The following is a 101,061-nucleotide window of genomic DNA, read 5'->3' as shown; positions in this document are numbered from 1 at the left end:
CAATAACAATGATGTCATCCACATAAATTAAGATAAAAAGCGTTCCAAAAATACTATGATAAATGAAAAGAGAAGTGTTAGTTTTAGGTACAACAAAGCCAAATTCCAGTAGGAAGGAACTAAGACGATCAAACCAAGCACGAGGGGCCTGTTTGAGACCATAGAGATCTGTGAAGGCGACAAACATAATCAGGATGAAGAGGGTCAACAAACCCTGGTGGCTGTTTCATATAAACTATTTCATTTAGAAAGCCATGGAGAAAGGCATTTTGGATGTCAAGTTGGCGAATAAGCCAAGAGTGGGAAACATCTAGAGATAGAACCAGGCGGATAGTAGTGGGTTTGACAAAAAGGGCTAAAGGTTTCATTGTAGTCAATACCCTCTTGTTGATTGAACCATTTTGCCACTAAGTGGGCTTTGTACCTTTCAGTTGAACCATTAGCCTGCCTTTTAATTCGAAACACCCGCTTGCAACCTATAACATTTGTCTGAGGAGGATGAGGGACAAAAGACCAAGTGCCATTCTTTATTAGGGCATTAAATTCATCATCCATAGTTGTTTGCCAGTGAGGGTATTTGTTGGCAGTAGTGAAAGAGGTAGGTCAAGTTGGGTGTCATTAGAGATGGATGTAAGTAGGGCTTTAGGTGGATGGTGGGCTTTGGAGCGAGTTACCATGGGATGACTGTTAAGAGAAGTGGGTTGGAGAAGGAGGGGAAGGAGATGGATGGTGAGGATCATAAGGGGGATCAATAACAAGATCCGAAGAAGGAGAAGAGGATAAGGATGAGGTGGAGGGGTGGGCCCAGGGAAAGAGTCGGGTGGGAGATGGGGACGGGAGGCATGGAGCTTAAGGGGAGGGGAGTGATTCGGCCAAGGGTGTGGGTGGGGTTGGAGGGACCAGAGGAGGAGGAGATGGAGTAGGGGAAGGAAACGCAGGAGGAGGGCCAAGAAGTGAAGGTAAAGGTGGTTGAGAGTGATGGGTAATCGCAATGGGTGATGGATGGTGAAAGGGAAACTGTTTTTCATAAAAAAACAACATGGCGGGAAATTAGGAGTTTATTTGATTTAGGATTGAAGCAACGATACCCATGGTGACGAGGACTGTAACCAAGAAAAACATGCATGCTAGAGCGAAACTCTAGCTTGTGTTTGTTTTAAGGACGAAGGTAAAGGTAGCATGCACAACAAAAAACTCTTAAGGAGGCATAGTTCGGATGGACTGTGAAGAGTTTGTAGTGGGGTGAAACATTGCCCAAAACAGGGGTAGGAGTCCTATTTAGAAATACTGCAGTTTCAAAGGCATAGTTCCAAGATTTTCTAGGGCAAGAAGAATAGACTAACAAGGTAAGGCTAGTTTAAACAATATGGCGATAACAACGCTCTACAACCCCATTTTGCTCATGAGTGTGAGGACAAGGAAGGTGATCAATCCCACAAGAAGTGAGAAAGGTAAACACAGGGCGATATTCGCCACCCCAATCACTTTGAAAGCGTTTAATTTGGTTGGAAAATAAATTTTCAACAAGTAATTTAAACCGTTTAAGAATCCCAACGACCTCAGACTTCAAATGCGTAGGATACAACCAAATGTACTTACTAAAACCATCCACAAAAATAACATAGTACCGAAAACCATCAATAGAAGCAATAGGAGAGGGTCCCCATACATCCGAATAAATCAAATCCAAAGGGGCTTTAGAGACTGAAGTAGAAGAGGAGAAGGGGAGATTATGACTCTTTCCTTGTTCACAAGCATCACATAAAAGCTGAATTTTCTCAGAAGTAACAGGTGATCTAAATTGAGAAAGAAGACGATGGACTAATTTAAAGGCCAGATGGCCGAGCCTAGAGTGCCACTGGGAGACAAAAGTGCGTTCACCAACGAAAGCTTGTGGAGAAAAGTTGCCTAAGGGCATCTGGTAAAGTCCATTCCTAACGGTTCCTTGAGAAGACAAGTCCCTGTTGCTTGATCCTTCACATAAAACATGTCAGGATGAAACTCAAAGATAACATTATTGTCACGAGTAAACTTGGAAACTGATAGAAGGTTCTTTTGAATGGAGGGAACATGAATAATGTTATTAAGAGAAACAGGAGAAAGTTGTGTAGGAAGAGAAGAAGTACTAGTGTGAGTAGACCTGTAAATGGATAGCCGAAATCCGCCTCCGAATTTGCATTCGTATTCGTTTAAGGGTATCCGTATCTGAAATTTTTCTTACCTGAAAATATCCGTATCCGTCCGCTAAGCAACCGGATTCGAATTCGGATAATTGCTTATTGGATCAGATAATATCCGGATAAATTTTTATCCGGATAGAGTAAAGTATTTAACATCTTTTCTTTAAAAATAGATGATAATCGGATTTGGATAGCGGTATTCGGTAATCGGAAATTAGAAATTTATAATAAAAAATGTAAAAAAGTGACAATTATCCATCAATAATCGGATATTTTATCGGATCGGATTACTATCGGATATCCGATAAAGTTTCGGATTCGAATTCGGATGCCTTCTCTAAGTTTTTGCCGGATTTGGATTCGGATTCGGATAGAGGATTTGCTAATCGGATTCGGATACTGGTGTCTCCGAGCCGAATCCGGTCCGTTTACAGGTCTAAGTGTGAGTGATTGGCAAGCCTGTACCATTACCTACCAGAACCTAATCCGAACCAGTGTAAGGTTGAGCCAGTTGAAGATTGTCTAGGGCATTGGTGATATGATGTGTAGCCCCAAAGTCAGGATACCAAGTGTTGTCTATATAAGGGCCTCTAGAGAGTTCGAAAACATGCACAGAGGGGGGAGCATTGATTATACCTGGAATAGCATGATTGTAGTGTTGATAACAATCACGAGCTTTATGGCCGTGACGATCACAAATTTGGCAAGTAATGAGAGAGGGCTGCTGTTGTTTGTAACCACCAATGGAGGGTGGAGTGGCAATAAATGAGAGAAGGCTAAGTCATCCTTGAGACGAATTTCTTGAGAGAGTAACATTCCTTTTAACTCAGCAAAAGTGACAGGGATGCCATGAGTTGTAATAGAAGTAACAAAGGCCGAATAATCAGGGCCCAATCCATTGAGAACATGAAGACAAATATCATCATCTGAAACCGACTTATCGACAGCCGCAAGTTGATCGGTAGTATGCTTAATATGAAGAAAATAATCATGAGTTGTACTATTACCGCGTTTCATGTTTTGTAATTGAAGGCGAAGTTGCATAATCTTTGCTGCAGAAATTGTAGTATAGGTAGATTCAAGATGAAGCCAGACTGCTCTGGCGGAGAACATTCAACAATTTGAGCATGGACGGATTCTGTGAGTGAAGCAATAAGCCAACACATGAGAAGTTGGTCTTGACGAATCCATGAATTGTAGGCAAGATTCGGTTTGCATAGGGGAATGGAGTCTTCTTCAATGACTGTAGTTGCAGGAGGACAGATGGAGGAGCCATCCACAAGAGAAAATAAGTCATAAGTCTTCAAGATATGAACAAATTGCAACCTCTATAATAAGTAATTGTTGTCTGTGAGCTTGATGGTCAGTAAACTGTTGAGGGAGGGAAGCGAAGCAGGGGGGAAGAAAAAACCTGGTGCTCTGATACCATGTTGAAAATAATAATAGTTGAAGAGAGCAAAAGAGAAGGAGAGAGTCCTTCTCCATAGTGTTCTTGGAGTCCTTCTCTGTATAGTTCTAGGAGTCTTATGGCTGTGGTGCTAGGACTCTAGTGTTTTAGATTACATAAAATATTAATTAGGAGTTTGTACCAATTAGTATCTCCTTTGGGTTGCCTAGTGTATGTGTGAGTACCAATTGTAGAGTTTTTCTTGTATGTAATAACTGGTGTTTGATCAGTTGTGGGACTTCTAACATTAGTAGAACTCTTGGAAGTTTGATCAGCTGTGGAATTTCTAACAGCAGTAGAACTCTTGGAAGTTTGATCAGCTGTGGAACTTTTAACAGTAGTGGAACTCTTGGAAGCAATCCTAGCTGCATATACTGGAGATGAAGTTGCGGCTAGGATGTTGGTTGATTTTCCAGATATATCCTTAATAACTAAGAAGAAGGTGGTGAGTAATGGGTTGCGGTACTACAAATGTTGGAATGGAATGAAAAATGATTCTCTTTGAGGTAAACTATGAGTTGCCTCACACATAGTATTATTTAGAAAAAATTATCTTTGATCAGGTGGAGGAATGACCAAGTCATCACTCCAGATGGAAACAAAACCATCAAATACCCCCAATAAGCAATATTGTGAAGCAAGTTGGGGGTATTAAAAAATAAGGAAGGTTGAAAATGAGTCAAAGTTTAACAATGAAAGAAAAATACAAGTATTCGTAAAAGTATATGAACCCACAAGAGTAGCTGGGACAAGAATTAGTTGATTTTAGCCATAGTATAAGAAGTCTTAGAGCAAAAAATTGTTGAAGGTCAACAGCTTATTACCTTCTACCTTCTCCTTATCAATTTGCGCATTTGCAACAACATCATTTACGGAAGTAGCTTACATATTTTGAGTTAATGATCAACCTAAAGAACCAGAGAGTGTAGTACTACTTCATTGCTGAAATTGCTAAGTACGGAAAATGTATGATGTGCCTGCATGCTTAAGGGAGCAAGCATTGAAATTTATATTGGCCTTTTTATCATATTAAAGACATTATTCAGGTTAAAATTCATAACTCGGTGGTGAAGGGAAGGAAAATAATTTCCTAGTTTGTATAGGAGTGGCAAATTCATGGCTGATTTTACCATCCCAAATAGTAGTTTGAATTCCAACAATATTTGGAGTGTTACTGAGCTGGTTTATGAAACTTATATACAATTGTGGTGGCCCATGATCTCACCCTTGTGATTTTGGGTAATATCATTGAAGTTTTCTATCTTGGTGCAACATTAAGGTTGCTTCATTATGACCACGTTTGAGCCACTGGAAATAGCATCTGGTAAAAGCAGGTGCCTGCAGTGGCAGTGCTTCTTGCACTCGGTATGCCTTTTATTGTTTATACTTTCTTCATGATTTGGCCATGTGTATTCATGTTGGTCTTTGGCAAATTTCCATCACTGCTAGGGTGTAATCCTGTCTAATTCTATATCCATGAGCAAAGCTACATTGGGACCATCCCTCCCCCACACCCCTCCCCCCAATTTTTTGAAATTTCTTGTCTTTTCAATTCTTTGAAATTTCTTCTGTAGTCCTCTTTCTATGTGTGAAATATCAACACTTCCCCCCCCCCCCCCCCCCAAAAAACAAGAAAATTGAAATTTCCCCCATTCCCTTCCTGAAAATTTGAAATTTCCCCTCTGACCCTCTTTCTATGCAAGAAATATCAGCACTTGGACCTCTTATTGGAGAAAATTTTTGACAATAAAGATGATGGTTAGAAAATTCGTTGTGTTCTACACGAAATATTAATACTTGGCCCCTTCTGATGTTAAATCCTGGCTCCTCCCCTGTCTATATATCCATTCTTCTGGTTCTTATTAGTTCAACTTTTATTTTTTATTTTCTATTTTTTTGTGAAACCAGCGATGCCTGTATTCTCTGCTTAAGTTCAGTTTAAATTCTACTAGATATAACCCCCTGAAATATGTTCTTCTTTGATTCAACTTTTACAGTTTACACTCTAGTTCCTGCATACTGGTTCTCAGAAATCTGTTCTATTTAATTGATCTGCTGAAACTTTATTTCTTGTGCTGCTATCTAGTATTATTGTCTTAAAAGCTCATTTGACACTTACTTTTAGAGATGCTTTTGTACACATTTACCATTGAAGTCATTAACTCATTATCTTCTGATTTCATGTCAACATGTTTTTAGGGTAATGGAACTTAACTATATGTGTCCACTATCTTAAATGGGTTTTAACTTCTTCCTGTTGTGGTGGATGTATATTTTTCTTAGCCTGGCTACATTTTTATATTTTTGGGGTGTGATAATTCATATTGTTTTCATTTCATAATAATATTTCATTTATTTTGAGCAATATCGTTATTAATATCATGCAAACAAAAGTTATTTGTGCTGGGCATCCACTCATGCCACATGTAATAAAGGCCATGTAAGGGTCTAGTTTGGTTATATAAAAGAAAATTTAAAATCTCAATGGTGCCTTGGTGCCGAATTTTGTGTTAATGACCCTGTGTAACATGGCAATGACAATTGTATAATATAATGTTTATTAACATATAATCCATGTCAATGCAGAATCATATAATTGTGCTAGTAAAGAAAACCAATAGGATAGTATAAGCATATTCATCAAAAAACAAAAGCAATAGACATAAATCAACTTAGACTTGTGAAGTGTACACAAGGCGTGTTGTTCTCGTGAAAATAATACTGTTGGATGACTTGACAAATGAAAACTATAACTCACTAAAGACAAAAGGCTTTCTTTCATTTACTATTTTCAAGAAATTCATCAAGAAAAACTATTTTTAAAAAAAGTTTAGTTTTAAATTTCTGTTCAAACTTTTTAGCAACATGGCCAACTTTTCTGGCTAAACTGTGAGTGTGAAGAGGGAACCTCTAATCCTGTGGAGTTATGAAAACAGTGTGGGACTCACATTCCTTACTCGATGGGTATTTGTCACCCTTGTGCAAGGGCCACACTAAATTCATCCATCCTTTCTAGGTATGTTGAGTGTTTAGAGGAGATAATTCCTGGATCATTATTATTCATTAACTCAGTATCTCAAGTCATGACACCCAAATGATATTCCATGTCAGGTGAGTTCCTCCATCAGAAATTGTGTTGAGGAAAGTGATCACAAAAGGTCAATTCTAACCTGTGCTTTTTTGTTCTCTGCATGGGAAGTAAATGAACAACTGAGGGAGACTGATATGCACATTTTTGGTGGTATATGTCCTTTGAGATTCTCTTCCTATTGACCTTGGGGGCTCCCTGAATATGAATTTTGAGATGCTCCTTTGTGAATTAGGTATACAAAGAATTCTGTGGTAGGGCATTTATTTTTATCTAATATAATCTATCCATTTATACACATAAGCATGGATTGATTAACAGACAAGAAATTTTAAAATTCTACTAGTATAAGGGATGTTATTAATTACCATCATCCCATGAATCTTAACCTGTGATTCACTTTAGGGATTGTTTTCTGGGTCTATTTTGAATTCTTTTTCTTTCCTTCAATTGTTTGAGTTCCCCCTCTTACCAGCCCTTCTCTACCAACACACCCCCCCCCCCTCCAAAAAAAAATGGAAAAGAAAGGGGGCATGACTATTCTGGTTGAATGATGCCCTACTTCCATAGTTTTTATCTGTCAATGCAGCCATGTTCCTTAAAATCCCAAAAATATTTTAATGGTTGTTTATCCAGGATCAAGGGGAGGGTAGAGGCAGGAGGCAGGCTTGAAGGTGAAGCTGAAATCAAGGGGCGAGGAAAGACAGAAGTGGAGAATGATGTGATAATGCATGATGTTGATCCTGATCCTGGTGAGAGTGATGATGTGTGAAGGAATAACATCTGAAAGCAATGAAGAAGAAGAAGAAGAGCATGGCCAGAGAAGTGAAAGGGAAGTCGTTGATAGGGAATCAGAGAGATCAGAGGAGAACCAGTATGTGGATAATGAAGATAAGGTTGATCAAGCTAGAAGATCAATTTGAATTCTCTCTCCTTGATTTGCAGTGAAATAGCCAGTGCATGTTTTGCAGTGAAAAACAAGGCCTGTGGATGAATTTGGAAAAGCTTGAGCTTTTGGTTGCAGTTCAAGTGATAAACATTCAGGCTGTACTCCAAAACTATCATTTTGGGTTTTGTACAAGTCCTTTACCACAATATTGTATAAACATTCACTGGCATCTAACTTTTGGACCTTTTTAATTGATAAGTTAGTCTTTCTACTTGAAAAGTTAATGAAGATTATTTATTCAATCAAATAAGAGGCTACCAAAGCAGGACATATACAACAAGACACACAAACTCAAAGAGGAGCACAAACAGACGGTGGAAATGTTGCTGCAAGAAGGGCTTCCTTTAGAAAAAAGGGTAAAAAACACGTCTTGCCAATTAAGACCCAGGAAACTACCCTGCTTTGTAAGGCTTCCCAAGAACTTCCTCCTTAGCTGCCCAGTTTCTTGAGAATAGGACCTGCAGATCCATGAGATATTTCTGTGATAACATATTCTTGTTTTTCTATTTTCTACAATTGCCCTTAAATTGCACAATCTATTCATTATGCGGATTGTTTGTTTACCCAAAATAGCTGGTGTCTCACTTTGAGTGCAACTGATGCCACCTTGCTGTTTAAGTAAATTGTCACTCTTTCTTTGTCCTTCAGTATACTACTGAGGATGAATCTTTTGATTTAATGAGAATATTTATCCATTTTATAAACCAGCTTTTTGCATTGTTGGTTAATAGATCATGACAAAAGCACGTGCTTATGTTTTGGCTAGCACATTTGATCCTTCATGCAGGTCACCTAGTGACAAAATGGAAGAGACCCAAATTGCACCATTAGCTGCTGATCCATGATGTCTTCAGGAATTCGTTTAAGGAAGAACCAGCAGAATGTGACTTAGAATAGCATTTGAGTCAGAGCCACCGGTCAGTGGGGTATAAGAAAGTACATGTTTTACTTCTCAATTAAAGTATTGCCTTTGTTGGTATCATCTAGAACTACAACATATTTTGACTCAAACAGGAAGAAGATAACGCCATTTTGTTCTTTTGATAACTGAATGAAAATGTCTTCCTCTGTTAGATATCACCTGTTGAAGAGGAAGGAAGGGATGGCAAAAGTATAAGACCAGAAGACAGAGCCAAATGAAGATGCTCACGGTCATTCAGAAAAGGATAACATTGAAGAGAAAACTGAAGAGAAATAAGGTTTGCTAATATACTCCCTCAAGTCTGATGAAATCTTGATTTGACTTTTGAGATGTTTCAAGCTATTCTGTGCATGTCTTGCAATACACACCATTTAGTAACTAGCTTGGAACTAAGAGACTGCCTTATAGCTAGGGAATATAGCTTAACAATACAAGTTTGTGGAGAAAGGTTAATCTTGGAATGGTCTTTAAACAACATATACTGTTCTCAAAGTTCCTATAATGTTTTTACACTATGTGGAACTCCACCAGTGGTTGCTGCTGGACTCAAACCCAGATAAAGGAGGGTTGGTGTGTCAGGTCAGCAGCTAGGACCTAAATAAAACAAGCCAAATTGGATTCTACAACCATCCATTATATGCTAGGGTGTTCCCGGTAATGTAAGACTGTAAACCCAAGTGTATCAAGCTCCAAATGACAGTAACTCCATGAAAAAAAACCCAGGTGTAGGTCTACACAGCCAAAATAGAAGATAGGAGTCAAATTTGAGAGTGATGTTATAGAGAAACCCAGCCAATAGCAGGAGCTGAACTGGGATCAAATGAAGCTCCAAACAGCAGGAGAACACCCTTCAAATCTCTGTTGTATTGAGCTTGACATCATACTTGGGGATTGTTATCCGTGGGTTTGGAGACTTACATAACGTGGAGCAGCACATCACTTCTTTTTTTCGGGAAATTTCTAAGCATGGGGTTTGTAATGTACGGTTGTGAAATTTAGTTTCACTTTTTTTTCTTCTTCGTGCCCTAGCTGCCGACTTGAGACACTAGCCCTCCCTTATCTGGGCTTGGCCCCGGTTGGAAAGACCAGCGGATTTCCTATTTGGTGTTACAGAAGTTGAGGAACTCCAAAAACAGTAGCGATTGCTTAATGTTATTTCAAGATTATACTTTTTCTCCCAAACTTAGTTCCATAAAGCTTTGCCTTTTCCTAGTTACAACTTACAAGGTAATCCGTTAGTTAACCTAATAGTTACTACATAGTTTGTCTGCAATACATGCATAAAATTTGCCTGAAACAAGTGAAATCAATATTTCATCAGATTGTACTAAGTACTGGCTGGCGTGGGTGGTGGTTTTCCTCTTTTTTTTTTTTTTTTTTTTTTTTATTTTTTTTTTTTTATTTTTATTTTTAATTTTTTACAAGGGCGTTTTTAATATATGGGAGATGAGATAATACATATTTTGTAAAGAATAGTCAAATCTACAATTTCTTCACTAAGAAATATTGATCTTATGAACCGAAGAATCCTGCATTGACATAAGTTTAAGGATTAGGATAAATTTAATGGATATTCTTGAATTATAATATCATACATTGTTGAATCCTCGTTTGAGATTTCTCTTCAAATACCAAACTTTTCCTTGTACAATGAAAGGTACTAAAGGTCCATGGTGGGGTTGCAAGATCTCTTTTTTTTAACAAATGGGTTGCAAGTTCTTTACATGCTTACTGTTCCTTGCGAATACTATAACATATTAACACGTGACACCTAATAAATCATAATGGCCTTTACTGGACATTAAACATCAGGTTTTGCTTTAGTGCTGCCTAATAAATGCACAGCACTGAGCTGTCTATGGTCCGAAAGAATCAAATTCCGTAAACATCAAGTTATCTCGAAGTATGGAAAGGAAAATTTATTTTTCATTGTTTTACCAAATTCATAATTAAAATAAAAAGGTTAATTTCCACTGTGAATAGTGAGTACCTACCTATTGGCTAGTATCCTGACACGAATTTAGTCGCTGACCACAAAGTTGGGATGGCCTTCTTTTTCCCTACACGTGGAGAGTTACTGTCCGTCCGTTAGTTCTACCAACCCTGATGATGGAAAATCTCCTCCGTTCGTAAAGTCTTATCTTCTTCCATGATTCGATCACATCTCCTCTACATACGACAATTAATTCCCAACTTTTCAGTCTTCGAGGATGTCACAAAAGCAAACTGGTTGTTCGCATTTACACGCCCATGTGGCCTGTGGTAGCTGGAAGAAAAAAATATCCACGTGTACGATTGATTCTGTGCAGGCTCTCAGTTATGCATGAGAATGTAGTTATATATTAAATAGAAGGTTGAGATTAAAAGTTTGATTTTAAATTAAAAAAAAATTAACATTCTTCTATTTGATTTAATTTCAGTTCTCTATTTGACACATAAATGTATTACTGTGCATGCAAAAAATCTTTACCGGTAGTTAGAAGTGACGATCAAAGATCTTGCACAATTGGACTGTTAGTGCTGACTTGTAAGCACCAGACAAAAGTTTAGCTAGCTTAATTTCTTTTCATCTTGGGTCACAATGCTTTACATAGCGGGTGATCCATCACTATTAGTGATACATAAGTAATTGTTTTTTTCTTTTCTTTGGGTCTATGATAATTTTCTTGAGACGATGAAACCAAGACACAAGAGGAAACTAGCCCTACAAGCCAAGAAGAGAAAATAAACTAACAGTCATGCTTGCCATTGATTGTCTTATTGGTTAGGTGATCAAAAACATAGTTGATTTGCCTATAAATGAAAATAAACATACAATCCACGAAATATAAAATAAGATGCCGAGTATCTAATATTATGCGCCTTAACACTCGAATAGGATGATGTAAGACAGGATTGCACCATATGACTAAATCCTTTCAATTTGACTCCATTATCACTTTACAAGGCCTTTACTAAGTGATTGTAACATAGTTGATTGCATTGCCGTGACCTTTCATATCAAGGAGAAGATGAATATTAAAGACTAAAACTATTGAGTTTGTTTACGACCTAAAGCATCAAATAACAAACACCCACTTAAACTTAAAAACAAAACAAAGGAAAAAGAAATTAGATACATAAATTGTTGTTGGAAGGGAGTGCACGGATATCCATGATGGGCAAATGAAATTAAGTGCCTATATTGACATTATGGGTACAGAATTTCTATATTGTAAGAGGGTTAGATGGTAATTTCAATATGGTGTGGCCCAACTTTACTACTCATGGCAATCAAAAACTAATAAAGAAACCATAAATGATTTACAAGTGACCATAGAAAATTGTGTTTTCACTTTTTATGGTCTTTATCACAGCACAAGTATGAGAAAACAAATATTATTTATTTTTTCTTTCTTTGTTTTGTAAATCTCACTAACATTTCAAAGTCCAAATAAGAACCTATATATAATAGAGGTGGATGATCGATTTCAACCGTCGATATGCTATGAATCCCACACTTGAGAGTTAGGTTTTCTTCTCTATTCAAATTCAATAATTCAGCTGCCATGTTGTTACCTAAAAGACAAGAAAAAATTCAGCTACCACAGGTTATTTGCTGGGTGACATGGTGGTATTAAGAGACTTTGACACGTTGTCTTTTCTCTAACACAACACCTGTAAACAATCTGGCAAATTTGATCCACACAAGCAGCGTGTACATAGATTATCTATCCTTTTTATATACCACTTGACTTCTTCTGTTAACTCATATGTGGTTGGTTCCTCGCTCACCAGAAGCCAAAGAGAGAAGCAATGACACCCATCGCCCTTGTATTCTCCACTCTGTTCTTCGCTGCCTGCATTTACTATTTCTTCAATTGTCTCTCTAACAGATACCCAAAACCCTTACCTCCAGGTCCAAAGCCATGGCCAATCATCGGCAATCTTCCCCATTTGGGACCCAAACCTCACCACTCTCTCGCCGCTTTGGCTCACCTTTATGGCCCTCTCATGCACTTAAGACTTGGATCTGTTCATGTAGTCATCGCTGCTTCAGCTTCCGTTGCTTCTCAGTTCCTGAAAACCCATGACGCCAATTTCTCTAGCCGACCGCCCAACTCTGGCGCCAAGCACATCGCTTATAACTATCAAGACCTCGTCTTTGCTCCTTACGGCCCTCGTTGGCGCATGCTTCGGAAGATCTGCTCTGTTCATCTCTTCTCCGGCAAAGCTTTAGACGATTTCCGTCATGTCCGACAGGTTCTGTTCCAATCTTTCTTTCTTTTATGTCAAGACACACGGAGTACTTGTTCTCTATAATCACGAGGTTTTTTCTCTTTCATCAAAAGATTTTCTCGGAATTGGTAGCTAATGTTAGGGTGCAGTGCCCATTTATACAACTGGAGGGTTGAATCTTGACTTCTTTCACTTAGAAGTCTTACGTTCTTCAATGGGGATCGTGACTTCTTTTCCTTGGGAGGTTTTTCTTTTTTTGGTAAGTTATTCAATGGGGTTCAACTGTAGTGCTAAATGCGCACCATTGTGCTGTCAACGGACTATCAATCTTGCTTTCAACTACCTGCGAGACGGTGGCTCGATTGTCGGCAACAAGTACTGTGCATTAAATGCGTAGCATTTAAATCTCACTCTTATTCATTGAAAGGTCTCAGTTATGGACTAATCAATCCTTCAATGGTTATTAAAAGACTTAATTGTATGCATGTACAAGTAGGGGCGGAGCTCCCCTAGTGACAGGGGTCAGGGCCTTTAAATTTTACTACGTTAGTGTGTTTGATGGGTTGGTGCCCGTGATGTCTAGGGTTAAATAGATGCCACGTAAATTTTAATAAATCTCAGCCATACAAAAAAGTATGTGTAAATTTATTTCAACTTAGAAGAAATGACTCAATTTTTCTTTGGTTTAAATTAAATCATTTTTTTGTGTGGCTTAGATTTAATGGAATTTACGTGACTTCATTTAACATAGGGCACCATGAGCACCACCACGCACTAGCTTTGCAATATCCATGGCCCCAAGGTTTTCGATTTGATTTTTTTTTTTTTTTAAAGAGACATTCTGGCCCTCTTTTTCATGTGTGAAATACCAACACTCCCCACTCAGTGTTCCGACAATTTTTAATTGTAACGCGATGGGTGGAAGGTCATTTGTATTTTATGGTTTTTCATTTATTCTTGTTCATCTAACAAATTAATATAAATTTCAAATTAGTAGCTGATAGCCTGATAGTTTAAAAAAGAAAATTACCATTCAGTCCCTTCCTTCGATAAATGATGGCTCGGCTCCTGTGTACAGGAAGAAGTATCGATACTAACGCGACAATTAGCAGCGGCAGGGCGGTCTGCGCCGGTGAACGTAGGGCAGTTGTTGAACGTGTGTACCACAAATGCGCTATCAAAGGTGATGATTGGGTGGAGAGTATTTGGTGATGGTGAAGGAGTCAAGAATTCGAAGTCGGATGAGTTTAAAGACATGGTGGTGGAGCTGATGGTGCTTGCAGGAGTATTCAATATTGGGGATTTTGTTCCTGGGCTGGAATGGTTGGATTTACAAGGGGTGGCTTCTAAGATGAAGAAGTTGCACGCAAGATTCGATGCGTTTTTGAACTCTATCATCGCTGAACATGAGAACACCGGCGTGAGTGGCGGTGCGTCGTCGCAGAAGCATAGGGATTTGTTAAGTACTCTTATTTCGTTGAAGGATGATGCCGACGGCGAGGGTGGGAAGCTCTCCGACACTGAGATTAAGGCCTTGCTTTTGGTTTGTCTCTCTCTCCTCTATTCCTCCACACGCACGCTCACACGCCACACAACTCTTCACAGGCCCCTGTAATACCAACCACAAGGGTCTTGGCTTGCTAGGCTGGCACCTCTAACGGGGAGCACTTTGTGGTGGTAACAGTGGGGCCAGGGGTGGTGATGGGGAATCCGGATCTTCTTCCAAATCGGGGTCTGTGCTCTTCCATGGCTTTCGGACCACAAAACCCAGTGGGTCCCACTGGTGAAATTTTTTTTCAAAAAGTATTTTTCACCATGGGCCCCACTGATGTGTTTGTGGTCTGGAAGTCGGGGTCGCTGATCTGGACTCGGTGATGGGAGGGTTTTTTTTTAGTGGTGGGGCCCATTGTTTTTGTGGTGGAAAAACTGTCGTGTGCTCTCCGTCGGGGTGATGATTTGGATTCGATCCGGACTCTTCCAACCTCAAATGGTCTAAACATATTAATGTTATTTAATGTGCATTGGACACTATCTAATCAACAAGCTGGAATAGCTCAGTTGGTTAGAGCGTGTGGCTGTTAACCACAAGGTCGGAGGTTCAAGCCCTCCTTCTAGCGAAAGAGTTACACTTAAATTATGTTTTATAATTTTAACCTTTGAGCCGCTCATGTACCCACAGCATTTAAGCCATGGGAGGAGCATTTTGAACCTCCTTCTATCGAAAGAGTTACACTTAAATTATGTTATATAATTTTAACCTTTGAGCCGCTCATGTACCCACAGCATTTAAACCATGGGAGGAGCATTTAGGGCAATGTCAACCTTTGAGCCGCTCATGTACCCACAGCATTTAAGCCATGGGAGGAGCATTTAGAGCCGCTCATGTACCCACAGCATTTAAGCCATGGGAGGAGCATTTAGGGCAATGTCACTTGTGTTAGCTTTGCTTCGCTCCGCCCAAATCCTTTTTGACAATTACTCTCCTCATGCCTGATCCAAAATTAATGCATGCAAGTAATTTATTGAAAATTAACCGTTTACCTAAAGTTGGTAACCTACCCTTGAAATTTATACCCACACTATAAACTCTCTGATTCATTACCATAAAGGTAGAGGAATTGGTAGCTATGTTTTGGTGATGCTTTAAACCATTTTGGCCTTTATTTATTTATTTATTTTTTTTCTGTCTCTTGTGTGTGTTTGGCCTACTGGAGAAATTTTTTTCATTCCTGATTTTTATGAGTGACACTTGTCTATAAGTTACATGGTTTAGATTAAATTAAAATTTTTTTTTTTTTAATCTTCTACGCATCTATGAACACGTAACGTCCATAAAAAAAATTTGATGATTCATTTCTTTGTCAGAGTGGGCAGGATGAAAATTCGACCTAGTTAATAGTAGTTGTGATCCGGATTGAAATCCAAGGAGGCCATTCACGTGTGATAATAAAGATTTAAGTAAATCTTATCTTAACTTAACTTCTCCTGTGTTTGCTAGAACTTATTCACCGCTGGAACTGACACCTCATCAAGCACAACTGAGTGGGCCTTGGCAGAGCTCATTCGTCATCCTCAAATCTTGGCCCAAGCCCAAAAGGAGTTGGACTCGGTTGTTGGTCCAAATCGCCTCGTGACCGAATCGGATCTGCCCAATCTCCCCTACTTGCAAGCCATCATCAAAGAAACTTTTCGTCTCCACCCATCGACGCCATTATCACTCCCACGAATGGCGACCGAGAGTTGCGAAATCAACGGCTACTACATTCCGAAGGAATCTACACTTCTCGTCAATGTATGGGCCATTGCTCGTGATCCAGAAATCTGGCCCAACCCGCTAGAGTTCCAGCCCGAGAGATTTCTCCCTGGTGGTGCCCAAGCCCATATTGATGTGAAGGGGAGCGATTTTGAAGTTATACCCTTTGGGGCAGGGCGTAGGATATGCGCAGGCATGAGTCTTGGCTTGAGAATGGTGCAGCTTTTGACTGCTACTCTGGTTCATGCCTTTGATTGGGTCTTACCAGAGGCCCAGACTCCTGAGAAGCTGAATATGGAAGAGGCATATGGGCTAACCTTGCAAAGAGCCCAGCCCCTAATGGTTTTTACACGCCCAAGGCTGGCACCATACTTATATGGCAACGGTACTAGAGCTTGATTCAATAACGTTCTCTGCTTTGTTGTCCTTTGGTTGCTAGCTTGTAATGCTTCCATTGCCAACTCAAAAATCAACTGTTACTGTTGATTCTAAAATCGTGTGTGGTCTCTAATTACTGCATAAATTACGTATGGAGACAGTTTGTTTAGTAGTGAAATCTCTCTAGGGATCAACAAGATTCGTGTGTAATGACTGGTGATTTCTTCCCTCCATCCGTTATGGTTATCACATACAGAGAGTTATTTGGTGCAATGCTTGTTTGTTCCGTCTCATGCTCGGTTCATTTGTTGTTGTTTTGAGTTTCTCTATACTTTTATTAAGCTTTATTGCTGATGGGTTCTATGCTGGTTTTGGGAGAGCTTGTGCATTCGCTCTTGCTGATGTACCTTGCAAGGGCGAGAGGGTTTTCTGTTTCCTAGGAAGTCGCTCAGAGCAAGTGAGTGTTTTTCTTATCTGGCTTAAGCTTCTAATGGATCATCATGAGGCTCTCCCCTCTCCTTTCCCACAGCACCAGCTTCCCATTTCCACCCCCCCCCCACCCAACCCCACCAAAAAAAAAAAATAAAAAAAAAATAATAAATAAATTTATTTTTTTTTTTGGCAAAAAAAAAAATATCTCGTGCTTTTCAGTCACTCTAACAAAAATAATTTCATCTCTTGAATTTATTCTTGTTACTTTCTTTGAGATCGTTAATCACATGAAATCATCCTATTAAAGGGCATCTAATTTCTGTTTACTTTGAGCGAAATCTGTCCAAAAAATAGGAGAGTTCGTATACATGTTAATCCCTCTAATTCTCTACCAAATTTCTAAGATTAGTACGCGCACCACGATTACATCCTCAAGATGGGGCGTCCAAGACCTTCCTAGGGAGTTGGGCCTTACGCTTGTAACCCATCATTGGTATGTCGTATATCTTATATTTGTATGTCATATCTCTGCACCATTATTGACGTGGCATGCGGATTCTTTCCCATAATGACATCATGATTTATTCTCCCAAGGCAATCCAAGGCACTGGAGGGGTATTTATCATTAACGTTACATTTTTCCATTCCATTCACTCATGTAAATGAAACACATGATGATATACTATGATTACCCTCAATCAACAAAGATTCCAAGCTAATGTCTTGGGAACCTTTTCGGCCATGGCCAGCCGAAAGCATTGGGGTCCACATCATTGCAACTCTTTATGACACTGGACCCCCTATTCCATGATGGGATCCAACGGAAGAATTGGGGCAAAGTGATTGGTGATTGCGCCATCAAGTAACACGTGTCTCAAGAGATCGTGGTTTTGTGAATGGAATCAGATTTGTGTTTTGATTGATACCGGTATGGTACTGATCCGTTGTATCGGTTAAATGGTCTATTAGAAATTAAAGCACAATATAATTCCCCACGTCTTTTATCCAAATACTCAATTTATAAGGTTTAAAATAGTTATAATTCAATAAGGATCCGTGGCGCAATGGTAGCGCGTCTGACTCCAGATCAGAAGGTTGCGTGTTCGATTCACGTCGGGTTCATAAATTCCCGTAAAATATCCTCAAAATCTTTTTAGGTGACAAAAATAAGGATATTGATGTAGAGACTTTTCTGAGGAATAACGGATCCTTAGTTCCACAAAGATATAGTTATTTAGATATCGAATGGAGATGAGTTCATTAATGAGGTTGCAAGCATTAGCAGCACTTCCCATGTCAAGATTGTTGCTCTTCTTGGTTATTGTTTTGAAGGGATTAGAAGAGCTCTTGCAATGGATCTTTGGAGAAGTTCATATATTGCACATCCTTGCCTTGGATGGGAAGTGTTATTTGATATTGCTATTGGAATTGGCCGGGGACTAGAGTACTTAAACCGTGGTTGTAATACACATATTTTGCACTTCGACATAAAACCACATAACATACTTCTAGACAATGACTTCTGCCCCAAGATCTCTAATTTTGGACTTGCTAAACTATGCCAAGGAAAGAGAGTTAAGTATCAATGAAGGATAGGAGAGGGACTCCCGGATATATTGCACCAGAAGTGTTTTTCCGAATTTTTGGAGAAGTCTCATACAAGTCAGATGTTTATAGTTATGGAATGATGGTTTTGAAAATGGTTGGAGGAAGAAGAAATATGAAAGTGTCAGCAGATTATACTAGTGAAGCATATTTCCCACATTAGATTTATAGGCATTTTAAGTTTGATCAGAAGCTGGAATTGGAAGAGGAAATTGTGAAGAAAATGAGTTTAGTAGGGCTATGATGATAAATCCATTAGACCGGCCTTCAATGAGTAAAGTTGTTGAAATGTTGGAAGGAAGCATTACTTCATTGGATATACCACCGAAACCTTACTTGTGTCATCCTCCAAGAATGCCTACAAATTGTTCTGACACTTGACTCGGAAGGTATTTGGTGACATATTAATGATAGATATACTATCAATCACAATTATAGTGGATTTTAGGGTTGCATTTTTTTTTCTTGATTTTATATATACATATAGGGAGAATTGAACCTCTAACTTATTCACCTACGAGGTTTTGGTCATTATTAACTAGCCAACCATTTTGTGATTTTAAGGCTGCATTTTTGTTATAGGTGTTGGCCTAAATTTATGGGTAATGAATTTGATGATAGATCTTGATGAGTTAGGGTAGAATTTTGTGTTTCTCTCACATCTCTTTACCACATTAAAAAGAGAGTATATGTCTAAATTTTGAAAAGTAAAATGAGAAAACATAAAAGAGTACAGATCTCTACCTGTCAAGATAGACGATTCGGATTTGACCGTGACAACCTCCGCTAATTTTCCAATTTAAAATTCTTGCACGCCATGATATATTAGTAATGATACACGTGCATATGCACGTGTGGTGTGTCCTAGAGTATGATTTATTTATTTTTTGTAGAATTAAAATTTTTTTTTCTTTTGAGTTGAATGCAAGTCTAAAACCTATATGTTTTCATAGCAATGACGCAAATAATTTTCCTACAAAAAAAAAACACAAATAGTTTGTTGGATCTTGTAACTCTCAAGGGTGTCAAGTGAAAGTCAAAGATTTGTTTTCATCCTTTTATATATTGATTAAATGAATATCAGTGATTTTGATTTTTTTTTTTCTTTTCTTTTTTCTTCTTTTAATGGGTGAACTCAGAGGCTTCAAACATTTGGAATTCTCAAGCAAAACTTTGAAGATCCATTAGTAAATATCAATTAATAAAAATTATTATATTTTCTATATATAATGATTTTAATTAAATGAATATCATTGGTTTTGATGGATTTTTTTCCTTCTTTTATTGGGCCAACTAAGAGGTTTCAAACGTTTGGCATTCTCATGAAAAACCTTTGAATATTCAATTAATAATAAATATTATATTAATTATATTTATGAGTGTTCAATTACAATCTTAGATATTATATATATATTTTATCAAAGCACGCCATGAAATTGTAACTAATTATTCTAATGAGTATAATTGAGACCTTTTCTACTTCTATCATGGATGTCATCGTATGACACTTGTGTTTGTAGCTGCGCCGCATCATTAAAGATACATATGCAATGACAACCATTTTCATTTTAAGTAATAAAAAAATTTAAATTTTGAAATGGAAGCCAACTATCTGCCAGTATATAAAATTAAAAGGTAACTGTACCACGCTCATGTTGGATCCTGGATATCACTTCTCTTTATTTACCTGGTAAAAGTATCAATCACCTCTAAGTTTGTATACTATTATTAAGGGTAATTTAAGGTTTTAATATTGAAATAATTATGACAATTTAAAGTCTAAACTTAAGACATTTTTCAATTAAAGAGTAGTTCAAATTTTTAGAAAAGTATTTAACCGTAAAAGAAGAACTTAACTGAAAAAGTTAACTAAAGGAAAATGAAATGTGAAGGAACATAAATAGAGGATATCATCCAATTAGGAGGAATTTTAAGCACCATTTAGTCAACTAATGCTTAATTTGAGCGAATGAAAGTACACAAAAGTAATGGTTTTACTATTTTACTAATTAAATTTTTATTATTAAATAATAATATAAGGGTAGGATATAAAAAAGGAACATATCATTAGAACAATGATTCACAAAGAGACTCCCCCAGCTTGGTAAAAAAAAAAATAATAATAATAATAAAAAATACAATACATGATGCCTGGCGCTTTGGCTCTTGGGTAACCAAATGTGTATGATGTTTAGAAAACGATTAGTATGAAATCTCAAAGACTCTTATGTGTTTTCATACTTGAGAAAATAAAAGGAAGTTAAAAACTATGGTTCATCATCATCTTTCTTCTTGAAGAAAAATTCATGCGTTTAGACATAAAGTTTTGACCGGGTGAGTTGAGTAGAAGTTTTGAAAACCTGATCAGAGTGGACTGAGACTTGCCTTTTTTTTTTTGAGGATATCTTCTTATTTAATTTAATTAGGAGAGGAGAAGAAGTTGCATGCAGTGGTAACTAAGAGTCGTTATTGATGGGGACGATGAGAAGCACTCCCAGTAAGGCGACGGAGGCGGCATCAATAGTTGTACTAGTAGTGGTGCTAGTAAGAATCCCTTCAACAGCCATGGGCTTCAACTGCACCGGTACTATTAAGACATGTTCAGCTCTGGTCGACTACGTCGTCTCTCCCAGAACCTCATCCCTCGCCGACATCGCAACCCTTTTTGGTGTCAGCGTCACGTCCATATTAGGTGCGAATTCACTTCCATTCTCGACTTCTCTATACCAACCCGTTAAGGCGAACCAAACCATCAAGATCCCCTTCCAGTGCAGTTGTTCATATGGTATTGGATTTTCAGACAACTACCCATTTTACAGCGTAAAGCCAGGAGACACACTGACTATTATTGCGAACGACGTGTTCTCTGGGTTGGTGACTATTCAGGATATTGGCCGTGTGAATTTTTTTTTCAATTCCAACAACGGAATTTATGGAGGGCAAAGCCTGCGGATTCCTCTGCCTTGTAGCTGCGATTCGGTCGACGGTGATCAGGTCCTTCATTATGGACTTGTGGTACCTTCAGGGACCAATCTGTCGCAGATCGCTAACGAGTACGGAACCACCCCAGCTACCTTGTTGACACTCAACGCTTTGACCGACCCGGCTAATATTACTAGTGGCACAATCATCGATGTTCCTCTCAGAGGTCACCACTCTTTCATCTGTCTCTTCTCTTCTCCAAATATACTTTGTTCTTTTGATTTATTATTTGATGACATCGATCAATCTTATGTTTGCCATCCTCTTTTGTTATAATTTTGATTTGGAGTCTTCTATCCTCTACAGTCTGTAAATCCATGGTCAGCAACAACTCTCTTGACTACCCCTTGCTTGTCCCCAATGGAACTACAATCGTAACTGATAACAATTGCGTGCAGTGCACCTGCGATTCATTGAAAAACTGGAAGTGAGTATTATTTTAATCTCTCAAGGTCATCAAGCTTTGGGCTTAAATCTTTTTCTGAAGCTTCTAGTTTTTCAGTAATACAGGGAAATCTAATTCAGTTTGCTTTACTTTTTTTTTTTTTTTTTCTGTTGTGAATAGATTATATTGTGAACCATTCCAAGGGACTAGTTCCACTATGTGCTCTTCCATGAAATGTCAAGGTGGTTTATCCCTTGGAAGTAGTACCATGTCACCTTGTTCCACATGTTCCTATGCTGGATTCACCAATCAAACTATACTTTTGAACCTCACCGATACTTGTACGACTGCACCCATTAATGGAAATAATTCCTTGCTTACAATACTTATTGCTTCATCAGCCGCAGGAATTGGTTTACTGGTGATGATGATCATAGTCCTATATTGTTGCTGCTTGACAGGGAAATCTAATAAGAACAAAGACATTGACATAGAGACTCTTTTGAAGAATAATGGATCCTTGGTTACAAAACGATACACTTATTCAGAGATCAAGAAGATGACAGATTTCTTCAAAGATAAGCTAGGTGAAGGAGGGTATGGCAGTGTATTCAAAGGAAAGTTACTTGATGGACGCTTGGTGGCAGTGAAGATACTCAACAAATCCAAAGGAAATGGAGACGAATTTATCAATGAAGTTGTAAGTATTAGTAAAACTTCCCATGTTAATATTGTCTCTCTTATTGGTTACTGTTTTGAGAGGACTAGAAGAGCTCTTGTGTATGAGTTCATGCCCAATGGATCTCTTGACAAGTTCATATACAATAACGAATCATCGACAGCAAGTCCTCGTCTTGGATGGGAAAAACTATTCAATATAGCAATCGGAATTGGTCGTGGATTAGAGTACCTACATCGTGGTTGCAACTCACGTATTCTACACTTTGACATAAAGCCACATAACATTCTACTAGACCAAGATTTTTGCCCTAAGGTATCTGATTTCGGACTTGCTGCTATGCCCAACAAAAGCAGGATCATATCAATGATGGGTATGAGAGGGACTATAGGGTATATTGCTCCGAGTATTCAGTCGAAATTTTGGTGGAGTCTCTCATAAGTCTGATGTATACAGTTATGGGATGATGGTTTTAGAAATGGTTGGAGGAAGAAAGAATGTGAAAGTGTCAGTAGACCATACTAGTGAATTATATTTCCCACATTGGATATATAACCATTTTCAGCAAGATAATCAGGATGAAGTACTAGGAGTACAAGATGGGCTCACCTATACAGGAGAGGAAGAAGAAATTGTAAGGAAAATGAGTTTAGTAGGGTTATGGTGCATCCAAACAGATCCTTCAAATCGGCCTTCAATGAGTAAAGTTGTTGAAATGTTAGAAGGGAGCATTACTTCATTGCAGATTCCACCAAAACCTTACTTGTGTTCTCCTCCAAGATCTCCTCCAGCTGTCACTTCATCATTGTAGTTGTAGATTCAATTTGACCTAATGTATGGATTTTTACTTGGAGCAGCGGCTGCTTGTTGCTGCCAATGGTCTGAATTTGGCCAAATAAATCAAATAGTTGTAAAAAAAAAAAATGCGAGTCTATATGTGTGAAAATAAAAAATTATGTTTACATTTGGAGGTTTAAAAATTATCAAATTTACAAAATCAAGTCACGTTTGTTTCCTCCAAAGCGAAAGATAACTTTCCTTCCACATTTTTTCTCGTTGACTGTAAATTTCACCGAATTTTTTCTAACGAAATACATACGTCGTATGCCCTCGATTTCTCCTTGCTACTCCACCGGCAAACGAGTTCCACTGTCGATCAAGAATCTCGACTTCATCTCTCAATCCTTCGATGAGAAACACTCCTTCATCGTCTCAAGACCCTAAATCCACCGTCGATCAATCTCTCCTAGCTCTCTCGTTATCGATTTCCTTTGTTTCGTCCACGCTCAAGCAGAAACCTTGATCTCCGATCTGAAACTATTGAGTTCTGATAATTCAATCGCTTTATACTTGGATGATAGCATCAAGCTCTTGGATCTTTTAACTCAATCATTTTGGAGATCGAATGGCTGCGGCAAAGTCGGCTTCTGATCGCTCTAGAGATCCATCGTTTGAGACAAAATCAGGTTCCGGTGTCGGAGAAGTTGTGTCGGGCGAAGAATTCAATTCCAATTGGAAGAAATGCTCGCAAGTTCAAGCAAATTGTAGATATCAGAATCCGAGAGCTGGCTCGTGGTCACAACTCACAAGAATGCCACAGAGGGCTTAGAAATTTGGGGATAGGGTAGAGTAGGTACTTGATTTGGTAATTTGAAACTTCACCACGACTACATCTTAAGGAGCTTTTTATATTAGTAATATAGACAGGGCTTCGCCCCTGGCCATAAGGTGATTCGAACTCTGACCTCCTATGTGGAAGCGTTGGTCTTTGCCAACCCTCAAGGGTAATATCTTGACTTTTTAATCTAAATGATTTAGACTCTTAATCTTTAACCGTTTGATCGAAAATGTCACATTTTGGGTCTAGGTCTCTGGGAGATATCGGTGCAGGCGCTAACAAAAATCCCTCATCCTTAGCTTTACACATCAAATTCTTTTTTTTTTTTTTTAGGTGGGGAGGGGTAAAACCTTCTTAGTCTGTTTAACCCGTTGGGAGAAAAATCTTAAAATAAATCAATTTGAATAGGAAGGCGAAAAGAAAAGGAGATTGCTAGAAGTGAAGAAAAATGGTGAGAAGAAATGGGTTGGAAATGGAAGAACTAGAGTAAGAAGGCGAAAAGAAAAGGAGAAGAGAATGCATTTGGAACTCAAACATCGCACAGGATAGGACTTATTTCCCTCAAATATTGTCCTTTCCTTGCAATTGGTCTTGCCTAGGTGCCTATCAATTGCTAAACTTGGTGCTGTGACAACTGCAGTTCTCTTTTTGGGGTAAATTGCAGCTGAGATTACCAACATTTAAGAAAATTACGTTTGACACACCTCTTTTTTTAACTATTATGTCTTTGAGTCTTAAGGAAAGGTGACAGTAGTCAGGCTTAACCAGTTTTAATCATGTGAGTTTAAACATACAACAATTTGAACTGAATATAATACTCGAAGTCTGCCTAGTATTCGTATGTATATGTTTTATGGTACTAGGTTTTTTTTTTTTTTTAATTTAAATTGAAAAACTTCTAGAATATTGATCATTGTAGATCATTGTTGTGATGGTAAAATAGTAACTGGCAAGTTGTTGTAAGACTTGAAAGCTCAATGTCTCGATGTTCATTAGCACATCTCTCAAATCTTTTGATGGAACATTGAAGCCCTCGACTCTGAACAAATTTCTCAATTCAGTTAGCTGATACTTGCACAAATCATGTTTCACCATGTATCTCAATCCAGGAAGTATTCACATTTTTCCTCAGACACCATTTAATTAATAGTTATTTTGAGATTATCCTTTGTGTTTTGTCTCTTACATCGGAAATATCATGTAACTCCTTATTTAGTTATTTGTGCATTTTGATGACATTTTCTGTAAACACTTCAACCACTTACCACTTCAAGCAGTTACCTGAACTTACCACCTATAGCGGTATTCTTTTCCTCTTTGCCTTCCTTGCTGTCTCTATTATATCTTTTCATAAGCATGAACTCTAGAAGGTCCAAGTTTATTTCTTTGCTCCCGATGTGTTTTTCTTTTACCATTTGCCCTCCAGGTCTAGTGTTCTATGCTTTCGTGACCTTAAAAGAAACAAGTTTCTCTTCACCCATGGAAGTGTCTCTCCTTCACCATAGGGGCTCACGGTGATCATTGACCCCCAAAGACATTTTCAATGCCCATATTGGGTTGTGCCTTTCTCCATAGGGAGACGAAACTTGCCTCATTCTAGGTGATACACCCTATTGGAAGTGAATCCTTAATATTTACCCTACTCTACTATTTAATTGGCAAGTAAGACGTGTATCATTTGTCATTTGTTCAATTAAGATAGGAGATATATAACTAATATTTACCCTACTATTTATTAAGATTAGAAAAGTTTTAACAAGGAAGAAATTAGAGAAAGCTGAGATTTTTTAAATGATATAGCTAGAAAGTTTGAAAGCAAAACTGTGCGTTCACATGAGCGTCCAACTCTTTGACTACGACTTAGAAAGAAATTGCTGGAAATTTGGACTAAAGGCGGGACCGCGGGAGGGTAATAACATTTTCCATGGTATTTATTAAGATTAGAAAAGTCAACTGTGACATCCTATACTTGTCAGGAGGGTTGAAAAAGCACCGACCTCTACTTGTCGAGATTGACGATTCAAACTCAACCGTGACATCCTCTACTAATTTTTCAATATAAAATTATTGTAATGATATGTATTAAGGGTGTCAATTGTGTATTGAAACTGTTTGACCGTACCGAACCACGCTGTTTAAAATTGCACCGTTCAAAATTTAGTACGGTACGTATTGAAACCGAATTTCTTCGATACAGTTCTGGTTTTAGGTATGATTACCTAAAACCGTACCGAAGTGGTACTATACCAAATTAATAAATATAAATGTAATTTAATAATTAAAACACTTTATCTTTACCCTATCCCTAATTTCCTGTTTTAGTTTATCATTTCGTCCTTCACTCTTCTTCTTAGATTTACTTAATAAAAGTGACATGGGTTAGTTTGTACTAAAATTGTACCACACTAGATACCATGTTTAAATCGTTTTTTCGCACCGATTTAATACTGAAATCGAACCAAATTATTTTTGCAAATACCGAAACCGTACTGTGTAAATTTAGTACAGTACGGTTCTGATTTTTGATATTCAAAATTGAATTTTTAAAAAGATATTTAATTGTAAAAGAAGAACTTAATTGAAAAAGCTACTAAAAGGAAATGAATTATGAAAAGATATGAGTAAGTGAAATTATCTAACAAGGAAGGGCTTCAAGCGTCACTTGGTCGAGTAAGAAGGAGCGCAAGTGCCATTTAATTTGAATGAATGAAATTACATAAAAATAATCATTTTACTATTGGATAATAAAATAAGGGTAAGATATTCAAAAGGTAACCAAATGTCTAACCTTTAGAAAACGATTTGTATGGAATCTCAGAGACTTTTGTGTGTTTTTATATTTGAGAAAATAAAAAGAAATTTTAAGCTTAGTCCTCGATGGTTCTTCGTCACCTGCTTCTTGAAAAAAAAAATTCATGCTTTTGGACATCTAGTTTGACTGGGTTCTTACTAAAACGAAAAAAAAAAAGTTTTTTGACCGGGTGAGTTGTTTTGAAAACCTGATCAGGGATCTTGTTTGAGGATATAGGATATCTGTCAGACTCCGGTGTTGAATTGAGGGAATTCAGATCTGGTTGAATTTGGGAATTCAGATCTGGTGAGGAGGTAGGCTTAGAGAAACTGAAAGAAAGAGAAAGAGAGAAAAGATTTAAGGAAGAGATTAAACTTGTTCTCTTTGCTTGGGTACCTTTATATTATGTTCTTCAAAACCGTATTACAAAGTTCTCCTGGATTACAAACTCTAGAGTCCCTTGTTTATACTCTTCATCACTACGTGATATAGTCGCTTACAAACTCTAGAGTCCCACCCTCTTCAATTACACTTATCTGTATCCATGACAATATCCTTTATTTGATTTAGGAGAGAGGAAGAAGTTGCAGTGGTAACTAGAGTCGTTATTGATGAGGACGATGAGAAGCACTCCCAGCAGGGCGACGGAGGCGGCGGCAGCAGCAGCAGCAGCGATAGTAGTTGTACTAGTGCTGTTAGTAAGAATCGTCCCTTCAGCAACAGCCCTGGGCTTCAACTGCACTGGTACTACTCAGACATGTTCAGCTCTGGTCGACTACGTCGTCTCTCCCAGAACCTCATCCTTCGGCGACGTCGCAACCCTCTTCGGTGTCAGCGTCATATCCATATTTGGTGCGAATTCACTTCCACTCTCAACTTCTCCATACAAAACCGTTGAGGCGAACCAAACCATCAAGATCCCCTTCCAGTGCAGTTGTACAACCTTGTTAGGTATTGGAATTTCAGCGAACGCCCCACTTTACAGCGTAAAGACTGGAGACTCGCTGTCTATTATTGCGAACGACGTGTTCTCTGGGTTGGTGACTGCTCAGGATATTGTCCGTGTGAATTTTATTTCCAATTCCAACGACTCAATTTATGGAGGGCAAAGCCTGCGGATTCCTCTGCCTTGTAGCTGCGATCCGGTGGACGGTGATCAGGTCCTTCATTATGGACTTGTGGTACCTTCGGGAGCCACTCTGTTGCAGATCGCTAACGAGTACGGAACCACCCCAGCTACCTTGTTGAAACTCAACGCTTTGACCGATCCGGCTAATATTACGAGTGGCAAAATCATCGATGTTCCTCTCAGAGGTCACCACTCTTTCATCTGTCTCTTCTCTTCTCCAAATATACTTTGTTCTTTTGATTTATTATTTGGTTTGGTTATTTGATGACATCGATCAATCTTATGTTGCCATCCTCTTGTTATAGTTTTGATTTGATTTGGGGTGTTTCATCTATCCTCCACAGTCTGTAAATCCATGGTCAGCAACAATTCTCTTGACTACCCCTTGCTTGTTCCCAATGGAACTACAACGGTAACTGCTAACAATTGCGTGCAGTGCACCTGCGATTCATCGAAAAACTGGACGTGAGTATTATTTTGATCTCTCAAGGCCATCAAGCTTTGGGCTTAAATCTTGTTCTGAAGCTTCTATATAGTTATTCAGTAATACAGGAAAATATTCTAATTCAGTTCGCTTCACTTTTCTTTTTTCTGTTGTGATCGAATAGATCATATTGTATTCCATTCGAGGGGCGTCCCGCTGCGTGCTCTTCCATTAAATGTCAAGGTGGTTTATCCCTTGGAAGCAGTACCATGTCACCTTGTTCCACATGTTCCTATGCTGGAATCACTAATAAAGGTCCACTTTTGAACCTCACCGATACTTGTACGACTGCACCCATTAATGGAAATAAATCTTTGCTTGCAGTACTTATTGCTTCATCAGCCGCAGGAATTGGTTTACTGGTGATGATGATCATAGTCCTGTATTATTATTGCTACTTGAGAGGGAAATCTAATGAGAACAAAGACATTGAGATAGAGACTCTTTTGAAGAATAATGAATCCTTGGTTACAAAACGATACACTTATTCAGAGATCAAGAAGATGACTGATTTCTTCAAAGATAAGCTAGGTGAAGGAGGGTATGGCAGTGTATTCAAAGGAAAGTTACTTGATGGACGCTTGGTGGCAGTGAAGATACTCAACAAATCCAAAGGAAATGGAGACGAGTTTATCAATGAAGTTGTAAGCATTAGTAAAACTTCCCATGTTAATATTGTCTCTCTTATTGGTTACTGTTTTGAGAGGACTAGAAGAGCTCTTGTGTATGAGTTCATGCCCAATGGATCTCTTGACAAGTTCATATACAATAACGAATCATCAACAGCAAGTCCTCGTCTTGGATGGGAAAAACTATTCAATATAGCAATCGGAATTGGTCGTGGATTAGAGTACCTACATCGTGGTTGCAACTCACGTATTCTACACTTTGACATAAAGCCACATAACATTCTACTAGACCAAGATTTTTGCCCTAAGGTCTCTGATTTTGGACTTGCTAAGCTATGCCCAACAAAAGACAGTATCATATCAATGATGGGTATGAGAGGGACCATAGGGTATATTGCTCCAGAAGTGTTCAGTCGAAACTTTGGTGGAGTCTCGCATAAGTCTGATGTATACAGTTATGGCATGATGGTTTTAGAAATGGTTGGAGGAAGAAAAAATGTGAAAGTGTCAGTAGACCATACTAGTGAAATATATTTGCCACATTGGATATATAACCATTTCCAGCAAGATAATCAGGATGAAGCACTAAGAGTACAAGATGGGTTCTACACAAGAGATGAAGAAGAAATTGTAAGCAAAATGAGTTTAGTAGGGTTATGGTGCATCCAAACAGATCCTTCAAATCGGCCTTCAATGAGTAAAGTTGTTGAAATGTTAGAAGGGAACGTTACTTCATTGCAGATACCACCAAAACCTTACTTGTGTTCTCCTCCAATATCTCCTCCAGCTGTCACTTCATCATTCTAATTGTAGATTCTGTTAACCATAATGTATGTTTCATGGAATAGAAAATGTAATTGTTGTAAGTGGGCTGGAAAGTCCTGATCAGTGACCGTAAGTGTAAGTGGGAACACAATTTACTAGTCACATACAGGGGAGCCACAAGGGTAGCACTTTCGGTCCCACCCCTCTTAAATCATTTTTTTTCTTCAACTTGTGAGCTCCACCCAAAAGGGCGGGCCTGGCGCAATGGTGGAGTCTCTCCACTATGCGCTAGAGGTCGCGGGTTTGAATCAGCCTCTCTGCAAAAAGTAGGGGTAAGGCTGCCTAGAAAGTCCCTTCTCCAGACCCCACAGTGTGGGAGCTTCGGCACTGGGTATGTCCTTTTTTGTGAGCTCCACCCAATCAACAGAGTACCCATATCCAATTTCAAATCTGATAACCTTCACAACTTTAGTAGTAGGGCTATCATATCCATGGAGCAGGTTGGGTCAAACATGTCTAACCCAATCATATCCTAAGGATTTGAATTGTTAACCCACACCATAAACCCAATCTTACTATGGCTAAGATGCCCCAACCCTACCCTTATCTATCAATAAACTTATTCTATGCTCGGCTCATCCTAATTTATATTGACCCAACTTGGATTCTTAATCTTTCATTGCACATACATACACGATGTATGTAGAGGATATAGGCACAGTAAGTTGCAGTTTTCAGGCATCTACTTAAAACATCATAAACAATGAACTTGAAAATTGATGCAGACAATTTACATTCTAGTAAAACCAAAGTTCATGTAACTTCATATATATGCTGATGGAAACCATATAGTCCACACAGGTTTATGTTAAAGTTTCACTCTTAGTGCTTTAATGTAAAAAGAAATAACCGCACGTCCACCAGTCCATCTCCTCTAATACCTAAAAATCGATCCAAAATTTGGTTGGGATCTTTTCCAACCCCTAAAATGGTTGCAAGGGCTTACAACATTGCAGCTTACTGCCTCCAAGAGGCTGAGTTTCTTCCTTGCCCTTTGACTTCTATAGTTATGGACAAAGAAATGGTAGTAGCCGTAGCAATGAAATCGGTAATGTTTGTGAAACAAGAGAATGAGAAATCCAACTGGAGCGATGAAGATGACAATGGCTTATGGGGTCAGATTGAGTTGCCAGAGTTGAAAAGCAAAGGCGACACATTTCAGTTGGGTGTGGTCACTTAACATTTTCCTTTGTTAGAGTTTTATTAATTGAATCTACTAATTGGATGTGTTATACTGAAGCAACATGGATGGAATTGAGGATTTCCCTGAAGCTATTGTCTCAAATTCTGCACTTGTTCTACCGTCAAGTGGCTACCAGTTGAACGATAATGGTTGAACTTTGAAGGAGAGGTGATGGTTGTTTTTCACTTTTTAATCAATTTGTGTAAGGTGGCTAGGTGTGGGGTGGTTGGGGGGAGGAGATCGATGTGGGGCTCGGTGTGGGTAGAGGGATATTTTAGTATTTTGCAAACAAGCTTAACACGTTACACGTCACTTCTTAAACGGTGTTGGTTACTATAGGACTCAAATGTAATTTTTTACACTAAAAAGACATAGCATTAATTTATATTTTACTAAGAGGACTTACATGTTAAAAAGAGATATTAATGCGTGAACTTAAAGCTAAGACATTTACTTACCAAAAAAACAAAAAAAAGCGCTAAGAAATTTATAAATTTGAAAAGCCTTCGTTTCCCGCACAAATACGATTGTAACGTTACCGACCGACTTATCTTCTTATTTGCCAAAAAAGATAAAGGAGTTTTTTCTCACTTATCGGGCGACGGGATAGATCTCTCCTTCCATTGGCAGGCAACTCGGATGATCGTGAGAAAGGGTTTCATCTTCTCTCACGATCGGAATGAGAAAAATATCTGTTTTCTAGCCCTACCCCGATATGAAGCATTGCCCTAATTCCCCATTTATCTCTTTCTCGATCCGCCAGTAAAACAACTCCGCCGCTTTTCTTTCAGTACTGTTGCTAACTTGTGCTTTTTTGTTTGCGTTTGCATCTCTATTATAGTGTAGGGATGAGGGCTTTGGTTCGAGGGTTTCATCGCAGATTTGATTAATTGCGGATATCTGAACGTGATTTTTTGGAGACGCAGAGCAGGTAGGAGTTGTAAACTTTATTCTCTCTATATCTTTCAGATGCAAATTTACAATTTCTATATCAGATTTTATTTCGGGGGTAAGGGTTACCTAATCGTGATCTGTCTGCAAGTTTATTCAAATTGACAGTTGCAACGCTGCTTCGCGGCTTAACATTCAAAGAGTAAAACCATCACTAATTTGGTATGGGGCACCTCTTTTTGTTATTTCTGGTCTTGCTCAAAATAAATTGTGGCATTATTCAAATTTTCTGCTTGTTTGATTTTCATCCATCTTTTCTATTTTTTCCTGTTTATCTCCTTGACAGGCTAAGAAATATAAAAAAGGGAAGTGGAATGATCAATGATGGGATAGAAGCCAAAATTGAAGCATTCCTTGGTAAGCGATTGGGCTGTCACTGAACTTGTCTAGCGTGAAATAATGTTTCACTTACTATTGAGCTTTTTTTCTTGTCTCTTTTCCTCACATGGATGATGTTTAAAATGTTTACAAACTCAATCAATTGCAAGCACAATCTTATTTTGGTTTTCCCTTCTTTGGAAGTATCAAAGAACAGGCTGTAGTCCAAGAATCTGTTCATACATTTCCAAAGCTTTCCATGCCATTTAGTTCTACCTCTATGATTTGGTGCCTTGTCCTGAAGCTGCTCAAATTGGAGTTTTCTCGTTTGGTTGTTGTTTTGTTCAGTTTTTGCTTGCAGAATGGGAATTATTCTATAAAAATCCTGAACTCATGGTCCTTGGTATTCTGCATTTGCCGCTAGCGTCATGCCAACTTCTTTGAGGAGTTATAGAGGTTATCTGATGGTTGAGAGTTCCTGGAAATCACTGTCGATGAAAGCACAAGACGAATTGTTGTCATCCCATGCAAAATTACTTGTAAAGGGTTGTTGGATCTAGCAATAAGATATCCATATCTTCATTTTGATGTGCCTTACGTATGTGCCTTTCTTTCTTCATTTGTCATGACAGATTCCTATCTTCCTTTCTCAATGAAGCACAAAACTGGGTGGAAAACTGACAAGATTGATGGTGCTCAAATGGCTTTACACCTTCTCCGGACTGCTGTCAAGCTTGGCATAATTCGGTGTTCTCCAGTCTCTGAGGTGTCATCCGTTGGTTGATGAGGCAGGTACATATGAGATTTGAAATAATTAGTTACTTGTATTCTGCTGCACTGATTTCTTTTAATGCAACTTCATTATTTGTAGATGCAAGGTATGATGGTTGGATTATATGGATGGAAATACAATTGCACAATGGATTGTGTCTATATTTAGGCTTGATATTGTATCTAAATTAGGTGATCTATTCCATATGCAACTATTAGGTCTTCAAGTGTGAAACTGACTCACTAAGCAAGTGGGAAAATGTTATAACCAAATGCAAAAGAAATGACCTTTTGGTGGGGCGAGCCTTTGTGTAATGGTTAAGGTGCACCATTGCAACCATCAGGTTGCAGGTTCGAAACATGGAAACTGCCTCTGATGTAGCCATGAATGAGGGCTTCAAATTCAGCCCAATGCTGCCAGGAAATTAGAAAAACAGAACTAAACGAGGGAATTTTGGTTTGGTGCTTTACGGGCGTTGTCTAGGGTTTCCGGAACTAATAGGAAATGTGGCTTTGGCGATAAGGATTGTAGGTCCTAATGAAGGACCATTTAGAGTTTCAGTCTCAATCTATGGTCACCCAACTTTTTGGGGTCCGTCGAGGGACACTAGGAACCCTTGGTTAATGGGGTTAGAGGGGGCTATTATTTGGATTGAGTGTTAGGATCAGGTTGCTGCACATACTTTTGAATAGCAGTATATTCCAGTAGGGGAATGTTGGAGATCTAAATTTGGACCGAATAGCGTTTTTTTAATTAAAAAATGACAACTGATTTTTTTTAAACTAGGACTGATTATTATTATTGATGAAAGTTATATTGCTGCTGTGAGAGTTTATTAGGTATTGATATTTGGTGCGTGGGAGCATTAGATCACTCCACAAATTACGTATGCATGTGTATATATTTGTATGTTGATTCAATTTCGTAGTGGCCTTGTTCATTCCTATAAGCTCACTTATTATATGCATCATGTTGGAAATTAGACCATATGTGGTTAGAATACGACAATTTGCCACAACCTAGCAATTTAAAGATTTAAGGAAATTTGTGGTGGAAAAGCGTTCTTAAATGTGATGCGCTGATGAAGTGCCTTGGTTAGATGACATGTATGGTAGACAAAATGGATAGTTGGAAGAAAAGCTTGGATTTTTCACCTGAAAATAAGCTACCTGATGCAACATGTTATCTGCCTGTCAGAGAATGACACCTTACATCAGTAAAGGGTAATACCACTCATCAACTCTTTCATGTAGTCAATTTATGGCGATAATACAGTAGTTTTGCTCCAAGTAGTAGGTTAATGGTTTATGGAGAGTTGTGGAGGTATGACTTTCCTTGATGTAAGGTGCCCATAAAGCTGGTCAATGAGATCTAGTTGGTGGCGTGGGATGTCGTAAGAAAGGTTGGTTTTCACCCCGGTGGAAAAGTAAGCAACTTAACATTTCATCAAACCCCTTAGAGAATGGCACCTTATATTAATATAGGGTTTACCACCCACTCTATATCCTTGAAAAAACCAATTTAGTCACCTTTATGTGTTGAGCCAAGGTGGTCTGAATTACATATCAATGAACATCAATGGAGCAAGATGCTATTGTAAGGCTGAATGGGGGAATGAAATCATTAATGGGTTGGGGAAGATGAGATAAAGAAAATAATGTTCTATCAATTTGCAAATTATGTATGTATGTTTGCATATATTTATTCTTATTTTTCACATATATACTTGTAAAATTCTTTTGCTAGATGTTGTATGTATATCTAGGATTTTTTTCTTTTCTTGAATCATGGATTGAACAATTACATATCAAACAGGTTCAAGACCCGTCATTGCAATTGTCTAGTATTAGCCGTCAACTATTATGTTGTAAGTTTGTTGGTTCCATTTCATTCCTATAAGCTCACTTATTGCATGCATCATGTCGAAAATTACAACTTATGAGGTTAGAACACGGTAGTCCCTCAAACATAGCAATGTAAGGATTAAGGGATTTGTGGTGGTGTACCCCTCCTCAATGTGATGTGCCGATAAAATCCCTAGGTTTAATGGTATATATGGTAGAGGTGGTGTATGTTGGAAAAAAGTTGGGATTTGTTGCTATACAAAAGTAAGCTATTTGACACAACATGTCATCATGCCCTTAGATAATGGAACCTTACGTGAGTATAGGGATTATCACTTATTGAATCTCTAAAAATCCCCAATTTGTTAGGTTTGACCCTGTTCTCTCGTATAAACACACCTATTAAAAGTATCACATCGACAACCAAACCATATATGGTTGTAATACAATAGTTTTGCTTCAATTAGCAACGTAATGATTTATAGAGATTTATGGAGGTATGTTTTTTCTTAATGTAAGGTGTGACTCGATGAGATGTGATATCTAGTTGATGGTGTGTGATGTCGTAAAGAAAGTTCGAATTTTTCCCTTATGGAATTGTATACTACTTTTGTATCATGTCGTCAGCCATTTAGAGAAATACACCTTTGCAATAGTTTTTCTTTTGGGGGGGGGGGTGTTTCAAAACCACCTTTGCATTAGTATATGGTTAACTACTCATTGTATCTCTCAAAAACCCAACTTGGTCACCTTTATGTGTTGAATCGTGGTGATTTAAATCACATAAAGACAAACAATAGACCTCGATGCTTTCTTAAGGCTGAATGGAAGATTGAAATCAGTAGTTGGTAGAGGAGGACGAGTATGACAAATAGCGTTAGATCGCCCTTTATATTATGTATGTACATATGTGTATATTTAGTGTATAGTTTGCATGTATACTTGCAAAAATTCTTTTGGTAGAAATAGTTTTTCGTAGTTTTTGGAAACTTGATCCTGGCTTATGGGAATAACACTTACTTTTCAAAGAGGCTTCTAGGCTTGTCATGGCAACTGGGTAGCATGTGTCGATGACTATTATGAATATAGTTTTGTTGATTCAATTTATAGCGGCCTTGTTCATACCTATAAGCTCACTTTTTGCATGCATCATGTCAGAAATTAAAGCATATGTGGTTAGAATATGACAGTTTGCCACAACCTGGCAATGTAAAGGATTTAAGGAGATTTGTGGTGGTATACCTTTCTCAATGTGATGTGCTAATAATGACCCTCAATTAGATGACATGATGGCAGATAGAGTGGAAAAGTGGAAAAAAGTTGGGTTGTTGCGCTCAAGAAAAAATAAGCTACTTGATGCAACATGTCATTAATTCGTTGCAGAATGACACTTTACATGAGTATAGGGTATACCACTCATTGAATCTCTGTAAATCCCGAATTCATAGGTCAGGCCTTATTGTCTCGTATAGACGGCCCTATTAAATGCATCATGTTGATAATTAAACTTTTTATGGCGAGAATGTAAGTATGCGTTTGGTAACGTTTCTGTTCTGAGAAACCAGTTCTTATGCAAAACCGTTTTTTAATGTTTCTGTGCTAAAAGACCGTTCTTTGCTTGAAATTGGGCGTTTGATAAATCCGTTCTGAAAATATTTTTAAAACACTAATAGAATATGTTAGTGTTTTTTTTTTCTTTTTTTTTTTTGGGTTGAAAAATAAGTTGGTGTTTGATAAACTTGTTCTAAGGCTTCAATTTGAACCAATTTTATCACTTCCGTTTCTGTTCTTTGGTAAAAACATCTTTTTTATGTTCTACAAAAAGCGTTCTTTAGAACACTTTTCTGACTGGTCCGTTCTTAAAGAACAGAAGAACGAACTGTTTTATCAAACGCCTCTAACCCGTTCTTCCGTTCCCAAAGAACAGAAGAACGCCAAAAACGTTTTTTAAGAACGTTATCAAACGCGCCCAATAGTTTTGCTCCAACTAGTAGCCTAAGGGTTTACGTTGATTTGTGGAGGTATGCCTATACCTTAACATAAGGTGCCCAAAAAGTGGCTTTATGAGATGAGATATCTTGTTTGTGGCATGTGATTTTGTAAAGAATGGTTGGATTGCCGCCTATAGTAAAGTAAGCCACTTAATGTAGCACATCATTAATCTTTTAGAGAATGACACATTTCATTATTATATGGTTTACCACTCCCTCTATCTCTAAAAAAATCCAATTTTGTAAGCTTTATTTGTTAATGCTGAATGGAAGATTGAAACCAGTAATTGTTAGAGGAAGACAACATAATGAAAAAAAAAAAGAGATCTCCTTGCTATCCATTTATGTATGTAAACATATACTTATTCGTATAGTTTGCATGTATAGTTGTGAAAATTCTTATGGAAGAAATGATTGTTTGAATTTCTTGGAATTTCTTTCGTTGGCTCATTAAAAGAACAATGACATATCAAAGTGGCTTCCACACGTTGTGATTCTATGTATGTTTATTTTATTTAGGAGTGAGAGTTGTTTATAACTTAAGCTCACGTGTCACCTAGATCATTTCAGAAATTATATAATATATGGTTAGAATACCACGGTTTGCCACAATTTATCAATTTATCAATGTAATGGCTTGGAAGCTTCTTCTCTAGTTGTGACTTTTGTGATCCTAGGTATGTTTGTTTTACTTAGGAATGGCGTTGTTTATACCTTTAGGTTCACTTATTGCTTATATCTTATAAAAAATATATAATAGGTGGTTAGAATACTGTAGTTTGCCACAACCTTGCAATGTAAAGGATATAAGGAGATGTGTGGTGGTATACTTTTCCTAACTTGATGTGTCGATGATCTCCCTTGATTAGATGATATGATGGCAGATGGAGTGGAAAGTTAGAAAAAGCTGGGATTTTGCGCTTGAGAAAAAAATAAGCTACCTGGTGCAACATGTCATTAATCCATTGTAGAATTCCACCTTACGAGTATAGGGTATACCACTCATTTAATCTCTGAAAATCCTAAGTTTGTTAGGTCCGGCCTTATTGTCTCATATAAAATAACATATTAAATCTATGTCTATAATAAAAAATTTTATGGTGAGAATGCAATAGTTCTGCTCATTCTAGAAGCATAATGGTTTATGGAGATTTGTAGAGTTCTACCTCAACCTTCATTAAGGCACGCATAAAGTGGTTCTATGAGATGAGATATCTAGCTTATGGCGTGTGATTTCGCAAAGATAGGTCAGATTTCCTACCTATGGTAAAGTAAGCCACTTGATGTAGCATGTCATCAGCCTTTCAGAGAATGGCTCCTTGCATTAGAATCGGATTGCCACTCATTGTAGCTCTGAAAATTCCAACTTGGTCATCTCTGTCAGTTGTCTCAAGGTGATTCGAATCACATAACGTTGAATTGCAACAGACTTAGATGCTTTTATAAGGCTGAATGGGAGAATGAACATTGGACTACTCTACAAGTTTTGTATGTATGTATGTGTTGAAGTATATGTAAATTTGGTAGTTTTACTGTTCACGTGAACAGTGTTTTTACTGTTCACGTTACTATTCACGTGAACAATATTATGCTATTGTTTTTATTATATTTTCTATTTTTAATGTGGGAGCCTTGCTACATAAGTTTTGGGAGTTTTTAGAAAGTATAGTTTCTATTTTGGTGGTAGTTTCTATTTTCAGAACTTTCTATGTTAGGAGTTAGGAAGTTACTAAAGTTGTAATATTTTGTTTCCTTTTTCTAGAGGACAATTACTTGTCTCTCAAGTTGTATTAGATTCATTAGAAGCTATAAATAAAAGTGCTTTGTGATTCTAGACTCTTAAGCAAGAATCACGAGCCTTTTCTACTGGTTCTTCATCTCTCTTCTCTTCTTCTTCTTCTCTCTTTCTCTGTTCAAATTCAACTGTTGTTTTGATTATTTAAAGCTTGTTTTCTAACATGGTATCAGAGAAAGTTTAATCAACCTAGGGACTGTTTTCTCTCTCTTGGCTGCCCAGTTTTTTTTTTCCTTTTTCTTATCTAAGGTAGCCCTAACCCTCGCTGCAGTAATTGTGCATGGCTGTCCTTCTTCTTTAACTTTTGAAGCACCAAGTATCTATGTATTAATACTACAAAAAGGCCCTAAGCTTTCTGGGGATATGTCTACCTATTTGATTCAATTGAGGCTGCTACTACCCTTTTTTTGTGTGCAAATCTGAAGTTCAATCTGCACTATATTGATGTCTTGGGATTCCTCTTGATTCTTGCAAAGATATGCCCATAAATCGGATTGCAAGACCTAAGTATTGTCTTCCATTGTTTGTGCTATAAGTTTAGTTGCAAGTCGTATACTAGTACCCCTGTTTCATTGAATTTCTCTCTTCTAAAAAATTCTGCTGCTACCTTCTTGCTTTACTACTGCTTCCGTTGTTTATTTCAGAATCAAGTTTAGCCTTCTTTTTATCTAAAACTTCTACAAAGACCTAGAGGACTACTTTTCCTTCATATCAAGATCTTTTAGAGTTTTAAATCTAGCAGAAGGTTGTTGCTATGGTCCGAGATCTGATATTATTTGCTACTGCAACTACTGTTATTGCACTTCTGAGTGGATTGCTGCAACGACTGCTGCAATTTTGAGATTCCAAACTGGTTCAATATATATATATATATATTTTTTTCCTGATCTAATTTGCTCATGCCTAAGGGTTAGCGATGGTCCAGAATTTTTTTCCCCCCCTTGGTGAACAAGACTTTGTCCTGTGAGACGATTTTCTGCTGCTTGATCAGCTTTATTGGTGAATAATACACTGCTCTGTGGCTGCTACTTTTCCTTCTTGGGTTTCTTTTGTGCTCATACTTTAAGATGCTTGTCACTGGTCATCATTAATTGTCCACGTGTAATGCTACACGTGAGGGGGAGAATGGTACCTTATTCTATATCTACTCAAGATGTGCTGATGGATATTATTTGTGAAGATCTTTGCCCTCAACTTATGGCATTCTACAACAATATCATTACCTATCTTTACCTATATTGCCCTTTTACCTACCTACTTGATTTGTAGTAACCCATACTACCTAACCTACTTGGTCTGCAGTAACCTATACTGTCTTTTACCTTGCCTACTTGGTCCGCAATAACCCATATTGTCTTTTACCTTTCCTACTTGATCCGCAGTAACCCATACTGTATTTTACCTACCTACTTGGTCCGTAGTAACCCATACTACCTTACCTACTTGGTCCGTAGTAACCCATACTGTCTTTTACCTTACCTACTTGGTCCGCAGTAACCCATACTGTCTTTTACCTTACCTACTTGGTCCGCAGTAACCCATATTGTCTTTTACCTTACCTACTTGGTTCGCAGTAACCTATACTGTCTTTTACTTTACCTACTTGGTTCACAGTAACTCGTATTGTCCTTTACCTACCTACTTGGTCCGTAGTATCCCATACTACCTTACCAACTTGGTCCACAATAATCAATATTGTCTTTTACCTACCCATACTCTACCTGTTACTTGCCTTATTGTGAAGCATTTATATGGACATTGGAGTTGCAATTTTGAAGATTTAGCATGGATATTTCTCCCTACTACCGGCATTATATGGATAGTGTCGTTGATCCTGCTATACTTATGGACTTTGTTCGTCTTCAACATCGTCGCTTGTTCTTAATATTGGATGGTTCTATTGACATGAAGAATTAAAGTTTTTTTTAAGTTGGTGTTGATTATCTCCTGGGTGAAGTTTTCTCAGTGTTTATCGACATCTGCCATTGCTACACGATTCAAGATTGGTGCTACTTTTCAAGTTTATTCTTATTGTGCAAGCTGAAGTTTTCTTTGTGTACACTCCAGCTTGAGGGGGAGTGTTGAAGTATACGTAAATTTGGTAGTTTTATTGTTCACATTATTGTTCACGTGAACAGTGTTTTTACTGTTCACGTGAACAGTAAATACAGCTTTTACTGTTCACGTGAATAGTCACGTGAACAGTATTATGCTATTGTTTTTATTATATTTTCTATTTTTAATGTGGGAGCCTTGCTACATAAGTTTTGGGAGTTTTTAGAAAGTATAATTTCTATTTTGGTGGTAGTTTCTATTTTCAGAACTTTCTATTTTAGGAGTTAGGAAGTTACTAAAGCTGTAATATTTTGTTTCCTTTTTCTAGAGGACAATTACTTGTCTCTCAAGTTGTATTAGATTCATTAGAAGCTATAAATAAAAGTGCTTTGTGATTCTAGACTCTTAAGCAAGAATCACGAGCCTTTTCTACTGGTTCTTCATCTCTCTTCTCTTCTTTTTCTTCTCTCTTTCTCTGTTCAAATTCAACTGTTGTTTTGATTATTTATAGCTTGTTTTCTAACAGTATGTATGTCTGAATGTATAATATATTTTCATTGTCAGCATATGTACTTGTGAAAACTTTTTGGGTAGTCTTAGTTTTTGTATTTCTTGGAAATCTATTTTAATGATTTTTTTTTTTATCATGGATCAAAATTTTTACTTATCAAATAGGCTTCCAGACTCGTCATGGCAATTGGTTAACTAGTACCTACAGCTAATGTGATTATGGTTTTGTTTGTTTAGTTTATTAGTGCCCTTGGTTATTCCTATAAGCTCACTTATCGCATGCTTCATGTCGGAAATTAGATAATATGTGGTTAGGACATGACAATTTGCCACAACCTAGCAATGAAAGGATTCGACGAGATCTGTGGTGGAAAGCCTTTCCTAAATGTGGTGTGCCGATAAAGTCCCTCAATTAGAATACATGAATGGTAGATGGAGTGTAAAGTCTAAAGAAAGTTGGGATTTTGTACCTGATAGAAAAATAAGCTACTTGATGCAACATGTCATCAGCATTGTCAGACAATGGCACCTTAGATGAGTAAGGGTGTACCATTCATTGAATCTCTCAAAATCCCGAGTCTATTACGTCTCGTCTTGTTCTCCCTGATAGGCTAGCTTATTAATGTATCATCCCAGTGATCGAACCATTTATGGCGATAATACAGTAGTTTTGCTTCAACTAGCAGTGTTATATTTATGGAGATTTTTAATGGTACCTTTCCTTGATGTAAGGTACCTATAACCTGGCCGATAAGATGAGATGTCTAGGTGATGGTGTGTGATGTCGTAAAGAGAGGTTGGGTTTTGCCTCTATGGAAACGTAAGCCACATATTGTAGCATGTTATATGCCTTAGGGAATGGCACCTTGCTTTAGTATAGGGTTTACCATTCACTCTTATGTCTAAAAAATCCAATTTGGTCGCCTTTATGTTGATTCAAGGTGATTAGAATCATATAACGATGAACAACAACGAACCTAGATGCTTGTGAAAACTCAAATGCTAGATTAAGTGTTTGTATTTCTTGGAATTTTTTTGTTGGCTCATTGAAAGAACAATTACCTATCAAAGGGGCTTCCAGACCCGTGATGGCAACTTGATAGCACAAATGCATTTCAACTGTGATTCTAGGTATGTTTGTGCTATTTAGGAGTGGTGTTGTTCATATCTTTTAGTTCTCTTATTGCCTACGTCATGTAAAAAAAAAAAATAATATGTGGTCAGAATATGGTAGTTGCCACAACATAGCAAAGTAAAGGATATAAGTAGATATGTGGTGGTATGCTTCTTTGAATGTGCTGTGCCGATAATGTCCCTTGATTAGATGACATGACGACAGATGAATTGGAAGTGAGGAAAAAAGCTAGGATTTTGCGCCAGAGAAAAAATAAGCTACTTGATGCAACATTTTGTTAATCTGTTGCAGAATGACTCCTTACATGAGTATAGAGAATACCATTCATTGAATCTTGATGCTTTTATAAGGCTGAACGGAAGAATGAATTCAGTAATTGTTAAGAGGAAGACGAGATAAAAAATAACATTAGATCTCCCTACAACCTATGCATGTTTGTATGCACATATTTATATGTATACCTCACACACACTTATTAAAATTCTTATGGAAGAAAATGGTTGTTAGCATTTCCTAGAATTTTTTTTTTTGGCTCATTGAAAGAACAATGACATACCAAAGAGTCTTCCAGACTCGTCATGGCTACTAGGTAGCATGTACACACGACTATTGTGATTCTACATATGTTTATTCTATTTAGGAATTGCATTGTTCATAACTTTAAGCTCACGTATTGCCTAGATCATGTTGGGAATTATTTTATGTGGTTGGTAGATGGCAGTAAGCTGCAACCTTGCAATGTAAAGGATTTGAGGAGATTTGTGATGGTATACCTTTCTCAACGTGATGTACTGATAATGGGTGATACGGCAGTTTTCTTGTACCTTATCTGAAACTTCAAGTTTGAATGAGAGCAGGCAGGATCAAGGAGTGCTAGTGGGTGGAGATCATTTGAGAGGCTTACAGTATGCAATGGATTGCTGGTATTCTGATTGAAAAATGGCAGATGAGTTTTTGACGAGGCTGATCAGATTGATCTTGCAGTCCTTCACTTGAGTATCCCCCAATGTATCGGTAAGAAATTATCAGGATCACTGCTTTGCTGCGTATTGCAGTTGGAAGAGGGCAAATCTTGTTGCTGAAGATGCTAGATATTATTTACTGTCAACATGGGTGGAAGCTCTATAAGACTTCGGATGGATGGGAGAGCTTGTAGATCAGTTTATAAGGAATTGGTGGAGGCTGATCGAGTCGATTTTTACATTGCCACTACCACAGCAACAGGTTTTACTATTGAATTGGTCTGATTGATGGTTTGATCAATTCTTGAACAGAGGAGATGATTGTCCCATTCCGGAGAGTATTTGAAGTCTGGTAAAAAGAGCTTTCATCAGGCAATATGCAACTGTTCACTCACGTTTACAGGCTGTTGTCTGTGATTACCTACCTAAAAGTAAGGAAAATGCTATTTCAATTCATCCTAGGCTTGCTTTAACTAATTGGATAGCTTTTGCCTTCTTTTACTGTATCTTCTTATCCAGTCTTTGCTGCTGTTTATTTGCATTCATATGCAACATCTATTTCTTGGTCATTTTATTTTGGAACTATGGACTATGTTGGGAGAATCATATAGTTGGAGACTTGAAGTCATCATAGGCAACTGATTTACCCAAAACCTGTGAACATGAACATTGTCTTTGCTATCGATGGATTCTGAGTTGAGCTCATTAACCTGTAAAATCTATCCAAGCCCAATATAAATGGAGTGAGACAGAAGGTAGTCATTAGAACTTTCTATGTATCTACTTTTTGTAGAAGGTAATCATTATTCTATTTATCTAAAATTATTACTGACAGAAAAAGTTGCATGTGATTGTAAAATTTTGTTTGCATTATGTTCTGCTGCTCTATCATGGTTAGGTTTGATTCCCTTTCGTAATTCACAGTTTTAGGTCTTTATCCTAAAACCTAGCCTGAGAAATTTCATTTAATTTTGAAACGTGCAAAGGTCATACAATGGGCATTTGCGTATTGAATGGTTTTTCTTTTGCAACAAAAGAAAAATGTACAACGGAATAGTTGCTTACTGATACAGAATAAAGATGTAAAACTCTCCAAAATCTATAATTCTATATCAAGGTCATTCTGCTGCATTATTTCCAATTCTTAAATGATCCCCTGGCCATGAATCCCCTGGACTAGATATTTGATTTATTGGCGCTGTGGATGCCAGGTGCAGCTGCCAGGTTAGTTTTTCTAAGACAGTGTCATCTTCCACTCTATCCTGTTTTGGAACTGTTTTAGACTCCCGTCTTTGCAGTATGAACCATGGGGTTTTCTTCTCAGCAGACTCACTACTTCTGCACATGCATTTTGTTGGCTCTTTCCATCCCATTAGTGCCTTAAACTCTGGTTCAAAGTTTGCTTTGATGCCTTGGAAAATTTGAAAGCATCCCACCACCCGAGTATTTGTATCTCCAAATACACACCAGCTTCTGCTGGTCCTTGGTTCCCAATTGAGCTTCCATCTGTTTGAGCTTGTACCATGTCAGTGAATGGAGGATGGGCTGTGGAACTAACTTCAAAAAGTATCTTGAGTGCTTTTCATATTGTTTTCCCATGTTGACAAGTCACTAGCATATTGTCTTTCTCATCTTCAGCCTCTTGAGATAATCCTCACCTGGATTCCATTGAGATCCCTCTAGACTTTACAAGGTCATTAATTGGCTGTTGACCCATCAATAATCTTCACCCAAATAAAGACCGTCTTGAATATTTTTCCTCCCAGCCTGCCATCTTGATTTCAACACAAAAATCCCATGCGACCAAACTTACCAGTGGCATTGATCTTGAACAGTAGTCTCTAGGGACACATTGGAAAGCAAACAATGGAGGATATAGATATCGGAACCATCCTTCACCTAATTTTATTTGGTGTAATGGGGAATTTTACAGTTTACTTTGGTGCATGTTTTATACTAGATGTGAGATTGGGGCATGAAATCAATCTCAGAAGATGCAAATAGGAGTTTTGAAGAGCCTTATCTAGTTGTGGCCCTTGTAGGTGTACCTAGTTCAGTTGAAATTTCTGAAAAGCAAGGTATTGGTGTCTGTTAAAGTATAAGGATAGTGGTATCTAAAGTGACTATAAATTTGTTTTTCCTGGATTCATTAATAAATATCCGAAATTACTTTTTAGACATTTTTTTTATGGATGAATGAAATAATCTTTAACCAAAGCCCCATAGGGGAAGAGAATATACAAGGAGAAAGGGAGGGAGGGGGGATTACTTCCTACTAGATGGCATATGTTGAGAGCCTAGACCCCAAGAGACAATAATATTCCTGTTCCTTAGGGTATCCAAAACTAGGGGATGGGGGAGAGATAGTACTTTATTAGAGACAATAAGGCAAATGGCTCTCCAAATCACATATAGGGATCTAGATTTGGAGGTCTGTCTTCTGAGGTTCCGTTCCCACTGTAAGTAAGAGACCACAACACTAAACACCAATTTACCAACCAGCTTGCAAATGGAAGAGCCACCAAAATGTTTAGAAAACCAAACCCAAACCCTAGAAAACCTTAAGAGGCGTTTAGAGCAAGGCCAAATGGAGGTGATGGCTTTTGCTCAAATGGTTCGGCAGAAGGGGCTAGAAAAGAAAAGATGGTCTATTTCTTTAGGGTCATTCTAACATAAGGTGCAATTGGGGTTGACATTGAGCTAATGATTGATAAGGATGACTAGGTGGAGAGACAATGGTTAAAGGCTCTCAAAGTGGAAAAGGCATGCTACAATATATGACCCTTCAACCAATCCAAGGGGTGCCAAGCAACAGGGGGAGGGGTGGCGGATGAGGTTCCATGCGGTAACAGGTGGAGAAGAGGCTTAGAAGGGGAGGGTAACCAAATAATTCTATCATTAGGAGGGAGTGAAGGGAAGGGAGATAGGACTAGACTTGAGTGAGACAAGGGAGGGAGTGAGGAGGGGAGCTCAAGAGTGTCGGAAATGAACTAAAAGTGGGGTACAACTTTAGGGATATACGGGTTGCATAGACCTGACGAAGACCCAAAAGAGAGTATAGGATACCTAGATGGTTTCAGGTATCGAGCCAAAAGAAGGTGGAATCACCATCAACAGTTTTAGTCAAAATAGCTGGGTGACAAAAGGGGTCTAATTTGGAGGTGTTTCTTCCAAACCTAGGAAGGATTAGAGGGGAGAGACACAATCCAAATGGAGTCATTTCTCAACAAGTGGGTGTAGACCAATTGTCCCAGATGTAATCATGTTTAGGTGAGATCTTCCAAATAAGCTTGAGCAGGCTAGCACAATTGTGTTATGAGTCATACGGAAACAAAGACCACCATAAGATTTGGGACGACGGATAGAAGGTTAACTTATGGTGTGGAGAAACCTTGGGGACTCTCGGCCTTTTCAAAGAAAAGCACTTAGGAGGGATTTTGCATTAGATAGTGTCTAGGCAGGGAGAAGACGCCAAACTAATAAAGGTAGGAGGATTGAAGAAATGAACTAATCAGGACCATCCTACCAGTGAAGAAGAGAAGTCTACTTTTCTTCTTGATTTGGTCAAGCATGGTCAAACAATTATGATTAGTGAGCCCATTCGAGATGAGGGGAAGAGCAATGTAAGAGACAAGGAAGGTTCACCAAGGGAGAAGATAGAGTACTGTTAGCTGTAGGAGATCAGTTTTGGTGGAGTTAGAGTCTTAGAGACACCGTTTGGGAAGAGGATGGATTTTTTGTACGTTGGCACAGAGATCGGAGAGGGATTCAAAGAGGGTAAGGAAAGAGAAGATAGAGAAAGTGAGGAGTGGGAGGGTTTGTAGGAGATCCTTAGGCTGTCGAAAGAAGCATGGTGGGTGAGATTGAGAGCCTTACACTTAGGGATGGGGTGCTGATCGGTCTTGGCTTAGATGATGGAGCAGAGGAACCCAAAAGCCATGGAGAAGAGGAAATGGGAGAGAGGGCACCCTTGGTGGATTCCTACCCAAGAGGGATAGAACCAACGGGGAACCATTGACGATCATAGAGAGGCAGGGGGAAGAGATTCAATCTTTGATCCAGGGATGAAAGGAGGAGGGAACCCAATAACAGCTAGGACAAAATCCTGACGGGTGGAGTCAAAGGCTTTGTCAAGATCAATTTTGAGGAGAGCTGCTGGAGAGTGGGAGAAGGGTTAATGCCTTGCATGATATCAACACAAAGGAGAATGTGTCCACCAATACTTGTACCTATGATGAGGTAAATTGGTTCTTGTTGACAAGGGAGGGATGACGAACCGGATGCCATTGGCTAACGCTTTATTAATGAGCTTGTAGAGGAGGTTGCAAAGAGAGATGGGCCTAAAGTCAGAAAGAGAGGTGGCTCTTGGCTTTTGGATTGAGGCAAAAGGAAGGTTTCATTAATAGAAGAAAGCTAGGAGGGATTGAGGAAGAAGCTACGGACTGCCTTAATGAGCACTTCTTATAGGAAGCTCCACAAAGCTTTGAAGAAGGCCATATTGAAGCTGCTTGGGCCCGGGGCATGATTGGGCTTATGGGAATTAATGACAGCAAGAATTTCTGTATTAGAGGGAGTCAAGGAAAGAGTCAGTGATGAAATTATTAATTAGATTGGGGGGAGGCAGAGGTGGCGGGTGGGGGGAAGATGGAGAAGTTGGTGATCATCTTCACTTAATGCCATCAACATCCTGAAATGCAAACACCATTGGCAAATATGTGAGAGGGGATCTAGTTGAAGTTGTGGAGAGTAATAGTTGTTGAAGTCCTTAGGCATCTTTCTAAATGTCCAGACCAATTTTAGCCCAAAAAATGGTGGAAAAAATGGGCTGGAAATGGAAGAACTAGAGAAGGAAGGCGAAAAGAAAAGGAGAAGAGAATGCATTTGGAACTGAAACAGCGCACAGGATAGGCCTTATTTCCCTCAAATATTGTCCTTTCCTTGCAATTGGTCTTGCCTAGGTGCCTATCAATCGCTAAACTTGGTGTTGTGACAACTGCAGTTCTCTTTTTGGGGTAAATTGCAGCTGAGATTACCAACATTTAAGAAAACTACATATGGCACACCTCTTTTTTTAACTATTATGTCTTTGGGTCTTAAGGAAAGGTGACAGTAGTCAGGCTTAACTAGTTTTAATCATGTGAGTTTAAACATACAACAATTTGAGCTGAATATAATACTCGAAGTCTGCCCGGTATTCGTATTTATATGTTGTATGGTACTGGTATTTTTTTTTAATTTAAAAACTTGTAGAATATTGATCCTTGTAGATCATTGTTATGATGGTAAAATAGTAACTGGCAAGTTGTTGTAAGACTTGAAAGCTCAATGTCTCGATGTTCATTAGCACATCTCTCAAATCTTTTGATGAAACATTGAAGCCCTCAACTCTTAACAAATTTCTCAATTCAGTTAGCTGATACTTGTACAAATCATGTTTCACCATTTATCTCAATCCAGGATGTACTCACATTTTTTACTCAGACACCATTTTAATAGTTATTTTGAGATTATCCTTTGTGTTTTGTCTCTTACATCGGGAATATCATGTAACTCCTTATTCAGTTATTTGTGCATTTGATGACATTTGCTGTAAACACTTTAACCACTTCAAGCAGTTACCTGAACTTACCACCTATAGCGGCAACCTTGGTTATTCTGAATGTTCTCTTTTTGTATTACAAGTTGGACAATGCTTGAGCAGCCTGCTCGCTGAGCTTATATTGGTTCCTAGGAAGTTTTATAGCCATGACTGTGAAGACCCAGGGTCGAGTCTCCTCCCCTTCAACTTTCACGTGGAGGAACCACCCTTCTCTTGCCCTCTCTTGTTATGTAAGCCCCTTTTGTTTGTAATGTAGTAGGTTCCTTTATGTAAAATCCAAATAATATGTTTAATTGACAAGATATTCTGACGCAGGTCTTTGTAATTGTTGGTATCTGTCATTGCATTAGGCCATCAAGCTAAAAGAAGCTGCTGAAAATGTCTCTGATCTGCAGCATCATGAGAATGCTAGCAGTGATATTTGACTTCCATGCTAGAGACAAAATCAGCCTAGAGGGACTCTTCATAACATAACTATGGAAAGTAGTTTTCTCGTATGAAAATTCAAAGGTTGCCTAGAAGTGGGTAGAGTGTGCTCCAGGTATTCTTTTCCTCTTTGCCTTCCTTGTCTCTATTTTATCTTTTCATAAGCATGAACTCTAGAAGGTCCAAGTTTATTTCTTTGCTCCCGAGGTATTTTTCTTTTACCATTTGCCCTCCAGGTCTAGTGTTCTATGCTTTTGTGACCTTCTTCAAGAACCAAGTTTCTCCTCACCCATGGAAGGGTCTCTCATTCACCACAGGGGCTCATGGTGATCATTGACCCCCAAAGGAATTTTCAAGCCCATAGTGGGTTGAGCCTTCCTCCATAGGGGGAGGAAACTTGCCTCATTCAAGGTGATACACCCTACTGGAAGTGAATCCTTAATATTACCCTACTATTTATTAAGATTAGAAAAGTCTTTACAAGGAAGAAATTAGAGAAAGCTGAGATTTTTTTAAATGATTTTAGTTAGAAAGTTGAAAGCAAAACAGTGTCTTCACATGAGCGTCCAAATCTTTGACTACGACTTAGAAACAATTGCTGGAAATTTGGACTAAAGGCAGGAGGGTAATAATATTTTCCCTACTATTTATTAAGATTAGAAAAGTCTTCACAATGACGAAATTAGAGAAAGCTGAAATAAGAAAAGATCTTAGCTAGAGATTGAAAGCAAAAAAATGTCTCCACGTTGACTACAACTTAGAAACAATTGCTGGAAATTTGGACTAAAGGCACCCGGTTGTTATTTTTTTCTTGTATCATCATTTCCATTCAACCTTTTCAAGTAGCTTGTTGGCTGGAATAGAGAATGAACTATACCTATACCTATACCTATACACTCGAGTTTTGAAAAATCACAAAATAACATGGTTTTGCGAAACTTTATTGATAGTTTTATTATAACTTAAATTGTTTGTGACCGGGGCTAACCCAAAACAAATGAAATGTACCTAAAATTGTATTCGAGCGGTTAACCAAATCAATCAAATGTAAGAACCTGATATCTAAACATATTTTTTCAGCTACAACTAGAATAAACTTGGACATGTTGATTTCTTCATGCTGATGACATGTATTGCACTTTAATTAGAGAATGATTAAGGTTTCTAAAATTACTCCAAAATTTAATATAATTGGAAGACCTAGACTCCCTCCTAATTACATACCACCATGTATTGCTTCCGCTTCCTTATAAAAAGAGTGGGTTATCATTCTCAATTTATCAGGACTTTTTTTCTTCTGTGGTGGTAAAATCAGGCCAAATTTTCAATTCTTCAATTTCTGCCCTTCGAAGTTTCAGAAGCTTCGATTACCCCCCAAAAAAAAAAGAAATTCGGTGCGAGTAGACCTTGACCCTGAAACTGTGAGACACTGCCTTGTGGTCAAATCTGAGAGTTGAAATCTGCAAATCCAGTTCCATTTCAGCAAAAGTTCCTTACAGTTACTTGAGAGTAAGACACACCTCTTTGTCCCCCCCCCCCCCCCCCCCCACTAAGCCCACCACATTTGACTACTCTACTATATTTGACACCACTGGAAGCAGCAAGAAAAGCAAGAGGAAGAAACAAAGCTCTAGATATGTTATGCAGATGACGAGAAGCACAACTCCTTCCACTGCAGTAGAATTTCTTCTGTTCCTTTGCTTCCTCCCTTCAGCAACTGCACTACTAGGCTTCAACTGCACTACCACTGCAACATGTTCAGCTATGATCGACTACGTTTCTCGCTCGAACTACAGCCTTGGCTACATAGCCAAACTCTTTGGTGTCAGCTACATCTCCTTATACGGTGCAAACTCTTTTCCACTCTCAACCTCTCCCGTTCATAGAGTCCACAAAAATCACACCATCAGGGTTCCCTTCCAGTGCAGTTGTGGCCAGGGAATTGGAATTTCCAATAGAGTCCCTGTGTACACTGTAAAGAAAGGAGATTACTTGAATTACATTGCAAACGAACTTTATTCTGGATTGGTGACATACCAGGAGATTGCTACTGTGAATGACATTTCCAACCCAAATTTGATCTATCCAGAGCAGCAGCTGTGGATTCCGCTACCCTGTAGCTGCGACAGAGTGGAAGGTGATCAGGTCGTCCATAATGGACATGTGATAGTGTCGAATCGGAGTACAATGGGGCAGATCGCTGACAAGTATGGGTTCAACACAAGTACCTTGTTGAAGCTCAATGGGTTGACCCGGGATGATCAACTTCACGTCGGTCAACTCATCGATATTCCTCTCAGAGGTTAGTATACAAACTTCCACCTTTCTTGTGTCTGCTGATCTAATCTTGCTTGCTAATAACTCTTTCAAAATCAGTTTTTAAGTTAGGAGAATCATTCGAGTCGAGTAAAAAAAATCATCAAACCTGTTTAAAAAGTTGTTAGAATTAGTCCGAATGTGTTTTGAGTTGACTTGACAACTCACCCTTTTCCGAGTACCAAAAAAATTAAAAAAAAAAAGGTATCTCTCTCCTTTCTGTTGATGATCTTAGGGAGATGCAGTGAACTCTCCTGGTGGAGCATGGTGGAGCATGGTGTGTCGAGTCAAAACGACTCAATCGAACTTTTTCATAGTGCATTTTCATTCCATCTATGTTTGTATTGATTCTATAGTATTGTAATTTGTTAGAGTTGATGGTTTGCTTACCTTGTTCATCTAGAAAATTACCATCATGGTGTAAATCAAAGTGTTTTTTTCTTTCTTTCTTCTTTAAATCAATTTGGAGGAATCCATTGATTTAACATCAAATCATGAAATTTGAATAATTACAATTTTTAGGCATTATTTTTACCCCCATTGAATCTTGATTTTGATGATCATCTAACAAATGTCATCAAATGGTTATTAAAAATTCATGATTCGACGGATTTGAAATCCCTAGAATCATATAACCAAGGGTACTATTTGGAATCATGTGATTTTTTTTTTTTTTTTTTTTGAACCAGTAGCAAGTTGCAGATTATTACATATATCGTCAAGGAGAGTTGAAATCATAACCTCTTAAGTATGAGGTGTTAGTCATTGCCAATTGATAAACCATTTGATGATAATCAATCACGTGATTTTTTTTGCATACAATGGTCGGGATGATATATAATGAATAGTGAATTAAGGTAGTTGAATATATATATTTTTTAAAATAAACAATAGGTGGAAAAAAATGATTATATGCCCCTATATTGGCAAGGGGCATTAAGAAGATTCAAACCCCTGTTTGTGTGGACAATTTGAAATGGGATATTAAGTACTTAGCTAGAAAATTTGTAGGTTGAATTTCTTCTCCAAGGGAGACCGAGCGCTCTCCGCCGGGGCCCCCCGGGAGGTTGCGCCTTCCACTACCGGTTCCGGGCTTTGTAGCTCGGATCTACTTTGTTTCGTTGGTGTGGTTACCAAAAGTGCACAGGGCATTAGTATTTTAGGGCACTACAGCTCTAGTTTCTTGTAGTGCGTTTATGTTTTTTGGGGGGTGGGTGGGGGCAAAACTATCTTGTAATATTGTTACAGAATGTTTAAACTTAAACTCAAAGCAAGCATTTATGATTTGGAAGTTTTTTTTTTTTTTTTTGCAGCATGTAAATCCATGGTCGGCAACAATTCACTTGACTACATGCTACTTGTTCCTAATAGAACAAAACTATTAACTGCTGACAACTGTGTCCAATGCACCTGCGATTCATCGAATAACTGGACGTAAGTCTTATTTTATCTTTTAATTTCCATAATGCTTTAATCTTATAACGATTTGGTGAGTTTCTAGTTTATTTAATTTAAATTTATGGAAATCTATATCTTACTGGTTTTTTGCATTTTTATTGTCTAGATTACTCTGTGAGCCAGCCCAGGGGACTAAACCATCCAATTGGACACAATGCCCTCCCATGCAATGTCAAGGTGGTTCAAACCTTGGAGATACCATGTCACCTTGCTCCACCTGTTCGTATGCTGGATACACTAATCAATCTATATTAACAACCCTCACCAAAACTTGTAGCATTGTTGGTGTGGAAAGGAAGGACACCCATGTGAATTTGAGAAGGAAGCTTGCAATTACAGGTAACATTCATTTTAGTTATGAAGCAATGTTATTAAATTTTGAACTAGAGTTTCAGTGATTTTCCAAACTTATCTTGGATTATAATTTGATTACTGAGATGTATGTGGCCCATGGGGTCTTCCTTTGATTACAGCTATCTCTTTGGTGGCCGGGATTGGGATTACGATAATTCTAATAGTCCTATATTGCTCTTGGACAAGGAAATATAACAAAAATAAGGATATTGATGTAGAGACTTTTCTGAAGAATAACGGATCCTTGGTTCCACAAAGATATAGTTATTCAGAGATCAAGAAAATTACTGATTCCTTCAAAGAAAAACTAGGTGAAGGAGGTTATGGTTGTGTGTTCAGAGGAAAGTTAATTGACGGTCGTTTGGTGGCAGTTAAGATTCTCAATGAATCCAAAGGGAATGGAGATGAATTCATTAATGAGGTTGCAAGCATTAGTAGGACTTCCCATGTCAATGTTGTTGCTCTTCTTGGTTATTGTTTTGAAGGGATTAGAAGAGCCCTTGTATATGAGTTCATGCCTAATGGATCTTTGGAGAAGTTCATATATGGCAAAGAATCATCTATTGCACATCCTCACCTTGGATGGGAAGTGTTATTCGATATTGCTATTGGAATTGGCCGGGGACTAGAGTACCTACATCGTGGTTGCAATACACGTATTCTGCACTTCGACATAAAGCCACATAACATACTTCTAGACGAGGACTTCTGCCCTAAGATCTCTGATTTTGGACTTGCAAAACTATGCCCAAGGAAAGAGAGTAAAGTATCAATGAAGGATAGGAGAGGGACTCCCGGATATATTGCACCAGAAGTGTTTTTCCGAACTTTTGGAGAAGTCTCATACAAGTCAGATGTTTATAGTTATGGGATGATGGTTTTGGAAATGGTTGGAGGAAGAAGGAATATGAAATTGTCAGCAGATCATACTAGTGATGTATACTTCCCACGTTGGATCTACAGGCATTTTAAGTTTGATCAGAAGCTGGAACTGGAAGGGGTCACTACTACGGTGGAAGAGGAAATTGTGAAGAAAATGAGTTTAGTAGGGCTATGGTGCATCCAAACGAATCCATTAGACCGGCCTTCAATGAGTAAAGTTGTTGAAATGTTGGAAGGTAGCATTACTTCATTGGATATACCACCAAAGCCTTACATGTGTTCTCCAAGAATGTCTAGAGATTGTTCTAGCACTTAGACTCGAAAGGTATTTGGTGATATAATTTTATATGATAGAATTTCCTATTCATCTGATGGAACATCAAATTTCTCAATCCCTCTAATTCTCTACCAAATTTCTAAGATTAGGATGCAAGAAAGCGATGAGAGAGGTTTGCTAGCTAGTTGAGATAAACATCTAACAGAGATAGAATACCTAATAGCGCTAGTAAAGTTTATGAGACCTACTATTTTCAGAATAATTCATCTACCTATACGGAAGCTATGAGATCTACGGGTCCCATGTGATATGTACTACATGTTAATAAAGTCTTCTCAGTTTGACAGTTTCTATAGTTACTATTTATTCACTTCATTTGTTTTGTTTATTTTAATAATCTTATTTTGGACACAAATCACTTCATGCAATTTGGCATGGATAAAATTATATCTTATATTTGCATGTCGTATCCCTGCACCATTATTGATGTGGCATGTAAATTCTTTCCCATCATGATTTATTCTCCCAAGGCAATTCAAGGCACTGGAGGGGTATTTACCATTAACGTTACATTTTTCTATCCCATTCACTCATGTAAATGAAACACATGATGATATACTGTGATTACCCTCAATCAACAAAGATTCCAAACTAATGTCTTGGGAACCTTTTCGGCCAAGGCCAGCCGAAAGCATCGGGGCCCACATCATTGCAACTCTTTATGACAGTGGGACCCCCTATTCCATGATGGGATCCAACGGAAGAATTGGGGCAAAGTGGTTGGTGATTGTGCCATCACGTAACACGTGTCTCAGGAGATCGTGGTTTTGTGAATGGAATCAGATCTGTGTTTTGATTGATATCGGTATGGTACCGATCCGTTGTATCGGTTAAATGGTCTATTTGAAATTAAAGCACAATGTCATTCCCCACATCTTTTATCAAAATACTCAATTTATAAGGTTTAAAATAGTTATAATTCAATAAGGATCCGTGGCGCAATGGTAGCGCGTCTGACTCCAGATCAGAAGGTTGCGTGTTCGATTCACGTCGGGTTCAAAAATTCCCATAAAAAATAGCCTCAAAATCTTTTTAGATAACAAAAATAAGGATATTGATCTAAAGTAGAGACTTTTTTGAGGTTGCAAGCATTAGCAGGACTTCCCAAGTCAACATTCTTGCTCTTCTTGATTTTGGACTTGCTAAACTATGCCCAAGGATATGAGAGGGACTCCTGATATATTGCACTAGAAGTATTTTTCCGAACTTTTGGAGAAGTCTCATACAAGTCAAATGTTTATAGTTATGGAATGATGGTTTTGAAAATGGTTGGAGGAAGAAGAAATATGAAAGTGTCAGCAGAACTTTTGGAGAAGTCTCATGCAAGTCAAATGTTTATAGTTATGGAATGATGGTTTTGGAAATGGTTGGAGGAAGAAGAAATATGAAAGTGTCAGTAGATTATACTAGTGAAGCATATTTCCCACATTGGATTTATAGGCATTTTAAGTTTGATCAGAAGCTGGAACCGGAAGGAGTCACTACTACAGTGGGATAGGAAATTGTGAAGAAAATGAGTTTAGTAGGGTTATGGTGCATCCAAACAAATCCATTAGACATGCCTTCAATGAGTAAAGTTGTTGAAATGTTGGAGGGAAGCATTACTTCATTGGATATACCACCGAAGCCTTACCTGTGTTCTCCTCCAAGAATGTCTACAGATTGTTGTGGCACTTGACTCAGAAGGTATTTGGTGATTTATTAATGATAAATTTTGTTCAAACACGACTATAGTGGATTTTAGGGATGCATTTTTTTTTTAGAACTATCGATTATATATATGGGTGAAGCTATTATATATACCATTAGGGAGAATTGATCCTCTAATTGATTCACCTATGAGATTTTGGTCATTATTAACTAAGCCAATCATTTTGCGATTCTAGGTTTGCACTTTTGTTATAGGTTTTGACCTAAATTTATGGATAGTGAATTTGATGATAGATCTTAATGAGTTGGGATCTTTTATTTGTTAGGATAGAAGTTTGTGCCTCTGTCACACCTCTCTATCAATCTATCACATATTAAAAGAAAAACTTAAATTTATATTTTGACAAGTAAAATGAGAAGTAGATTTTCCTTTAATGTGTGATGAAAAAATATAAAAGATTACAGATCTCATCTACCCATCAAAATAAACAATTTGGACTCGACCGTGACATCCTCAACTAATTTCCCAATATAAAATTCTTACACGCCATGATATATATATTTTTTGGTCAAAGTATGTCATGATATATATTTTTTGGTCAAAGTATGCCGTTAAATTGTAACTAATTATTCGAATGATTATAATTAAGCCCTTTTACTTCTATCATGGATGTCATCGTATGAGTCACAAATAGACTGCTCAACTTTGGTCAAAAAATAAATAAAGTATACAATGCATGACGCTGGCGCTTTGGCTCTTGGGTAAGCAAATGTCTATGATGTTTAGAAAACGTTTACGTTATGAAATCGCAAAGATTCTTATGTGTTTTCATACTTGAGAAAATAAAAAGAAGTTAAAAACCATGGTTCATAGAAAAACTCATGCTTTTGGACATCAAGTTTTGACCGGGTGAGTTGACTAGAAGTTTGGAAGTCTGATCAGAGAGGACTGAGACTTGCCTTTTTTGAGGATATCCCATTAATTAATTTAGCTAGGAGAGGAGGGAAGAAGGAAGATGTTGCAGTGGTGGAGTCGTTATTGATGAGGACGATGAGAAGCACTCCCAGTAGGGCGACGGAGGCAGCAGCAGCAGCGATAGTAGTTGTACTAGTGGTGCTAGTAAGAATCGTCCCTTCAGCAACAGCGTTGGGCTTCAACTGCACCGGTACTATTAAGACATGTTCAGCTCTGGTCGACTACGTCGTCTCTCCCAGAACCTCATCTTTCGTCGACGTCGCATACCTCTTCGGTGTCACCGTCATATCCATATTTCGTGCGAATTCACTTCCACTCTCAACTTATGCATACCAAACCGTGAAGGCGAACCAAACCATCAAGATCCCCTTCCAGTGCAGTTGTGCAAGCTTTTTCAATAATATTGGAATTTCAGAGAACAACCCAGTTTACAGTGTAAAGCCAGGAGACTACTCGCTGTCTATTATTGCGAACGACGTGTTCTCTGGGTTGGTGACTGCCCAGGATATTGCCCGTATGAATTTGATTTCCAACAACATAATTTCTGAAGGGCAAAGCCTGCGGATTCCTCTGCCTTGTAGCTGCGATCCGGTGGACGGTGATCAGGTCCTTCATTATGGACTTGTGGTGCCTTCGGGAACCACTCTGTTGCAGATCGCTAATGAGTACGGAACCACCCCAGCTACCTTGTTGACACTCAACGCTTTGGCCGACACTGCTAATATTACGAGTGGCAAAATCATCGATGTTCCTCTCAGAGGTCAGCACTCTTCCATCTATCTTATCTCTTCTCTTCTCTACTCTACTCTATCTGCTAGCAAGGGCGGAGCTGATTTTGCATGGGTGAAAATAAACCGTTTTTGTTTCAAACAAACCGATCCATCTGAGGTTCAATTCGAACCAAACATCCGAGGTTTAATCCTGAGTTAACGCTGTTGGCCAAGACACTTGAGAAGACGACGTCGTCGCTGTCATTCATGTGCATCGCCTTCTGGAGAATCAGGCAGGTCTCCCAAGAACTGAACCTCTAAACTGGGTTGGAAAATAAGTGGGATCGATTTGGGTTAAAATTTTCAAGTTGGCAATTTTCTATTTGATTTCTTTGAAAACTATTATCCCTTCACGAAGTGGGTGAGTTGGATTTCAGTTAGCAATCCAACTATTTTCCATCGTCTTCCCCGTTGTGGAATGGAATTCAATATCGGAAAAACTTGTAATGTGTAATAAGGAAATTCAGTGATTCGCTTTGCTATACAATTTCAATAAATAATAGATAGAAATGGTGACAGTACTTGATCGAGTTTAGCCTTTTCGGTGGTGGAAGGGAAGGTGGAGGAAGAGGTTGTGGAAGCGCTTCTCGAGGGCGAGCCAACTAGCGGCACCGTGATTCTCCAGGAGGCGATGCGCATGAGTCATGACTGACGACGACGACCTCTTCCTTCAAGGCGTGAGCGGCGGCAGACTTGGTCCTATCAAAGCATCTTGCCATGGGAGACCTACCTGATACTCCAAGAGGCGCTGCTTAGGACTGACGACGACGACGTCGTCGTCTTCTCAAGTGCCTTGGCCAAGAGTGTTAACTCAGGATTAAACCTCAGATGTGCGGTTCGAATTGAAACTCAAATGGTTCCGATTTATTTTTACTTAAGTTGGTGTTTAGTGTACATGTTCCTGCTTGGAGTAGTGCCACGTAGGCACTGTTCTCTTTAAAACAAAACTAGAACAAATCCAATCTAAGGAACTATGAGCACCTTGAAGTGCCAAAATTACTGACAGAAAATCTGAAGTTACTTGGAGATTGAAAACTCTTAAAATTCGCCCAAAAAATAAGCCATCTCTAATAGCTTGGAACTCAAGAATTGCTGCCGAGCTACCCAAGCAATCAAAACATTGTGCTGCTACAAAGATTTTGTGAATCTCCCTAGAGTTCAACTATGTTCATTTTAATTTCATCAACAAATCATATAATAGGTTTGCTGATTTCCTAGCTAAGAGAGCCCGTTCGTTTCTCTCTTTCTAGATCATGATGGAATATCCCAACTATTTTCATGATTGATTAGTCATTGTTATTGTCCAGGTCTCCTGGCTTAAACTATTTTATTTAATAAAGCTTTTACCCTTTGACCAAAAAATAAAAAAAAGGCACTGTTTCCAAGCAAAATCTCTGTATAGCAAGTCTGGATCACCTCTGAATTAATGTCTTTTCACTATAAATATTACGTGAGTCCCACCTCTGAATTATTCTATTATATTCGGTCCTAGGTTCACATTAAAATTTATGTAAATTAATAGAACAACTAAAATACAAATAACACTACCTATAAGTAAATTAATATATATATATATATATATATATATATATATATATATATATATATATAAAAAAAAGAATAGGGGGGATCAGAAAGAAAAAGGAAAAAGCCCGTGGGAGGTACTTAGTAAATGTTTCCCTCCCCAGATAGAAAGCAAAAAAATAAATAAATAATAATAATATTAATATTAATTGATGAAACCCTAAACATTCGATTAATAAAACTTAAAATTTAAATTGCTATTAGTAGGAATCAAAAGTTTATGTATTAAAAAAATAAAATCAGCTATTACGACTAGATTTGATAAAATTGATGGTTGAATTTTCTAAACGAGATTTAAATTTCTATTAATATTATTATTACTATAGTAATTAAAATCCTAAATTATTCTCAATTAATATTATTATTAAAACCTAACATACTCTCAATTTCTTTACTAGTTAAAACCCTAAATTATCCTTTAATTAATTTTATTACTCAAATCTCAAAACACCCCCACGTTCTTCTTCTTCTTTTTTTTTTTTTTTTTTCTGTTACAATCCCCCCACGTTCTTTAGTCTATGTGTTTTTTTTTCAATAGAATAATTCAAAAAAATAAAAAATACTCAATCAAAAAAATATAAACGTCTTTCTTAGGTTTCATTTTTTTCTTTCTCTGTTTTCTTTTTTTTCTTTTTTTATTTGATAATTTTAATAAATAAGAGAGAAGGTAAGTGATATTATCCCACTAAAAAGAGATCTAAATATCATTTAGACATTTAGTGAGGACAAATGATATTTATCCTTTTTTTAATTATTTTTAACTTTTTATGTTATCTTAGAGAGATAATGAGGAAGTCCAAAACTCTAATCTTCATACAATTACAATTCATTAGTAATTAACCTAAAACCGGTTATCACATGTGACATACCCAAACTCAAAATACTTTTGTCTTTTGATTTATTATTTAGTTTTGTTATTTGACAATATCGATCAGTCTTATGTTTGACATCCTCTTTTATTATAATTTTGATTTGGAGTGTTCTATCCTCCACAGTCTGTAAATCCATGGTCAGCAGCAACTCTCTTGACTACCCCTTGCTTGTTCCCAATGGATCTACAATCATAACTGCTAACAATTGCGTGCAATGCACCTGCGATTCATCGAAAAACTGGAGGTGAGTATTATTTTAATCTCGATCTCAAGGCCATCAAGCTTTGGACTTAAATTTCTTTGTGGAGCTTCTAGTTTTTTCAGTAATATATGGAAACCTAATTCAGTTTGGTTTTTTTTTTATGTTGTGAATAGATTATATTGTGATACATTCCAAGGGTCTACTCCCGCTTGGTGCTCTTCTATGAAATGTCAAGGTGGATTATCCCTTGGAAGCAGTACCATGTCACCTTGTTCCACATGTTCCTATGCTGGATTCACCAATGAAGCTCCACTTTTGAACCTCACCGATACTTGTACTGCACCCATTAATGCATCCATTAATGCACCCATTAAGGGAAATAATTCTTTGCTGCATACAGTTTATATTGCTTCATCAGCCGCAGGAATTGGTTTGCTGGTGATGATGATCATAGTCCTATATTGTTGCTGCTTGAGAGGGAAATCTAATAAGAGCAAAGACATTGACATAGAGATTCTTTTGAAGAATAATGGATCCTTGGTTACAAAACGATACACTTATACAGAGATCAAGAAGATGACAGATTTCTTCAAAGATAAGCTAGGTGAAGGAGGGTATGGCAGTGTATTCAAAGGAAAGTTACTTGATAGACGCTTGGTGGCAGTGAAGATACTCAACAAATCCAAAGGAAATGGAGACGAATTTATCAATGAAGTTGTAAGTATTAGTAAAACTTCCCATGTTAATATTGTCTCTCTTATTGGTTACTGTTTTGAGAGGACTAGAAGAGCTCTTGTGTATGAGTTCATGCCCAATGGATCTCTTGACAAGTTCATATACAATAACGAATCATCGACAGCAAGTCCTCGTCTTGGATGGGAAAAACTATTCAATATAGCAATCGGAATTGGTCGTGGATTAGAGTACCTACATCGTGGTTGCAACTCACGTATTCTACACTTTGACATAAAGCCACATAACATTCTACTAGACCAAGATTTTTGCCCTAAGGTCTCTGATTTCGGACTTGCTAAGCTATGCCCAACAAAAGACAGTATCATATCAATGATGGGTATGAGAGGGACTATAGGGTATATTGCTCCAGAAGTATTCAGTCGAAATTTTGGTGGAGTCTCTCATAAGTCTGATGTATACAGTTATGGGATGATGGTTTTAGAAATGGTTGGAGGAAGAAAGAATGTGAAAGTGTCAGTAGATCATACTAGTGAATTATATTTCCCACATTGGATATATACCCATTTCCAGCAAGATAATCAGGATAAAGTACTAAGAGTACAAGATGGGTTATATACAGGAGATGAAGAAGAAATTGTAAGGAAAATGAGTTTAGTAGGGTTATGGTGCATCCAAACAGATCCTTCAAATCGGCCTTCAATGAGAAAAGTTGTTGAAATGTTAGAAGGGAACATTACTTCATTGCAGATGCCACCAAAACCTTACTTGTGTTCTCCTCCAAGAACTTCTCCAGCTGTCTCTTCATCATTGTAATTGTAGATTCAGTTAGACCTAATGTTTTATGTTCCATGGAATGAAAAATGCAATTGTTGTAAGTGGGCTGGATTATGATGGTTAAGCTCAGCCCAACCTAACCCAATCAAAGACCCAAGGGTGCATTAGCTTGTCATGGACTTACAAGGATCGATTTCTCGATGTCGGGCCCAAATAAATGTTGCGAAAAGTTTGTGTATAATGCTTATTAGAACCCCCCCCCCCTCTTTTGGTTTTTGAACAGGCAATGTATAGGGATGGAGGAAGACGTGCAAATGGTCTCAAGCCACCCACACAAATTTTTTGGTAAATGATGAATTGGACAAACTTATAGCTAGGGGTGTCAACGGTGCGGTTTCGGGCTGAAAAACACCTAGCCCAAACACGGCCTATTAACAAAATAACGGTTTCAGACCAGTTTCGGTTTGGTGCGGTTTGGGTTCGGGCTAACTAACTGTTTTGACTAATGGTTTAGATTCGGGTTGACTAATAGTTTATGGTGTGTAAAAAAAAAAAAAGAAGAAATAATTGAGCATCCTACAACAAAAGCGAAAATTATATGGAAAGCAAAGTTGCTATTGGTTAATTTCCATTAAAAAAAACCCACCCATTCTATAGAAATCAAGAACCTAGATATTAAGTAGTAAAATGACCATTTGATATTTGAATTCATGCTTAATTTTTTTAATTGTCTATACCAAATACTTAATGATAATATAATGATTCAACTACTATTTAATGTAAAATTACAAAACGGGTTATAACGGGTTGCGGTTCGATTTCGGGTTGGTGCGGGCTCCACAACCCTCAGCCCAATTACGGCCTATTAAGGTTCTGTTCGGGCCAGTTTGGGGCTATCAAGCCGGTGTGGTTCGGTTTAAACGGTTCGGACTATAAATTGATACCCTAATTTAAAGCTAACCAAGCCACCCACTAAATCTTTCCGACCATCCATGATGGAGATCTTATAACCATAAAGGCCATAGCAGGGGGCTTCTTATTCTTGGATTTTTGTTCGCGCCTGCATAGATATCCTTGTGAAGGCCAAAAAATGTGACACATGTCCCCTATGGCATAGATTTTTGTTGTAAGTGGGCTGGACTACAATGGCCCAGCCGAACCTAACATAATTAAAGGCCCAACGGTGCGATGGCTTGTCATGGATTTAAACAACGATTAATGTCGAGGAGCATTTGACCCTTAGCCCAATGGGATAAGTCCGTGGGCTACTAAAAAGTTTGATCCATGGGCCTCGTTGGCGGGCCCAAATAATTGTTGGGAAAGTTCATCTGTAATGCACAACAATCAGATTTCGTCTACTTTCTATTGCGCATGTGCAAGTGGTCCCAAGCCACCAACCCAATCTTCCCAACCATGTATGATAGAGATCTTATAACCATAAAAAACTCATAACTGGAGATTTGTAGTTCACTCTTTCAATCATCAACACAGAAAGGAATTTCAAAGGCAACAATCTAGCACATTAGAAACTTAACCAAGAGAGGGTCCTCTCTTGAAAAAGCCATAGCCACAAAGCTTCAAAACTACTACTCTCTTTTTTTCTTCAAATTTTCATTGCCTAACATAGAGGAGTGACTCATCTTCGAGGTTTCTACTCCAACTTTAAGAAGATTTAAATTCTTGACTCCTTATTCATGAAATTGGTCTTTAGTTATGACATCAAATTAGCTCTCAAATCAGATTATTGAGGAGAGAACGAGTCCAGATCTTCTATTTCTAATTAATTTTGTCAAAACCCCTTTCTTCCCTTCATTTTTTTAAACAGAATGATTATGTAATAGAGAATATCATGGTAAAACAACTGGTCATTAATAAGAACTTTTCCACATGCAATCAAAATAATGAGTCCATAAGCAAGATCATGTAGTCTAATAGGCAATCTCTGATTTAGGAAGAAAAGACAATTTCACATCACAGTGACAGAGCAGAATCCAGTAAACTTGAGAACAAAAATAGTATAGGTCCCACACTGTAGTCTGTACCAACCAAGCTTGGTTAAGTTTTGATCCTCTTGGTGGGTTTAAGACCGTTTGAATACACCACGCCCGAGCCCCGAAAGCTCTGCTGTTGCTCGCTTCCCTAGACCCCATGAACCCCTGCGCCCCATGACCCATCTCTCACTCTCTCCCTCTCTCTCTCAATCTCTCTCAATCTCTCGAGAAGTAAAAAAGATAAAAGCAAAAACAGATGAACAGAAACAGACACCACAGTACTACACCACTACACCTCCACCGTCTATTCATCTCTCCTCCCCATATTTATTGTCTACTGTCTAGAGATCTAAATTTCTTTCAAGCCCTAGCACTTACACCAGTGTTTTACTCTCTCCCCCCCTCTCTCTCTCTCTCTCTCTCTCTCTCTTGTCTTGCAGACACTTAAACCCACAAAGCTCAGCTCCTTGATTTCAAGGTTCGTCGAACAACCCACCAAGGACACAATTAATCTCTGATTTGGGTGCTTACTCTGGTCTCATTAATGGATGTTTTACTGCTTCTTGTAGTACTTGTCTTGGCCATGACTGGTTACTCGAGTAAGTTTTTAGATTGTTTCTTCTTTATTACCATTTTAGTGTGAGATTGCATTTTTCAGATAGTGGTTCTTCTCATTTGGGTTTTCTTCCCCTGCTTCTGCAATATGATGAATGGTCGTAGAACCCTTAGATACTTTTTGTTTTCCCCCCTTTGAACATGGGTTTTCCTCTTCTCCCTTTATTTTCCTTTTATGTCTTTCTTGTTCAGAGTCGGTGTTTCCTGTTCACATTTTTAGGACTCTGGGGATTATCCCCCTACCTTTGGATTATTATTTCTATCTATGGGCTACTTTTGTGCAGCTTTACCTTGAAAAAAATTAAGTCCAGAACACAAGCAAAACCATTTTCAGCTGTGATTATTATTGACAAGATTATTACTTTTCATTTCTTCGTTCTAGTATTTTTCTCTGGCAAGATCTATTGTTGTTGTTTTTATTTATTTTTTTTCAAATCTTTTCTTCCAGGGATTTTCTTCCATGGTTTCTATTGAAAGACTGAATTTTATTACCTTTTTTTTTTTGTGTGGGTTTTGTTAGGTGCAAACTGGTGTGTCTGTAGGAGTGATGTGAGTGACACAGCTTCTCAGAAGGCCTTAGATTATGCTTGTGGAGCTGGAGCTGACTGCACGCCCATCCTTCAAAATGGCGCTTGTTACCAGCCTAACACTGTAAAGGCCCATTGCTCTTATGCTGTCAACAGCTATTTCCAGAGGAAGAGTCAGGCTCTAGGGACATGTGATTTTTCTGGTGCTGCCCAACCTGTCACAACTGACCCAAGTGAGTAGAAACCCTGAACAGGCCATGATCCTCACTCATATGATCTGGGTGTCCAATATAAGAAACTATTCGATTATTAAATTGGTTGTTGATTCTTTCTTTCTTGTGACATGCAGGTCCAGGTGGCTCTTGTCTATTTCCTGCAACCCCAAGGTATGGTATCATCATCCATTCTCTTCATCCTGGAGAGCGCATGGTGTTTCAACCTTGGTTTAGAATAGATGTTAGTGTGTGTTCTTACTGGAAGTCGGGGGTTTCTTTCTTTTTTCCTTTTTCGTTCTCCCTTAATTGCATTCTTAATGAACTTACGGTGAAAGTTACAAAGTTGAAGTTAGCTATTTCTTGTTTTGCTGGTTTTCCAATATGTGTACGTTCTAGTCTTTCTTGCTGGCATTAGGTAGATGTCTTGCTAGAAATCGATTCCCTTCTCTAAAGTGGATCTGAATCTGATTCTTTTTCCAATAATTTTCGTACAAGGAAGCTGGTGTGTGGGTGTTTCTCCTTTTTATCTTAGATGTAAAGTTTATAGCCTTTTGAAATCTACAAGGTTCTCAGTTTATTTTATTTTGATGACATTTATGTAATAAATTATGAAGCCCATCCCTTTCTGCTTTGGATTCTGCTCTGTGAAAAGCAGGGCCTCTTGGGTCTAACAAAGAAGGTTATTGGATTTCCATAGTTAGTTTGGAGTGGTGATTTTTTTAAAGCCATTCCCGATGATTTCTGGCACTTTACTTGAGTATGATGAAATGTTTTTATGGGTCTTCCTCATGTTAAGGCTTTACAGCTGTTATAGCTTGTCTGTTAATATGGGTTTCAAGTTCCGGACCTCTGCTTGTGGAGTTTTCTATATAATTTCTGATCATCTCAACTTCTGTCATTGTTCAGTGCTGCAGTGGGTACAACAACACCCACAACCGGAACACCAACAACAGGAACAACACCCACAACTGGAATAACACCAACAACAGGAACAACACCCACAACCGGAATAACACCAACTACAGGAACTACTCCTACCGGGATCACTCCCACAACAGGCACCAGCACAGGCACAACTCCTACAACTACCACTGGAGGAATCATTGGAGGGATTGGAACTGGTATAGGTCCTTCAAGTAGCACTGGCATCAGCACAGATAATACCAGTGATGGTGGCCAAGTCTTTCAATACAACTTATGCCCACTTCTGCTAGCCCTTTGGTTTTCTGGCCTTCTTTTCTTGTGGGCTTGAAGAAATGACAAAGGTGGTTCCTTCTTGATGTGTGAATGAGATGTTGCCTTTGCATGTGATATATGCTTGGTGAGCAAAGGGGGAATCATCACCAATCCCCATTTGGGTCTTTTTTTCTTTCTTTACTGTGGAAAAGCCAGGTGTTATTACTCTTGGGTGGTGATGGGCTGCTGGCGGTGGAATAGAACCTTTGATCTCTTTCTATCTATCTTGCTTTGCTCTCTTCTTTTGTTTTTTTGCCAGAAAGGTTCTATGGACTGTCCCTACCATGAGAGTATCCATCTACTCATAGACATGTTGTCTAGTAGAAGTTGATTTTCCTAGTTTTGTGCCATGTGGATACTGATCTGGCTACCTTATTTAAGTAGTGTGTACCTTCTCGATGAAAGCTTTTGCTTTCCCCTCTTGACATGTTCAATCTTAGTTCTTAATTTCTTATATAGTGATGATACTTAGGGTAGGTATTCATTTTCCTCTCAATTTAAGCTGTTAATTGGGGTTTCTCACTTGACAAGCTTTTGGTGTCTTCTTAAAGAGGATCTTTTGAATGCGCTTCGCCCAAAATGTTATTCGAATTCCTTCTCTCTTTCTTGGGGTTGGGTTGAACCCTAGAGAAAAACTCAAGCCCATTACGTACCTTAAATTGATATAAAATTATCAAAAGAAAATTCTTATATTTATACGAGTGGTACCATACTCAAAAGGTAGCCGTTAAAGGTTCCTTAAATAATACCCACTGGTGAAAAAAAAAAAAGAAAAAAAAAAAACCTTTGTGTGTGGGGCACCTTCTCTTTCTCTTTAATTTTTTATCCCTAAAAACCTGAACATGGGGACCTTTCCCTTTCACGGGCCTCTTAATTAATTTTTATGGCGTGGGGCCCAGGAATATTTGAATTGTACATGTGAGCATTAAGGGCCCTTTCTGATTTTGTTGTGAAAAACAAGCTTTGGCTAATTTCAAGGTGCAAACGTAAAGGATTTTTGTTCGCCCCCCTGCAGAGACCCGGATATTGTCTGGAAAGGCTTTCACTGCCAATGATAGACAGCTGGCTAAAAAGTGGGGTAAAATTGTAAAAGCAATATAGTTCTATTAAAATTACATGTTGAATCCTTTAAAGTTAATTTAATTCACATGCAAAGCCCAGCCAGCTTCATGATTTGGGGAAAAATTCAACTAAAACCGAGAAAACTTCTACCGCTTTCATCCGCATCCGGTCTTGGCATCCTTTTTCCTCCACCTCGTCGTCGCTCTCAACGGTAAAGAGAATTTTGGTACTTGTAGAACCGTTCACATGCCGCAGGGTTAATGTCTTTGTAAATATATTATTTTTCTCTTCTTGGACGGTGGGAGAGAGAGACAAGGTGTTCCGTTGATTGCTAAATGCGCAGCTCTATGGTGTAGATTTAACCACGTGGTTTCTTTAGATCCTAACCGTTGAATTGTAACATTTGCATTTTTAACTAATTTAAGTGAAGCAAAACCGTGTGAAAACACGGTTCAATGACACGAAGCCAACCCAACTTAATCGACCGGACCGGACCAGATCGAAGAAAAAGTCTCTTTCGTCTTCAACTTCTTGTGCGGAAGCTTCAGCTTCAGGCAACGATACCTGCAACGACTTTTAGCGGAGACGACCACAGAAAAGGCAAAAGATTAGGGTTCTTTGTTTTCAAGTAATCTTGAAGGGGAAAGGAAAGACAAACGAGAACGAGGTTAGTGTGGAGGCGATATCAGAGAGAGAGAAGAAATAGAGAAAGGGAAGACGAACATCTGCACCGTTGCTCCTGCATTTTGCCCCCCTCTTTTTAGGGTTTAATCTCCCATCTCTTCTTTTTAGCATTGTTTTCTCTTTAATTAAAGCTTTCGGTTACTTTTGCTTTGAAATGGTTAGAACAGATTAGTAAAGAATCCTATGTTTGTCAAATCCAGTTTCTATAAAAGCTTCTTCAGTCAAACATTACCTGAGAAGCCAAATTCCATAGAGCTTCTTCAAGTCAAATTCACACTGGAGTATCTCAATATGTAAGCAGTGATTCTATCTTAAAGTACCTTCAACCAATGCCACCTCTTCGTTTACTTTCCAAAAGAACAAAATTTATTAGTAGTAAACTTTAGTTGTTCTAAATCATTCTGCGTTTCTCCTCCACTATGGGTATTTTCCTTCTACTTTAATTTCCATGATTCCTAATATAAATTTACTTTGTAAAGTTAAATGCTTTTAAACATGTAAAATTAAAATTTTATATTTACATATATATTCTCTCACGTTACCACTCAATTTTACGTATGTGGCAAAATCTATGAGCAAATTAAAATCCGATACTCATGCCTTCTATGTTTTATAGTTGTGCTCTTCTGAAGTGTTACAACCACAAATTATGTAAGACTCACAAGTAAAAAATAGTAAAATATTTAAAAAAAATAAACCCGATCATCCTAATCCTGTGAACCCCTTGTAATTCGTGTTCAACAGCCGTCTGTAGAGCACAGACACTGGGGAGACAATTCAGACTCTAATTTTTGCTGGATGGAAGAACTTCTGATCAGGTTTATATTATTGAAGGCTAATAAGTTCAGCTCCTTCCAGATATTCATGATGGGTGAAGACAACAAAGATAAGCTGTTAGATTCCCAGACCGCAAACTCTAAAGAGAGAATTTACTTTTAAGATCAGTGAGCCAAATTTGATTACTGGGTACTGGGTTTTGAACACCAAAGGAGTTCCACACAAAGCCCCACAAGCATGGCTACAATTAAAGAAGACAAAGAAATCAGTATCTCTCCATCAACATTATCATTAATAAATAACCACCATCATCCTTACTAGCAACATAATGCTCATCAAATATACTTAATCCACCTCTGTGGTTGCATGCAATCACTAACATATAAGACAGATATCATAAACTCCTGGAGATGAAAATCCTTGTAAACACCTGGATAAAATCCTTTTAGCTACCCAAAGTTTTCTTCTTTCTTCTTTGTTCTTTTTGGGGGGTAACCAGCTTCCCAAAGTTGGATGACAGCAATAGGTGGATAGAGCCAAGTTCATAAGCAGTACATAAAAGAGATACTTTATTACAATACTGAGACTCAAGAGGCTCATGGTATGCACCAGTATCATTTTCTTTTGAACACCTGGAAAAGAAATTGGCCACTTAGCAGCTACTGCCTTGAATAAAATCAACAATCAACCTGGCAACACGGTCTGGCTTCTCAACATGAGGGATATGACCACACTCTGGTATTTGGCGCAGAATTGCATTTGGCAGTTCACAGTGTAATCTCTGCACATCATAATTCATAATAAATAAAATATGAAATCTTGTGAAGGGACCCAAGGGTACACAGATTCAGAAAATACATCTATCTAGTGGGGTTTTGACACGACCTATCATGCAGATGGTTCAACACACTAGACTTATCTTTGGTGCACATTTTTGAAATAGATTTTGGAGTGTGAATGTGCATCCAAATTCAAATTCAAATTGCTGATTCAGTTGTTGAGAAGTCCATGTGCAACTATTACTCTAACAAGAACACATTCCAAAGTAAAAAGATAAGAGGAATTGAGTTTTAAGAATGCATTATCGAAAATCTACTCCATTAATGCATAATATGTTCCATATAGAATAAGGGCAGGTTACCCATAACCAGTGTAAGAAGAATAAATAATCTTTCCTTTAGAGCAATAAATAAAGCAAACAATTGCTAATGCCTTCCAAAAACTATAATTTATGACCAATGGATGTATTTGAAGCTTAAAAGGATCGAAGTTCAAGAAATAAAACCACTGCAAGCTTGCTGCTGATAATCTGGTCATCCTCACCCCAGATGATAAGTGTCTCCTGCTTAACCTGTAGAATGTCAAGAGTTAACAGAAATCAAAACAAGTTTAGGGGATCATCTGATCAGGTTGTTTAATAGCCACGAGCTCCACAATCAAGAAATGGATTATCCACATTCATCAGCCATGTAAAATTTAGTCATAATACAGCTTGCTAGGATCCTCTAATCAATAGAAGTAACCCGTATTCTTAACCTTCATTAATTCAAAAAAGCACTGCTGACTCCAGTCACTCAAACTATACTTCGGTCCAAACTAGTTTCCCTACAAAGGAATTCCAGTAGGAAGGAAAATACATGCAGCAAGCTGAGATGTACCATTCAACAAATCAACAGGTATTTCATGGATCTCTAATGCAAAGTTGAATTCATGGAATGTTTAAAATTTGACTTTTTCCAGAGAATTGGATTTTTTTTTTTTTTTTTTTTTGGGTGGGGGTGGGAGTATGAGGTTGGGGAGGAGATTGTAGCAGTAATAAGATGGGAAACCTACAGATGAGCTAGTTACAATCATCTATTGAAAGAATAAATGGTCTAGACTCCCTCAGTCATCCATTAAATGTCCTCCCTGCATGTGTCACAAACATAAAACAGAGGAAGGAAAGCTGGCTCTTTCTTGTTCCATTTTCATTTTTTACTCACCTCATATAAGCACAAGGAAATGTGAATCTAGTAGTGTTTGAATCAATGACCTTTCCTGGCTCTCAAGTACCTGTTCTATTAGAGAACTAACATCATAGCCACCAGCTTCCATAAAATCAACAGTGGCATCTGTCCACCAAGGTAATAGGCAATGTAAGCGGCCCACCTAAAAATATACGCAAGCAGAAAGGATTAATCTTTATAACAATCACTAGTATAAATCTCCTGCTAAAGAAAACCACATACACAAATATTCAAGTTGATTCAAATTCTCACAGATGTCCAGTCTATGTTGGTAGTAAATGAAACATCCTTGAAGCACAAACGAGTCGCATACATCCTCAAGGGGATGCTCTTCAGTAAAGACACCTGGTATATGGAAGTGTCAAAGGCTAATTGATTTCAATATGTGAAATACCAAAAGGAAGGATACTATATGACATGGAGGAAATGCTGAGCATGCTCATTGATAAAGCATCTTTTCTGTAAAAAAGCTAGCCCTCATTAATTCCATATTCGTTATTAGGTTTTCTAGTCTGTCCTTCCATTCTTTGAAATAAAAATCAGTGCATCACATTGAACATTAGAAGTTTGCTTCGAGCTAGTGCAAAGTTCTTGGATGTTTGAAGGCCTGAAAAGCACCTACTGGATTGCATTCTGAGGTCAAAGATAATTCTAATGGTCAAATCAAGCCATTCATAACATTGTTTGTGAATCTCAATATGGTCTATTCGACAAAAATGGGTTTCATCTCCAAAAAGAGTTCCAAAACGGGTGGATCAGAAGATCTAAAAAAAAAGAAATAAAAATACATCACTCTTGAAATATTTGATCCACTCAGAGGTTCTCTACTAGAATAGTGCCTACTTGCATTAGTTTTTTACCACTCAAGACTATAAATTTTGCCATTCCAACCTTCCCAAGAGGAAGACAAATCTGCCAGAATGACCAAAGACACCATAGGCTCCCTAAAACTGGAAGCCCACACTTCTAGAAAGAAAATGATAGAGAAGGAGCAATGGCATAGGTGTGGCTTCACTCAAAACACAGCATCTACAGGATTAGGTTTGAAAATATTTTGAAATATTCCTTCACACTATTATGATTGAAGGCAGTCCCTTAAGTGTTATCCCTAACCAAAAAGGCATAGCCGAGGAGGGACATGGATACTAGAATTATCATCAACCATATTTGACAACTTAATGCTGATTAAATGCTCTGAATACTACTGGCCATTCTTGTTTCTTAGATCCTTTTAGAATTACAAACAAGCATCAAGAGCTACTTCCTTACAGAATCAAAGAACACTCACCCCTGCATAGGATACTATTCTAGGTAATTTAGAATGATCTCTGGGGCCTTCCGTATACACACTTGCATCAATCAACACCAACTGTTTTACCTGAAACATTAAAGAAGTAAAACAGCAATTAGATAGTCATGGATGATTTTATGATCCAAGTAGTGGACTGATATAAGATTTGAGGTATTCGAAGTACTGGATATTTCAAAGTCTGTTCAACATTTTTGGGGATTCAGTTAATTAATATTCCATTCGGAGAAAATTAAATATAAAGAGAATGCAGATGCAGGAAACTCCCACTTGGTATAGACTGATGTGTACACAGGGACCGTCTTATGTATTTTGTCTCTGTAACTCTAAGACAAAGTTATGGAAATTGATCATTTTCTCCTTGCTCCTGCCAATAACACCCCCCCCCAAACCAAACAAACAAAAAAACCCCCCCCCCCCCCCCCCCCCCCAAAAAAAAAAAAGGCAACAGTTATCTGGTAGCATGAAAAGAGAAAATAAAAGGGGCCTACCTTGTTTCATCAAGAACAAAAGGGGGGCTATGAGAAGCAAAAGTAAGTTGGGTTACACTATTATACCACTCAAATCATGAGCAATATTACTTAAATGCTGATTGAATATCCAATAGTGTTTGGTCATCTTTTCTTAAAATTCACAGCCTAGATCCCAGTACCAATGCCAACTCAGCCAGGGTGAAACCAGAAAGAGTTCAAATAAATTATCCAGGTCTCTCCCTCTGATCTCTTCCTCATGTGCCTTTAGGCCCTCAACTAGTATCCTATCTCATAAGCACCCCCAAGACACATCAGCAATTTCAACTAACCGATTGCGTATTTGGTCTTCCTTTGGAAGCTCCATCATTCCTAAGGAATGCCCATCTGAAAGGAAGTTTACATAAGGAGTTGAAGTTGCAAATGATGCAAAAATGCTAGCCAGTGTAAATGAGTCAACCCATTGGTAGGGTCTCTACTTTTTCTTCCTAAGAGATGTTTAGTATGACATAGGGAGGGTGAGTTTCTTTTGTTCTGCTGTAACAGACATAGATCTTGGTATCCCCAGTCTTTTTTCTCCAGAATTCTGTTCATTTTACCTATGATCTTTTCCTCTTCTCTAATGAATTCCTATTGAAGCCAATTTATTCCTTAAAAAAGAAAAAATTATCCAAATTCAGTCCAAGGGCCCCAACAAACTTTAACTAAGTCATGTTTTTTTGTCTTCTTGGGTTAAGAGCCCTTGCTGACTATACATTTCAAGATCTTGGCATATGACACGATCACTCTAATACTGCAATACAGGTTTCAGGGTTCTTCGACCTTGATTATGACTATCTTATTAGAGATGAGCTAAACTCCACAAGAGAACATGTACTTCCTCCCATGTCCAACTCAACTTTTACCAAAAGAGTTGTTCGGTGTGAAGAAGTTAAAATACCATCAGACACAAACAAACAAAACAGAGCAAGCAAAGATGGCAATTTTAAAGTAGTTCCCCACCAAAATGATGTGCTACGTATGGACCAAACAGAATAAGAATTTGAGACAGACATTCAAAAGCAAACAAAAATTAAAAGGCCTATCTGATGTCTCCACAAATTGATTCACAATAAATGGTTTTGGGAAATACTTACAGCTTCTGAATGGTTCACCGCAAAATCAATTGCAACAGCAGCACCAAGGCTTGGTCCAACTAAAACCATAGGCTTTTTGATGTAGGACTTCCAAAGCTATAGTAAGAATCAAACAGAAAATCTTAGAGCTGTGGCTTGATAACAGATGAAAATAAATTTCCACCATGGATTTGCACAGTGCCTTCTTGGAGAACAGGCATCTATCCAGCCGCCCAATTGAAGAAAAATCACAATACATTATACAAAAATTACTTCAGCAGCCAAGAGTATACCAAAATGACCAAATAAGACCATACCACCAAGGTTTAAAGTATCCCACGATACCATACGATACTAGCCGATACGTATTCATATTTGTTCCCAAACAATACGATACATCTTGATACATCTCTCCATTAAATCACACTAAAATACATTAGCCAAAGCGATACAATACTTGATACAGGACAATACTTCTCTTAAAATCACCTAATTGATACGATACTCGATATCGATACTTTAAACCTCACATACCACACAGAATATAATCCTTTTATACAAGGAGGTATCCAAACTCCATGCACTCGTCAGCTATTCAACTAACCAATCAGAGCATTTATTTGGACAATGATTTTAATTTTCTTTACGACAGGTGAAAAAGGCATTCATGTTGGACAGTAAGGCATCAAGTGAGCACAGCAAAGAGTATCCATTATAAGTACTCCTAATGATTAACGTTATGGAAGGCACAGAATACCACCTCTGCCCAAACCAAATCTGTCCTCAAACCAAGAGCATGGAAATCTTGAGACCATCCCAAAGAGTTAACAATTCAGTTGAGTCAACAATACTGACCAGAACTGGAAAACCTGGTAATCATGACATAAACCATGGCCAAAGTACCACCCATCTTGGTGCTGACCTTTGAGGTATTGAAATGGGTAGGACCAATGAGTCCACACACACCCCATGGAAGCATGTGTTGTATGTTGTACTTAGATACCAATTCACTTTTATGTGAAAAACTGATAATTATCAATCATAAACATCTAGGAACAGCTATTATGAATTGTTTGAATATGCTAGCATTAATATCTCAGGGAGATAATTCCTTATAATGACAGTGCTGGGAAAGGGGGTGGGTAATCTGCACACCACACAGTGGCAGCGCCAGAGCATCTGTCCACATGGTAAGCAGAACAGAGAAAATAATAAAGAACCTGAATATGAGAGGGAAGCAGTACTCTGGCGTCACATAACTATTGTTGAAGCATACGCAATTTTTTTGTTATTTACTGTTCACGGTAGTGTTCACGTGAATAGTAAAATCTGGTTTTTACTGTTCACATGAACAGTAAAATCTCACGTGAACAGTATTGTACTATTGATATTATTCTACTTTCTATTTCTAATGTAAGAGTCTTGCTACATAAGTTTTGGGAGTTTTTTAGAAAGCATAGTTTCTATTTTTGTGGTAGTTTCTAATTTCAAACTTTTTATTTTAGGAGCTAAAAAGTTACTAAAGCTGTAATTTTTTGTTTCCTTTTTCTAGAGGACAATTACTTGTCTCTCAAGTTGTATTAGATTCATTAGAAGTAATAAATAAAAAGGCTTTGTGAATTGTGATTCTAGACTCTTTAAGTTAGAATCACAGGCCTCTTCTATTGGTTGTTTATCTCTCTTCTCTTCTTCTTCTTCTCTCTTTTCTCTATTCAAGTTCAACTGTTGTTTTGATTATTTAAAGCTTGTTTTCTAACATGGCATCAGAGCTTTTTTGAATCAAAATAGTGTTGTTCTCAATATTCTCTTCTGAAGTTCTTTTTTTCTGTTTTCCTTGGTGTGCAGCCACCTAATGTATGGACTATTAGATCAAATATTCATGTGAACTGATCTTCTCTACGTATTACATTACTCTTACACGTTCCAGAACTTATATTAAATATTGTTTTCTACCTACCTTCGTTACCTCTTTTTTGCTACACTTTGCAAACCCTTTTTTTTCTCCTATTCGGTCCTAAGTTTTTTTTTTGCTCATTCTACTTCAAGTTTTGGAAAACTGATTTGAGTGATATCTACCTCAGTTTAATGTCTTCACTTACACGTGACTCAACCATGAATACGGCTGAATCTAAAGGATCTCAAGGAGATCATGTAAACGTTCAAATTACATCTATCAAGCTCAAAGGTAGTTCTAATTACTTGTTGTGGTCACAAGCGGTTCAGGTGTACATACTTGCAAAAGGTAAGCTTAAGTTCATTGAGGATGAACCTCCTGCGGAGACTGACAAATCCTATTTTAGTTGGATCCAAGATGATGCAATCATCAAAATTTGGATGTGGAATAGTATGGAACCTGATATTGCAGCGAATGTAATGTTCCATAAGACTGCAAAGGGAATATGGGATGACTTGCAAGAGACCTATTCCCAAGCTAAAAATATGATTCAGATTTTTAGTATTTATGAAAAGCTATTTCAATTTCAGCAAGCTGACAAGTCTCTGCAGGATTATTACAACTCCTTTAAAGGCATGATGGAGGAGTTGAATGTCTTTCAACCTCTCACCACAGATATATAGAAGCTTAAGGCCCGACGGAATGAATTTTTTGTGTCCAAGTTCTTGCAGGATTGAACCCTGAACTAAAATCTGTCAAAGGACATCTTATTGCTGGTGAGCATGTCCCTAACCTTAGTGAAGCATATTCTAGACTTCAACGTATTGCCTTGCTTGAAGGGAATTCTCCAGAAAAAAATTCTAAAGGAGAAAATTCAGCATTCACTACCTCTCGTGGAAGGGGACGTGGTCGTGGTTCAAGGGGAGTTAGCAAGTTTTCTGGAGGTCGTGGTGTTCAACTGTCTGATAAGACATCTTGACTTTGTACTCATTGCGGTAAAACATGGCACTTAGTGGAAGCTTGTTGGGCCAAACATGGAAAGCCAGAGTGGGCCAAGCACCTTGCCAATCATGCCGTTTTCGATGATGGTACTGATACTATAGCAAACAACGATAATGGTTATGGATCTTCTTCAGGGGACTTGTCTAAGACTCTAAAAGAAGATGTAAGCCAAATCCTTCGCCGATTGCAAAATTTTGAGATTGGCGCTTCCACATCCACTGGTACTTCTGTTGCCACACTTTCTCATACAAGTAACACATCACTTCTCACTTCTACTCCCACCCCTTGGATAGATCATCGATTCAAGGGCCTCTTCCCACATGACTGGTAAGTCATCACTTTTCAGCTCTTCTTTTAAATAGACCACTAAAAATTCTATTGTTATAGCTAATGGGACTTCCACACCTATTCTAGGCTCTAGAAGTATTTCTCCTACACCTTCTCTTACTTTGTCATCCATACTTCATGTTGCTAACTTTCCTTTTAATTTATTATATGTTAGTCAATTAACTAAAGCACTAAACTACTCTGTGACTTTTACTCCCACTTCTTGTGTTTTCCAGGACCTTCACACGAGGAAGACGATTGGTGGAGGGCGTGAAAGCAACGGACTCTACTATTTGGACTATGCTACCAATATTGCGGCTCTCTCTGATGATGGTGTAGACACTCTCCAGTGGCATTGTGGTTTAGGCCATATGTCTTTACCTAGATTAAAAATTTTATTTCCTTCTTTTAAATCAATGTCTAAATTAAATTGTGAAGCATATGAGTTAGGGAAGCATCATCATGCCACCTATCCTCCATGCTCTATCCCTCGTAGTGAGTCCTTATTTTCTCTTGTTCATTCCGATATTTGGGGTCCTTGTAGAATTAGTAATAGACATGGTTTTCGATATTTTGTCACTTTTGTGAACGATTTCTCCCGCCTTACACGGTTATATCTTTTAAAGGATCGGACAAAGTTCTTAACTACATTTAAAAGTTTTATTTATGAAATTCGGACTCAATTTTCTCTTCCTATTAAAATTTTTCGGTCTGATAATGCTTTAGAATATGTGCAACATGATATATCTAACCTATGTGATTGTCTTGGAATGATTCATCAAACCAGTTGTTCATTCACTCCCCCCAACAAAATGAAGTGGCTGAACGCAAAAATCGTCACCTCTTGGAGGTTGCACACGCTATTTTGATTCAGATGAATGTTCCCAAGAGTTACTGGTGTGATGCGGTTTTGACTGCTACTCATTTAATTAACCAAATGCCTATGACTTTGCTTTCTGGTCTCCTTTTTCAATTGTTTTTCCCAATAGTGAACCGTTTTTTAGTTCCACCCAAAATTTTTGGTTGTGTGTATTTTGTTCACATACCACATCCTTTGGATAAACTTTCCCCCCGTTCTGTTAAGTGTATTTTTCTTGGGTACTCACGTACTCAAAAAGGTTTTCGTTGTTATGATCTGGTTCTTTGCAAACAATTTACAAGTACAAATGTGACTTTTTTTTAAGATACTCCTTATTATCCTAGTCAATCTATATCTGTTGAAAACTGTGATTTGGACGATACTCCTCCTATTCCCTCTTTAGTTCCTTCCACTAGCACTGTTTCTCTACAGGTTTATCAGCGGAGACATAAGTTGGCAGAACATACTATTGATAGTAGAGTTCCTCCTAACAATATTAGCGGCTCTCCTTTAGTGGAGCCTGAAGCTAGCCCTACGGGTTTTCCTTCTTCATCCTCTCCACCGGCGGATTCTTCTAGTGGAGATGTCACTCCACCTTTAAATGACTTACCAATTGCTTTGAGGAAAGGTACTCGTACTTGTACTTTACACTCTAACATTGTTTATCCTGATTCCAATTTTGTCTCTATCTCTCATCTCCCTCCTAGCTTTCGTTGTCTTGCTTTGTCTATGTCTGCCATTCATATTCCAATCCATCATACCGAAGCTCTTAAAATTCCTAGTGGAAAGCCGCCATGGATGTGGAAATGGATGCTTTACATTCTCGTCATACATGGTCTTTAGTAGACTTACCTCCTGAGAAAGATGTGGTCCGCTGTCGATGGGTGTATACTGTTAAGTACCATTCTAATGGTACGGTCGAAAGGCTTATGGCCCGCATGATGGCTAAGGGCTATTATACACAAACACATGGTGTGGATTATTTTGAGACTTTTTCTCCTGTGGCGAGACTTAATTCTATCCGTGTTTTGATATCTTTGACTGTGAATTATGATTAGCCTCTTTCTCAACTTGACATAAAAAAGGCATTCTTATATGATGATCTTCATGAAGAAGTTTACATGGAGCAACCTCCAGGGTATGTTGCTCAGGGGGAGGACAATGTTAGTGTTTGCAGGCTTCATAAAGTGATTTATGGACTCAAACAGTTTCCACGGGCTTGGTTTGAGAAATTTAGCAAGACTGTGGAGTCTTTTGGTTTTGTACAGTGTTATTCTGATCACTCTATGTTTGTTAGACGACAAGATGATTGTGTTGTCATTATGGCAATTTATGTTGATGATATTGTCCTTTCAAGCAATGATGTTGATGCAATCCATACAGTCAGGGCACACTTACAGAAATCTTTTCAAACCAAAGATTTAGGTGATCTACAATATTTCTTGGGGATTGAAGTGATCCGCCGTAAACAGGGAGTGAGTTTGTCACAAAGGAAGTATGTGTTAGATCTTTTGACTGAGACTGGCATGCTTGCTTTTAAACCTAGCGACATTTCCATGGATCCTTAGTTGAAATTAGGACATGATGATGGTGATTTGTTAGATGATGTCCATCGTTATAGGAGCCTTATTGGGAAACTTATTTATCTTACTGTTACTCTTTCTGATATTTCTTATTCTATTGGTGTGTTAAGTCAGTTTATGCATTCTCCTAGGAAGGTCCATTGGAACGCAGCAACGAGAGTACCTCGGTACTTTAAGAGTGCGCCCGGAAAAGGGATCATTTATCAACTAAATCGGAGTATGGACTTGGTTGCATTTTCTGGTTGCGATTGGGCTGGATCCGTCATTGATCGTCAGTCAACTACAGGTTATTATAATTTTCTTGGTGGAAATCTTATGACTTGGAAGAGGAAGAAACAGTCCACCATTGCCCGATCTAGTATTGAAGCTAAGTATAGGGCTATGGCCCACACCACTGCTGAATTGATGTGGCTTCGTTCATTGTTAGAGGAAATAGGATTTCTAGTTTCTGCCCCTATGAAAATGTTTTGTGATAATCAAGCAGCCACTTACATTGCTAGTAATCCAGTGTTCCATGAGAGGACGAAGCATATAGAAGTAGACTGTCACTTTGTGCGTAATGTAGTCAAGAAGAAGCTTATTGCAACTCCTTTTGTGAGCTCTACTGACCAACTAGCTGATTTGTTAACCAAAGTTCTGTTCAGACCAAGTTTTCAGTCTATCTGTTGAAGTATACGCACTTTTTTGTTATTTTACTGTTCATGTGAATAGTAGAATCTGGTTTTTACTTTTCACGTGAACCGTATTGTGCTATTGATATTATTCTACTTTCTATTTCTAATGTAGGAGTCTTGCTACATAAATTTTGGGAGTTTTTTAGAAAACATAGTTTCTATTTTTGTGGTAATTTCTAATTTCAAAACTTTCTATTTTAGGAGCTAAGAAGTTACTAAAGCTGTAATTTTTTGTTTCCTTTTTATAGAGGACAATTACTTGTCTCTCAAGTTGTATTAGATTCATTAGAAGCTATAAATAAAAGGGCTCTGTGATTCTAGACTCTTTAAGCTAGAATCACAGGCCTCTTCTATTGGTTCTTTATCTCTATTTTCTTCTTCTTCTTCTTTATTTTCTATGTTCAAGTTCAATTGCTGTTTTGATTATTTAAAGCTTGTTTTCTAACAACTATTTTCCCTATATCTTAGCATCGAGCCAGTAATAAATATACCTGATAGAGGTGGTTCCGCTTTGCTGCCACATCTCCCACGTCGGAAGAAGGAACCAGTTCTGATACAAGCAATAGAAAACCAGAGGAACATGTTATAACGACTGAGAGTATATATCCCAAGGAATTCAGAAGTGAGACATGTATTGAAACCTAAATCAGAAAAGCCCCAGCCAAGAATATCCACAGCCCAAGTCTCCATCCCAGCTTCCTCCAGCAATGGGTATGCGTATCTCCATTCTAAACAAGAGCTGAATACAAAAAAATGAACTTCAGCAACTCAGGAAGCACTGCCTGCATGCATAAAATACAGCCTAAATATAATTAGCATATGATACTGGCCTGTCAAAACCATGAAGAAGAACTACAGGATTTTTCTCCGTTTCCAGCAATGGCTTCACACAACTACTCATAATGCATTTCTCTGATGTACCAACCTGCAACAGCAGAAGGCACCCAGATGTTAATCCTGCAAATAAAAAATACAAGAGAAGTGCATGATGGATACTTAGCTTATGAGACCCTAGGTAGGTAGCGACTCACCAAACGTGTAATTTCTTATGATGTTAGCCCAAACATATACAAGAACAACAAGTTTGCTGCTGGAAAACCAACAACTACATAAGAGTTAATTTTCTTCTATGCTGTTTCTCTTTCTACATTGGCTTCCTTGCCCTCCACTTCCCCACAACCAAATAGAACCCAAAAAAACAATACCAATGAATGCCTGGTTTAAAGACTTGACATAGTCTACCGAAGTACATAGCCCCAAAAGATATTCAAGGGGGAAAAAGAATCAGCGACAAATACTTCCATTTATCAATATTGAAGTCCCCTGGAAACAACCATACCGCACAATCACACAGAAACCCTTTTAAACCGCAGGGACAGGAAACCAAACAAAAACAGATGCCTCGGAACTGAAGCTCAAATGGAAGTATGTAACTGCAACAACAACTTAACCTGAATAGTGAAGGGGGAATTAATGAATCACCTGCACAGGCACTCTCTCAATCCTTTTAGCCAGCTTTTGAGCAAATGGGTCTTTGATTTTCTCGACTTCTTTTGGAAGAAATGGTGGAAACCCATCTGCCCAAACCCCAAATCCGTTACCTCCTGAGCTTCTTTTGCATCTCCCCGGAGATTGAATTGGTGGAAAACCGACACTCAGAGCAAACATTGCTGAAACTCACCAACACAACTTGGCACTAACTGAGAACATAGCAGAAAGGCACTGATGCTTCTGCTTAAACATGTGTTGTTGTTCTCGTACATAGCTGCAAACTGACATTATTCACCGCTGATCATTGTACAGGTGAGCCATATCACCGTATGCACATTTCCCGTTTTCCCTCTTTCGTGAACCATATTTCAATTAATTTGAACGTGTAAGCTGTAAACTGAAAAAACTGGATGAAATGATAAGATTAACTATCGTTATAAACAAGATAAACACTGGTTAAGATTGTGTAATCTCTGTATAATCTTTACAAATTGGGTTTTATCTCTTTCTCTATCAGTGATTAAAGTTGAGATAGACTTTTACCGAGCGAGGAAAAACCAGGTCGAAGAATCTTTATTGTATATATAAAGTCCCATACCCCCAATCCAATAGTTGCTTCTTCTTGGTTAAGATTGTGTATGTAATCTCTGTGTAATATTTACAAAACTGGATTTATTTATTTCTTCTGTATCAGTGATTAAAGTTGTACTATGTTCCTGGTGGGAGGATTTCCAGACTTGTTTCTTTAAATGCATTTCCTTTAATGTGTTTGGTCAAAAAAAACAAGTGATTAAAGTTAATATAGACTTTTCCGAGAGAGGAAAACCAATAATCTTGAGAGGATAATGATATCTTGTCTTTTATTGAATATATAAAATCCCATACTCCCAGTTTTTTTAACTGTTTCTTCTTCTTTCTCTTCACGGCAATCCAACAGTTATAAGACTATATACGTGGAAAATGCAACAACCAAGCAACTAAAGGATACTGCAACCAAGCAACTGGATTTTTATTTGTAGCAGCAGCAAATGGTGAGGATTAGGCCACGTAAGCATATGTTAATCAAATGGTTGTAAACTAAAGGGTGGGGAATTATCTAAATATAAATTTTTATTTTTATATTTGAAGGATTGAAAATTGGTTTGAAAATTTTGAAATCTACAAAATTACATCCCTACATCTATTCAATGAATTCCCAAATTCCCGCTGTTAATTTGCAGATCCATGGTTGTTAATCTACTCTTCATCAAATTGGGATTGAATTTCTCTACTAGCTCCCATGGGTGTTTTTATTGAAATATAAAATAAAACAGTTATGGGGAGTGAAGCAAATATGGGCATTTTATAACAAGAAAAATATATTTTCATTCTTGAGGAAGATAAGCAAGATGAAGGAGCGAAAAGAAAATCCATTGAACCATATTTCACAAAAATCAGTTTTGCATCATTGGGCAATTTAGGGTTTGAAAAATATAAAAATTAATAAATTAAACCTACAAAAGAGGAAAGGGAATAAGATTATAGATCCACAACATTCCAAACAAAGAGACAATTTTAGCACTGGTAAACCTAACATCACCCTTTTGGAATTGAACGCTTCGCAAAGCAACCGCATAAACAAGAACCACCGCTGCCCTCCACCACATTGTCGAACAGAAAGCTTCTTAATTATGATTTAGAGAATAAATAACCGTAGGGTTCAGACACTTGAGAACTCAAAGGAATAATTGGGATTCTTCGATAAAGGTAAGGATGTCCTTTGTAAATTTCAAAATTTTCAAACCTTTAAATGTAAAAATAAAATTTTGTATTTATATACATATATATCCCACCCTATAGTTTACAATTGTTTCTTTTACTTATGCCTCACCAATGCCACACGAAAAAAAAAATATTCAGCCAACCGTCCAAAATCTCGATTGCTCAGATGAACACCTTTTAGCAAAAACTAAAAAGGGCGTAGTTTTTTTTGGTAAAAAAAAGGGGCGTAGGTTCAATTGTTAATACAAAGTTGTTTTGTTTCAAAACAAATCCTGTTCCCTTTATTATTTTTGGATAATTTCATTTGAATCTTCTAGCTTATAGGGATTTGGGATTTTTTTTAAATATTACAAAAATAAAATAAAAATGGTAAGCTTTGAATATTATAAATGGACTAATGCAAAATGTCATTTTTTTAAGAACTAAAACCGAGTTAGACCAAACCTAAAAGAAAAAGACTAAAGTTAACTAAACAAACGTGTGAATAAGTTAACTAAATGACTCTAAATATCCACCGTCATTAATGCATATGAAAGAATTTTCAATAAAGTCGATGGAGATGGAACAAATGAAGAAATAGAGAATGGAATAGAGGAAAAAGAAATAAACGTTACTCTAACCACATTGTTTTCTTATTTTATTTTTTTAAAATTTAACTGTTAGTAGAAAGTTATCTTAACTAACCTATAAATAATGGGAGGGAAGATATGAATTTTACTCGATGATTCAAATTTAGTAAATAGATCTAATGGTAGAAATTTAGAGTCGTTCAATTAACATATTCACACATCCGTTCAACTACCGCCTTCCAAAAATTAAATTATCTTTATTTGTCGAGTAAATATTACTTGTGTTCTCTTGGTTGATCAAATGACACTTGGACTCCTTTTAGTTGGATAATATCCCTAACATCATTTATTAGCTAGTAAAGTTATCAAACACCTCCTTTCAAAATTTTCTTTTGTTGTTAAATTCTATTTATACCATCAAATATATTTTTTAAACTCTAACTTACTCTTAATTGAAAATATGTTTTAATTTAAATTTTAAATTACCTTCAATTAGTGTAGTAGTTAAAATCTTAAATTACTTTCAGATAATATTATTGTTAAAACCTAAAATACCATCAATTATTTTAATAGTTAAAACCCTAAATTACAGTCAATTAGTTTTATTATTAAAATTTTAAAATGCTCGTATGTTATATATCTAAATGCTTATTTTTCATTAGAAAAAAAAAGAAATAAATAAAAATAAATTTAATCCTCTTTCTCATTTTTTTTCTCTTAGCGAAATATATGCATATAAATTAAAAGACATAGAGGTATTTGTATGTCTTGGAACAAATTAATTAAAATAGTTTAATGTTTTAACTACTAAGGTAATTAAGGGTATTTTGAAATTTTACAAATAACATTACTTGAAGGTAATTTGAAATTTAAACTAATTTTTTTTTATAATTGATGATGAAAAATTTAAGGAAATAATTGATAAAAAGGAGGTATTTATTGACTTAACGGAGGAAGAAGTGTGATATTTATCTTATTTTTTTGTTTTATGTAATAAATGAATGGTTGGATTTTTTAGGTTCCGATAGAATTAATTAAACCTGAGTAATTTGATCGGATCGGATCTGCCGGTAAGATTTTATACTCGGATTCGGATTGAATTAGTATGACGCGGTTCAAATCCAACCCGGTCGATGCCTGACAGCTAGTACTAACTAATTGAAACTCGTTTAACTAGAAAAAAGGAATTAAAAATTAAAAGAATTACCCTGAATTCGTGAATTACAGTCGCGGTTTACATTATAGACGCTGTGACTTGTATGCTGCGGCAAACCAGTCCGGTGCGGTCTGTGCAAAGTACGAGCTTTAAATAGTCGGAATTGCGTTAAATCGATAAAACGACTCCATCGTTTATTTTTCTGCAGGAATTTTTCATTTCTTAGCAGAGCCATTCCCACGAAGCAGCAGGAAGTGGGCCGAAATTTTTAGGGTTTTCTGGCAATCGATCATGTATCGAAGAGCAGCATCAAGACTTAGGGCTCTTAAGGTCAGTGTGTCAGCTGATTAAAAGTCTTAGTGCAATGTATTTCATCTATTTCTTTCGATCCTTACCAGAAAAGAGAAGTATATTTCTTCTTTCGCTTGATTACAACAGTTTCCTTTTAATAACACAAGAAGTAGATTAATTTGATGTTAATTTCCCCCAAATTGTGTTCCTCGATTCCTTTTTGTTTTTCCGGTTGGTTTTTTATATGTAAATGAATTTTGCGTACTGATATGATCTTACCTCTTCTTTTTTTTTTTTTTTTTTTTTTTTGTGTGTGAGTTTGATGGCATTTATTCTGATGATGTGATTTTTAGTTCAGTGAGCCTTAGTTTTCTTATACAGATCCCGATGGAGCCAGAGGCTATAGATTTAGTGTTGAGGGCATCTAGAGTACTGATGTTTAAATGTAAACCAGAGAGAAAAACTGAATTTACCCGAGGTGGTAGGTAGAATGAGAACATACACACAACGAAGACGTTTTAACTTAGAAGATGTTCTAACTTAGAAGATGTTCGTCCCAAAAAAATTGTAAATTCTGAGGCAGACTATCTGATTCACCTTTCGCTTTTGGGTTTAACATTTATTTTATTCCCCCCCCCCCCCTCGAGAATTCTTTTTAATTTGAGATCAATTATTGCTAGAATGATTTATTTATTGGGATTCTCATGAAATCGGATGATGACATTGTTCTGGTATGGAACTGCACGAATAGGGTCACGGAGTTAATAGGGCAGCAGCCAGGTTCGCAAGTTCAAGCGCTGTAGTCAATAAGACATCCTCTTCTGGTGGTCTCTTCAGTTGGCTCACGGGGGAAAGCTCTAATTCTCTCCCTCCCCTCGACTTCCCTCTCCCAGGTGTCAACTTACCCCCTCCGCTTCCTGACTATGTTGAACCAAGCAAGACTAAGATAACAACCCTACCCAATGGTGTCAGGATTGCTTCAGAAACTTCAACGGTTGATTCTTCCTCTCTTCCCCCCCCCCCGGCCTGGTTTTGTCCATGTGTGGACTAACTGCTGTTGGGTTGATTGGTTGTGCAGAATCCAGCTGCCTCAATTGGTTTGTATGTTGACTGTGGTTCCATTTACGAGACACCCATTTCTCTGGGTGCGACACACTTGCTGGAACGGATGGCCTTCAAGAGCACCACAAACAGGAGTCATTTGCGCATTGTAAGGGAAGTTGAAGCAATTGGAGGTAATGTGACAGCCATGGCATCAAGGGAACAGATGGGGTACACTTTTGATGCCTTGAAGACATATGTTCCTGAAATGGTGGAAGTGCTAATTGACTGTGTGAGGAACCCAGTATTTTTGGATTGGGAGGTCAACGAACAGGTTTAATTCAATGGTTATCTATTTAGTTCATTGAACTTAGTGAACAAGTTTACTCCAGTTGTTATATGAGATGCTGGATCTACTGTTAATGAAGTGCATCTTGTTCTGCTACAGCTGCAAAAAGTGAAATCAGAGATTGCAGACGTTATGAACAATCCCCAGGGCTTGCTTTTGGAGGCAATTCACTCTGCTGGCTATTCTGGTGCACTGGCAAATCCTCTTGTGGCTCCTGAATCTGCATTGAACAGATTGAATAGTTCAATTTTGGAGGAATTCATTGCGGTAAGTTCACAAAAACTGTACCTTTGGTTTGTTGTTGCCATTTTCTTTTTCTCTTCTAGGTACTTAATTTATATGGATATTTCTAGTTGAGTCATGTAGCAGGGAAATATAGTTTTCTTACACGATCTGCCTTCATATACCGCTGCTTATTTGCACACTCAAGGGTGCTGAACATGTTTGCCATTCTATCGAAATGAAGGTCAACCCTGAACCAGGAAAATTCAGCTAGAATGTAGCTTGAACAGAACCAAGTTACGGAAGTCCAAAGAAGTTTCTGTAACTGGTTTAAAAACATTTGGCAAAACAACTCAGATAAGGTCAGAAACTATAGTTACTGCATTATTTTGGTCAGTAGAATGGTTTGTTAACTGTGGTTGAAATCTAGGATAAAAATACTATACTTTTGATAAATCCTACTGCATCTATGGAAACTTCAAACTGGTGCAAAATTGTAGAAAAATTGACAAACAGAACCAGAAGTACCAGAGCTCAGCAATAGTGAACCAGAATTTGTAAAAGTTATTGAATGCATTTTGACAGCATGGATCTAGTATTAATAGTAGTAGCAGGTTCTGAAGCTAATAGCATGTGCAGGCTGATATCTGATAGAGAGAACAAGTCTGAAAACAGAATTTCAGCAAGAATGTATCAGTTTTAGTGGACCAAACTGGAACGATCTAGCAGAACATTGAATAGCAAACTGAACTAATTGGAAAGAATACAAATAAAGTAGCTAGGACGTAGCCACGTAGGTATCTGACCTGATTTCAGCTGACAGAAGTGGTACGTATAGGTTTCTTTCGGGGGGCTTTTTGGGGGTGGGTGGGGTTGGGTTGATGGTGACTATGGTTTAGACTGGCCATTTCAAATCTAATGGGCCACCTAGCAAAGAAACCTAGTGCTGCCTTCAAATGCCCATATAGTTTACATACGTAAACATTGATGGATGAGTGGATGAGTTTGTTTATTTTTTCCTGACTGCTTGCTTTGAGACTTTCAGGAGAATTATACTGCTCCCCGGATGGTACTTGTAGCATCTGGAGTTGAACATGAGGAACTATTGTCTGTTGCAGAGCCTCTTCTATCTGACCTTCCCAATGTCCCTCGTCCTGAGGTGCCAAAATCTGTGTATGTTGGAGGTGATTATCGCTGTCAAGCTGATTCAGAGGTTCGTGTTATGAGAATTTGATCTCTATTTTTTATCGTCATTTTTTCTTTCTGAGTTCCACCTGAATTTGTTTTTGGTGCTTCTGATAAGTTCCTTATTCTTTCTGTCTGTTCAGAAAACACATGTTGCCCTTGCTTTCGAATTCCCTGGTGGCTGGCATAAGGAGAAGGAGGCTATGACATTGACTGTGCTTCAGGTTTGATATTTTTCCTCTTTGCATCTGGAAGTGCTTAATTTGGCTTGGGTTGGTTTTTCATGTTTGTTTATTAGGGTGGGATTGCGGGCAGCCCTAGACTGATGCTTATGTGGTCTCTTTATTTTCTCCTTGAAGTTAATATGATTTCTTTTTTTTTTTTTAATTTTTTTCCCTACAGATGCTTATGGGAGGAGGTGGCTCTTTCTCTGCTGGGGGACCTGGAAAAGGGATGTATTCGCGGCTATGTGAGTTGCCATGCACTTGTTTTGTTACGGCAGTCATTTCTGTGTATTGGATAACAAAAAAGATTCAGTAAGATTGGCATCATAGGCTCATAGCAACTTACAGATGGAAATCAGCATTAGGAAGATAAGCTTACCATACTAAACATGAAGACTGAGATCCCCAGTTTGGATAACTGAATTTGGCCTCTAGAAATGAGAAGTTAGTTTTGGCAAGACGAATGGCCTCCATCAGGACCACTATTCCTAGGAAACAAAACTGCTACTGGCGCTAAATTTTCCTTGGGTTGCAACTTCTGAGTCTGATACTTTTTGCTGTTTTTCAACCATATGATGAAACTCAAGTTTTCTACACCTTAAATGAGCACCCTTTCTCCTTGCTAAACATTAATCAATAGTATTTTCCCATCTGCTTATGGAATGTATTATTACCGTGAGGAATTCAGTGTCCCATAGACATCCTTACGTTGGGTTTTGTGGTCTCTTTTGTGATGACAACTATTGAATGAAAGCAAGCTCTTTTTCATTTTATGACCAACTCCATTATCAATTTGGATTTTCTCGGGTGTTTCTGGATTTTTACAAGCAACAAAAAGCGCATTACAATCTTGACCTGGCAATCACCCTCGTTTGTATAGCAGATCGGTTGGTTCAAATTCATCGACCAATGAAGCCTGATACAATGGTAATGGAATGACAACTTGCAGTGCTGTTCCATCTATTCTAGAATTCATTGATTCTGTTGATGGCAGCGGATTTTGGTTTGTGACAGTGGTTCTAGACAACGTCTGTTTTCTTTTTAGGAGGGAGAGGGGGGGGGGTTTCTTCTTGCTCAATTTTCCTCTTCAGACATTCAACTTCTTTCTGAGTTAATGGGGCCTCATTTCTTGAAGTCTTCTTTAAATGTCAAATTATTGAATGGAAATACACAGATTCTCAAAGTAGCTAAGTAATTCTACTACATGCATGCACATACAAATTTTTGGAATACTGATCATTGATTTCCAGCACACACATGAACAAACTTATACTCTGACCTCACCAGGCACTTGGCCTTCTCTGCGGGAGATTGCTCTCCCCCGGGGGTTTGGGTTCGCCACTGACCCTACCCGCTTTATCGATCCAATGGTCCATTCCTGAAGAAAGATGAAAGTCATTGAATGTGGCTATGCAATTAGATGACTAGCCACATTCTACATCTCAGTTGGGATTCAAACCCTGTGCTTAAACATGAAGGGTAATCTAGTTGATTATTGCGCGTAAATGAATTGTTGCCTGATCTTAATCTTAATGTGAACAGATCTCCGTGTCCTGAATGAATATCAACAAATTCAGTCATTTTCTGCATTTAACAGCGTCTACGATAATACTGGCATCTTTGGGATTCATGCTACAACAGTAAGTGACATTTATCTCTTCATCTATTTTGGTGCATGGATATCAGAAAATTTTGTACAAATTATACTTAAATCTTTAACTTTAATTTTCCATGTATTCATTTATATTTTACTTGACTACTGAGCAACTAAATTCTTAAGTTTGAACTTGGGGGAATAGCTTATGCTGACTCAGAGCAACTCTCATGACATTCCTTTATCCTTCCTGGGTTCACCTCGCATCAATCTCAACGTCCTCATCTCTGCAACACCTAATTTATCTGATGCTGCTTCTTAATTGCCCAACATTTCATCCCATACATCATACCGAGCTAATGATTGTCCTATAGAGTTTTCCTTTATAGGAAAATCTGTGGTTCACGTGAATTCTGCAATACAGCTAGACTTTATATATAGGATCCATAGGTCCAATCAGCAATATTGTTTTCCTAATTTTTTTTGTCTGGTCTCCAAAACCTTGCTTTATAAGAAGTCTTCGCCAGTCTGTGGAAATGTGTGCCATAACCCAGTATACATTATTATATTATTAAATTTTTGTGATTAGATATTTCTCAGTATGTTCCGTTAAAACCAAAAAAAATTGGCTAGCTGTTAATGTCATCTCTGCTTATTGATGTTCCATAGTGAATTCCTGATTAATTGTGGAAATCAATATAAGAAAAGTATCAAGTTTTTAATTTTTGCCCTTAAAAATGCCTTCAATTGTTGTGTTGAGAGAGGGTTTAAAGATGGTCAATCTGCATAGGCTTGATGGTTCCCATTTCAGTTCAAAGCTTTTAACCATTATAATCTGAAGGAGAGAAGCACCCATGTGTCTGCTGTCTTTTCAGAATGTAGATTCTGAATTCTTTTTGCTTTAGGGTAGATGTTGAGATTGACTTTTTTTTTTTGGGTTTTTTTTTTTTTGGGGGGGGGGGGGGGGGGGGGTCTAGGATACTACTACAGAGACAGTGTACCTTGTAGATGACTTGTAATGATATGAATTTGTGGTTTCATTGAACTGCTGTTTTCATGTGCAAATTATCTGCCAACTATGTTATATTTGATACTTTTGGAGGAGTGATAGAACAGTAAATTTGACCAACCAATCAAAATGCTTCTCAGCATCTCCTCAGGTGCACATGCAATTTAGATTAGCATGTGCCTCCCGGTTGGAAATGTCTTTCCTTTATGGATGCGCCATTTGATTGTCTTAGATAATTTTCGAATGCTAATTTCATCTTTCTGGTTTTAGGGCTCTGATTTTATATCAAAAGCTGTTGATTTAGCAGCAAGTGAACTTCTTGCAGTTGCAACACCTGGTCAAGGTTGGTTGTTGAGCCTTTTTGTTTGCAGCTGTTGTTTCTTGGAGACTAAACATTTGTGAGTGCTTCATCTGACATTATGTTTTCTTGTCTAATAGTTGACGAGATACAGCTGGCGCGTGCCAAAGCAACTACAAAATCTGCAGTTTTGATGAACCTAGAATCCAGAGTATGTAGTTAGTTGCTTTGCTGAAAGCATGCATATGTTTATCTATATCATCCATGTGAAGCATGCCATTTACTTGCACCTTCTTGTTTATGTAGAGTGTTGCATCAGAAGATATAGGACGACAGATTTTGACGTATGGCGAGAGGTATACAGCCTTGGACAATTGCCAATCGTACTTACTGAAATAATTTCCTGGTGCATTCTGCGCTTTCTCTTCTTTCTGTGTATCTTTCTTGTTACCTACAAAACATAGCTGAATAGTTGTACGTGTATTGGCGCCATTAAAACTCTTGCAACTTTTTACGAGGCTTAATGAAGACTGGTATGAACGCTGAGCAGGGTATCCAAAAATTACTGGAAATTATTAGCAACATATTATGGTGGGAATTTAGGTCTGATGAAAACGGTGGCACCATGTCTTGGATTTCACCAGAAAGATTTAACAACGCACCATGCATTATGTGCACTAGAAAGATTATAATTTTTTATCCTCCTAAAGAATTATTAGATATCTTTCATGATTTTTTTTTTTAATCTTTGCAGGAAACCCGTAGAGTATTTCTTGAAGGCTGTGGATGATGTTACTTTGAAGGATATTACCTCCATAGCCCAGAAGGTTATCTCCTCACCGCTCACAATGGCATCATGGGGAGATGGTAACTGCATTTTGCTCATATTGGTGACTATTTTTTCTTGGTTTGGTTTTGTATCTGTTTGTGATTGTTTTTTCTTTTGGCAGTCATAAATGTTCCGAGCTACGATTCTGTGAGCAGAAAGTTCCATGCTAAGTAGGCCCTGTAACAGATCCAGCCAGGTTAATAACTGGCTTCATCATCATTTGCAATTTTGGAGGCATCTTTTTACCTTTTTGATGTATCAGTTGGAAATAAAAAGGAAAAAGAACGCAAAAAAAGGAAAATTCATAGGGAATATAAACATAATTCCCTTTTAGGATCAATAAGATTGATGGTCCTGTGCAGTAGCTTTGATTCTCAATGTTTCATTCGATTTGCCCATAGTTGGTCTGTGATGGGTCTTATCCAGACTCAAATGGGTGGAAAATTCTTTTCTATATTACAATGGTGTAACCCTTAACCTATTGTTAATGGAATATATTGCATATTTTCAGAGAAGCTATAATTGGTGTTGGAATAAATTTTTTTTTTGGTGGGTGGGGGTGTAGAAATTTAATGAGGAGCTTTGCAGTTCTTTTACTCTATTACACATCTGCTTACCTCTGAAGAATGATTGGCTGTCATCGTTACTTTTACGCTGTTTCTTTCTGTTTTCTGATTTTCCTGTTCTGGTCTTGCCTTTCCAAACATACATGTTTTGCTCCCCAGACTTCGTTGAATAATTTCTGTAGGTGTCTGAAGATGAATTCCAGTATACTGTATTATGTTCCATCCATATTATGACACACTGTTATGTTATCTCACATACCACATTGATGAGATATGACTCAGTGGTCAAGGTGTATTTAACCTCTTATCTACCCTTCCCTAAAAAAATTGAGTTGGGATGCTCTACTTGTCAGGTCCAGGTCGGTGCTCTCCTTACACCTCTCCACCGCGTATTAGGAGGAAGGTCTACCTCTGCTCTCCTTGAGTATTGCCAAACATAGGATCTTTCCACTGTTCATCTCTCTTGTAAGTTGTAATACTATTCAGAACTTACCTTCTGCAGAATTTTCTGGCGTGCCTTATACTGAAAGTATAACTGTATGGTCTGGACAACTTGAATCCTGACCCATAAAAGCCCGAAGAAGGCTGGACTGATTTTTTCAATCCTGATGATGGGCTAGGGTTAAATGCAAATCCTATGTTGGGGGTGTGATGGTTGAGGCCTTTGCCTAGCTAATTGCTCAATCTGATCCTAAACCTTAATATGACTTTTTTTTTTTTTTCCCGTGATTTTTCTCTTTAGCCCTGTGGTTGTTGGAGGAGTTTCTATAATTCATAATGATAAGATGTATTTTATTTTATTTTATTTATTATTTTTTTTTGAGGGGTACAAGGTGCTTTTTATATAAAGGGGATGGGGGATGGTGCTTTTTATATGTTGTCCATAAGAGTCGAATTCTTGACCTATGGTCAAGAGGTGTTGGTCTTACCAATTGAGCAATCCAAACAATATCCATGAAATTATTATGATCAATAAGACTAATCAAGGCCTAGTGTGGATTGATAAGTAAAAGTTTGTGCTCTTTCACACTATTTCACTACACATCAGGAAGAGAGGGGGGGGGTTTATTTTTGAGTTCTGAAAAATTAATGAGCAAATTACTTGGCACTAGGTATCTTTGGGGGCAAAACTCTTGATCACCTAGGTTCGAATCCCCTCTAATCCTGTTTCTTGCATTGGATAGTTGTGTGCTCTTTGCCTTGTGCACGAGTGCTATCGGCTTCTGTGGACCATAGTAGGCCTTTGGTGGGGCTCTGCTAACGGGGCTAGTGCTTGCGCTAATAGCGCACATGGCTAATGCTTGCATAGGTCACACTCGATAAAAAGTCCGAATATTGCGTAACGGGGAGCTAGATCGCCGCTACTGCATCCCCTCTTTTTTTTTGCACAAAAAAAAAAAAATCTTGACCATCTATTATTGTTTCATAAATTAAATGGCACTCACATGTAAATTACAAGTTATCCACTGTTAACTTTGTTGTTTAAATAGAGTATAAATTATCAAAATTGTTATTTTTATTTAAAACATTTTAAAATGATCAATCTATCCCCATTTTAATTCTCTCATAGCTAACCCTTAAATGATCCAATCTTCTACCTACACAGTTCACCGGACCACCACTACCAAGAACCACACCAACCCTCTCCTGGTTCTACGTGATGCTCAGGTTAGAAGACACACTGTACGGATTAGCAAGGTTTAAAGTATCGGTATCGAGTATCGTATCGGTCAGATGATTTTAAGAGACGTATCGTACTGTATCGAGTCTTGTATTGCTTTGGCTAATATATTTTAGTGTAATTCAATAGAGAGACATATCGAGATGTATCGTATCGGTCGCTTGAGACAAATATGGATACGTATTGGCTAGTATCGTATGGTATCGTGGGATACTTTAAACCTTGCGGATGAGTACATACTTAGATAAGGTTAAATTAAAGGCACACAAAAGGATGATTTGTTCCTTACGCTTTTATATGTTTTCATTTTTGTGCTACAAGTTCTAAGGAATTGTAAATTTTAACCCTTTAATTCAATGTGGGAAAATGAATTGTTGTTAACTTCCCATCCCTTCCAAAATTCTAAATCGCTAAAGGGCACCTCTCTCATCCAATATGGGGTGCATTAAATCACGGTAGGTTGCCCATAAAAGGAGGGAAATGACTGTCGGAGAAAGAGAATTTTAATTATTAAAATTAAAACAGACAACTGTCTCAACGTCAAGGGCATTTGGTCTAGTGGTATGATTCTCGCTTAGGGTGCGAGAGGTCCCGAGTTCAATTCTCGGAATGCCCCAATTCTCTTTTTTAATTTTATCCTTATGCAAAAAATTGGTGTAGTCACCATCTCCCTACCTGCAGCAGAGCTCAACTTGCAAGGCATGTCTTATCAACATTGTCAACTCTGGATTCTCTACGATTCATGATGTCACCTAACAAGATATAAAAATTCGATTTTTGTTCTCTCTGGGTTTTGTCTAGTGACTGGTGGCATGAGACACGAGCATACGACTTAATTGACCTATTCGCGTTTTCAGGCGTTCTGTGAGGTTTCATCCTTTCTGCAATTACTTTGCCTCCTCAAAGACCCCAAAACAAGAATTTTGGTTGCAAACAGAATGATGAATTCCGATCCTTTCAAAGAACCAACAAAGTGAATTGGAAAGCAATACGAGTCAACAGCACCAATAGCGCCAGTTTGTCTCTTGAGTTCATTCCTGCAAGCTTCTTGTTTGCAGGATCTAAGTTTGAAGCTAATCACAGTTCCATTACTAGTGGGAATTGAATAGCTAGGTTGAAGGTCAGACAAGAAGATGTATGTGGTGGAGAATGAGGGATGGGCCATAACCTGTATGTTGGTTTCCTTATTCTTATTGGGAACTTTCCCTGCTATATTTACTCTGTTGGAAAGAAGAGGCCGTCTTCCTCAGCATACTTACCTTGATTACTCCTTGGCCAATCTATTTACTGCCATCATCATTCCATTGACTTTAGGCCAGATTGGTGATAGCAATCCTGATATGCCAAACTTCATAACTCAGCTCTCTCAACTGAATGTGAGTATCACATTATTTATGCATCTCTTTTTCCACCTCTAACACCAGGAGAGCTTTGCCCATATCCTTATATTCACATCTAATGTGGAATAATTGAACTTGAACTGGACTTTAGCTATTCTTGGTTCTTGCTGCAGGAAGATTGGCCTTGTGTTTTGTTTGCAATGGCAGGTGGGCTTGTTCTCAGCCTTGGCAACATAGCTCAACAGTATGCATTGGCTTTAGTTGGTCTATCAGTTATGCAGGTGATTGCCTCAAGCATGATTGTGCTTATAGGTACACTTTTATCTAAACAATTCATCTTTTCATAAGTCAGGAAACATGCTTCTGACAGAGTTAATTTGCTGAACTATACTTCTCAATGAATGGGGATGTAACAGGGACAACCTTGAACTACTTTTTAGACAACAGAATTAACAATGCCAAGATTCTTTTTCCTGGAGTTGCATGTTTCTTCATTGCAATTTGTCTTGGATCTGCTCTTCATTCATCTAATGCAGCAGATAATAAAGCAAAACTTACTGGTTTCTCAAACACTAATCATGATGGAACAGGGTATGTTTCTTTCCTTTAGTAGCACTCAAAGCTTTTAGAAGTGCAGGCAAATCAATTTGTGTCAACGTTTATTCGTCTTTTAATTGAAAAAGGACAACTATGAAGGGAATTTTTTTGGGTCCTAACCGATTCTTCTTGAATCAAGTCCCAATCGGATCATAAATTTACTCAAACTCAAGATATTTGTGCAATGTCTACTATACTAATCTCAGAATATATTGCATGGTAGACATGAGGATTAAAGAGTTAATCTCTCGATATTTCCTTATTTTGCATCGTCATCGTATGAGTGTTGGAACTTGGATTCTCTTCACTGGAAGTATCTAGTAGAGTATAGAAAAGAACAGAGAATTATACATGAATTCCACTGATATGCTCTAGCATTTCTACCTTATGACAGGACTATAGAAACACAAGGGATTGGATTAGGAACAACCCCAGAAACTGGTAAGGAATTCACTCTTTTTTTTCCCCCTTTGGGCATTTAGGCTACTTTGTTACCTCATTCTGAACATAAGTACCTTGTGTCCTATATGTCTCTAAATAAAATGGAAATCTAGAAACAGTGGTAGATGGAAGGTGGGATCCAGAAAACAGAAGTAGCAACCTAGAGAAGGCAAAAATTGGGACTGCTGATTTCCTCATGGAGCTTGAGAACACAAGAGCCATCAAGGTCAGTGTTTCCACTACATGGCCAAGAAACTATTCTCCTCTATTTCTATGAACATATACATTTTCATACTCACATTGTTAGCCATATAGAAACCTCTAGCTTTCCACAACTCTGGAAGAAAGGGACCAGCTAATGTCTTTGATGGCAGGTGACAGGGATGAGCACTATTATTGGACTGTGCATAACACTCTTCGCTGGTGCTTGCTTCTCCCTCTTCTCACCTGCATTTAACCTTGCTACCAATGATCAATGGCATACCATGAAAGCAGGGATTCCTCATTTGGTGGTTTACACTGCATTCTTCTACTTCACATTATCGTGGTTCATTATTTCTATCATCTTAACAATCGTCTTCCTGTACTACCCCATACTCAAAGTACCGAAATCTTCTCTGACAGCTTATCTAAAGGATTGTGATGGCAGATTGTGGGCACTCTTGGCAGGCCTGTTGTGTGGTCTTGCAAATTGTTTGCAATTCATGGGAGGTCAAGCCGCAGGGTATGCTACTGCTGATTCTGTTCAGGTAAGTGCATCTATAGTTCTATGCTATCTTAATAGGTTTGTAGTGTATGCAAGTCTAGTTTGAAGTTATATTATGGTAACAAAAACAGGCACTTCCACTGGTGAGCACTGTCTGGGGCATACTTGTGTTTGGGGAATATCGGCGATCATCTAAGCGGACATATATATTACTAGTGAGCATGCTGCTGATGTTTAGTGTGGCTGTGGGAGTGCTCATGGCATCAGCTGCAAATCGGAAAACTTCATGAACGCAAGAAACTTCCATTGAAATTTCCTTGAACACTACATTGAGATGAGTGTCAAGGCAAACAAACAAAACACAGTTGAGATGAAGATTTTGAGATGGATGATTGGAAAAGCTAAGAAGAGAAACAAAAATATATGTGGATCATTAAGAAGTGGCCCTTATACCAGATCAATCAAAGGCAACATTGCTTCTTGTGTAAGAAGTGACTAAATGTATGGTCCCTTGCCAGTCTTCTTAGTTGGCTTGGTTTTCTCAGGTACTCTCTGTTGTATGGCTGTTTGGGTTAGCCTTGTTTTATCCTTTTCAGGTTTCCATTCCCTTTTAGCCTGATTCAACTTTGGGGTTTGGTTGTTGATTTTGTTGTAGAGCTCTCTCTCCATGCATTTTGTAATGAAATTCTTTCCCTCCAGTTCAAAGCTAATTGTTCCATCAATTTTGAGTAATATATTGCAAGAAAAGAAAAAGATGAGAGAGTGTCTAGTGATGTTTTAACATTTCTTATACTTTGAAAAGAAAAAAGAAAATATTTCTACACAAAAAATAAATAAATAAATAGAAGAGTTTTTTTGTTAAGTTAATTAGGGACTTGTGGAGTTAGGAAGTTAGGGTTGTAAAATTGTAAAATGTCTATCATACCCCGTTAATGTGTAAGGATGAAATTACCCCCTCCCTCCCCCAATATCAAGGCTGAAAGTGAGGAGGCAAGACCGAATCCATCTGAGGCTCTGAGCTCCCATCCCTATGATTTCCGGGTTTTCTTCTCTTTCCTCTTCTTTAAACACAACACACAGATTTGTGATCGAGGAAATTTGAACTTGGGGAATTTTCTGAGATGGGTTGTGAATGGATCCATGAAATATTTTCACACAGTTTTTATTTTCATCCCCCTTCTGTCTGCATCTTCACTCCTTAGACGATGATGGGTTCTACATCTGAAGCGAAATCCAGGTGATTACATTCTGAATTTTCTTTTTATATGCTCTAACCATCTTGTTTTCTGAGATCTGAGTTTCAGGAGTTCTTTCTCACACAAGAAGACAAACAGGGTTTGGACAGAAATCGTTTCTTTGGAGTCGGTTGAAAGGCAGGCAGGCAGGCAGGGGTGAAGAGTTTAGAAATTCATTTTGCCAATCAGACTCAGCAACTGAACTTGCCAACTGAGTTCCTTTGCTTCAGGGTTGTATACGTTTACATTTGTTCTAGATTCTAACAAAAACAGCAGAAGAAAAATGTAATTACGTCTCTGAATCGGTGGTTTTGAACCTTGAGTACTTTGCTGCAAAGATGATTTCTGTTATACGGATTCGCGCGTGGAAAGCACAAATTGTACTTGTTTCGTCTCTGAATTCTCCAAGAGTGTAAGAGAGATTGGCGAGAGCTGTTAATTTAGAATCTTAGGTGGATAGTAGTAAGCAGAGGTTGAAAATCGACGTTAAATCCACTGTTCTCAACTGGTGGTGCCTGCTAATGGCTTTGAACGACCGCCACCACCAGAGCTTAGATCGGCAAACAAGCTCGCCCGTGTACTCTTGCCACCTGAGAAATCAACCCTCAAATGCAAGATGAAAGAAGAAGAATCCGAAAAGGAGTTGCCGGTTTCGGTTTCAGACAAAATGGCTGATCGCCGGCAGGGAGCGGTGGTGGTTGCCGGTGATGCAGGTTGCGAGGCATGGATTAGGTTAGGTCACTTAGGCTGCGTTTGGTTGGGTGAGAAAGAAGGGGTGGAAAATTTCTTGAAAAGAGTGCAGATTTCTTGATTGGATTGTTTGGTTGTTTGGGTGGGAAAGTGAGAGGCAAGTACGAGTAGAAACACCCGAGTCGGAAATGAATGCGTAATGGTAAAAAGAAAAGGGGTGAGAATTCTATTAAATTTCAAAATGTGGTTGTTTCGTTGATGGAGCCAGGAGGGAGGCAATAGGGAGGGGAACTTAGAATATTTTAATTTAAACAGTGGGGCGTCGTGTAATTTATCGCACTTAAGGGACATGTCACTAATTTAAGGCCATTTAAGGAGTGCCGTAGAAAAAACTCAAAATAAAAAGAAAAAAATCGAATAAGACCAGCATTAGCATGGGCCATGGGATGAAAAAGAACAAAAGGTCCAGCCCAGTCAGGCCTATTAGGCCCAATAACAGAGAAAAAACAGCCCATGTTACTCCATGACTTAATGGTTATAAATGGCTGTGTGTGGTAAGAAAGAAAAGTTCACTTTGAGAAGAGCAATGTGCGCAAGAATAAATCAATCATCACAGTTTTTGCCTTATTCTATGAAATTTGATTTCTTTTCCCCTCTTTCTGTATGTTTTCTTAACAGTCTTAGAAACGTATTAAAAAGAAGATCTTGTATGCAAGGTTCGACATGTCGGCCCATGTCGGACCCTGGCGACACGGCGACTCGGGCGACTTTTGGTTGGGGTTCGATGTTTCATCGAACCTGTTTCAAAAGGTATTTCAGGTCATTTTGACCAGAAATTTGACGTGTAGCCTAATTTGAGGCCAATAAATACATTGAGAACATTATTTTTTTGATTGGCACATGCCAAAGGCAAACTCGGCCTGAAACATAAATTAATGTAAACAATGCAAAGAGAACACAATGCACAACTAGTGAATAGATGTACTAAAGTTTACAATTCATTATACAATTATGTTGAGTATGGTTCATGCTTC

General features: G+C 37.9%; 9 protein-coding genes, 4 non-coding genes and 1 pseudogene across 24 annotated transcripts; 13 read left to right on the top strand and 1 right to left on the bottom strand.

Annotated features, from left to right (window-relative positions):
• The first annotated feature begins 12,315 nt into the window (after positions 1–12,315).
• On the top strand, positions 12,316–16,977 carry LOC149020138 (flavonoid 3'-monooxygenase-like). The gene is made up of 3 exons (XM_089148228.1): positions 12,316–12,828; positions 13,883–14,347; positions 15,803–16,977. Exons 1-3 carry the CDS (start codon positions 12,382–12,384, stop codon positions 16,454–16,456), a joined length of 1,566 nt encoding a protein of 521 aa, XP_089004354.1. The 5' UTR covers positions 12,316–12,381; the 3' UTR covers positions 16,457–16,977.
• Positions 14,848–14,921, top strand: TRNAN-GUU (transfer RNA asparagine (anticodon GUU)). Its single transcript has one exon. It is a non-coding gene; the product is annotated as a tRNA-Asn (tRNA).
• LOC149020136 (LEAF RUST 10 DISEASE-RESISTANCE LOCUS RECEPTOR-LIKE PROTEIN KINASE-like 2.4 pseudogene) lies at positions 16,645–18,853 on the top strand (annotated as a pseudogene).
• On the top strand, positions 17,918–17,989 carry TRNAW-CCA (transfer RNA tryptophan (anticodon CCA)). The gene has a single exon. It is a non-coding gene; the product is annotated as a tRNA-Trp (tRNA).
• Positions 18,854–20,944: 2,091 nt separating the features above from the next.
• On the top strand, positions 20,945–23,329 carry LOC149020135 (uncharacterized). The gene is given in 4 exon segments (XM_089146818.1): positions 20,945–21,620; positions 21,761–21,881; positions 22,020–22,922; positions 22,924–23,329. Coding segments are annotated over 4 exon segments (2,106 nt in total).
• Positions 23,330–27,371: 4,042 nt separating this feature from the next.
• Positions 27,372–30,519, top strand: LOC149020134 (LEAF RUST 10 DISEASE-RESISTANCE LOCUS RECEPTOR-LIKE PROTEIN KINASE-like 2.4). Of its 2 annotated transcripts, XM_089148217.1 has the most exons (4): positions 27,372–28,241; positions 28,401–28,521; positions 28,665–28,795; positions 28,883–30,519. In XM_089148217.1, exons 1-4 carry the CDS (start codon positions 27,539–27,541, stop codon positions 29,974–29,976), a joined length of 2,049 nt encoding a protein of 682 aa, XP_089004343.1. In that variant the 5' UTR covers positions 27,372–27,538; the 3' UTR covers positions 29,977–30,519. The 2 variants fall into 2 exon arrangements, with proteins under 2 accessions (XP_089004343.1, XP_089004342.1); XM_089148216.1 differs by having other exon boundaries at positions 28,665–30,519.
• A 1,197-nt stretch (positions 30,520–31,716) lies between these two features.
• Positions 31,717–55,226, top strand: LOC149020133 (rust resistance kinase Lr10-like). 10 transcript variants are annotated; one of them, XM_089148222.1, is made up of 11 exons: positions 31,717–32,290; positions 32,415–32,485; positions 33,079–33,238; positions 43,263–43,315; positions 43,406–43,941; positions 49,193–49,339; positions 49,425–49,650; positions 51,137–51,837; positions 53,165–53,285; positions 53,416–53,648; positions 53,783–55,226. In XM_089148222.1, the coding sequence occupies exons 8-11, from the start codon at positions 51,177–51,179 to the stop codon at positions 54,859–54,861; spliced, it is 2,094 nt and encodes a 697-aa protein (XP_089004348.1). In that variant the 5' UTR covers positions 31,717–32,290; positions 32,415–32,485; positions 33,079–33,238; positions 43,263–43,315; positions 43,406–43,941; positions 49,193–49,339; positions 49,425–49,650; positions 51,137–51,176; the 3' UTR covers positions 54,862–55,226. The 10 variants fall into 10 exon arrangements, with proteins under 10 accessions (XP_089004348.1, XP_089004349.1, XP_089004345.1 ...); XM_089148223.1 differs by lacking the exon at positions 43,263–43,315; XM_089148219.1 differs by having other exon boundaries at positions 43,263–43,941.
• Positions 55,227–55,809: 583 nt separating this feature from the next.
• Positions 55,810–55,881, top strand: TRNAW-CCA (transfer RNA tryptophan (anticodon CCA)). Its single transcript has one exon. It is a non-coding gene; the product is annotated as a tRNA-Trp (tRNA).
• A 1,702-nt stretch (positions 55,882–57,583) lies between these two features.
• LOC149020131 (LEAF RUST 10 DISEASE-RESISTANCE LOCUS RECEPTOR-LIKE PROTEIN KINASE-like 2.4) lies at positions 57,584–62,607 on the top strand. The gene is made up of 3 exons (XM_089146817.1): positions 57,584–58,268; positions 60,858–60,978; positions 61,110–62,607. The coding sequence occupies exons 1-3, from the start codon at positions 57,584–57,586 to the stop codon at positions 62,443–62,445; spliced, it is 2,142 nt and encodes a 713-aa protein (XP_089002943.1). The 3' UTR covers positions 62,446–62,607.
• Positions 62,608–64,608: 2,001 nt separating this feature from the next.
• Positions 64,609–67,572, top strand: LOC149020130 (PLASMODESMATA CALLOSE-BINDING PROTEIN 1-like). Its single transcript, XM_089148214.1, has 4 exons — positions 64,609–64,996; positions 65,533–65,772; positions 65,889–65,925; positions 66,661–67,572. The coding sequence occupies exons 1-4, from the start codon at positions 64,942–64,944 to the stop codon at positions 67,004–67,006; spliced, it is 678 nt and encodes a 225-aa protein (XP_089004340.1). The 5' UTR covers positions 64,609–64,941; the 3' UTR covers positions 67,007–67,572.
• Positions 67,573–69,423: 1,851 nt separating this feature from the next.
• On the bottom strand, positions 69,424–82,910 carry LOC149020129 (alpha/beta hydrolase domain-containing protein VTE7-like). Its single transcript, XM_089148213.1, has 10 exons — positions 82,235–82,910; positions 81,583–81,677; positions 81,394–81,491; positions 81,244–81,302; positions 74,435–74,530; positions 72,808–72,897; positions 71,772–71,864; positions 71,566–71,661; positions 70,799–70,864; positions 69,424–70,294 (listed from the first exon to the last, which is right to left on the bottom strand). Exons 1-10 carry the CDS (start codon positions 82,418–82,420, stop codon positions 70,166–70,168), a joined length of 1,008 nt encoding a protein of 335 aa, XP_089004339.1. The 5' UTR covers positions 82,421–82,910; the 3' UTR covers positions 69,424–70,165.
• A 2,932-nt stretch (positions 82,911–85,842) lies between these two features.
• On the top strand, positions 85,843–94,072 carry LOC149020128 (mitochondrial-processing peptidase subunit alpha-like). Of its 2 annotated transcripts, XM_089148212.1 has the most exons (14): positions 85,843–86,059; positions 86,772–87,014; positions 87,099–87,395; positions 87,510–87,677; positions 88,678–88,845; positions 88,961–89,041; positions 89,220–89,286; positions 90,584–90,681; positions 91,915–91,987; positions 92,083–92,153; positions 92,249–92,298; positions 92,697–92,809; positions 92,893–92,967; positions 93,691–94,072. In XM_089148212.1, the coding sequence occupies exons 1-13, from the start codon at positions 86,021–86,023 to the stop codon at positions 92,943–92,945; spliced, it is 1,521 nt and encodes a 506-aa protein (XP_089004338.1). In that variant the 5' UTR covers positions 85,843–86,020; the 3' UTR covers positions 92,946–92,967; positions 93,691–94,072. The 2 variants fall into 2 exon arrangements, with proteins under 2 accessions (XP_089004338.1, XP_089004337.1); XM_089148211.1 differs by lacking the exon at positions 93,691–94,072 and having other exon boundaries at positions 92,893–93,630.
• A 1,490-nt stretch (positions 94,073–95,562) lies between these two features.
• Positions 95,563–95,634, top strand: TRNAP-AGG (transfer RNA proline (anticodon AGG)). Its single transcript has one exon. It is a non-coding gene; the product is annotated as a tRNA-Pro (tRNA).
• A 427-nt stretch (positions 95,635–96,061) lies between these two features.
• Positions 96,062–98,718, top strand: LOC149020126 (ureide permease 2-like). Its single transcript, XM_089146877.1, has 7 exons — positions 96,062–96,394; positions 96,532–96,670; positions 96,775–96,949; positions 97,350–97,396; positions 97,516–97,622; positions 97,771–98,145; positions 98,234–98,718. The coding sequence occupies exons 1-7, from the start codon at positions 96,152–96,154 to the stop codon at positions 98,390–98,392; spliced, it is 1,245 nt and encodes a 414-aa protein (XP_089003003.1). The 5' UTR covers positions 96,062–96,151; the 3' UTR covers positions 98,393–98,718.
• Positions 98,719–101,061: the final 2,343 nt, after the last annotated feature.

Source organism: Hakea prostrata, chromosome 3 (assembly GCF_041222555.1).
Source record: "Hakea prostrata isolate BN-2017 chromosome 3, UWA_Hpros_2, whole genome shotgun sequence".
In the NCBI taxonomy this organism is placed as follows: Eukaryota; Viridiplantae; Streptophyta; class Magnoliopsida; order Proteales; family Proteaceae; genus Hakea; species Hakea prostrata.
Note: the sequence above shows the minus strand (reverse complement) of the source record. Positions and strands in the feature narration are given on the sequence as shown.

Bases quoted from the DNA above. Each gene is read 5' to 3' on its own strand.
- LOC149020138 (XM_089148228.1), top strand. From the start codon at position 12,382: ATGACACCCATCGCCCTTGTATTCTCCACTCTGTTCTTCGCTGCCTGC. The intron at 12,829-13,882 runs GTTCTGTTCCAA...TCCTGTGTACAG, and splicing joins ATTTCCGTCATGTCCGACAG to GAAGAAGTATCGATACTAAC. The intron at 14,348-15,802 runs GTTTGTCTCTCT...TGTGTTTGCTAG, and splicing joins AGATTAAGGCCTTGCTTTTG to AACTTATTCACCGCTGGAAC.
- LOC149020134 (XM_089148216.1), top strand. From the start codon at position 27,539: ATGAGGACGATGAGAAGCACTCCCAGCAGGGCGACGGAGGCGGCGGCA. The intron at 28,242-28,400 runs GTCACCACTCTT...TATCCTCCACAG, and splicing joins CATCGATGTTCCTCTCAGAG to TCTGTAAATCCATGGTCAGC. The intron at 28,522-28,664 runs GTGAGTATTATT...GTGATCGAATAG, and splicing joins GATTCATCGAAAAACTGGAC to ATCATATTGTATTCCATTCG.
- LOC149020133 (XM_089148224.1), top strand. From the start codon at position 51,177: ATGCAGATGACGAGAAGCACAACTCCTTCCACTGCAGTAGAATTTCTT. The intron at 51,838-53,164 runs GTTAGTATACAA...TTTTTTTTGCAG, and splicing joins CATCGATATTCCTCTCAGAG to CATGTAAATCCATGGTCGGC. The intron at 53,286-53,415 runs GTAAGTCTTATT...TTTATTGTCTAG, and splicing joins GATTCATCGAATAACTGGAC to ATTACTCTGTGAGCCAGCCC.
- LOC149020131 (XM_089146817.1), top strand. From the start codon at position 57,584: ATGAGAAGCACTCCCAGTAGGGCGACGGAGGCAGCAGCAGCAGCGATA. The intron at 58,269-60,857 runs GTCAGCACTCTT...TATCCTCCACAG, and splicing joins CATCGATGTTCCTCTCAGAG to TCTGTAAATCCATGGTCAGC. The intron at 60,979-61,109 runs GTGAGTATTATT...TGTTGTGAATAG, and splicing joins GATTCATCGAAAAACTGGAG to ATTATATTGTGATACATTCC.
- LOC149020130 (XM_089148214.1), top strand. From the start codon at position 64,942: ATGGATGTTTTACTGCTTCTTGTAGTACTTGTCTTGGCCATGACTGGT. The intron at 64,997-65,532 runs GTAAGTTTTTAG...GGGTTTTGTTAG, and splicing joins GGCCATGACTGGTTACTCGA to GTGCAAACTGGTGTGTCTGT. The intron at 65,926-66,660 runs GTATGGTATCAT...GTCATTGTTCAG, and splicing joins CTATTTCCTGCAACCCCAAG to TGCTGCAGTGGGTACAACAA.
- LOC149020129 (XM_089148213.1), bottom strand. From the start codon at position 82,420: ATGTTTGCTCTGAGTGTCGGTTTTCCACCAATTCAATCTCCGGGGAGA. The intron at 81,492-81,582 runs GCCAGTATCATA...TTTTGTATTCAG, and splicing joins CTTCTTCATGGTTTTGACAG to CTCTTGTTTAGAATGGAGAT. The intron at 70,295-70,798 runs GTTTTATTTCTT...TATGATGTGCAG, and splicing joins TCAGCAGCAAGCTTGCAGTG to AGATTACACTGTGAACTGCC.
- LOC149020128 (XM_089148212.1), top strand. From the start codon at position 86,021: ATGTATCGAAGAGCAGCATCAAGACTTAGGGCTCTTAAG. The intron at 87,396-87,509 runs GTTTAATTCAAT...GTTCTGCTACAG, and splicing joins ATTGGGAGGTCAACGAACAG to CTGCAAAAAGTGAAATCAGA. The intron at 87,678-88,677 runs GTAAGTTCACAA...TGAGACTTTCAG, and splicing joins TTTTGGAGGAATTCATTGCG to GAGAATTATACTGCTCCCCG.
- LOC149020126 (XM_089146877.1), top strand. From the start codon at position 96,152: ATGTATGTGGTGGAGAATGAGGGATGGGCCATAACCTGTATGTTGGTT. The intron at 97,397-97,515 runs GTAAGGAATTCA...ATCTAGAAACAG, and splicing joins AGGAACAACCCCAGAAACTG to TGGTAGATGGAAGGTGGGAT. The intron at 97,623-97,770 runs GTCAGTGTTTCC...CTTTGATGGCAG, and splicing joins AGAACACAAGAGCCATCAAG to GTGACAGGGATGAGCACTAT.